Below are 103,930 nucleotides of genomic sequence, written 5' to 3'. Positions count from 1 at the left end.
GACTGACTTTTGTATCATTAGTAGCAGACACTGAAGAGACACTTCAGCAGGACAAGACGTGTCTCTTAATTGATAAGTCAAATTCTGTCGGCTGTTCCTGGTTGTGGTGTGATAGGACCTACTAAATGAATATTGACCAGAGGTGGCTACAGTGATGAAGAGCAACACTCTAGTAAAAGTACACTAGCTCCTCACAAACCCAGTCAGGACCACACACCTGTGTGAAACTGTTTACAAAAAACTAAAAGATGACATTTACATTACTTCAGTACCTTTTTTCTCCAAAGGCACATCATTAAGCACTCACAATCAGTGCAATCTTAATAATTCAATTGCACTTTTTTATGGGCTAGGTTCTGTTTGAGTCTTGGATATTTCTATTATGAATTTAAAATAAAAAAATACTAATAGTAATTTCAGGCTAATATTTTTATCAATTTCAATTCCCTGCAATGAACTGGCATCCAGTCCAAGGTGTATCCTTCCATACACCCCTTGTCCCTGATTTATTTATTCACTCATTATCAATAATAGCTCATGTTCTGTTACTTTAGTGACAACAACTGCTGCAGTAAAAGCAGTCATCCAAAAATGTACTTAAGTGAAAAAACATCCGGTCAAAAATGTACTCAAGTTTCAAGTTACATTGTCTCCTCAACTTACCAGCCTTTTACTGCTGAAGTCATGATCATTAAAAGCTTAATAGTACAGATATTTCTTGATTTATTTGCTTTTGTATAGCTGAAATAAATTACACAAGCCTGGTGAGACTTGGTGGGTGGACAGGAATCACATTCCTTGATCGTGAAGACATTGTAGTTAAAACTTAAGACATTTGAAAATTTGTGTGTTCATTAGTTGAGAAGTCAATGTGCTTTCATTCAATTTTTTCTTTTCAATGTTCTGAAGCACCAATGACAACAGTTCAAATACACCAAACCCTCATATAACAGGGTCCCATTCAACGAAAAACTGCTATACTGTGACTGATGGAAATATATACCCATTTCTCATACAACAGGCGTATTATTCAGTACAACAGCATTTTTACTTGTTGTTCAGTTATTTTATTTCCATACCTGTCTCTCACATTTTGACAAAGACACAACAGACAGTAAAACGTCACTCCCTGTAGAGACCCCCAACAACACTGCTCCCATTCACGGTTACCGGTTCAGAGCTGTCATTCAGAACAACAAGAAAGCGAACTTGGAATAACCACTTGAGGAAACATTTGAGAGAATTTCAGCGAATAGTACTTTCATTTAACTGTGTACAGAATCTTAATTCTGTATAATGTTAAGGCAACATGCGGGAACGACTTCCTACCTCCCACCACACTGACAGTCAGTCAATCACAGCCATTAATTAATGTAGAGCTAATATCGCAATTGAAGTCGGGCGCCCAGCAGCCCCTCTAACACTGCAGCGTTTCTGTACTTTGCAGAGTGATCCTTCATAAACATCCATAAACCAAGTTGACAAAATTCATCCAGAGCACCTCACCTCCCACACATTTTGCTTATGGAGGAGACTCTGAACCACCATCAGTCTGTAATGAACAATTATTTGCAATTAGTAGTTAAGTATAATCAATCAATCAATCAATCAATCAATCAATCAACCAACCAACCTACAAATATTTTTTCTAACAAATCTTGTAAAATATTTTGGTGTTATCATTGTCATCTATAAAAAATAAGCTTTATTCTGGTATTATGTTAAGTGCAATATTTTTGGTAAAGATTTGCAAGAGATGTCAAAACTATAGGGGATCATAATTTGAACAAACTTATATTCATGAATTCCATGGAATTCTGTAATGTCTGGGCACCCTTCTGGAGCTTATTAGACATTAGTGCTACGTGATCATAGATAGTAACATTTTGACCTTCAGCCTTTGCTCTGTTTATATGAATTATATTTCAATTTCGTAATGTCTTTGCTGTAATGTTACTAATGAAGCTTGTTGGTATTCGGATAGTTTTATGCAGCTACTCGTCTGATGAACATTGGTTCATGTGGTGGAAAGAAACAAGCTAACTGTACTTTAGAAACACGTCTGCATCTAAGCGTCTCTTCCTGCTAATGTAATGAATACATTGTATTTTCTATGAGATGTATGTCGCTTTGGAGAAAAGCATCTGCTAAATGAATAAATGTAAACGTAAATGTTACTCTGATCCAGTGCAGTTCATAAAATTTAAACAAAAACATTATAATATAACTTTTATACTGAATACCATAGGTTCTTTGTGGAGTTTGTATGTTCAATCTGGGCTGCTTTGGGTTTCCTTGCAGAGTCCAAACATGAGCAGTTCATAGGAACTAAATATTCTAGCGTTCTGTGGTGGAGGTACCATCCATTAGGCATTTTATCCTCTGATTTATTGCATTTATAATCAAGCGACTGTTGGCAATTTACTTATCCAATCCCAGTACAATTTACCCAAGATAACCTTAAGAAAATCCCAAATGAATGAGGGTTAGACAATCATCCAAATTCCATTTGGAAAATTAATTTTCCACAACAAAAGTGAGCACTAGTTCCATCTGCCCATGTCAGTGCAGTAAACAGATGCTTTATTTTCATTCTCAGGTGACGGGTTGTGTGAGCACAACTGGGGTCTGGTAAATGAGGACTTTGGGTCACGAAGAGAAGATGTCCTTGGATACAGACTGCCCAAGTTCCATCTGTGGGCTCTGCGGCGAATGCCGAGGAGCGGTGTAATCAGTGATGTTGGGAAGGCTTGGCACCACGCAGCAGCTGAGGGCACTGCGGAATATGCCCATGTCGTGGGCTTCACACCACTTGTTGGTCTTCTGGTTGTAGTACTCCACGTTGAAGATGGTGGCAAACCCATTGAAGCCGCCCACCACGAAGAGGAGACCATCCATTACTTCTATGCCAAAGTTGCTGCGTGGACTGTTCATGGGCACAGACATGATGTGCCAGCTGTCAGTCACCGGGTTGTAAATCTCTGCATTCTGCAGGCGATCAATCCCATCAAAGCCCCCCACCTGGGACAGAACAAGGGTCAAGCGTCAAAAATATGGCCAAATGCTGCATGCCTAGACTGTTTACTGATTTGCGTTTGGCTGATCTCAGGTGTGTGACAGCAGTTACTCACTGCATAGATGTGCTCTCCATATGCAATAACCCCAACTCCACTACGGCGACTCCTCATCGGGGCAATTAGGGTCCACTGGTTGGTGTCAGGGCTGTAGCACTCGGCAGTGAAGAGGCATTCGTTTCCATTTGATCCCCCACAGATGTACACCTTGGAGAAGAAATAAACATGCAAACAATCTGTAACTGACCATCTTTACATACGGTGTAAGCATCTGGGACAATTTTACTTTATACAGGCAGTCCCCGACTTACGAACATCCGACTTACATACAACTCGTAGTTACGAACCAGCCCCCTGTAAAATAAAAATCTGAGTTACATACAGTGGTTCGTAATAATTAACGGGTGCTACTTTGCGACACGCATCTAAACATTGCGCGTGTAGAGCTGTTTGTCGGCATGCGGGCGGGGCACGTGATCCCGAGGTAGGACAAAGACTTCCTTCTTTTCAGTCAGACTACGTTGCTGATAACAGTGTCTCATGTGTTACTGTATTTGGCTTTAATTATTTTTGTTTTTACCCTCCTAACCATGGTACCAAAGCGTAAATGTGATGCAGCTGATGGCGATGCATCAAAGAAAAGGGTAATGACTAAAACTAAAGTGGAAATAAGAAAGCAATCGGAAAAAGGTGAAATGCCAACGAACATTAGAAAAGTGTTGGTCTACAGTCGGTCAACGATCGGGACAATTTTAAAGGACAAACTGAAAATAATGGAGCATGTAAAAGGCTTTGTCCCGATGTCTCTCTCGCTGCCTCTATGATAAATGCTGTAGAAACTTTTATTATTATTATCTCTTTCTATGTCTCCGTTATAAATACGGAACGTAGTTACATTAATTATTGTTATTATTATCACATCATTACATTGTATTATTATTACTGTATTGTTATGTTAAAGATATTTTAGTGTATCAGGAAGTGTTTCTTTTAAATTTTTTATGCATAGAGAGGTACACTATATACTACGACAAACATTTGACTAACTGACCTTAGACACGGACCGTACCTAACAGTTCCGACTTATGTAACAAATCCGACTTAAAGACAACTTCGGAACGGAACTTGTTTGTAATCCGGGGACTGCCTGTAGTAATTCCTACTGACATACTGAGGATGGTTTCTAATTTAGAGCGATTAAAATATAAGCTATTAAAATTCTTCATCTTTTCTCAGTGATTCATCTTATACATACTGACCGTACACACTCGTTTAAGAGAATGTAAGTCCGAAAGCATCACATCCACAGCTTCATCAAGTTACACAGCAAAGCACAAATTTTGAAGAGAGTTGAGATTGAGTCAACTCAGTTATAATAAGACAGTGAAAATATTCCAATATGTAATTGTTTAGCAGTCACATAAAGAGGCTTGAATGACTTGCAACTTATTTACACTTGAGAGCTGGTGCTGAGGAGACCGGAGCTTCGAGATACTCTTGCTCTAACTGAATGATGACAGCCAGCTGCTGACAGTTAAGGGCCCATGTAGAAGGATTATAAGGCATCTTGCTCGAAACTTTTGGAAAGGGTGTTATGGAAAGCAGCTGGTGTAGTTGCTGCCCAAAAAGGTTTTGTGTTGATTTGTTGTTTTTGTTCTATTTCATTTAAAATAAACCTGTTTTGTGTAAAGTCCTGCTATCTCATACTTTGGTCCTGGCCATGTAGCTGTCATGGGCACACAACACACTTCATGTAGCTGAGTATATGCTATGAAACCAGCTTGGGTTTGGCATCTTGCTGAACACACCTTGTCCCAAAACTCATATCTTTCAGATACATTTCCTTTCCACACTCTTGACAGCTTCAAAAGTTAGTTCTTTAGCATCTATTGTTTTTACGTACACATATTTCTATTGGTGTGTTACTTCTGTAGGTAGCTATTTGAATATGTTTGTACTGTATGGAACTTTGGAGAAAAAGTATTTGCCAAATGCATCGTTGTGCATATAAACGTAAATGAATTTCTGATGAAGACGAGTTGAATGTTCCTCTGCAGTGACCTACCCTTCCATGTAAGGAGGTGGCACTGGCATCACTCCTCTGCTGGTGCATGGGCGAGATGACGGTCCACTGGTTGGTTTCAGGTTCGTACCGCTCTGCCGTGTTGAGACGTACGTAACCGTCATATCCACCCATGGCGTAGATGAAGCCGTCCAGCACGGCGACGCTCACGTAGCATCGACGCGAGTGCATGGGAGCAGCTTGATGCCAGGTGCGTGTCACAGGATTGAACTTCCGCACGGTGCTGAAGTATTCCATGCTGTCAAAGCCGCCGATGCAGTAGATGAAGCCATTGAGGTATGCAGTGCCGTGATACGCTCGAGGGCTCTCCTCCTCAACTGTCACGTTGACCCAACAGTCGGCTCGGGCATCATAGGCTTCAATGCCATTGGTGGGGCTACTTCCACTCCAGCCCCCGATAGCCAGTAGGATGGCATTGGGCAGACGTGGGTGCGTAAGGGGACTTTGAAAGTTGGCGGCATCTTTCAGGGTAAGGTCATACATGGCCTTTAGAGTGTTGATAATGATGGGCTTGCATTCCTCACTGTCCTTAACTATCTCATTATTCTTTACATTATAGAGGAAATAGTTGATGTCCATCAGTGCCAGTCTCACCTGGACAGACAGAGCAAAAGATCGTTTTCCATAAGCTTTTTGTACAGGGTTGAGGAGTATTTTTTCATTTTCTGTTATATTATGGATTGTGTTGTTGCCCAGTATGTTTGAAGGTGATAAGCTTTGAGTTGTTTGCTATCAAATGTTCTGATACCGCAAAAGTATACTGTAATGTTAACTGTTTACTTTGCAAAGTTATCTCTAATTTTAAATGTATTTAGCTGTACACTTTAGTACCACCGTCGAAAAAAGAGGGATTATTTAATAACTCGAAGGATGTTTCTGAACACTATCCTACAAAGGTGTTCAAAGGTCACTGACAGTGACACTATTGAACTGCGGTCACCTTGGGCAGCAGCAGAGAGATGTGGTGTTTGCGGGTGGCGGGTGTGTGAGCGATCCACTGAAGGATGGCCTCAAATACCACGTTTTCCTGCATGATGTTGAGGTTGTCCTTCTCTATGATGTCGCAAAACTGCAGCACGTCCAGGTCCAGGAACTCCTCAGAAGTGCGCACAACTTCCTCAAAGTGCTGCAAGATGAAGAGGCAGGCGCGTTGCCGCAGCTCCCAACAGCAGTAGAAGTCGGCAAACCTGTAGATGCCGATGCAGTTCTCCACGCAGAGCTTGTTCTCCAGGAAGCTGCAGCAGGCCCGCACGATGCCCATGACGTTGAACTGGTCAGCGGCTACCAGGAGGCACTCCACATTGTCCTCTGTTACAGGCACCGAGCACGTGTAGGCGTACTCGATAATCAGCCTCATTATCTCCGAGGAGACACCAGGGATGTTGTACACCTGCTTCTTAGTGTCAGACCAGCCACTGCTGAAAAGAGCACTGGAGAACAATTCAGATAGGCGGTTTATTTATTTACGGGTCGCCACACACCTGCCTTGGACAAGCAGTGTCACGATGATAACAACAGCTAGTTATTTAATCATAAACACAGCAAAGATTAAAGTTAAGCCTTTAAATTATTAATAATACACCTATTAATACACTTATTAGGGTTGACAGGTAGCTGTAGGGCCCTTGAGCAAGATACTTATTGTAAATTGCTCTAGCAAAAACCACCCAGCTCTGAACGGGTAAATTACTGTAACAGCTTGACTTTTACTTCACTTTTGACAAAACTTCAGCTAACACAAATGGAAATGTTACTGCCAATAGTTTCCACAAAAGAAAGAAAATGTACAAATGCTCGTCTACTTACGATGGTTCGACTTACGATTTTTCAAAGGTACGATAGCGATATGTATTCGGTAGAATCCGTACTTAGAATTTCGATCTGTTCCCGCGCTTGTGATATAGGGTGCGAAACTCTCTCCCGATGTTGGGTGATGGCAGCAAGCTGCAGCATCCACTCAACCGCGCTCGCAGTCTTTGTTGCGATCACGCGAACGAGTGTAATCAACCGCAAATGTAAACGAGGGATACTCATATCGAAAGCATTATTTTAATGTTGTGTTTTCGCATTCCAGCGTGAATACTAAATGTCCATGTGTATCTCTTGCTTAAATTTGCCTAGTTGTAGGCTATGGTAAGTGTTCTGACCATGTTTAATGTAAACTAGACTAGGCTATAATGTTCAGAAAGTGTGGTACTGTATTCTTTTTCCACTTACAACTTTTCCAATTACGATTTGTCCACTTACGATGGGTTTATTGGAATGTAACCTCATCGTTAATCAAGGAGCATCTGTAATTGGAAAAAAAGCTGCAATTCACTTTGTGACCAGAGGTGGGCAGTGACAAGTTACATTTACTCTCACTTAAGTGCGTTTCTGGAGGAACTTCTTTTCATAGTAATTTTTACTCCAATTGATGTACATTTGTAAAAAAAAAAAAAAGTACTTCTACTGTTACATTCCTCTCATGCACTTTGGCTTTTGAGTTCTCTCTGTACGACTAATTGAGTCATTTTTACTGTGAATCAACATATTGGTAGCTGCAGTAAACTAGCTGTGTACTTTGCATTCAACTAATGCTTACTGCTACAATTCTCGTGAACTATGGCCTTGCTAGGAATCGATCAAATCCCCCCAGACTGACTGAATACAGTGAGTTCTGAGAACATGACTGACCCGAGGCTTTTTGTCTTCTGTTGGATTTTCTTAGTTATTTTTATAGCGGTAGTGTTGTTGAAATATGGGAGATAGTGCAAGTGTCCTTAGGGATCGTAACTTGTAGCCTAAACATGCTTTATTTGATTCCCCCTTCCAGCACCGCTGGACTGATTGTGGACAGTCCCCTTACTCTCAACTACTCCACCACTGGCACCTGCTGTATAAATGGGTAAGCGTTGTAAAATTACTTTGGCATAACTCTTTGTTTGGGACAGCAGATGGTGCTGCAGTTAGAGAGCCATCATCTTGCAGTCAAAGATCGTGAGTTTAAATTTCCACTATATTAATATTGCTTCTTCTTCAGGTCATTAAAAAACCTGATTTGACCCAATTGAGTAGCTGTTTGAGTTGATACTTTTTTTTTCTTTTACTCAATTTTTTTGAGCAGACTTCAGTAATTTGTTCATCTCAACTTGAATATTATGACTGATACCTCCGCCCACCTGTTTTTGACCAAATTAAATTTCTGAAGTGTATTACCCATAGTAATTCATGTAATGCCATGTGTTGTGTGTTAAAGTACACAGCACAATCTTTTTAAAGAGATCATAATCATTATGGATCATCTAAATATCTGTGATTAGCCTTACAATAGATCTAGCGCACTCTTTGTTACCAAGGTCGAAGATAATTTTTCCTACAAAAGAGAATAGTCCTCACTATTGTGGGAAATGGACAGTCATGGTGCAGTCCACAATAGCTCACCAGAAGTAGAAGCTGCAGCCACAGAGGATAATCCTGTGGACATTGAATTCCACATCATTAACCTTAATGATGGCATCACAGAGCTTCCCCTCCAGCAGCAGCTCATTGAACGTGGTCATGGCAGAGCCTTTGCTGATGTTAACAGCACTCGCCGTTGTCTGGATTTTTGGTCTTTTCCTCAGTGTCAGTTTTTACGAAATTCTTCAGGAGCAAATGTTGCTGTACGTGTAGACTGACAGAAGAATGACTGTTAGAAGTTTCCCACTTCTACAATGTTCTAGAACATGTGCACACCTTTCTTACATCATCGAAAGTTCTAAATATGATATGGATGTTACCCTGGCAACGGTAAACTTACTGATAAAGGGATATGTACGTGATCAAAAAGTCTGAGAATTTTAAGTAAAATGCAAAGTGTATTAGTTTTAATGGAAAAAATAAACTATCCAACTGTAAAAATTAGTAAATGATTGTAAATAGCTCAGTGTGCAAACGTGATACTGTAAATTGCTTTGGAGAAAAGCAAAAGTGTTAAGACAAACTCATGTGGAAACCAGTGTTGTGGCTGCAACAAACACATTCAGGGTCACTTATGTGACATTTTATTTTCTAATTTAAAAACAATCAATCTGTTAGCAAAAAACAGACACTATGCCATTAGAGGCAGTAACTTTGGTGTCATTATGTTAACAAAGGGATTAATAGTATCAGTTCAGTTCCTGATCCACCGGTTTATTTTCATTTTTCATTCTGTTTACCAAGTGTTGCCGTTCTCTAGAGATAAACAAATGTTTTGGTTCTTTCAGCCCCACCTCAGCCTCTTGGCGTGTTTTGCAGCTTGTTCAGCATCTCATCTAAGAAGCACTTCTCCGCCCTTTAACCCTTCTCCTTCAGGTGCCAGATGTTCTAAATTACTGATGGGAATTCATATGAATTTATTTAGCCAATGCTTTTCTCCAGAGTAACTCATAATATTGTTACTTACACTGATTTACCCATTAATACACCAGGGTAATTGTGCTGGAGCAAAGCAGAGTTAGTACCTTGCTCAACGGTACTACAGCTGGAGATGGGACTCAAACCCTTGGGTCCAACAGCAGCAGCTCTAACCACTACGCTACCAGCTGCCCAAATTTGTTCAACGGAAGCAGGAACGTCTGCAGGACAGGACTCAGGAGAGCCAAGGCCCCCATTCCAAGCACGATTAACCCTTTCCCTGGATGCGTACTCCAGCGCAGACTGCCTGGCCCATCTGACTCTTGCAGTTTCCTTTCCCACAGACACACACCTGCTTTTTGCATTACAAATGGAGTTTAGAATTTTCCAATACAAACTTAAAAATTCAAACGATATATTTTCTTCGTTTATCTACTCTCTAACATTGCTGTTTGTATCAGAGCAAACGCAATCTGCGCTGACTCACTAAGCCAATGGATGGAACTCATGCGTATGAAAGACAGCAAGGAAAGGCGTACTGTTTCCATGGAGATGAGAGTGGCAGGAACATGGCACAATCTGCGTGTTTATGGAAAGATCTGATCAGCAACTAGTAGCGAATACTTTGTGAAGACGCTGCTCTGTCTATGTTCATGTTCAGCTACTCTTAACAGGCTTCATTTTGTTGGTAAAAACCTACTCGCTCCTGTCCAGGTCAGGGATGTGGTGCTTCAGAGCCTATCCTGGAAGCACAGGGCGCTATGCTAGACAGGAAACACCCCCAGACGGCACACCGGCCCATCGCAGGGTAGCCTTAACACACAGTTCCACACTAGAGACAATTTACAGTCCAAATCTACCTGAAACAATGTTATAAATTAAAAAAAATGAAATAAAAAGCTTTAGAATATCTTCCATTTACAATAGCTGTCCAAAGCATAGCCAATGACTAAATAGAAAGATGCCTTTATTAAGCTCATTGATTTGGGGCAAATGTGACTGTGGAGCTTTTTCAATTTCCACCCCAAGATAAGTCCCAACTCTGAAAAATGCAGCAGCTGTGCACTTCCAGGTATTTTTCCATTAAATTGTTTGAAAATTGAGTCATCCTGCCTTTCGCACAGTTACCTAAACCTAAAGCAGGAAGGGACATGTCTGCTAACTGACAGGTTTCAAAAGGAACAGCAATTTACTGCATTTGAATCAGTGACATCACCAAGTCAGAACACATTTTTATGAAAAATATTAAGACCGAGTGACAAAACACACTTTTAAACACCTACCAAACCTAAATAAAACAGAAATTTTTCAGTTTAGATTGATTATGTCACTTATGGCTTTTAGGTGGGTCCTTAAATCTGTTCACAATAACTGTGACCACTGGTCAAAAAAGGCTGGACACCCCTGGTGGGGACCTTATTTGTATTGATCTGTAATGTACTATACAGTGGTAACTGCAGTTACCAGTAGAGGGAAAACAAAAATATGTAATTGACACTTCAGATCATTATTAACTTATGTACCATTCCAACCGGAAACCCTGAGGACTCCGTTCCCAGATCAGAACGGAGGTAGGAAACCCAAAATTCTTAAAGAAATGTTTGACACATTGGTTATTTACATTCCCTTTTATTAGCACAGCACATAGAAAAGGTAGTCTTTTTCATGTAAACTCATTTACCCATCTTCTCAATTTACAAATAGTCTGTAATGTTCCTTTAAGTTGCTATACTGGCAAGAAACCTAATGGAGAGAAAACATTTTTATCTGGTAATGCATAAATGAATTTAAAAAAAAAGAAGAAAAATTAAGTCCAACCTGTAAGTTTATTACAAATTTGTATACCTTGAGTCTTATACAGACAAATTTTAAAAACAGGAAATGTAGGTAGCAGTATCATCAGGTGCTCTTCAAGAATCAGATTTATATTGAGATTACATTTACTTCCTGGTACATGCCAGTGAAAAACTTACTGGACCACTTAGTCAGCGGAAACTAAATGTGTGAATTAATTACATTTTTGTACAACACAGCAATTAAGACATTTTAAAACACCATTAACAACATTATTTCTTAGGTAGCAGGGAATTGGCCTCATTTCTCCACCTGCGCAGTGACAACTAGAGCAGTGATGTGAGCCGCATGTGATGTGTGTAAATCTGTCAGAACCCAACAAAGAAAAAAGAAAAAAAAGAAAAAGAAAAAAAAAAAAAAAAAAAAAAAAAAAGTCAGTCGGATTTGTTACCTGAGGAGACAACTCACTGACTGGTGTCCATCTCACACCTGGCACAAATACAGACTTTTGTTTGGGAGTAGCTGCATCATGGGAAATTCCCTGCTCGCTGTTTTTGCACCATGCAGTGGTGTCAGTGACAAATAGAAAGCGAAACAATATTATTATTCTTATTAAACAGTAAATTGAGGGGAGCACTGACCTCTCAGTTGATTTATTTCTCTGCCACAGTGTTGTTTCACTATTACGTTTGCTGACGGATATTTTCATAGACGTTTGAAAATTTAAATCACGATGTCAAAATAAATGCGGTCTGCTTTGAGAGATTACCAGACCGTTCAATTTCTGTACCTGATTTGTGTGCCATGATGAACGTCTGTCCAACAGAAAGCACTTTGCTAACCGCACATGGTTTTGTCTGCGAATGATCACGTTGGTTGTATAGCTTTCAACGAGCGTGGGAACTGTGCACGTGCGGCATCTAAGAGCTGCTCCCACTCTGCTCCTCAATTTCGAAGAGACGTCTGAGGGTGCAGGGGCTACGTTGCTCATACTGTAACCGTCCTTTTTGGCTACAGTAATCATTAAAGACCTCACACCCGCGAAGAGCAGAGCAGGAGAAAGTACAGAGAAGCAGGAGAAGAGAGAAATCCAGACAAAGATCTACCTCCTTTTAGGGAATGTGGGAAAACTACTGGCACCGTGACTACAGGATCACACAAGGCGGGCGACTCTTGGTGATTTTTTCCACCGGCTCGCCATCATGAGCCTTCTGGATCGCGTCCATGATCTAAGGACAGAAGCGATAATGGACACACGGCTCAAAAAAGAAGGAAACGAGGACAGTGAAGGACTTTGTTTTGTGGACAGGCTTCTTTGAAGGTATCTGGAGCACTTCTGATTGCCACGAAGCCAATAGAAGTGATACTCACATCATCCTCGTACGGGAAGCCACTGGTCTCCAGCTTCGAGAAGATCAATTGTCCATTTATCTCAATCTCAAAACTCCCTGTTGAGTGCAGCACACGGCAGTGTGTTCAGCTCATGGTGAAGCAACAGTAATGATAAACATGTTGAAAATATTACAGTTTATCTCTAAAATGCTAGGTGTTTCCTTTACAAAATGCTATGCAAATAATACGCTCATCCATCAGATCCAGCACTCATTCCTCGAGCTGCTGGTGTTTAAATGACAGACGCGCACTTGGAGAAACACACTGCACAAACATCTTTAAATCGGATTTCATGTTCTCGATGCATATGAGGCCAACTGTAGCAAATATTTCTAATTGGCACCAAGCAGTGCAATGTTCGTGGCACAGCGATTAGCGCTGCTGTCTCACAGCGCCTGGGTGGTGTGAGAGAATGTGGGTTCGATCCCCGCTTAGTCTGTGTGGAGTTTGCATGTTCTCCCCGTGTCTGCGTGGGTTTCCTCCGGGTGCTCCGGTTTCCTCCCACAGTCCAAAGTAGGGCTGTCAGGATTACTCGATTAATTTCGAGTACCCAGTTTAAAAAAATCCTCGAGTACAATTTCCCGTGTCGAGTACTTGGCAAAATGGCAGAAAAGCGGCGGTGCACAGACGAGGGTCCGTGCAAAACACGGCAAAAAATGTCAATGGTGTGGGAACACTACACGTTAAAAGAAAAGAATAACATAGCTGTCTGCAATCTGTGCAAAAAGCAACTTAAATACAATAATAGCACATTTGCAATGCTACAGCACCTGAAAAGGCAACATCCAGGTGTAACAGATATTCCGCCAGCACGGCAAGTTCACTACTAGCTTTACTTTAATCATTTTGAATACTCTTAATTTGCACGCCGCTTTAAACACAAGACCGAACACGATATATGTATGATATATTTGCATTATAAAGAGTTTCACCACTTAAACACCCACCAGAGAGCACAATTTAATGGAACGTAGATGATAATAAACTCTGACGAAATGTGAAGTTAAGGCGTGAACATATCCATGTTTCAAAATGTTCACATTACTTTTCATCGCGATTTCATAACTCATAAACTCCCGCTTGGGTTAGCATGTTTGATGGTTACTAATCACACAAATCAAGGAATTCTAACCCTCACAAAAATTAACCGTGGCTTTATTTTCAATTTTGAAATGCAAAGCATGATATGTTATTGTTCACTTGATTCTATTTTTATTGTGAATAAAAAACAATTACTCGATTACTCGCCAAAATTATTGCCTGATTACTCGATTACCAAAATAATCCATAGTGACAGCCCTAGTCCAAAGACATGCTGTTCAGGTTCCCCTATAGTTTGTGTGTTCCACTGGTGTATGGATGAGTGACCCTTTGTAAGTAGTATATCTAGCAGTGTAAGTCACCACCGTGAATAAGGTGTGTGGGCTAATAACACTACATAGTGTTCATTGTAAGTCGCTTTGGAGAAAAGCATCTGCTAAGCGAGTAAATATAAATGTCTCTCTGGCACTGAGCATTCTGGGAGTTAATGTGCTGGACACCGATTAATTACTGCTCGAAATCTAATTTATACTTTTTCCATAATTAAAAAAATATGAAAAAGTGTGTACACTTGTTTACATTTGTCATGGCTCGCCCAGTAACGAAAGGCCAAAAGCCCAGTGGAGTGGTTCTCACCCACTCAGTCACTCCAGTGAGTAATCATTCAGTCAATAATCGCAGTCATCGGTTACTCATCACCCAGTGAGTCACTCACAATGAGTCACAAGCCACTCATTCACTCAATCAGTCACTCAGTGATCAGTCACCACTCAGTTATCGGTCAGCCATCACCCACTCAGTCACTGCAGTGAGTCATCATTCACTCAAGTCACTCAGTCATCAGTTGCTCATCACCCACTGGGTCACTCACAGTGAGTCACAAGTCACTCATTCACTCAATCAATCAGTCATCGGCCACTAAGCGATCAGTCACTCACACTGTCACAGTGAGTCAGCAGTCAGCACTCACCCTGCCTCCCGACGAAGCCGGAAACCTCCGCATCAGAAAACTCCGCGGTCACGACGCGCGCGAGCTCCTGATAGCGGGGCCCGTAGCCTCATCCGCCGCTGCAATAAAAAAAGAACGAACAGTCAGTCATCGCAGACGCGACACCGACAGGTCACACGCGCTCCAGGGCACCGCGCGACACGACCAAAGTCCACATTTCCCGCCCAGCAGCCCTTTCAGCACGCGCTGACTGCCGACAGATCGCGGCGAATTTCAATTTGACTGCAACATCGCCTGAGAACCAAACGGATGCGACCGTCTCTTTAGCCACCTTTTTTTCCAAGGCTTTTCAGCGCAAAGTAAAATGTTCCATGTGCACCGCTCAAGTTTCACATAAAACGTTCTTTTACAAAAAAAAAAAAAAAAAAAAAATGTGAACCTACCAGTATTCTACGCGAACTTTGACGCCCATCGTTTTCAAACGTTCTCTCTCAACACGGAACACTCAGCCTCGCTTCCGGTTTGGTGAGCTGTGCGCACGCGCAGTTAGGATTCTCTGCGCCCCCTGCTGGTCTCCACGCGGAGTAACAGGTGGCCGTGCGGACCGTAAATCGAAATGACGTAGCGCAGCGGCGGCTCCGTACAGCGGCCTTACGGAGACGCTGATTTCCGCAGCTCTCCTGAGTGAATGAAAGGATTTCTGTTTCACATTTTGTCCTTACAGAGTACAGCATCGGAAGAAAAGAGAAGTGTTTATTACACCATAAACTTTTTTGTCTTCAATTATGAAATACTTTTTTAGCAACACAGCTGAAGATCTAGCGGTCAAGAGAAACAGCGAAGATGAACTTTTGGCAGAGTTGCATAGGTCTCGATATTTAAAATTTCACTTTTGACAGCAGTGTTTAGTGAACCCCATTATTTCATCAGCTAAAAATATGTTTTCCAATTAAAGTAAACTAAACTTTAGTAAACTTGGCTGCTAGATTAATTCTGACACCAGTCACAGACTAGAGAAGAAAGAAATAGCACAGATTTTCAGTTTTTTTTCTCACTGCCGTAAAATGATGTTAATTATCAAATGGAAATAAAACATTGATAGATGAACAGTAGGGGGCAGTAGTTACCCACTGCTATGTTGTACATGCCGCACTGAGAAGCCACAACTTGTCAGATATTCCTGTGTTTTTCCTCTCTGCTTCATCTGCCATGTTCTACTCAAATCTCCTGTTCCACATGATAAAAAAAATAATAATGATAATAAAACAGAATTTTACATTGCTTGAAAATCATATTCCTTGTAGGATTTTTATGTCTTATTTCGGGTTTGAAAATTTTCAAAATGTTGGCAAATTCAGTGCCGCCTTGTCATCCACCACCGTGTTCGTAGGTTCGGGTCTTTTTGAACAACGGCTCTTTCTGCTCCCCACGCTGCCGCCGTCGCTGGAAACTGGACATGTGGTTCTGGACCGGCCGATGTACCTTGCCAAAAGCCAGGGGTTTTTTTGGGGCAGCTGTTCAGATGGAGCCTAGCATTCTGAACAACCCCTGTGTATTCCTCCTTTTTTTGTTTCTTTACCCCCCCGTCTCTTTTACACTTCATTACACCAGCAAAACACACACCTAGTTCTATTCTTTTTCACTGTATGTTAATCCATTAGTAGCAGAAGGACAATAAATTTGTGTCCTTGGTGACTATCTATGCTAGTTGGTGCTGTAGCGCTTCAAACTACTGCCTTTGGCCCCGATGGTTGTGGGTTCAAAACCCAATATCTCACTATCATGACCCTGAGTAAAGGACTGATCTTAAATTGCTCCAGTAAAATTACCTGTCTGTATGAGTAAATAATGGTAAGTAGCTTAAGACAGTAAGTGACTTTGCAGAACAGTGATAAGTGAAACAAGTGTTACAAGTATTAATAAGCTTCATGAAAAAAAGGTGTTTTAAATGTCATTTTACAAAAATTTTAGATAATGATGATGCCGATGCTAGAGCCAGAGAGTTCGTCAGCCTGATGTGTTCTGCTTGCAATAGCTGTTTGTCAGAGAAATACCAGGCCGATGCGCATTTTACCGTAAAACGAGGTATTAAAATGCAGCCTGTGTTTGCGACCTGAGCCGACCTTTCTAGCTGCACAAGACTTTGGATGTGGGAAGGAACGCCAAGAGTGAGTCTGTGCTTTTAGACTTGGCGCTGGGTGTGGGTTCCTCTATTTGTGTGTGTCTGAGTGCCTGTGTGTGGCGGAGGGAGGCTCTGCTCTCCTGTTTCTCACACGATGCAAACTGAGAGCAACGAGCGCAGGAAGGAAGGTGGGAAAGTCAGTTGAGGAAACGGAAGAACGGCAGCGCTGGGGGTAGAGCTGGTGTCTCACGGGGCCTGGATGTCGGTTCGACTCCCTGCTCGGCCTGTGTGGAGTTTACGTGTTCTTCACATAGTTTCCTTCAGGTGCTCTGGTTTCCTCCCACATCCCAAAGACATGCAGCTTATGTGAACCAGTCTCCCTTGTGTGTGTTGCCCAGCTCTGCTGCAGAAGTGTGTGAGTCACTGTAGGGACTGTAAGTGTGTGGTTAGGGACAGTATGAACTTACTGCTTTGAATCTCACCTCCTTCCATAATACCCTTGACCAAGTTCCATACCCTAAATTGATCCAGTAAAAATTACCCTGCTGCATAACTGGACAAATCACTGTAAGTTACCTTACGATTGCCAGACTGAAATTGCTCCAGCACCTTCCCTACTGTATAACTGCGTAAATCATTGTAAATTGTTTTATAGGAAAGTGATCATTAAATAAACAATAAAAAGAAACTGGTAGTTAGAGTGGTTGCCTCTGGACCCAAAGGTTGCAGGTTCGAATCCCACCTCCAGCTGTAGTACCCTTGAACAGGGAAGTTACCCTAAATTAGTCCGGTAAAATTGCCCAGCTGTATAAATGGATAGGTAACTATAGGTAGATGAACACTGTAGACAGGTAGATGAGTAAATGTAAATTTGCAGGATGGGCTCCGACCATCTCCTCGATCCTGTACCATGCAGAATTCCGGCCAAAAGTGCTTAGCCTGCATTGTGGTTAATATTAATGGCAATAATAAATAATAAATCTGGACAAATCGTTTTACTTTTACACCATGTTTCCAGCCGGTTATTACGGTTTGCTCACTCTATGAGTAACAATGTATTATTAATATCAGTGGTAAGGCTGCGTCGCAGAGCAACGTGAGCTGTGAGCTTTTCCAGGCAACAATAGGACGAGAAGTGTTGTGTGGAAACACTGAACTAATTACTGACCCCCCCCCCCATCCACCCATCCAAAGCGTATATCTTTGCTGAAGAACGTTCTCGTAACCCTAGGGCCTCAAACAGATGGATGGGATTTGCCGTTTTTACTCATCGTTGTCTTTATGTACAGTGTGTGTGTGTGTGTGTGTGTGTGTGTGTGTGTGTGTGTGCGCGCGTGCATGTGTGTGACTGAACTGCCCTTCCGTTCGCGGTTTTCCCTGCGTCACACCCTACGCTTCCAGGATAGGCGCTGGACCTCCCCAACTGTTCATAGGCTGAGCTGTTATTGATAACTGTGAATAGTTTATTAATTTAAGTTAATAATTTGGTATTAATAATTTGGAACTGAAGTGAATAATTTGTGGTTAGAGCTACTGCCTTTGTACTCAAAGGTTGCAGGTTCGATTCCCACCTCCCACCCTTATGGATGTACTTACTCTAAATTGCTCCAGTAAAAGTACTCAGCTCTATAAATGGGTAAATAACTATAAGCTCAGCACTGTAAGTCACTTTGGAAGAAAGTGTCAAAGACATGAATAAATGTAAATAATTGCTTGTGTATCTTCAAAAGTCTTGGAGAAAAAGACACGTTTTCAGTGTTGCTGGAGTGAGGAGTCGGACATTGAACGAGAATCATTGTATCGTCTTCGTTTTTCTCCAAGTCTGCTGTTGTGTTTCGGTTCTTTACACTGATTTACACCGCCGGGTAATTTTCACTGGAGCAATTTTGTGGTAGGTACCCTGCTCAAGGGTACTGGCGCAGGAGGTGGGTTTCGAACCTGTGTGTGTGTGTTGCCCATCACTAGGAGAGAAGAGCACTCGGTAAAAACAGGCTGAAAGCGAATTACAGTGACAATCAGCACAAAGTCCCCATAGCTGTATGGAAACAATAGTCCGTGTGTGTGTGTGTCTGAGTGCGCCGACTTGCTTCTCCCCAGTGCCGAACTGCAGAGCATCTGATCAATGCGGTCGATTGTTTTATCATGTGCTCTAAATATGAGTTCTTCATCGGACTCCGGAGCCGGGACGTCGGATCGGAGTGCGACCTGAGATGAGAAGCGCAGAACACATTTCCGGGAGAGGGAACGTTTCCTCGCGCCCCAACACACGTGGTGGGGCCTCCTTCGTGCGCCATTGCAAAGCATATGTGAAACAGTGCTTTGAAACGCGTTCAAGAGGACCGAGTGGCTCCCTCCACGCCGCAGCTCCGACCGTATTGGTTGAGAGGAGCAGAACGGCTGCGTCAGCCACGCACGCCTTTTGCTGGATTATTTGCACAGCCGTGAAGCACGTGTGGCATCTGTTAGTCATTGCTTGTTGTCAGAAAAATATACATGTAATTCCTGACCTCATGATGTCACCGGGGTGTTTGCTGCCCCTCTTCGGCGCGTCAGGTGTGTCGGGTATCGCTGCATCTCGCTCATCATGCTTTATCATCCATCTCCCTGATGTCAGTCAGTAAGCAGTGCTGCGGTTAGTCATCGCCATGCAGTCTTAGGGTTCTGGGTTCGGATCCCTGCTCTCCGTGTAGTCCCCTCAGTCAAGGTCCTTACCCCGAGTTACTGCAGTAAAAGCAGTTCAGTGAAATAAAGGTAAGGACCGTAGTGCAAATGTATACAAATGAGAGAATAAAGGTAAGCATTTCAGGGTACAAGCCTAAGCTGGTGAGACCAAAGGTTGCAGGTTTGAATCCCACCCAGTTGTTGTTAACCTGAGCACCGGTGTACTTACCGTGATCTGCTCTAGTAAAAATTATTAACGGTTGAATAATGGTAAGTAGGGTTAGGGTACACACTTACTACAGTAGGATTGGTGGCATAGTGGTCAGAGCTGCTGCCTTTCAACATACAGGTTCAACCCCTTGCTGTAATACCTGAGAACAAGGTATTTACCATGAAGTGTTCCAGTAAAAATTACTTTGGGATGTAGACTTACCACTATGCCTTCTGTAGCTACTAGTGTAGTGGTTAATGCTACTCCCTTTAGACCTAATGCTTGTGGGTTCAAATCTAAGCTGTCATACCTTTCAACACAGTAAATTTGCCTACATGGGTACACACACACACACACATTTTCAGAACCGCTTGTCCCTTACGGGGTCACGGGGAACCGGAGCCTACCCGGCAACACAGGGCGTAAGGCCAGAGGGGGAAGGGGACGCACCCAGGACGGGACGCCAGTCCGCCGCAAGGCACCCCAAGCGGGACTCGAACCCCAGACCCACCGGAGAGTAGGACTGCGGTCCAACCCACTGCGCCACCGCACCCCCCCTACATGGGTAAATAATGGTAAATTGCTCTGGAGAAAAGTGTCAAATAAATATAGGCTTCTTTGGACAGAGGTCTTGACTAAATAAAACATGACACTTGAATCCCTGTTTGTTTGAATAATGTCCTGGTTCTCCATCGTTTAAGATTCGGCTGAACTTTAACCTTTTTCATAATAGCAGCTTCGTCCTTCAGTGCCAATGACATGTTACCCATGGAGGGCAAACAGACACATGTAAGAGAGGGGGAGTAAGAAATATAACTTATAATAAATACTGGGTGGAATGGTGGCACAGCGCCTGGATGGTGTGAGAGAACGTGGGTTTGATCCCCTCTCGGTCTGTGCGGAGCTTGCGTGTTCTCTCTGTGTGTGTGTGGGTTTTCTCCGGGTGCTCTGGTTTCCTCCCACAGTCCAAAAACATGCTGTTCAGGTTCACCCATAGTGTGTGTGACAGAGAGAGTGTGTTCCACTGATGTATGGATGAGGGACCCAGTGTAAGTAGTGTATCTAGCAGTGTAAATCACCACAGTGAATATGGTGTGTGGGCTGATAACACTACATAGAGTTCATTGGAGGTCGCTTTGGAGAAAAGTGTCTGATAAATAAATATAAATGTACTCTTATCAAAGATGGCTGAAATGAGACAGCAGTGCCATCCTATATATGAAAGAACACAGAAGTGCAATATCAGTAAACATGGTACAGTGTGGTATGGACTCCGTGTGAGGAATACGATGTCTGTAAAGATGGGTTCCAAATCGACCGCACCAGTTTGTTCCGATGCCGGCCAGAAGTGAACAGCAGGCAGCGGTATCTGGGTTTGAGCGGAGACGCACTGCGCTCTGCTTTGTGTCTCGGAGCAAGTGCGCCGCCGAATGTGACAGCTGCGGGATGTGGGGCTTTGCATGCGTTCTGCTCCTACATGTGCGGGTCAATGACATGCAGATGGTCGATCTTCTTTGGGGACAAGGGCTGCAGGGGAGCGACACACGATGATCACTGCACTTCCTCCTCTATCGCTTTTCTCCTCCTTTCACGAGTTCACTTCTGAGACAAGACTCGACGCACGCAAAGAGCGCCGTGAAGTCAGAGCCCTACGAACGGAGAAGCCGCACAGCTCGTTTGCACGTCGCGGACGCAAAACTGTCCGCCTTTCCAGCCCACGTCCTCCTTGGAAGCCTTTTGCGCTCTTTTGGGATTATGCACAGATCAGTGGTTTCCCAGCAAGTGAGAGGTAATTCGAGGTATTTATTCTTTGCACTTGGGACGCCATTGGCTCCGCCCACTTTTGCTTCCCGCAAGTGGTGAGACCATGCATTGGGCCTCCGCCGGCCTGGCACCTCAGCGCCGCGTTCTGCGAGGATTTTTCCAGCGAAAAGACAAAATGAGAGTGCGCTGCAGGAAAGGGGGGCGGGGGGGGGGCTTGGCATCCGCCGGAGAACCGCAATGAGAATTTACTCCTCATGTGGCACCAAACTAGGAGGAAGGCGCTTGGCTAAGAGTTGCTTCTTTTGGGGCAGAAATAGGATGAAGCAGGATTAATTTAATCGTCTCAGATAATCATTTTAAAAGCCAACAGGTGTGATCTGGTGCCACAAGGAAATGGACTTGAACTTCACCTCAGCCTGGTGTATGACTATGTAGAACATCTGCACATCAGGGCGGGTTGAGGCCAATTATACAAATGCCCAGAGGATCGGAGATGGATAATGAGAAGGTGAGAGGTTGAATGAGGATTCTCACCTGATCAAAGGCCTTAGAGAAGATTTATTGTACCCCTTGATGGTCCACAACTCCACCCTCAACCCTTGCAGGACTGAACCTGGTGATTCTATGTTGTTGTGTGTCAATGAATGTCAGTGCAAAACCTCAATCTGTCGGACAAGTTTGTTCAGGAAGCCATTAGGAGAGTCAAAGGGCGGTAAATTAGATCAATGTACTTGTCTCTTTCAGATCTGTTGCCCCAGGTCAGTAAGCTTGCAACAAGAAATGGAGTTTCCCAAAATCACATAATAATAATAATAATAATAATAATAATAATAAAGCCATACTACAGTCCTATTAGAAGTTGGTTTATTTATACCAGATTATAGATGTTATTACCAGAATTCTCCAGAGTTACTGAATGAGGCATACGGGACGGGTCCGTGATTTCCCTCAGTAGCTCAGGAACCGTCAGACATATTATTCTGGATGGGTGATGTGGTCGGCCGGTCCAGGCTCCCGAGACGCTCTCAGGTCTGGTTGTGGTTAGACTCAGAGCTCAGCCCAGCTCTGCTCCTACGCGTTTCCCAGTGTGCTGTACCGGTTGCGCCACTCAGTGGTGTGCTGGTTACTGTGATGGTGTAATTACCCCATATGGCATTTAAGCTTGGAAAATAAAAATACGTTAATGTCAGAATCCTGTCTGTAACACACCATTTCCATACATTGTCAGAATGAATGTTCATCACTGAAACATTTTGAGGAGAGCTGGTAAAAATGCATTGCATTTCACCTCTCTTTTATCAGCTTCATACTGGAAGTCATACGTTACATTTATTCACTTGAATGCTTCTCTTCAAGGCAGCTTACAATCGTCAACTACCTACTAGTTTATACAGCTGCGTAATTTTACCAGAGCAGCTTGGGGTAAGTTCCTTGCTCAAGCATATTACAGCTGGAAGTGGGATTGAAACCTGCTACCAATGGCTCCAGAGGCATCAACTCTAATTACTACACTACCAGCCCACCCCAATCAATAGCTTCACTGCCAGTGGATGCACCCAGGAGGACATGGTTGCCTAAATAATAAAAACAGAAAAACAGATATTGAAAGTAAGATGTGATGGTCAGACCTGTAATGAACTTTTCTGCTCTCGTCACGATTCTCAAACACTTGGAAAGCACGTGAGCTCCTTGTGGTTAGGATGGAGGTCAAAGTTTGGTCGTTGACCCATTGGATACTCAATAATTCCTCCAGAAAAAACAACTGGAGGTTCAAAAGAACACAACAAAATCCATCTCGTCGACAGTAGATGTTCTCATGTAGCTTCAACGTTTCCCTTAGAAGCAAGCCGGCGGAGGAGCTCACCTGGCTGTAACACTAGCATGTTGGGTCTTTCTCCTCTACCTTTCAGTTGGTCCCATGGGCTTCTTTTCCTTTAGATGCAGTGGTTTAATGCTGAAAACACAAATATTAGGCTCAATATTATTTTGTGACATGTACCACCCACAGCAGCACAGAAGGGAGGAAACAGGTTCGTTGAAGGCACCTGGAACCAATTACCATAATCAGTACTCGCTAATGACATCATTACCTTTTCAACCTCATCTGCGGTCCGAGACACGGACGCAGGTTTTCCCTTCACATCTCCTTGGGTTTGTCTCTTTTTTCCAGTTTGAATTTTTTTTTTTCGCTTCATTCAATTTCCTATGAAAAAAGTGTTTTGTTTGCCTCGCACCTTTGCGTTGTGAAGAACCATAATAGTGGCAATCCCAATAACGGTTATCCCCATAACTCTCCCATTGCTACTGTCTGAATACTCGTTTTTCGAGGGCACATCCTTCAGCGAACGGTTAATGGCATGTGATTAAAGAATGTGCTGCATGGCAAAACAAACAAATAAAATAGGAGAGAATTCACTATTAACTATAAATCACGAAGGCTGGTTGCACAGACTCCTTTTGAGTGTTTTGCCTGTTTATGAGCCCGACTCTTGAACTCTTCCCTGTACATCAGGGCGCAAGATCGATTAATTGACGAGAGAAGCGTTCCAGCTTCGCCGGCGTTGGGTCACGTAAGACAAATGGCACTGTGGAGGTTGGCCTTACAAATGCAGCCTTGGAAACAGGCCCAGAGCAACTGTTTTCTATACTGTACCTCATATCCATATCCATATGCCTAAAGGCGACTGAAGCTAATAGTTGAGGTTTGCAGTGGAGAAGAGTAAGAAGCCAGTTACGCTGCTTGCTGCTGTAATACTTAAGACCACAGTAATCTGGCGGCGTTAATCAAATCTCTGATGCTGGGTCCCATAAATTTAATTTCGAATGGAGAAACGTAATGGAAAACACACACACACCCTAATGCGCACGGCGTAACGCACGAGTGCTGTGGATACCGATGATTTCTGCAACATTAACTGCCAGCTATGTGTTGGGCGGAGAACATGGGCTCAATATGACTGCCAAACACTGGCAATGAGGTTTGCGTGCACACACACACACACACACACACACACACACACACACACACACACACACACATTTCTTCCACTTTCCTTTCCATCTCTCTCTCACACAAACCAGTGAGCGCTCATGCAGCACGTGTCTCCAATACTTTTAATGAGAGATTTTACACATACATCCTACTTATTATCAACTCAATTGTCATTTTATTAGTAGATGCATTTAAGCCAGCATTAGCTGAAGATGATCTGTCCAAAGGAAAAAAAATATTGATTGTGAGATCCTGTAAACTGGTTTGGAGAAGCATGCTCCGGAGGGTAATGGGAAGATCAGGTTCATTCTGGCTGCTTCTCAAATCACATCTGCTGCCTCAGTCATTGTCGATCAATATTTATCTGTTGTCTTCCTGCACCCCCTTCCTCACCGCTTGTTCCCTTCCACCCTTCGCGTGATGCTTTATGTAGGAAGATCCCTGCAGGTCTCAACAATTCGGAAACAATGACTGTAGAGGTAGTCATCAAACGTGCACTCAGCCGCTCGAGTTCACGTAGCTCTTATGCCAGTTTAAAGAGCGCCTCATGGACTTGCGTTCTCCAGTTAACACGGAGAAAAAGGGACTCAAACTGATCAGGACCTGCAGAAAAACATGATGGGTAATAATTTCCGCTTCCCAGGTAACAAACAAATGTTCGCCATATATTCTCAAAAACATTCACTGCAAACTTAGAAACAATTTCATATGTAGGTGAACAATTCAACAGGTATCTTCAGCAGAACTCTGACGTCTTAAGTATATCTTCAGTAAATATGCAACTTCAGTAAATTTGCCTGGTTACCAGGTTTGTCCTAAGAGACTGGAGTCAAACAAGTAAAGGCACTGATTTTCTGATACATATTTTTCGACAGCTGTATCTTCACAGTGGCATACAAAACAGAAATGTGAACATAAAATCGAAATAACTGAAAACACTGAGATGAATGGATGGATGGATGGAACGACAGATAAATAGATGGATGGATAGATAGATAAGATTAGCACCACTACCTTTAGATCCAAATGTCACAGGTTCAAATCCCACCTCCAAGTACCCTTGATTGAGACATCTACTCTACCTTATTCTATTAAAGTTACCCAGCTGTCTAAACCGGTGAATAATTGTAGATAGCTTAAATTTCCACATCTCTTTGCAGAAGAGCATCACAAAAATGTGAGCATACATGGGAAAAAAAAAATCAGTGTCGATGATAAAGTGTTGCCCAAGAGTTTTGCAGACATTAATTATTCCCAGTTTTGCTGTTTCACTAATACTGTCTCTAAAAACCAGGTCCGGAGAAGAATGAGGAGCGGCGGAAGAAAAGGCTGAGACACCACTTTAAACCTCGAAAAACATAATCTAGTACATTGGTCATCAGATCCATTAGCCTGAGTGGTAATTACACACCACATGAGTGCTCTCTGCTGCCACCACACGTAGCAGAACTGAAGGCGTGACGTCACATTCAGCGCATAGCTGAAACAACAGCTTGAACAGTCATTTGACTTTAGGAATGATTTTATTGCACTACTTTATGCTGCATTCTCTTGATTCATGAACTCAGTGATGCCGGAAGAAAAATGTATTAAGTACAATTTCTAGTGTCACCTGTTTAAAGGCCAATTTTAGAGAAAACTTAAAATGCAAAACCCACAACGAATGGTTTACCTTTGTTTAACCCTTCCGCTTCAAGTCAAATTGCACTCGCTCAATTGCGAACGCAAACTTGAAAACGCAATGAAATAAACATCCAACATCTCCTCCTTTGCGACATCCTCCCTGGGAGCCTGAAAAGGATGTAGGAGTAAATGCAGAACCACTGATCCAATTACAATCAATTATTAGCCCCCATCCGGAAACATCTTGGTAGTGGATTCCATCTGGGGTTACACGATTTTATGACGAGGAGGAGCTGCGGTCCTGCTGTTAAACCCTCTTTTCATCTGTCATTCGCTAAAAACTTTAGCACTGCATTCCAGTCTGCCATTGACTGCTCACAACATTAAATATGACAGCAGATCCTCTACATAATAGGACCAGAAAAGCCTGATTATTATTACTGGTTATTACAATGTCGCTCTCATCCAACAAAGCCTTCAAAATCGTGGGCACTCCTGCACCCTGTTGTGGTGGAACGAGCTTCCCCTGTCCCTCAGAACTGCTGAATCTCTGTCCACATTTAAAAGGGTCTTAAAGCTCATCTCTTCCAGACTCACTTCTCCCATCATCTCTTAAGTTCATGTAAGGTATAAATGTTCATGCACTATAACTTTAAGATGATGCTCGGACAAACCTTTACACAGCTTACTCCTGCAATGTAAATGTCTACAAGTATCTCAAGAAAAAAAATCATTATGAGGAAGGTGATCAGGAATCATGGATATTCTGATAAAGTTTTATGCGCTACTCAAGTGATGAACATTGGTTCGTATGGTAGAAAGAAACAAAATAACTGTACTTAAGAATCACATGTCTGCAACTAAGTCTCTTTTTCTACTAATGTAATGAACACATTGTATTTTCTATGAGATGTACGTCGCTTTGGAGAAAAGCGCCTGCTAAATGAACACATGTAAATGTAAATGAGTAATTCTCTCGGGGAGTCCACTGCTCTCCCCTCACTGGGCGAAGATATACCCTGCAAGATTCCATTCCTTTACAGAATGTTTTGCATTTGATATAAAGCCAATATTCTCACAACGGTCCCCAGGTGAAACAGTTCTATCTTTGAAATAAGATTCTGCAATTTCATGGGAGATTAAAGCAGAAAGGCCATGTCGACAGAAGCGACATGAAAATGTATAAATATATAGCATGACACTTTCCTCTAAAACCTCAGTCTCTTTTAGCCTTGGCTCAAGGCCATATTCATACTTGAACATTGTTAGGACGTTTCATTAAATAGTTTTGTGCGCACCAGTCGCTCCCTTTTCCTTCCTTATAAGGAAACCATATTTCCTAGGGTGATGCAAGTTTACTACAAAGCGCTTACAGGTGAGGCTCAGTTTCACAGTCAATCTTCCAAATGGAATGGGCTTTCATATTATATTGCCTCTGATATGAAATATCCACTAATACAGAATATTAACACTTCTCATATAAACAGTTCTACAGCACTGATGCAGTTGTGATGAAGGGATACAACTGCGTAATGCAATTCATCAGAATATTTTGCAGAAATATTAATATGAAAGATGTAAGGATAATTCCATCGAAAGTAATTTTGATCCAGTCCAGGAATTAAGTAAAGTGCAACTCTTAGAACCTGCACAGCAGAAAAGTATTGTATGTCTAGGTCTATATTCCGTAGATATATCCCTACGTAGTTTTCGAAAGGCACATTTAATTATTTCTTAATTTTTGCACAGAGCACGTAGAGCGCTGCTCCGGTAAGCCTCAGAGGCTGTAATACGCTCAGGGTCGGCCCATATCCTCGACCATATCTCTGATATCAGTTAATATTCATCAATCATTTATATTTACCATCATACCCTGAAATATACCCATTGTGGTTACCAGAGTTTGGCTTTATGAGGAGTTTCGTTTCATACCATAAGCGTTTCTCGGCATTTACGAGGACTGAACTTAGATTTTGCATTTCTCCCGATAGGTGAGGAACACGAGACCAAAGCTGCCACGTAGTTTTTTCCACACTCATAGTTTGGCTTGTGTGGCGTTCAGATCCCAACCTCCATCACCCCTCTTTGCTCTTTTCTCCAGTGATCATGGTCCATCCACATGATGTTAGCTTGTTTGATGGAAATCAATGGATTTTTTTTCCATTGAACACTGATCATTGACCATTTCATTGATTTCCTGTGTCTTTACTGTTCTCTTTTGTTTTTTTTCCCAGGTTAAATTAATACATAAATGTTGAGTATCATATCTACCGCATGTGTTTTACACGTAAAAGCTTCAAAAGGGCTGACATTGCGCACGTACAAAGCCATACGGTATTACTGTATATTGTGACTCGTGGAGGGAAACTGCCTTGTTATGCTGTGTTATGATAACTAATGTTAACTATCAAAGTAACTGTATTCATTTTATGGTACCTTGTGATATTTTAGCATGAATGGATATCAGTTTTTCAGCCAGGAACTCATAAAAATGTTCATCCGTTGAAAGTAATGCCAAGCATGTCTTTAATTTCTGAAAATTCACCTTACAAAAGGTTTTTCAGAAATAAATGAGCATTCTAAGGTGGAGGAAAACTCTAATTATGATTTCATTGCTTAGTTGACACTTTCTCATGTATCTTAATGGGTTGCTAGTTTTTAACTTAGGTGGAATAATTCAGATGAATAAATCTCAGTACTTCAACCAGCAGCTTTCAGCTAACAAGAGCGTGTACCACTACTGTTATGGCTTCCACTCGGGCGGAGGCGTGGACCCAGTTGCGGTACACCGGATGGTTTCTTTCTGGGAGAATCCAAGGACGTGGTCAAAAGGACTGGGGAAGGGTCACCGAGGCACAGATGTAGTACTGAGGAGAATCCGAAGATGTAATCCGAGAGACAAGCCGACTGTCAGAGATACCGAGGAGACGAAGAGTAGAGCTAGGATGGGAAAGGGATCGAGGGACAAGGAACGGCGTCTAGGAACGAGGAACAAGGGACCACGGACGGAGGACGGAGGATGGGAGAGAGCCAATGCTAACGCTGAGGTCAGGAACGCTGAACTAAGGTTCCGTGTCCTATTGCGCTTTGAGCTGTCTTTTATCCATGTGTCTCATGATCCCCCGTAGGTGTTCCCAGTTGTGTGGAAGTGGAGGGCGTGACAACTACACATGTGCAGCATCTGCTCATGACACACTTAATAGAATACCAAACTATAAAACCAAGAAGGTCTTCAGATGGGAATGTACAAATGCTCTCTACTGGAATCCCATGAAGGAGGGAAACCAGGTAGTCTTTCACAGATCTAAACCTCCTCTAACTGCTCATGGTTCATTGAATAGAGAGCCAATGTCAGGTAGATCTGCACTATGACTTGCTGTCCCAGTGAAGGCCTCAAAGTGAAAGGTGAAGCTATTGGAAGCCAAAGAACCGCACTGGGGTGAAACCCTGGTCGGAAAAGTGATGAAACGTAGGGTTTCTGCCTGGTGTGTATCAGGCTCATCTACCTGAAATGTATATTTGGTGTTCTTATAACAGCTCATTTATTATGGGGGATCCTTGTGCAGGATCTATGATGTACTCCTACTTTAGTGAGTTGGAGATCAATACAGGATACCATCTGAACATTTTACATTAGCGTCACTTGGTGAAACCCAATCCCCACGATAAATGGAACTTGTCCCTACTTCTAGAAGAGGCCTTTTGCTGATGCATACTCTTCCTCTCTCTCTCTCTCTCTCTCACGCAAACACACACACACACACACACACACACACTCTGATAGTGGGCTGGGGAGGGGGGCTTAGTTCTGCCCGGACGTGTGGAAGGCAGGTGGTATGAGTAGAAAGGGTTCCTATCAGAGGGAGTGAATCTCCTACCAGCTGTCAATGATCAATTTTCTCAGCCTTATTTCTTCAATTGAGGGGGGAAGTTACTGCTCGGCGGGGGAGTTTCATTAATATTTTATTAGCATCCATACATTCCACGATCCATTGTGGTTTTCTTCATTTACACCAGTTATTCATTACACATGAGAATTTTAAGAAGAGGAAAACTTGTCTAACTTTTCTAATAAGGGCTGAAACAGAGTCCAGCAGTGTTTATGAGCCGATACAACATACAGCATGATTGTTATAATAATAGCAGCAATATCACAAATAATATTGTTTGTCTTGTTAGTTCAGACCAAGAATGACAAAACATGACATTGCAAAGGATGAGCTTGCCTGCTAAGGCACCAGGTGTCATTACTGAAGAAAACAGGTTCACTGGTTATGTTATAAGTTGATGAGTCAGGTACTTAATGTTTGCGCTACAGGAAGAGCTCTGGCTTCACTCAGGCTTTATTCTTACTTTATTCTGACATTATTTATTGTATTTATATAAAGAGTATTTGTCACCATGGAAACCACAAAGTTGTGTTCTATGGTAACTAGTTCATAACCATAATAAGACTGATCTCAGAATATAAGCTTTAGATGGATCACATAGGTTATAAAAGAGAAAAGCTCACAATCTGAGAAATAGTTACACTTTGTCATTATATTACTAATCCAGTTTATATTTAAGGACGTATTAATTTAACTAACATGCAAGTTGACTTAGACTTAAAGACAAATTTCATCTAAAAAATAGCTTTTTGAAACCCGTGTGTTAAATCTCTACATGTTACATGATAAAAGAAACAAAAAACTGGAAAAACTGACAGTTGTAACAAAGAGTGACAAACAAACTGTTAACGGAGAGACGGAGTGAAAAGTGCGCGTGTGTGTGCGGGACACGCGAGAGGCGGGACTCGCGTTGCCATCAATCCGCCTCCTATATGAGCCTCGATCCGAGGCAGGACTGACAGTTCGCTCGTGCGCGCGCGCGCGTGTGTGTGTGTGTGTGTATGTGTGCGAGTGTGTGCGTGCGCGCGCGCCTATGTGTGTGTGTTCGCGGACTGGCCCAGGCTCATCGTCATCGCCGTCATCGTCGCCCTGATCCTCAGACGGGACGGGGACGCGACACACACTTGGACTACCTGCTGTCTCACCGGCGGAGACGCGCACACGCGCAGCGGCGGGGACGGCGCGAGCGCACGCGCTGGAGCAGAACTCATTCATAGACTCCGATCTCGCTCTCTCTCTCTCAATTATATGAATCATCCGTTTCGTGCCCCAACTTTCCTTCCACGGACAGGATCCCACATCTAACAGGTACCGGCGGCAGCGGAGCGGAGGGACATGATGATGATGATGGACGGCATCATGGGAACCGCGGCCGTGGTTCTCATAATAGCGGCGGTGAGTGACGGGTCGGGTGTCCTCGTGTCGCTCTCGTGGGTGTGTGTCGCGTGTCAGGGCTGTGACTGTCGCGCGCGCCGCTATACTCTGCTGCAGCGCGTGAACAGATGCGAGCGCGCTGTGGGACACCTGGCTGGCTGGCGCAGAAAAGTGGGGTCCAAGTGTGTGTTTCCCGAAGTATGAAATATGGATATATGATATGGAAAGCAAACTGTGACGGTGTCTTCCTTCAGCTTTTCTTGTTTACTTTCCATTATTATTATTATTATTATTATTATTATTGTTGTTGTTGTTTCTAAATGACCCAAGACACTAACAGGTGCCTAAATGAGAGAAATTTATAAACTTTACCTGGTTGCAATGGTTCAGAAGCCTGGTGTGACAGAGGCTACTAGAATTACTGAAAAACATACTAAAATTAATACTAAAAGATAAAGCAACATTGGTGAAATTTATGTAATAATGTGATTTGAGGATGTGGTCACAGAGGTTGAGTTGAGCTCCACAGGACACATCTGTATACAGGCTTTTTATTGCTAATGCACACGCACACACATTGTCTGAAACCGCTTGCCGGAGCCTAACCCGGCAACACAGGGCGCAAGGCTGGAGGGGACACACCCAGGATGGGACGCCAGTCCATCGCAAGGCACCCCAAGCAAGACTTGAACCCCTGACCTGCCAGAGAACAGGCCCTGGCCAAACCCGCTGCACCACAGCACCCCCATCTTACTGCTAATAGTTATATTTAATTTCAGCATAAATGGGTTCCGTAGACCTGAGTCACTGTTCGTAGGGCAGCGCACAGCGACATGTGGTGTCTGCACATAATCCCATAATTTCCACACGCTCTCAGACTTTACGAAGCAAGATTAGACACCTTCAGGACCACAGGCACAGTTAGTGACATTCAGGATCACAGATGTACACATTGGCACAGATTTAGACTTACAGCTGTTCCACACTCTAGATGTTCGGATTTACAGACATTCAAGATCACAGATGTCTGGGTTTGCAGATATTCGGGTTTGATGGATCTACGCTACCTGCGCGAGAAGTTCGGACGATCCTGTAAAGGGACGCGATCGCACAACCCGCTCCTCCTCAGTCTCCAGGCTGGTAGTTATTCAGACCCGGGAAGCATCGTCTTGTTCCATGTGCAACTTCTCCTTCCCAACTTCTGAGAAGGGCGTGGGCCGTGGGCGCGGCGGACACATCAACCTGCGATTTGTTGTTTCCTGAAATTTTCCAGCAATGAAATATTCATAAACAGGAGCAGCATTTTGTGCACTGAAGTCCCCGCTTGTCTGTATTCCAGCAGTCAGGGGTGGGCAACAAAAAATAACCTTTGTGCCTCTGAATGTCGCCGGTCATAATATGTCCCAAATTCCTGTGGTATGAGAACAGTACTGAATGCTTTAGAAAGATGCTAAAATCAAAGCATTTGAAAGAAATTGTCATTTATAATTTGATCTCTACATCACCCTTTTCCTTTTACAGTGTTTACGCATCTATGTAGTTAAGTGTTGTTTTCTGGAACCTCTTTTCATGTCAGCATCTATTTATGGTCACACATTTATGGTTTACGGTTCCTAATCATATAGTTATTAATATGCGTGCTGGTAGTGCAGTCGATTGTTCTGTCCATCCTTCGTATGGTGGGATGAGGTGTGGCGGTAAACTGGCCGATGGAAGAATTCAGACACTGTGACTGCAGTCTTTTCTGAGGGGTTGTAGCCCATCAAGGTATTAATGTGTGATATAAACCAATATTGGCTAATGATCCTTAATACACATCCATTGCAGGGAACTTGCACAAACAAACAGATAAATAACTGTAAACACAAGCGCAAAAAATATGACCAGCAGATTATTGGAGAACATGGAAATTGGGACGAAGAAACAATGTTACAAGGCCACCTTTTTTTTTATTTAAACAATATTTAATAACAGAACCCTGAACTGGCTCATGTGAAATATAATTTAGGACTCTAGGCAGCCTGGACTATGTGCTATACAAAAATTCTACAAAAATTTTATGGCAGATTAGATCTTTCTTTTTTCTTTTTTAAAAAAATTATTTAATGAGAAAAAGTAAATACTTTTTGTCTGAATGTGCAGCCATGAAAGGTGAATGACTCTTGCTAGATAAGTTAAACTTCTGAGGTCGATTCACTTCCGATTCACATTATTCTTTCTACTTTGTACCAGCCAGGGTAATGAAGAGGATCATTAACTAAGAAACTGTTGCAAATTATAACCAGTATTTGCAAATGTGCAATTATTGCTTGAAAATATATACCTACTCTACACATATTTATGACTACTTATTTATTATTCTGTGATAACTGCGGACTGTAGAATAGATTTAATTTTTCTTTTCCTAGTTTACATCACATTAAAGGATTCAACTCATCATGGTAAAGTTGAACTCGTCACTCAAGCAGGCACCTCTTATCCAGTTGAGCTGAGCTGAGCTTATCCTGAGCTGAAAAATATTTAATACATTTATCTCATGCAACTTAAAGTACTGCAGAGACTATTTTGGGAGATTTATACATTGAACGTTGGAGACATAAGAGGAGTATGGAGATCCCACGTGTTTTTCCATGTGGTTATATTAAACTTTTAGGGTCTTGGAGCAGAATGATTAAAATCTAAATGGTTTGGATGCTTTTGTTTTATAACTTTGGACCATGTAGTTCTCTTTGAAGGAGGAAGATAAACGACATCTGGAATTCAAACGCAAGGTGGTTGTGCAAGTGTGAGCATCAACAAACCTTAGACCTTTGCTTGAGGAGATGAAAAAATAACCAAAGTTCTTTTTTATTTTTTCTTGCTGCTTTCTGGTGTCTTAATTTCATTACTAGATGTACTTGACCCTTTTCTCTTTTCAAAGCAGCGTACAACTCTTTACTAAGTTATACAGCTGGCTAATTTCACCGGAGCAATTTTAACGTGAGTTCTTTGCTCAAGGGTACTACATTTACATTACATTTATACATGTATTCATTTAGCAGGCATTTTTCTCCAAAGCAACGAACATCTCATAGAAAATACAATGTGTTCTTTACATTAGCAGAAAGAGACACTTAGATACAAATGTATGATTCTTAAGTGGTTAGTTTCTTTCCACCATATGAATCAATGTACATCATACAAGTAGCTGTATTAAACTGTAGCAGAATATCCACGATTCCTGATCTCCTTCCTAGTAATGATTTTTTTTTGAGATACATATAAACATTTATATTACATTACAGGAGTAGCTGTGTAAAGTTATAGAGCATGAACATTTATACCTTACATGAACTTAAGAGATGATGGGCAAAGTGAGTCTGGAAGAGGTTTCTTTTCAGACCCTTTTTAAATGTAGACAGAGATTCAGCAGTTCTGAGTGAGAGGGGGATGTCGTTCCACTACAACGGAGCCGGAATATAACTCAGATGAAGTGGACGGATGCTTGACGAACTTCTTGATTTGCTGCTTGGCGCAAAGGAGCCATTTTAACTGAAGTTCAGGATGTTGAAGCACCGCCGACAGGCCAGAGCCTGAAAATTGTTGGGTGATAATGAAAGATACCATCTTTAGGAGCTCGAAGAGGAAATAATATCACATGCTCTCCTAACAATCTTGTGATCTGACTATTTATCGCATCGCTTTGGGGGCGAGCCCTTCTGAGAAATAAAAGTTCTGATTGAAGATGAAAATATTCAAAGCAAAGTTTTCCCTTCCCCTTGAGGCTAACATTAAATAAATAAGTAAATAAATAAATAAATAATAAATAAATTAAAAAAAAACCCAGTGTTGCAACAGTTTTCAAAAACATAAACACCATGTGCTAGTGTGAGTGTATATGCGAGTCCGTCACAGTGACGCGAGTGTGTCTGAAACAGACTGTGATGGGATGGGATGGGAATGGAGTACATCTGCAGGTGTACCGCGGTGACCTATAATCACTACACTGCATGCGTAAGGGCAGTGGTGCAGCTGTGGGAAATCAAAGGGCATCATGGCGTGGTGGACCATGGTTGTGTACCTTCGTAGAACGCCAGTAAGGAGCGCATCTGTATTTTCGGCAGATATAGGAGACGTAGAAAAATTAAACGATAAATGAAATCCTCCTTTCTCACGTTTTATTTCTTGGTGTTCTAGTTTTTAAATAAAAAAAAAAGACAGCCTAGCATTTCTGACATCAGAAGAGAGCCGATGGGATGAAAATGGAACTTGTACGGTGGCCCCTTTTAGAGCTCGGCTCTCACGGATGGGAATACTATGTCATCTGGGGCCGCAGTCTGTACTCTGGTATAGTGGGTAGATGACTTTCTCTTCTATTTCCTTAGCTTGCACTTTTATTCAAAGCCTTTACATGTCGCCTATTTGTGATGAAGGATGCAACTTACATAATGAAGCTTCCTCAAGTGTAACAGCAGTGATTATTGATGCACTGACAATGGAATTCTAGACTTTATCTGTTTGATCAAGCTCAGCTCTTTTAGTACTTCCTGTCTCCTGAGAGACTGAGGTTTGTTACTTCTGCTTTGGAGAAAGTGAACCTTATCACCTGGATCAGGTATTCAGTTATTAATCTAACTGATCAAACAGAAAATTGGTATCAAATCACAAGAGTTATGAACTGAATAAATGAGGTCAATTCACCTTTAAAGCCAAGGGTTGCTGGTAGCATGGGGGTAGAGCTGCTGCCTTGGAGTATGAAGGTTACTGGTTTGAATCTCACTCACTGCTGCAGTACCTGTGATCATGGAACTTACTCTGAATTGCTCTGGTAAAATCATCCACCTATCTACATGGTTAAATAATTGTAGCTGTCTTAACAGTGTGAGTTGCTTTGGAGCAAAGCAGCAGCTCCATGAATAAATGTAAGGAAGAACCCTGGAAGTTGCCAAGTGACAGTTTATGTTGCCCTATACCTTGTGGGAACATTCTTGGAATGTATGAAACTTTATGTGATGTTCTGCAGAGGTGTGGTCAGGTGCAGATTATCTGCACTGGGGGCCATGGTTGCGGAATGCTTGCCATGTTAATTGGGGGGGTGGGGCAGAGATACTGCTGATTTCACCCGAGTGCTCACTTGAAGGTACCCCTGGGGGACAGCAGCTGTCTTGGAGGCAGGGGCACATTCTGATCTGCTGCATTCCAAGGATCTGGACTGAACGAAGTGTGTTGTTTCTATCTGTCAGGAGGCCAGCAGCGCGTCAGACTGCGTCGTGTCGACTGTCATGGCACATTGCTGAACTGGGGTCTAAAACACAGTGACAGCTTCCTGTGACTTATTTCCAGCTTCTGAAGCTTATTATCTGGGGGCATCACAGGATGGGTTGGATATAATGAAATGAAAAGTGGATTGAAAAAATAAAAGATGCATCAAGGTGTTACATCCTGTCCTAAGCAGATTAATTCTTATACAGAATAATACAACATAATATTGAAAAGTGCCATTAGTTTAGTATTAGTTTAAGAGCAATAAGGCTGCATTATAAAGAATAATAACTCAAAACCTTGTTCACAGAGTGGAACAAAAAGTTTTTAGCATGTTATATTCTACAGGTGTGACATTTATTACATATTTGCTCATAAGGTACATCTTTTTGAAACAGGTTGTTCCATCAAATCACATGCTCTCTATTTAGAAATTGATTGTTTTGGAGATTGGACATTGGATTTTTTTTTAATGAAAAGCCAAGTTTTCATTACATTTTACATTACATTTGCATTCATTGTCCAATACCACCATTTTTGGCAGTGCACATGACACAAGTAGCTCCAGATGCAACTCAGAGGAAATACAAAGCTGGCTGTAACCGTTGATGGGATGCAAGATTATAGAGCAGGTAGGAGACCAGGAGAGAAGCGGGTCCAAAGAGATTTTGAGACTCTTCTTGAATGTTGATAGGGATTCAGCAGCCTTGAGGGGTAGAGGACACTTATTTCAGGATAACCACAACTGGGAACCTTTATTATTATGCTGCAGTACAGGTCGCTCGTGTGCAAACTGTCAGCTGTGTAAACTGTAAAGGGTCAGTGAAAGCGTATCATTGTGGTTGATGCTAACCTGTGGACTTCAGGGCAATGCAAAGACCGATAGTGGCAGAAGTGGCAAGCACGGTTTTTTTTTTCTATGTGTCCCAAATCCTGACGTATTTCCCCTGTAGGTTTTTACAAGTTTCAGGTGTGTTCTGCTGTAATTAGAAAGAACAAGGTGTGGCTTCAAGCTTTTTTTTAACCGCCCCTCCATTATTCCCTCTATTTGCCATTGTAGCCATTGTAGGTTGTTTTTGCTCAGGTGCTTGTGCATGTTGCACCCTGCCTACCCAATTCTGTGAGTTCTCACATACCTCTCTCTCCATGTCCATGGCAGGTGGGGGCTCTGCAGACCAACGAGTCCTGTAGGTCAGGCCAGTACACCAGTCGCGGGGAGTGCTGCAAGCAGTGCCAGCCAGGGGAGGGCGTTGTGGAGCCTTGTGGAGTGTCCCAGACGGTCTGTGCCCAGTGCGTGGACAGTAAGTACCACACCACACACCTTCTCACTTCACTGGCGTCCACATACTGCATGTTGAAACATCTCTTTTTGCGAATTACATTTATTCATTTCTCCAAAGCGATGTACAATATTAAGCTACCTACAGTTATTCACCCAGTTGTACAAGTAGGTAATTTAGGGTAAGTACCTTGCTCAGTGGTACTACAGCTGGAGGAAGGATTCAACCCTGCAACTTTCAGGTCCGTAGGCAGCAGCTCTAACCACTACGCTACCAGGTGCCCTAAATTATGAAACTGAGTGAAATTCATATTTTTTAAAGACTTAAATTGTTATAAAATCCAAGCCATGTTTGTCTGCAAAAAGTGAAAGTGAGGAAGCAGATGCGAAGACCCTCTGGTTTGACTGGTACCTCGGTTTCTGATTGGGAACAGATGGGGCCGTTGGGTCTCATGTCCTTTCCACTCTAGTTTGTAGGCCAGAGGAGGTTATCCCTGTTCTCAGTCATGGGGATGGAGTCAAGCTGAAAGTTTATTTTACTTTCCAGTCGGTCACATTTAAAAATAGAGTATTTCACTAATCAAAGGGCGACTGAGTGCAGTGGTTGTAGCTACTGCCTGTGGCTCTGAAGGTTGCCTTTTCAGGTCTTACCTACTGCTGCAGTACCCTTGAGCAAAGTACTTAGCTTAATTTGCTCTAGTAAAATTAGGCCACCTGCACAAGTGGGTAAAGCGTTACAGGTAGCTAAACAGTGTAAGTCAGATAGATGTGAATGTGTCAAAAAATCACCTGAAATTGCTACAACTCTTCTCTTTCACGTCACACATCAGAACATCTAACCTCTCCTTTTAAGACAAGTCGAACATATTCATCGCTGTCAAAGAATCACTTATTCGAACAGACAATGTTTCTTTTTCTTGATGTAAAACAACGAAAAATCGCAAGTTAACAAAACTAACAATGCCATCTGACACGGGGCGACAGTGAAGTTTCACGAATAATTGCAGCGCAGAAAAATGTAAAAGGAAGCAGAGATGGTGAGGACAAACTATGTGTTCTTCGGAAGCGAAGTTAATTGCACTGGGGGTAAGAGTGACAAGATCGTAATGAATGCGGTACTAAGCAGACTACAGCAATCACTGCATTGCAAAGTAGACGTACAGTTCTTTAATAATGAAACATGCGGTAGTGAGGACTTGTGCGCAGGGTTCAGGTGGGCAGAAGAGAGTTAAGATACCATATTCCATATGCTGGTCCTTGGGGAGCACCCAGTGCATGCTGGAACTGGGTAGTGTCCTAAAAGGCATTTGGTGTTTTATTTCATTTATCTCTCTATGTTTCTGTCACCTGAAAAGGCACATTATACAGCACATCCACAAAACTGATCTAAAGGAAAAATGAGGCAGGATTTTGCATTTCAGAAAACCCTGAAGGCCACTGGAAAAATGTTGAGTGTTTACATAATGTTCTTCCAGTGCATCCTAAAATAAGAAGCTGACCCTTTCCATTTTAGGGAGTGCAGTTTTAACCTCTCGTCTATTGGCTCACGAAACGCTGCCATGTTCTGGGGTTGCGGGTGGGATATGGACAGATGGGAACGTGTTTGGAAGACACTTTAATAGTTACCACTTGCACAAAAGTGAAACAGGTGAGTGAAGAAGAGATGCTGGTAAAGAAGAGAGTGAGAACTGGCAAAAAAGCTAGATTTTCAGCCAAGGCAGCTATTTTTATTAGATGCCGAAGACAGCAGTGAAGCCATAGGATCTGAGACACAGCAGCTGGACTGACACTGGAGACCCCTTTGCCCCTAGACGCTGCTCCCTGGACTGCTTCTCTCTCGTTCCCACACTCAGTGATGTGGGCTGAGGCCGTCACACCATCACCTACATTGCAGCTGCTGTAAAATGAACCAAAGGAGCACAGATGGCCTTTGACCAGTTGCACCCTAAACAAAAACCAAACTATATTCAAAATGAGACCTGATAATGGCTAATGGACATAAATCTTCCCTGCAAGGCATGTATACATATAACAGTTTGCAACCATTTGACATGAGTAGGGAAAGCCTATAAAAGGAATAGCCTTAGAACACTATTCTTTTACCAGATTGTCTTGGATTAGGGTTTAACAGTGCATATAGTCAACAAGGGTTTATCCGGCAACTACTAACAGCTAATGCACTTTGTGTCATCAAAACTTGCTAGGTAGGGTATAGCGAAATACGTAGGAGCCGTATGTTTTCTTAAAAGTGTTTATTGAATGACCACCAGCACCAAAATCTATCTTGATCATTACTGTTTTTTTTTAAATATACAGATGATCCTCGACTAATGATGGGGTTACGTTCTGATAAACCCATCGTAAGTGGAAAAATCGTAAGTTGAAAAAGAATACAGTACCGCACCTACCGAGCATGATAGCCTAGCCTAGCCTACTTTAAACATGCTCAGAACACTTATGATAGCCTACAGCTGTGCAAAGTTAAGCAGGAGACACACATGGGCGTTTAGTAGACATGATGGGATGCGAAAAGACAAAATGAAAAAACGCACTCGACACAGTTTCGCTTGTTTACACTTGCAGTTGATTACACTCGCTGGAGTGATCGATACAGAGACTGTGAGCGTGGTTGAGTGGATTCTGAGGCTCACTGCCATCACCCAGCAGCGGGAGAGAGTATCGTACCGCATATTGCAAGCACGGGAACAGATCGAAATTCTAAATTCAAAGTACGGCTTCTACTGAATGCGTATCGCTATCGTACCGTCGTAACTTCGAAAAATCGCAAGTCGAACCATCATAAGTAGAGTAGCATCTGTACTAACAAAAGTGCTCCATCAATATGTTTCATTATTAATCTTCATGCCTTTTTCTAGCTATATGTAATGCTTCAACAGTACCCATTAAACCTGTATGTTTTCTGTAAGCCACCCTATTTTATGTCCTTTTAATGCTTATTTCCTGAGCTCATGCCTTCTAAACTGTGACATAGCCGGATCATGATCTGGATTGGTCTTTCTTGAGCTAAACAGAATGGCTTGTGTATATTCAAATGTAACCTTTAAACATTTAATCATTCCAACCCACCACTAAATATAAATTCGTTCAAAAGCTTAACATTGTTTTGTTTATTGAAGCATTAAAGGTTCTGATGTATTCTGTTTTGCATTTGCCACATCAGGAACATGCATGGAATTTATGAAACTGCTACACTAAATTTTGGTTCTGTGGGATGTTGGGAAAATATTTCATGTAGCAAAATACTCATACATGATTTAAAAGAAGTATTTCCATATGAGAAGTGCTTTAGAGCAGACCCTTCAGAAAAATATCATAAGTTCCAGTACATGCAGTCTAATCATCTCTGGTAACTCGAGCAGATAAATGATTATCGGTAGGAGCTCATGTGGAAGACTATTCTTACAACAATTTTCTTTGCAGATCTTTTTGCCATTTACAAAAAGTGTGTTGAAAAAGACACCCAACTGAGAAAAATAAATGTAAATATTTCAAAGGTTTTCCATTCCCTGTGGGAGTAAATTTAATACTGCAAAGGTGCTAGATGGTCATTGGGAGAAAGAGCAAAAGCAAAATATGATGGGATCCTGCTATTATAAAGAAAGATCTAATTCACCTTCAAAGGGTACATTTAAATACAGATTTATTCCAATCATCAGCTGGTGCAGTTCCTGCACGGTTACTAAAAGTATTAAAATTTCAAGGTACTTGAGGAGGGGGAGCGGTGGCGCAGTGGCGCAGTGGGTTGGACCGAGCCCTGCTCTCCAGTGGGTCTGGGGTTCGAGTCCTGCTGGGGGTGCCTTGCGACGGACTGGCGTCCCATCCTGGGTGTGTCCCCTCCCCCTCCGGCCTTACGTCCTGTGTTACTGGGTAGGCTCTGGTTCCCCCCGACCCCGTATGGGACTAGCGGTTCCGAAAGTGTGTGTGTGTACTTGAGGACTTACATATAAAAAATCTGAGTTTTTGAATGACATCTAAATGAGGCATAATCATTCCAGCAAAAACACTAAAAGCATATCTTGCTGTCTCAGGTCTACCAGTGCAATTTCCTGTGCTCCTAAACACAAACTATACTGATGGATTTTAGGCTCAGTGCTGATTTCATAGGTTTAGTTAGACCCTGAAGGAGTATGATTAAACCCAAAGGCTGAAGTTGTGAGGGCAAGCTGACAGAGCCTCAGGAAGCCACCAGCACACTTCAGGGACCTGAACTCCAGCAGAATCACTTTGGTGGAAAGCAATGTAGATAGCGGTGGCATTAAAAGTGAAAGCTTCCCAGGAAAGGAAAGCTCTCTCAAATGACCAGACAATAATGGAGAATTAATTAAGGTGTGTATTAAATATTAACGGATTTTAAGAGTGAAGCCCGCTGCTGGGGCAGCACTGTTAATAGAAACGGTCCTTAATGCAGGTAGCAACTGCGCTGAAAGAACACTGGTTGAAAAAGCCAGATAAAAGATTTATTAAATCTATTACAGAATGCAATTTTTTGAAAATGTTTTTCTGTGTGTCCTATAGTCTAAAGAAAGGCTAAACCCTATTTTTTCTGAATAAATTTTTGAATAAAATGTTGCATTTTAAACCAAAAGTATGCTATGTCATTTAACAGCTTTGGAAGAATGCAGAGATAGTCATGGAAGGGATGGAGAGTAAGGTGACTCACAGAAACAGAAAAACATGAGAAAATCTTCAGGATCCTCGTCATTCTCTTTGTAATCATAATATAAACTTTGGAGTAAAGAAACCTAATTTTTTTTGTGTCTGAGGCTAAATCTTAGGCATTTAAAGTACTCTGCTCTGATAATCGTAAAAAAGACCATCAACAGCTCCATGTGGACTCTATAAATGTATTGAAATGCATTATTAATGTATGAAATTATGGTAATGGACTTCCGAAGATGTGCAGTACAGGGTGGACTGTAAGGAGTTGTGGTTTGAATTTGGACCTTTTCAATTGCAACAAATGCACTATGGTCTTGACTTAGCCCCACTTTGAGTCTGACTTAGGTGCACCTTGACCTCATATAGGGCCTGTACTTGGCCTTAGTTGGATTTACTTCCATTTCTGACACAACCATACTCTTCCCATGGACGTATCAGGTGCAGTAAGCTAGGTCATGCTGAGATGTGTATGTATAAAATTTTTTGTTACACTTTTGAAAGGGGATGACAATATGATTTCTTTAAACTCTTGGGCATACCAAATACTGTACAATATCCAGCTTTTAAAAGAAAATGCTTAATTTATTAGTGTACACAAAATGGCAAGAACTCCCTAATAAATACTGGAATAAATAATAAAAATACAGCAGGCAACATAAATGAAAAACAGTTCCTCATAACCACTAACTGGCATTATACACAAAACAAACTAGATGTTACACACTAAACTGTATTACAATTTTTTATTCTACTGTGAGTTATAAACTATTTTATAATGAATAATGCTGTACCACTTGGTGGGTAAGTGCAATATTTCTTTTTTGCATGCGGTGCTTTAACATATTGTAATAAGGATGTGCATTACCATTTTGCAATGAGTTGTGTTTAACATCTTGATTTATTCATTTAGCAAGCGCTTTTTTCCAAAGTGGCATACATCTCAGAGAAAAATACAAAAGTCCATTTTACACCAACAGAAGGCGATCTGAATACGGACACGAGATTTTTGCCTATAGTCAATTTGTCTCATACCACCACGTAAACCAGTGTACTTTACAAGAGTATCTGCATATACGTATATATATATATATATATATATATATATATATATATATATATAAATGCTCTTGTACGATATAACCAGAGTCTTGAGCTTGATGTGAGTCGCTGCAGAAAGCCAACGGAGAGCGACGAGGTGATGGGATACACGGAGACCCTTTGGCATGTCACACACAACTCACGTTAAGCCGTTTTGTGTTAAGTGGTCCTGCCTCCCAGTCAAGTACTGTGCTCTCGGTGTCCCTCTTGCAGGTGAGACCTTCTCGGAGAACTTCAGCCATACGGAGCGCTGCCAGCCCTGCACAAAGTGTACAGGCCTTATGCGTATGCTAACACCTTGTACTGACACCAATGATGCAATCTGCGCCTGCGACTATAGCTACTACATGAGTGAAGTCACGGGGACCTGCGAGCCCTGTGCGGTCTGCCCAGTAGGCAGTGGTGTGCTGATGCGCTGCGACCCCAACCACGACACCGTCTGTGAGGAGTGTACGGAAGACACCTTTTCGGAAGACGAGAGCATGCTGGACCCTTGCATGCCCTGCACCATTTGCGAAGAGGAATTTGACATACAGCTGGCTTCATGCACCCCCACCCGTGACACCATCTGCCAAGGTAAGCAGTTATACTAGGTTCCCACTCATGTCATGCTATGAATACACATTAACATCCCAGGTCACACTGAGGGATAACTGAGTGGACAGTTAATATCCCTCTTGCACCAAGGCTTTGGTACGATCCAAGGGAAACTGATAACCTTTGCATTAAAAATCAACTTTATTTACTACTTTCATTTTTCCATTCCTGAATGATTTTACCTGTATGCAAAGGCTTTCCTCCATCAGAGAAAGTGACCTCCACAGCTGCTCACGTTCAATCTGATCTAGAGAAGATCTGTGTGGGTGTTTCTAAAGGGGGCATGTAAGGTCACCGAAGTGACCCTCCATAGTATGCGGTCATTTCACATTCCTTCTTTGAGGGCTCAGAATATATACGCACCATTGTGAGCTAATAGGCAAGACAATCTATTGAAATGTATGAGCCAGGAAGAAGTCCCATTCTTGTACAAGTTGGAAGAAAAGGGGTCAAGAACTAAAAGAGTCCCTTGTGTTTCTCCATGAGCCATCGGTACATCACGCCCTAGGGCTGGCAGGGCTGCGCAGTTATTAGAAGGCTTGGATCATTTCTGTGCAGTGGGGAATGTTCCGGACAGACTTTTGCATATTGCCATTAATCCACATGACAGAGCAGGTTTTGTGCTTGTCGACGCAAGTGTCTGCGTGTTGGTTTGTGCGCGCGCACCACCGCTTTGTACAATGGCCGGGGATCAGTGGAGCGCTCAGAGCAGCACTGCCTCTGGGCAGCCAAGGGAACAGCTTTTGTGTTATGTTGGCACAGCGGATAAAGCCGGAATTGGCTGCCAGTGTCGAATTAAAATTGAGCAGTTGGATTCTTGGATTCCGTTGGTCGTGTACTCTACTGTACTTTCCTTTGAAGAGCACTCTCCGGAATCTTGAAGGTCTAGTCAGTTAAAATGAAGGTTAAATTTACTCGTTTAGCTGATGCTTTACTCCAAAGTGGATTGTAATGTTTGGATACTTAGAGTGATTTACCCATTTATGCTGATGGGTAATTTTTATTAGAACAATTCAACATGGGTAACTTGCTCAATGGTGTTAGAGCAGGATGTATGATTCAGACCTGGATCCTGAGACCTGGTTTTTACCTGTTTTTCCAATAGGCTCAGTTCTGCACCTTGAACCTCTGTATGTCTACAGAGCAGTAGAGCAATGCATGATGGGTTACTTCTCAGGAGTGACTGCTGTAGGAGAACGTTACCGCTCAGCTTTAAACAGGTCCTCCTTCTTTATTTCCGATAAGAAAATCAAAATTATCCTCTTCATATTTTTCTAAATTTAAATTTCTTCATTTGAAATAGTTTGATTTGAGTCTTGTGGAGCTGCTTTAGTTATTATTTATTTTATTATTGCTTTGCCGATATGAGCCATGCTTTACTTTCTTAGCCTGAAGCTCGATTGCTTTTTGTGTTAATTATTTGTGACAGCAAGATCCAGTAGCGATGAAGGAGAAAAAAAAATCAGTTTCTACTGAATTGAACCAGACACTAATATGTGCTATGTCATATTTTTTTATACCCTCTGGCAAATCTTATTGCAGAATGCAAAGCAATTAGGGCATTTTCTGTCAGATATCACTGCAGCGATTCTTAAAAACAGCATGTGGTTTGACTGTTATCAATTAAACATAGGTCTAATGAAGTAAACAAAATTATAAATTATGATTATTGTAAATTGTAAATTATTTACTCAGTGGGGGGCAGCAGGCTTAGCCAGGTCCTGCTGTCTGGTGGGTCTGGGGCTTGAGTCCTGCTTGGGGTACCTTGCGACGGATTGGCGTTCCGTCCTGGGTATGACCCTTCCCCCTCCAGCCTTGTGCCCTGTGTTGCCGGGTTAGGCTCCGGCTCCCCGCGACCCTGTATGGGACAAGTGGTTCAGACAATGTGTGTGTGTGTGTGTGTGTTTACTCAGTTGCTTTGAACAATTTGTGCAGCGCAGGTATTTGCTTCGTATATAGTTAATGTGCGGAGTCATCACTAAATGTATGGACACATGTTGAGTGTAGACAGAAGATTTTTAAGTTTTGCATGTTAGTTTTGAGTGTTGCTACATGCCGAATCAGATAATAGTCCAGGGCTCTGCCAGCGTCAACAGTAAAAAGTTACATGTCTGCCCAATTAATGTCGGATGAGCATTTGTCATCAGAAATGGAAAAAGAAATAGACATTCCGCTATCCCCTGCACTTTATAACAAATGTATATTGATAAATGACATGCTTTATGAAGTTTGGTATGAAGGTCAAATGGCCACAGTAGTTTCTCTAATTTGCAAATGAAAGCTACAGGACTCCCACCGCCTGGGAATCACAACTGAGATTGGAGGTCAACAGAGGCAAGGCATAGATGGACATTTACTCATTTGGCTGACGCTGTTCTTCAAATTAACTTACATGGTTAAAATACTTAGTTATTCAACCATAGGCAATTTTTACTGGAGTAATTTTAAGGTACGTATCTTGTTCAATATTACAGCTCGAGGTGGGAGTAATATCTGTGACTTTTGGGTCCAAAGGCAGCAGCTCTAACCATTACACTACCAGCAAGAAAGAAAACATAAAATGATAATTCCTCCAAATACTGATGGTTTTAGAAGTGTTCACATCAACGTCTGAGTTCTAAAAACTTAAAATTTGATTTGAATAAATATCCACTGATAAAAAAGAACTCAGTTAGTGAATCCTGTCTATACTAATTCAATTATGGAGAGAAATAATTTAAATATAAAGCAAGTTTGTGTTTATTCATCATTGAGAAAAATGACTTGCATATTAAGGACGATAAAACCTGGTTCAGCTGCTTGAATGGCTTCATGAGTTCATCTTATGTGCATAACCTTAAGCTGGAGCATTACACCATACATTTTACCCTTCCTTGAAACTGACCAAAACTGTCATTCAACAATACGATTTTCTTTACATTCACAAATTATTCTAATTTTTTTTGAATGTATGGAAACAGTAATAGTCCATCAACTCTTTTTTCCCATAAACATAAATTGATAATCCACAGTATTTTTCATATGCACAACATGATTTAAAGTTGTCTTCTATGTAGATCACAATAGATTCCATCAGAAGTACAGAAGAATGATTGAATCATTTAGTGACTGCAATCCAGTGATTGCAATGCAGCAGTTGTTATGGGTTGTTCTCTGCTCCTACCATTTTCTCAGGTCCATAACACAAACGCTTGCTTTCCAGTCTTCGCTCTGCAGAACTGTATTCCATTCATGCTTAAGACACTTCAAATTCATTGATGTCTTGCTGCATGCTGGTTGGGCCTGGTGTGTTCGGTTATGAGTCTTAGCAGATGACCTTTATCAAGAGACTCCCTGTCTTTCGGGTGTAATGGAGAGGCCAAGGGGTTCAGCAGGGGTTCAAACACAGTCCACTTGCCTGGTCATGGAATGCAGAGATAAACATTCTCTTCCCATGTGTAGTTCAGTTAATGGTTGCAGAGTCTCTTGTTATTCCAAGTGACCCATAGACTTCCAAGAGAACTCAAGACAATGTTCAACGCCATGGCTCACCCAAGTCATTTTTATATTGTTAAACAGGAAATAGGACAAGTATTCGCACTGCGTGCTCGCTGATACATCATGACACCCTTGCATTGTGCAGTAATCTTCCATCTTCAATTTCTTGAAAGGGTTTAAAAGGCAGCCAGTTACCCTATCTGTTGATATGATTGAATGCTCATTTGGTCCAAACCTTAGAGGCTGTTCTTTCTGTGTGCGTCTGCATCATTGTGTTGCTTTGCACAACGTCCTCTGTAACCCAAAGTCTCCAGGATTACCAGTGCTAGCATCCTTCTGTATGGACCCCTTGCTCCCTGTGGCACAATGTGAGTCCTGTGATCTGTTGCTTCACAGAACGAGAGTTCTGATGCGCAAAGTTATGGATGGCATTTCGTTTTGCCATTTGGTGGCTTCTTCTGGATTGTCCACTCAGTCAAAGTATTGTGTCCTTGTTCCAGTTAAGCAAAGCATGTAACAGCCTGCAGTCTTCTGGAATTGCCCCCTTTTGTCGCAAGAATTCGAAAGGAATTCCTAGAATACTATTCCGTATTACAAACATACAGTAACAGCCAAGGGTGACAGTGGCACTTATGCCAGATCTCATGTGTTCCATTCACAGCTGATTTTCCAGCTGTAAATTGTTCAAGGTCATGCTTTTGCATAAGGGGACTTTTGTGGGGAGGAAGACTGTCTACTGTGCAACCTGCAAGTCTTTTCTGCGGACCGCAGTGGGAGAGGGGCCAATGACCCTATGTTATGCATTAATCCACAGTATTCCGAAACCCAACTTTTCCACAAGAAATCTAATGTCTTCTGCTATGCTTTGTACTGCAGGCATTCATTTGTTCTTATTGCCATTGTGACACACATTCACTTAGTTTCGATTCATAAATGTCTCTATCATTATGGAATCCCATAACATGTGGTTCTTCTAACTTGGGTGCGCACAACTGTCATTTTTGTCCATTGAGTCTAGAGCATTACTGCTTCTGATTGTTACTTTTTACTATTAGGATACCTACCAATGACTTTTATCTAAAGTCACTCAAATTATACAGATTTAAGTTTCATTTTTAACACAGTGCTGTGAAGTCGGAGTCGGAAGCAATTATTAGGTTCCTGGAGTTGGAGTTAAAGGTTAAAACTATTACTATAAAACATTTTATTAAAAACCATTGTGCAAAACATTTTCAAAGAAGAATTTATCTCCAAATCTTAATGTATAGCTATACAATAGAAACAATTTACATGGCAGATGGCACATAGTTCAGGCGAAATATATCAATATGCTCATCTGGAATGTTCTTTGAATCATTGCTTGGTGTTTAGCACCTTTAAAAGGTTCAGTTTCAATTTTCAGTCTAAAATCTGCTTCGAAATTTACTTTCTGTAATATCCATTATGAGGCCCATTTAGAAGTACAATTCTGAACTGGCAGCAGAAATGCTTTTTACTGGATTTATGGTTTTTCCCTGAGAGAAAAATGGTGAGACAGAAGTAAGGGGAACAGCGGTGCGACTGTGGACAGAGACCACAGCTGCTGAGTCTTTCCGATCAATACAAGTGATGAAGTTTCTCATCTTTGCGCTCAGGTTTCTTTGGGTAACCTCTGCGGGTGCTGATTATACTTTGCAGCAGAGCTCACTGTGCTTGCTGAGGCCCTGGTTGCAACCCCATCCCCCAGTCCCAGCATCCTGTTCCTTCCGTCTCTGCCCACACCCATCGGCCTCTGGTGCACACAGCCGCTCCCTCAACCAGTTCCATGTTTCACCGAATCTTTTTTTCGGATAGTAGGTAAATTCACCTGTTGGAAATCAAGTGCATTACTGCAGTGAACCTTCCCTAGTGTAAAAATGTTGTTAGAATGTGACATAATTTAGGTTGATGCAAACAATTGCAAATCTTGAGTTATAAATCTTACCAAAGAGTCAACATATTGTGGGAGCACCCTGCAGGCATTGTGCTTTTGCATCAGAATTAATATGCACTCTATATTTTTGGCACAAACTTCTAAACCACCCACCAAGGGAGTATTGCACGCTAGAGTATCAACATAACAATTTCCTAAAAACACTATACATGTAAGTGCTTGAAAACAGGATATACAAGTGCATAATTACAAATGTGAAAACTGGACTGGAATTTGTGAGGTTACGTCCATTTGTGTGTATAAGGGATTATAAATGATGAGACCTTTTCTTCTTTATCACGCACACACACACACACACACACACACACACACACACACACACACACACTTTTTATTCACCTCTGACTCAAATATTTTTTCTTATTTTTATTATCATTATTTAAAATATCCTCTCTGTATAAATTTGTACAGGATGTGCAAAATTTCAACTTGTGCACACAGGACAACCAAACTCTACATTTACATTTATTTATTCAGCAGATGCTTTTCTCCAAAGTGACTTCCAATGAACTCTATGTAGTGTTATCAGCCCACACACACACACCTTATTCACCATGGTGACTTACACTGCTAGATACACTACTTACACTGGGTCACTCGTCCATATATCGGTGGAACACACTCTCTCTCTGATTCACACACTATGGGTGAACCTGAACAGCATGTCTTTGGAGTGTTGAAGGAAACCAGAGTACCCAGATGAAACCCACGCAGACACGGGGAGAACATGCAAACTCCACACACTTTCAGCGGGAATCGAACCCACATTCTCTCAGACCACCCAGGCGCTGTGAGACAGCAGCGCTACTTGCTGTGCCGCTCCAACCCTACCCACCCAAAGGTTAAAGGTCAAATGCTAGAAAAGAACAAGTGAGCAGAATGCACAAGACAGTAAAACCTGTGAGTGTCCGTTGCGTCCCTGTGCTCAGTCCTGTCGCGGCCGAGTCTTGACTCCCGTTAATCTATACATCTGAATCTGTGTCTCCTGCATATTCTGTATCGTCTTCGTCTTCTGCACCCACTTCCTGTTCTTATCTGAAATGCTGACAAGCAGCATCCACTTAAATATTAATGTGAGCAGGGAAAGGGAAGGCGAGAGACAGGCATCGAAAGAAAGGAGCAGAGACAGACAGAGGGAGAGCGAGACAGAGAGAAATCTGTGTGACATATGGGCCAGAAAGTCAGAGAGTCTCTATTGAAGACAGAGACACTGACAATGAGCCAGATAGAGGCAAAGATAACCGTAATCGCAGAGGGCAGCTGAAAGGAACACGTAATGATGAGATACATACTGAGGAAGCTGACAGTGAGGGGGCAACGCTGGGAAACAAAGGATGTCTTCTGTCCAGGACAAAGGAAGTCTCTGTCAGTGCCGGGCATCTGGCATTGAAATTCCACCCCATAAACTTTTGTTAGAGGCACAGAAAAGGCCCTGGGGACAATGGCTACTTTGAAGCAGTGTGTGGGCTGCGGTCATTTGGCTGGAGCTAAGCAGAAGAGCCAAAAAAAGTAGGTGATAATTTGGTTCAAGGTATAATATAAGGTTAATTGTAAAATCACATTATCTATCTCCTTAATAAGCAATTAATTTGGTGTAGCTTAGAGAAGTGCCATAAATGCAAAGTAATTAAAAATGGCAGAAAAAAAAGGAGTTTCTATTGTGATGGAATTATTGCAATTCACAGTGATCTCAAAGGTTATAGCATAACATATAAAAGTTATGAGGGCTTTGTTTTTTATGCACACACACACATACTGGTGAACCGGAGCCTAACCCGGCAATACAGGGCGCAAGGCTGGATGGGGAGGGGATTACACCCGGCACGGGACGCCAGTCCGTCGCAAGGTACCCCAAGCAGGACTCGAATCCCTGACCCACCAGAGAGCAGGACCCGGCCAAGCCCGCTACGCCACCGCACCCCCACACACACATAGGTGCATACAAGTATATACAGCCATTCCCCGGCATATGTCCGAGTTCCGTTCTGACCGACCGGGCGAATCTCGAAATGGACGCAAGTCGGGCGTACGTTATCATGGCATGTAGGACTCCTATACCTGTACAACATTCTTTTATCCTCCTCAATTTCTATCATGATTATCTCGTTTTTATTAACCAGCTTTATTAATTGACATTTTATATGATTGTATTGTTTTTTTACCTTTTATTTAAGATTCTTTAGTTCATATTTCATCATTTATATTTTTTATGTTATGCAAGTTCTATTGTGATTATCTCATTTTTGCTTAACCAGTTTCATCTATTGACATTTTTTAATATAAGTCTATGGTTTATTGAAAAAAGATTCTCCTTTCTGGTTTATTTTTAACCTTCTTATCTTAGTCTTATCTTAGAGGTTTTTTCTCTTGCTCATCATCTTCTTTGGGGTTTAATACAATAATGGTTTAATCCAGCACGTGAATTCGTTAGATTTACTTGAATAACGTGTGCTTACAGAATGGCAATTGAGAACAAGAACGCAGCTGTTAGCAAAGGGGGGCGTACGACCAAGCGTAATTTTTAAATTTACGTATTTAAAATTTTTTTTTATTTCTAAAGTAATTTTTTTCGGTTGTATGTATGGATGGTCGTAAGTTGCATAGGTTGTAAGTAGGGGAGAGGCTGTATAGGGTTATGAGTAGGATTATAGGGTTATACGTTAGATTATTCATAATAGTTTGTAATTGTTATAATTGGCAAAAAATAGCAAAGAGTCAAATTTCCACCTTTGTTTTCTCGTGGCATAAACACCGTTGGCACATCGATACCATTCCACACTGTCCCTGCAGCTGGTACCATTGATGAGTCACGAAGCTGGAATGCTTTTTCTGTTACTTGGTTAAAAAGATATGATCGTTTTAATGGATTGCGATCCATTTCCTTTTCCGAGTGCCCTTTGAGCTTAATGACAGTTCCATAACATCAGCTTGGTGTGGTTACTGTGGTCTGTCATCTACCAGTTCCCCTCATACATGATGGGACAGGAACAGTGACGGAACAGGTTTCTCTTGCTTTGAGGTTGCATTCAGCTTTTGCACAAAAGTAAACATTTTTTTTTTGGCAGAGAAGTTAAAAGGAAAACATTTTGTGTGAAAAGGAAACTACAAACAGACAAATAAAAAGCATGTGTCCATGTTCACCAAAAATACATTCCCGTAATATTCAGCAATTTTGTAATGCACATTTCTTTCTTTTTGCATTGCAAAGCTGGACTGCCCGATTCACAACAGCTTGGCAAATTTGGATTCTCTCTGTAGACACCCACCTTTGACTGGAATGACACATTTAAGAGTAACAGTATGCATGGAGAGCTTTGCTTGCGCACAGGAAAGTGTTTTTGGGATGGACACGATCCTCCCAGTATGCAGTGTGTCCATGGATTTCATATAACTCCTACAATTGTATTAATGAATGAAGGACATGAAAATGAAAACAGCCTACGTGCTGTACTGCCGGAAGATGGAAGGAATAGGTAGTTGGAGGCAGTCAGTTGCATCAAAGTTATGTTTTGCTGACGAAGTTCACGGTGCAGAAAGACAATTAACTGCAGCACATTAAACGTGAGGTAGGAATAGATGCGTTGCAGATTCAGCAGCTTGTGCGGTCGAGCATTACATTACTAGGCTGTGTGCGGAAAATGCAGCTGCCATATAGCACGGTGAATATAAGGTACAAGAGCCAGATGGAGGTAGCGCTGTCACGCTAGAATCATACATTTATTCATCTTGCTGACACGTTCCTCCAAAGTAGCTTACGATGTTAAGCTACCTAAAAGTCTTTACCGATTTAAACAGCTGCCTAATTTCACTGGGGCAATTTAGGGTAAGTACTTTCCTCAAGGGTACTATAGCAGAGCGTGACATTAAAACTGGCAACCTTCAGATGCAAAGGCAGCAGCGCTAACCACTATTTAATCAGCTGCCAATCAAAAGGCAAACGTTTGAATTCCACCTTCTGCCGTATTACCCCTGAGTAAGGTCCGCACCTGGAGCTGCTCCAGGAAAATGATTTTACTCTAAATATTGTCAAGTGCAATATTTTTAAGTGGTTTTGTATACAAACCACTTTAGCTAAAATGAGCTGAAACTATTTACTGAAAATGTTGTGGAATAATGAAGGTTCGGCAGTAATTTAAAAGTAAAAAAACGAACCATCATGTTGGATGAATCGTGTTTTTTTGTGATTGCCTGTGATATTCAATTTAATTCAAATTCAAACACAGAGTGCTGAACAAGGTTACTGTAAATGATACAATTTTAGAAGTGTAACAGCTGGGGAGAGCTGGTAACGTAGCGGTTGGATCCGCTAGTTTCGTACCCGAAGCTTGCAGGTTCGATTCCCACCTCTGGCTGTAGTACCTGTGAGCAAAGTACTACCCCTGAATTGCTCCAGTAAAATGATCCAGCTGTATAAATAACATACCTTGCAAGTACCTTGTAAATAACAAATATAGATAGCAATAGAGTAAGACAACTGGTACTGGATGAAAAGAAAACAAAAAACTCCCATCTGTTGAGAAAGGGAGGAAAAAAACACCTCTAAGTACCTCCTGGGCATTCTGGTGCGGTGACAGGGGACTTGTGTGGATATGTCTAAAGCAGAAAAGAATAATACTGCTGGCAAGACTGAGCTACAGGCTATGGGAGCTAAAATGTGTTGTCTAGGCCCAAGTTTGCAGATCCTCTCAGTCATGTTATGCAGTCAATGGTATCCTGCAGCAAAGTACATCAAGAAATCGGCATCAGCAGTAGCTCCTGTGCTACTGCGGGGTGCCAGTAAGAAAATACGAAGACAATAGAAGGTAGCTACCACCGAATATATAACAGATACTAGGTTATTATGCTGGTAGGTAACACACAGGAGAACAGAAACTATAAAGCAAGAAAAACTCTTCAGTGGGTTCACAAACAAGAAGAGGTAAGTCTTAAACCTGGACTTAAAGGCTGAAGAAGCATACACAGAGGCTGAAACCGCTCCCCCCGAGCGGGGTTGCAGCGAGCTGGAGCCTAACCCGGCAACACAGGGCATAAGACTGGAGGGGGAGGGGACACACCCAGGATGGGATGCCAGTCCATCACAAGGCACCCCAAGTGGGACTGGGACCCCAGACCCCTCAGAGACCAAGACCCAGCCAAGCCCACTGCGCCACTGCGCCCACACTGAAGAAGCATTCCCCGATTATGCCACTGTTTATATGCTCCATAGCTAAAGGCATTCCCTCCTACAGAAATCTTATTAACAGTAGGTACTTTAACATATCCAGCATCTAAGAATCATAGACATTTTTCAGGAATGTTGCGACTAATAATTTAAGTAAGGTAAGCTCTAGCGAGGCCACTGACCGACTACCTTGTACATTAAGAGGAGGATTTTACAATCGGCCCTGAATTTTACTGCTCTGAATTTAACATGATATTCTCATCAAGGTTTCTCTGATTTACCCAGTCAGTATAACAGTAAAAAGACTGGTTCTGGTTCTTGCTTCCCTCTATGGAGCACAGTTCCGTTCTGTCACTTTGGGGAAGGGATGAAGTCCAGATCCCACAGGCATCTCTTCCGAGGTAAAGACACAGGAGCTGAGAAGCACAATATGTTCCTCCATCTGCTATTGCCTTGGGGTTTCTGCACTCCATGTTGCATTTCTTCATGGCTTTTCTTTTGTCAGATCCGTACCCATGCAGCGCCACACGTGAACACATGCTGTGTCTCCTAGGCCTTTGAAATCCCTTTTGAATAAAACTCATTTAGATTTGGGGAAAATCTATAAGGAAATTAAGAAGTTTAGTGAAACAAACACTTAAGATGTGATGGAAAACAGAGCAGAGGCCTTTCTTGATAAAGGCCACCAGGGCTGGTTTGGTGTTCATGGGTGTTCATAAACAGCTATGAGGCCCAGTCCAGCAGAGAGCTCTGAGATATGTTGATGGCATAAAACATAATCATTATATTCTCAAGGGCATTTGATGTATGAAGGAACATGTAACCTGTGGTCCAGCTCTTAAGCTAATGTAACCTTTATCCCTGTTCTTCTTTCCACAGCTATAAATCCAGAGTACTCTTCCGTCTCACCAACTCCTTCTCTGGATTCCACATCGTCGCTCTTAACAGATGAACCCCTAACTGTTTCCCTGCCCGACGCTGCTACGACAACTAACCGCAGCTCTCTGAGGCTCGGCCAGAGACTCAATGAGAAGCTCATCCCTATCTACTGCTCCATCCTGGCTGCTGTGGCGGTAGGCTTGGTGGCATTCATCATCTTTAAGAAGTAAGTAAAGGTGACCAATATACTGAATAATAAAATTTGAGTTTGTAACTGGCAAATGGGCGGCGATCAAAATTATGGGACTCATATGTACGTTACTTAGAAGTAACGTTTTGGACATTCAGAGCTGTAAATATCTAGCCTTTGAGTTACAGCATATGCGACTCAGACTTGCGACAGCCATCCCATCGACCTTATAATATTACTTTGGAATCCTGAAATTTGGTCATAACGTCTAACAACGACTGCTCTGTATAACACAATACTGTCTGCTGGCTGCACTGCAGCAAGACTCGATATTTCTGACTCAATTGGTATGTCTATCAGCCATTGCATTTATTACAAAAATGTTTTATTTACTAAACATTTAGTTTGTGGTTCCCTTCAAGTGACTTTTTTTGACCGTCGCTATCAAGTGAAAATGTGAGTATTCTGATGGTGCAGAAAAGAAAAGAAAACGGATTTGGAAATCAAAGTGAAAATAACAGTGCAGCATGAAAATATAATTATGATACTATACTGTATTCATATTATTGTTTTGTATTAGTGCTATTTTAACGTGGCTAATGTGTGAAATTAGTGAAAAAAAATAAATCCCTTTAATACAACAAAGTATTCGTGCACATTAATTGTTTATGTACCTTTATGGTTCATATAGCACTGTATAAGCAGGTTTGACTTCAGGCTTCAGAATGTTAGGAGGTTTTATTTTTAATAATTTCACCTGTCTTTCTTCATCCTGATTCCGCTCTCGTGCTTTTCTGTGGGCCATTTCAAAGCCCTGCTAAACGTTTCAATCTCACTGGACCAATCCGAATATTGACAGATAGGTTTTGTGTCTTTTCGTTGATCTCATGTTAACTATCTTGAAGTGTAAATATACTCATGAAGATCGCTGAGAAATAAGCCTGCAGATGGCTACATGAACAAATCCATCTGCAGTGATGGGCACAGCAAGCGGGATGATGAAATATTTATCCACATGAAATTTTGACACTGACCCACTTCCACAATGCAGTCTGAGCAGAGATCACAATCTGAAATGTGCTGAGATAACCCAGTCTCTCCAACAGAAAGAAAAAAAAAATATCTGTAACGAGAGCTTGGAAATAAGTGCGTTATATCATAGAAAAATTAGATTTGTACACCCCTGGATGATAAGCGAACATCCCGGAGCAGTGTGTTACCATGGTGGCGTGGTTCTACCCACAAGGGTGGTGTTTCGGAGGGGGGGAGAGACTGCCGTGGTCTCAGGTGGATCAGCTTGCGGTGACAGCAGGGAGGCACGTTAGGAGTTTGCTGACTGGTGCCCCCCTTGCAGGTGGAACAGCTGCAAGCAGAACAAGCAGGCGGCAAACAGCAGCACGGTGAACCAGACGCCGTCACCCGAAGGAGAGAAACTGCACAGTGACAGTGGCATCTCCGTGGACAGCACAAGCCTACAGGAGCAGCAGCAGCAGCAGCAGATGCAGGCACATACAGGTATATAGATGTGTGTGTGTACCTGGGAAACACAAAATGTCACTAGTTGGAGATGCCACTAATAATTTTCTATGGCGGTGCAATAATTTCATGGTAGATGCACTGCTGCTTGAAAGTATGCGAACCCCTTTTGTCTCTTAGTTTTTCCACAAAACGATTGAAGAAAGAAGCCACCTTTCTCATCTCACATAGTAGGTGTAAAATTACCAATTCCATATGCTGGTTTAGAGGCGATCATGCATGTAGTAAAAAAAAAATAACGGAAGTGGTGCAGATGCAAAAATAAGCGAACCCCAGGGTTGCAAGTAGGTAAATAGAATCAGTGTAAAGAATAATCATTTATTCACATTATAATTTTATTGTAAGATTTAACATCAGAGTTTATGAATTTATTAACAATATATTATTATTTTAATATTTTATACAAGAATAATGACCATCCCAATAGGTCTCAGGTACTTTCAAGCCATACTGTAATTTTTCTATACTTTTTCTGTGTGTTTTCATAGTCAGTATGGTACGATACTACAACTGGGCAATTACTAGCACTGTCCTGCAGTGCTTAGGACTGGTAGATGCATCAGTACAGAAACATCCAGACATATTATAGAAAATGAATACCGTATGAATGGTAGATGAGATCAGAACAGACTTTTTCAGCTAGGGTGTAGTGCCTTAACAGCGAGAAATTGTATGAAATTGTTCCCTTAGTCAAGTAAATGTTCTTATTCTAATCTTTTCTCACTGCAGTTTACTCTGTGTAACTGGTCTTGATTTGGGGCATCACATCGCCATCATTAAATATAATAAACCAGAGAAATTACTTGACTAGTCTACAGAGGTTGGTGCTGCGAAAGATCCCAACACAAATAATTCACTACTTCTTCCTCTGTACAGCAATGTACAGTTTTTCTGTACGTATTTTTTTGAAAATTTTACTTACCTCCTGTACAACATACAAATATAAAACAAGTTCCAAAGCCAGGGCTGCTTTTAGTCCTCATTTGCTGACGTTTGATGATTTGATATACCGTTTGGTTACCATCTCTGCCCCTCAACAAATCTTTCAACTCGTCTTTTGTCCTAATACCAGTCTGGCTATAGTAAATATGAAAATTCCACTGAAAAAAGTTGTCTTTATTTCTATACCGTCTCCTATGATACAGGTTTCCCCTCTTATCCAAAAGTAGAGCGTTCCTACGAAGACTTTTATAAGCCGAAATAGCATAAAGCAAAGAAGCAACTACCATTAATTTATATGGGAAAGTTTTCGAGCGTTCCCAGACCCAAAAAATAACCTACCAAATCATACCAGATAACACAGAGAACCTAAAATAACACTAACATATAGTAAAAGCAGGAATGATAGGCTCTTGGGCTTTTCTGATACCTTAGGACACATCTTGCTAACGGATGCACAAAATAAGTCGAGATAAAGCACAGATGCTCACAGACACAGTTCATAGCTATGGCGGCTTGATGCTGAGATGCTGAGTGTAGTTCCCGGGGAAGGAGCTTGGTGGTACCACTCTCGCTGCTCGTGGTGCGTGCTGCCTCCATAACGGCTCGCTGCAAAACAAACGCTAAACGTTATTTTCGCCTTTCTTCTTTCGTCTTTTTTCGTACAAGTGAAAATCCTCCTCGGATTTCTTTCGGTTAGCGAAACGGGTACTAATTTAAGTCTTTCGTAACACCGAAGTGGCGTAAAGTGAACTTTCGAAAAGCGGGGGATACCTGTACTTGCATACGACCTGACTTGATGAGTTGGCTGCAAAATTGTCAAGCTGTATACTAACTAGCTGGCATTTTCTACATTTGTGCTTGAGAGATTAGTTTTGCGTATTATTGCTTCACGGTAGACACATTCACTTTTCACCTGAGGCTCATTACTTCTCTGACTGATTAGTAGGTATTATCTGATGTAACCCATGTGAAGTTCCTGCAAGCTCCGTCCTACTGCTGACCAGAGCAATTTAATGGGAAATAAGTGTTTAACACATACTAATTAGAATGTGCTGTCAGCTGTGAAAAAGATTTAGCATGGTATGGGTTGACTGGGTTTAGCATGCTTCTCTGTGAATATGGATACCCGCAGTCATTTCAACACTTTAATAGAAGGAAAGGCTGGATATAATGAGCTATAAGTTTCTAGTTACTTCTTCAGGCTTCCATATCCAGTCTCATATATTCAAACTCATTCACCAGAACACAAGTGGTCTATAATAAAGAATTTCTAATCCTGGCTGTACCCAGAACTACCATTCAGACATCAGTTTCATAATGTTTTTATGTTTTCTTTGAAAGTAGGGTATCAATACAATCATCAGGTCTTCACCTTGAAGTGTTCTTTGAATGCACCTACCATGTGCAGTATTTTCTATTCATACTGAACTGGTCAATTAATATTTAACGCACAAGATTCCGTCACGCACAAGCACATATCATTTTGAAAGGAGGAGACCATAAAACCAGATTCAGTAGTGCTTACGTAAACTACATACACCACCATTCCATCATCCATCTGGCCAGTCCTCACAAGCACCTCATCAGTCCCTGTTTCTACTTTATGCTGATATTTACAATAGCTAAAGGTCCACTGCTGCTTTCACATAGACAGTTACTTTGAGAAAAGAAAAAGAGGAGTTATAGAGGCCTGTAGGAAGAGTGGAGGTTGTCTATTCATAGTCTATTCAACAGAGGGTCTTAAAAGGACAAAGTATGCTGCCTCTGAAACGTCATGATGACTGATGGCTCTGTCTGATGGCTCTGTCGAGTTGGCTTTCGGCACGATCCTCGTAACTGCACAAAACAATGGAAGATGTGAAAGTTGCATTCACTGCAACTCACTGCATTGTTGGTGGCCCACGATAATATTGTTTGGATTAATTATGTCATTGCAATGTCTGTGGGACCACTTTTCCAACATGCTCAGTACACAAGTCCTGCCACAGGCTGACATCAAGTCATCTGATAAAGTGCAGGTGGAGGAGGGTACAAACAGTAAATGAAATATTGCAGAGTAAAGGGAGGGTATTTCATAACGACATTAAAGTAGTTAACCCTTATCAGTACAAGAAGAAGACGCATGCTATTCATGTTCATATGATCCACAATTCTCAAAAGGAAAACATGGCTAATCCTCCAATTCATCGCATTCCTGTGGCTCCTTTAATATAAAAGCACAAGCAACACTTCAAACAAGAACAATTCTCAGTCCTGGGAAGAGAATATCAAAACCAGAAATCCCTGTAGAAAATTAGCTCAAGGAGAAACACGACAGAAATCTGCATGCAATTACACATATGCTATTGTAGTCCATTTTTCTCAAGAAACCAAATGAAATGCTCAGCAGTGGAGAGAAAATATTTGCGAACGCCATCAAAATCTGACCATGTGCACTGGAAATAATCATACTCTCACTGCCTTTTTTAATACAGCTGTTAAAATGTAGCAAGGGAGATCTTATGGTGTTTTATACTGTTCATAAATCAAACAGCACATTCAAGTGTGTAATGTAGATGTAATGATATGAGAAAATAACATGACATATAGCTGCTCACCCACAGCATATAAAGGAAGTGCACATCAAGCATCTGTTCTTGTGTATTTATTGGTGACATGAGGGGATAATGTTTTCCATAATAAAATGATAGAGGCACATACCAGTAAATAATGCTCTCCAAATATGCATCTGAAAAACAACACTCTCATAGTCCGAAGACATGCAGGTTATACGGATCATCTTGGTACCCCATCATGCATTTGTTGTGAACCCCACCACCCTTTAATGGATTAGTATTTGCCAATGAATGAATGATATATTCTGCAGCATGGGTGGATATAAATATATATACAGGTATGCGCCGCTTTACGACGTTTCGGGCGGCGACGGACTGCATATACGACAGTGGTCCCGTAAAAATACATGCGTCACTTAACGACGGGGACATGTTCTGAACTGAAAAATTCTAAGCGCTACGTGTTACATCAATAGTCAATAAGAATTTTTCAGCTCTTTTCTAATCTTATGGGACCACCGTCATGTATGGGGTCAGTCGTTAATCGAAACGTCGTTTTAGCGGTTCTCAGTTTGTCTAAGTACACTCTATGATACTCGCTCAACGACCAAGTCGCACTGCGACTGGTTTCATAGAACGTATTCCCGTCGTTAAGCGGCACATACCTGTATATATAAAATGTAAATCTTGAAACGGTAAAAGGGGTTAGCAGGAAGACAGTTAGCTGTCTTGTTGTTTTCTGTATGGCTGCCGATGCCAGGAAGCTCAATGTTACAAATGGCCAGAGACAATTAAAGAAACCATAGTCATAATTATTTATGATCGGCCCCATTGCTGCAGCCTCTTAGCGTCCTGTTTCACTCAGAAGAGCCGGGAAGCATGTGCGCCACAATTAAAAAGCTGCGGACGGTGAAGTATTCGGTGAATTAATCTGGCCGGTCCCTAGCTGGCTCCTCCTCATCTCCCATCCTACCGTAACTATGGCAGCGACAGCTGGCGCATCTGAAAAATGCGTTTGCACAAGACTGCAGAGCTGATGAACAGGTCCAGCGTGATTCTGGGATAATTTGGAGAAGGGGAAGAGGCTCACACAAATACTGAATTGCTGTGGCGTATTGTGGGGAACGTTGATGAGCAACCCGGGTTGCTGCAGGGAGCCAAATCGTTTTGGCTGCATTCGCCAAACAGAGACGGATCATTTGCATCCCAACTTCCTCCTGTTCATCAGCATCTCCACTTTTAACAAACGTACGGAAAAATCGGAAAAATCAAAGATAATGAAAAAATCAGGCAAATTTAAATTCTCAGTTAGGATTAGTTTTTGTGGGATTAATGGAGGTTTTCTGGCAGTTCAGTGTGGGACTTTTGCCATTTCTGCCATCAGTCTTTGGGAACAAGAGGATTACTAATGGTGAGCATGTGTAAGTTCTTTTACCACACACGTGTCTCAAAGAAAACCACTGGTGTAATGAGCACTAGCAAACTAGAGTATGAACTTTGCTAGCAGTTCAACTACGTTCAGTTTATTTGCTTTTTTTTAATTAAAAAAAATCAAAAGCCTGAAAGACTGATTAATCCAAAATATTTTTCCTCATTGAGTTTAAGAAACAATGAAACAGGAATTCATTGCAATGAGTACTGTATCAGAGTATTGTGGGGAACTGCATGGCAGGGCTGTTTGGGCATGGGTTTGAATTTGGCCCTGTGTGTGTAGTTTCCATGTGTCTCTGTTCCAGTGAATTGCACACAATAAATTCCTGCAGTGTGTGTGTGTGTGTGTGTGTGTGTGTGTGTGGCTACCCTGAGATGGACCAGAGTCCTACAGCACCCCAAAAAGGATGTAACCCCCACCATCCTTGTACCTGGTGATTCCAGGATAGGCTCTGGACCACTGTGACCCTGACCAGGAACGAGCGGTTTTGTGAAAGTAAAGGAGTGAAATATATTTAAACACTGAACGGGTCAAAGAAGGCTTCTTATTAATAAGATCAGTAGTCAAAACAGATGCTCCTTTGCTTACGATGGTACGATAGCGAAATGCATTCGGTAGAATCCGTACTTCGAATTTTGAGTTTCGATCTGTCCCTGCGCTTGCGATATGTATTACAATACTCTCTCCCGATGCTGGGTGTTGGCAGAGAGCCGCAGCATCCGCTCGGCCACACTCGCAGGCTCTGTAGCAATCACTGCAACGAGTGTAAATAACCTCAACAAGCGATACTGTGTCGAAAATGTTTTTTTATTTTGTGTTTTCGCATCCCATCATGTCTATTAAATGCCCATGTGTGTCTCCTACTTAAATTTGCCCAGCTGTAGGCTATCGTAAGAGTTCTGAGCACGTTTAAGCTAGGCTAGACTAGGCTATGATGTCCGGCAGGTGCAGTACTGTATTCTTTTTCAAATTATGATTTTTTTGCTTATGATGGGTTTATCGGAATGTAACCCCATCGTTAGTCGAGGAGCATCTGTATAGAGAATTTTGATATGCAGGAATTTTTAATAAATATAGGGAACCAGTTACCAAGACAGCAACTGCTGCACTGAGGGCCAAAAAAAAAAAACGAAGTGCTCTACACACATTCCTGACCTCATGTTCGACTGCTTTGTTTGACAGACTCGAATCCTCTGTCTAATGAAAGATTTTATAGACACATGAAAGCACAGAGAGGTATCTGTTAAAAATTCCAGCTCTACCTTTCAGTTGCACCAGCTGTGTTCAGTAAAAAGAGCAGTTCGAGAAGGTGAAATCACCTTTATGGTGGAGTCCAGCGCATAATTCAGATTTTTTTTTTTTTTTTTTAGGAGGCAATACAGATGTTTTTTCTCGAAGGCAATATACCTCTTAAAATGTGAGGGCAGTTCCCACCCAAACAAATTCTCTTCGCTAATGCTTCTTATGCTCATTTGCCTTCTCTCTCTTAACAGTTGTGAAGATGGATGGCGAGAGCAACCTTGCATTAACCCCTCACAAGTGCGAGGAAGTGGAGAAGTTGCTGAATCAGGGCTGCGGAGGCGACGCGATGGGAGCAGAGGAGGACACAGACTGGTGCAACCTGGCGGGACTGCTGGGCTACGGGGACGAGCACATCGATTTCTTCCGTCAGGAGGAGCGCCCGATCCGAGCCCTGCTGTCCGACTGGGCCAGTAAGGACTGCGCCAGCATGGACGCTTTGTGCACAGCCTTGCGCAAGATCAACCGCGATGACATCGCCCAGAGCCTCGTCACCGCCACGTCGGCAGTGTGAGAGCTTGACCACAAAACCGGAAACACTTCCGACCCCTTCCCTTCATCTTCGGCACCCATGCAGTCCCCTCATCAGGTGACTGGACACCCCCACGCAGGAGGAGGCTTAGGAGCGGGGCAACGTCAAAGCGGAGCTCTGGGAAAGAGGCAGGATCACCTCGTGAATGAAAATTCTAGGAAGGGACCAGTTTCCAGCAAAAATTTGGCCAACGTTTTCCCCACAGCTCTCCCAGAAAAACACTCGAGGAAGTTATTGCTCATGTTCTCTGCATGGCCTCTCAACGGTCATGGTCACCTACTGTCTTAGCTCATCTATATTCTTTATGCAGCGGTGTCCATGTTACGCATTCCCCCTTTACTCCTTCATGAATGTCTTTGCACCCCTGACAGAGAAGGAGTTCCACTTCATCTTAGTCATAAACATGTGCATATTGCCATTTCCTATCACACCCTCCAAACTTCCTCATACCTCCTTCCTACAGGTGATCACATTCCATCTCTGTTCTCACCTGTTGTTACTCTCTCTTCTGTCCTTCCCATTTGTCCATGTCCTTTCCCTCCAATCTATGTCCTTTTGTAGGAAGAAGAGCCATATCCCTACCTGGCAGTCAATGTAGCTGTAGACGTAACAAACTCCCTATCCTTGCGTCCCTCCCTTTAAATTCTGCTCAGGAAAATAGCTAGTGGTATTTTATGGGAATATTGATAAAATATTATTCCAGTTCCTCTGTGCTCTTTTTTTATGTGTGTTTTCAGTGGTCCCCTTTAAATCAGCTGAAACACAAGTGATATTGATCTATACAAAGATACTGTATATTCTGTAAAGTACTGAATGCTAGTGTTAGTGATTCTGTAATCGGTGTTTCTCGCTTTGTCTGAAGTCCGCTTTCTCATTAATAAGGACATTCATCGTCATCCGGACATGAAGAACCAATGGAGAGGCAAAGGGTCAGCCGTTAGATTGGCAAGATGAAACAAAACTGTATCGTTGACGTTGGCGTTGAAGTTGACAAACCAACAGAGCGAAATTTGCGCTTTTTCCGCTATTACACTTTTTAAAGGCCAAGTTAATTTTGTTGTCTGTTTGTAGTTTTTTGCATTGTCGGAAGTTTATGTGTGGTTGGAGGCGTAGTCTAACGACAGCAATGAGACAAAAGATTTTTTTGTCCACTTTAGAAGGTTGGATGAAGAGGGTTTTCTGCAACCAGTCAAATGTGGTCATGTGTGATGGTCCTGTAGGCACTTTCATCTGTGTTACACAGGGTCTGGATTTCTTTGCTTGTAACTTGGCATGGAACGGGGAAAAGGTATGGAAACACTTCAGATGTGTGCACACAAACGCACTGCTTTTGTGATCCCGACATTTGTATTGCGTATGTTTCTGTTGCATTACTAAAATTGTGAACAATCCAGACTATGTGCAAAACGACAAGTTAGATGGATCCATAAAGGGTTAGGAGTTGTTGTTACACTCAATAACTGTCCCTGAAGGAAGCGTTCAGGTTGAATCTAATGTGAAAAGAGGTACCACTCTGCAGTGTGATGATTAGCATCCAAATATTAAAAAGTCGGTCACTTTTTTAGCCAAAGAGGTCAGGAGAAAGGTGAAATGTATTGTCTAATCATTTTAGGAATGTGGACGAATGGCTAAAATCCAGTGGAGTCATGAAAGGAAGAAGGGAAACCTGATCCTCTGTTTGAAATTAGGCTTTGCTATCTAAGACTGGCTCATATGCAGTACCTGGGAACCGAGTGGATACATTGCCTGCGCAGGATTTGCAACTTTATACCCTGGGTTCTGAAGTCAAAAACACATTTTTTCAATTAACTTTAAATTGTCACGCCACAAATAGTGGGTGAGTAACTAAATTCTGAAAAAAGAATGAGAAGAACATGATTGTGTGGTGCAGCATGGTGGTGCAGCGGGGAATAATTGGTGCCGCACAGTTTGCATGTTCTCCCCGTGTTTAAATGGATTTTCTCTGAGTGCTCTGGTTTCCTCTCACAATCCAAAGACGTGTTTCATGTGGATTGCTGACTCACACCATCCAGGGTGTACCGCACCTCATGACCACTACTACCTAAAATTAATTACTTACTGATAGTAAATAAGTGATTAGAAACGGCAGGGTCTGAAGATAGTATGTCTTAACTCCATAATTGGAAAATTCTGATCACTTTTAGCGTTGAGAAACTTACTGTTGTACCTGACAGGGCAAGAATAGTCTGTGGAAATAACTCATCATCAGCAACACATCCATGATATTGCTTCTTTGCTTCTTCTCATTGGTACTATGCTGTTAAATGAAAACCACTTTGCATACAGCACTGAGATCATGCAAAAAGAAATATGATGGTAGGAATGAGATTTTTTTTGTTGTTAGGCCATGGACACTGTGACATTTCATTGCCATTTATGATGGAATGGTGAAGTGCAGAATTAAGCCTGTGTTCATCCTTTTCTTGATTTCAATGTTATTCTAAAATGGCACATTATAGTAATACTTGAATATGGCACGGTATGACTGAGATCCCCTCAGCTAAAAAAAAAAAAAAAAAATCAAAATCAGCAAGTTTTTCTTGTTTCTTTTTTCTTAGAATCACTTTGGGAAGTAAATAGCAAACTTTATTGTTCATAACTTGACCATTTTAACAGTAACCATCTTTCTCGACCAAAAATGAGATATCCTGTTTTATTAAAACAAGTTTAGCCATATTTTAAATCCAAAACTCAAATGAGTGTGTAAAGAAACTGCTGTATATGATATGTGTTCTGGGGCTACATTGACATTATGTTTTTCCTGCCCCACTAATTTTTTTTTCCTTTCTTTTTAAGAAATAATTTTTATTATATCCTTTTTGAGCATTACATGAACTTTGACTGTTTTGTAGCACTTACCATTGTACATATGTATTCTGCATCACAAGTGCCAGGGAATTTCAACAGGTGTTCTCTGATACAGGTGTTTTTTTCCTAAATGCATATTTTGTTGTTGAGTTTGTTGTCAATGATTTTTACCTGCTGCATGGGTTTATGTTGTAGCCCCGCTGGTGCAAAGTGTCTGGGTGAAAATGCATTAGTCTAGTTGCTCTTCACTATATCCCAGGAGCTCAGCAGCCTGTGACTAACACCATCAGAGTGTCTCAGTGCCCCAAGACCAAGAAAAATACACCCCTCAATACTACACTTTAACATCACTGAGCTCCTTGGACTTTTGCTTTAGTTTGTCCCAAAAACTATTTTCCCCTGTTGCAGTTTTATCTGATGTACCAACAATTTGTCTCTGCAAATGTACATAAAGAGTGCAACTTCTTTAAAAATGAACCAAATTCCCAAAATAAAAGATGCTCTCTAAATGATGTAAATGTGATTCATAGTTCTTACCATTAAAAGACTGGGAATGCTTCAAAAATGTATTATTTTAAATTCTGCTCACAATGAAGGGATCTAACAACTCGGCTCAAAAAAATCAAAGAAAGGAAGAAAAGTCTGTGCACAGATGAGAAGTTGACAGCTGGCACTGAGCTACCCGAGCGAGTGCATGAGCAGAGATTTGTTGCATTGATTTGCTTGTGGACTTGGAGGACAGGTGAAACGTATCATTCCAGCTCCTGGAGTTTTTAGGCGTACTGAACAGTGTGAGACACAGAAGACATCCGAAAAGCTGAAAACCGTGAATGTTCTCTGTACCTAATAATAATGTACACTGTATTATGTAAATGTGAATTTGCTAGTATTCTTACAACCAATAATCTCCACCTCTCTTCTGTCAAGATAGACACATGAATGAACTAATAAGACAATAAAAACAATATATATTACACTGATGTCTCAAAGTGTTTATTTCAACGGTCGCTGGAGTTGCAGGGGAGAGGGGTGCCGTTTCAGGCTCAAGGTCTCTACGAGGGCAAGGCGAAAGACGCTGGTAGTGGAGGAAGAGCTCAAGTCCACACCCGCTTTGCAAGACATGACAGGAGATGGAACAGTCCTAGAGGAAATTTCCAATTAACTTGCTGAATTAATCGCAGATGCGACGGCAACCATGTTCGAGCGTACAATAATAAGTAAGGAACGGTGATATAGTGCTGGGGGACTGACTGACCCTGCAGTTCTATTACAAGATTGCTGTAAGTCTTAAATAAATTATATAAAATTGTTTTGTGTGTGAAGGGGGTGCGGTGGCGCAGTGGGTTGGACCGCAGTCCTGCTGTCCGGTGGGTCTGGGGTTCGAGTCCCACTTGGGGTGCCTTGTGGCGGACTGGCGTCCCGTCCTGGGTGTGTCCCCTTCCCCCTCTGGCCTTACGCCCTGTGTTGCCGGGTAGGCTCCGGTTCCCCGTGACCCCGTAAGGGACAAGCGGTTCTGAAAATGTGTGTGTGTGTGTGTTTTGTGTGTACTGTCTGCCTAAGCTGTCATAAAGCTCTGGCCCTTCTAGTAGAACCCCAAGACCACTTTGGGAGACTAGAGAAATGTGATCTGTCTCTGGGAGTGGGAGTAAAGTATTATGAGGAGAACCTTGTTGATTAGGTCATAATTTAAATAGTGCCCAGAAGTAGGAGATATTTTGTGAGATACAGGGCTCGTCTTCCTAGCATTTCTTGGATAACTGTTTCCTAAAATTGAAAATCAAAGGGTTCACTAGGGCTTTGGACCATGTCCACAGTCAGGTACGTGAGCAGACATGGAAAAACAAACAAAAAAAGTCAAAGTTCTTGTCTCTAGGACTATTGGCACCTTAATTTAAAAAGTAGGGTTAAAATACTCCCATGTGCTGAGATTTCCCACCCTTACCATGCAGCATTCTTGAAATGTTAAAAAAAAAAAAAAAAACGTTCCACATTGTAGTACAAGACCATCTGAAGTAGTTAACAAACCCTGCCTTTAATGCTGGGCCAAATCCATCAAAGCCATCGTTGCAGCATGATTATGCTATTTGCAATAAGAGCTGAAAGAGATTGGATGCAATGAAATTTATGCTTTTTGTCCATTATCAATACCTGTTTATGCACTCAAGTACTGATTGTGTCAGCTTTCAGAAATCTGCCTTGAAACTGTCCTCATTTCACCTCATCGATCTGCTGCATGGAAAGTCCATCCAGCAGGCCTGCAGCTACATTTACATGTACATTTATTCATTTAGCAGACGCTTTTTTTCCAAAGTGACGTACATCTCATAGAAAATACAATGCGTTCATTACATTATCAGAAAGAGAGACTTAGATGCATATGCGTGATTCTAAAGTGCAGTTTGTTAATTTCTTTCCACTGTATGAATGTTCATCACATGAGTAGCTGTATAAAACTTTATCCAAATATCAACAATTACTAGTCACATTCCTAATATTTTTTTTCTCAAACATTTACATTACATTACACTAGTAGCAGTGTGAAGGGTTATCTGTTGTTCAACAGTTATGTTCTGTTATAGTGCATGAACATTTTCTCCTTACATGAACTTAAGAGATAATGGGCAAAGTGCATCTGGAAGAGATGAGTTTTCAGACGCTTTTTAAATGAAGACGGAGATTCAGCAGTTCTGAGTGAGAGGGGGATGTTGTTCCACCACATCGGAATCAGAACCGAGAACCTTCGCGCTTTTGTTTTTGAACCTTTTGTGCATGGGACCACCAAGCAGGCAGAGGTGGAACATTGCAGTCTGGTTGGGGTGTAGCGGAAATGTATGGTATTACTTTATTAAGTAGCAAAAGAGGTAACAAAGGAAAAGTACATCATTGCTAGTTGTGGAGATGGGAAGAATGTTGAAAAAATAATGGAAAGATGACTAAAGATTTGTCAGAACATCCTGACGTGAAAGTGTGGGAAGACCTGGAGTTGTGGTGAAACGCACGCAGACACACACACACACACACACACACACACACACACACACAGAGGCAAACACACTCATAACACTGAGGCTGCACGGGTTTTGGAAAAGGGATGGCGAGTGGTAAACAGTCCTTTCACTTGTGGGTCAGATAGATTGCGGCTTTTGAATAACAGGCTGTCTTCTCCATCAGCACCATGCCTATTATGCGGAGCCCCTTGGAGACACATGCACATTAGCAATCAGGTTTGGTTAGGTAATTACTGCAAATACAACGTTTTCCTTGAGGCTCCGCCTGATTCAGGGACTCTGGGCATTATCCCACAGAGCTCCTCTAAGTCACTGTGACATGCAACTTGATCCAGATGAGGCAGATTGATTGCCAGTTATTGAGAATACAGACTCCCAGAGAGGGGAACGGCTGAAAGGCGTACAAATGAGGCCGGATGGGTTACTCTTGGGCTGCCTGAAAAACACCCCGTTGATAGTGATAAAGGTGAAGAGTGTCATGTTTACAAGCAAAGTCCGTATCCATGGAAAGAAAATGATGCAAACAGCAAGTGACTTCATGTTGTTTGGTTGCCACAGGGTGAGTTGATTGAGGTGGTTCATGAGCCTTTGGACCTGCTGCTGTGCCTTGCACCTTCTTGTATGTACCTTCTTGTATAAACATGAGACCACCTTGCTAGTCCAAACCATAGGTCTTCTCAGCCAGGTTCCTACATCTCATCTTCTTTCTCGTCTTCTTCTACTCAACACCCAAGCTACACGACCAACACCACATTAATAAATTGTGCTTTTCATCTTCTACTACTTTAAACAAGAAGTAGGTCCAAAGAGCGACAAACTATGCAATTATTCAGCTTTTGAAGTCTTCAAGCTAGAAGGTCGGTGCTACATCATGTTGTGTCCATTTTTCTGGGAAGGGAATGGATGGCGCATCAATCCATCATTGCCGACTCCAGAAAATGACTGTGATTGGCTGGAATGTCATAGGTGAGATTCTTCTCTAGTTAAGAGCACTCGACTTTTCTCCGAAACCCCGCTGTCCTCGTTGGCCTTGTCCTTGTTAATTTTGGCTTTGTGTTTGCTAGCATAGGTGTCACTTATGTACTGTTTGTATGTTTCCTTAGTCAGGAAAAAGCTGGTAGTGTAGTAATTAGAGCTACTGCCTTTGGACCCAAAGGTTGCAGGTTTGAAGCCCACCTCCAGCTTTAGGACCCTTAAGTAAGGCACTTACCCTAAGTTGCTCCAGTAAAATTGACCAGTGCTATAAATGGGTAAATTACTGTAGATTGTTTAGGGTGGCACAGTGAGTAGAGCTGCTGTCTCATAGCATGTGGTGGTGTGAGAGGATGTGGGTTTGATCCCTCCTCAGTCTGTGTGGAATTTGCATGTTCTCTGGTGTCTCTTTGGGTTTCCTCTGGGTGCTCTGGTTTCCTCCCACCATCCAAAGACATACTGTTCAGGTTCACCCATAGTGTGTGTTCCACTGATCTATGGATGAGTGACCCAGTGTAAGTAGTGTATCTAGCAGTGTAAATCACTGTGGTGAATAACGTGTCTGTGGGCTGATAACACTACATATAGTTCACTGGAAGTTGCTTTGGGGAAAAGTGTCTGCTAAATGAAAAAATGCAGATGTTTTTCCTTTTCTTTGAGTAGTGTAAATGTAACACTTTGTAGTGTCTCCCCAGCCTGGCTGCACTGGCATGCAGTTACCTTTGGCTCCTTAACACACTTACATGTGCAGCTCCTTTGTTTTTCATGCCTGACTTCATATGAAAGAGGATGAAAATCAAAGTCCAAAAAATTTACTGGATTATGCCAGAAAGGCTGACTGAAAACTACTGCATATTTATAAGCTCCTCGCTTTAAGCCTCTCGAACCCTTCAAATAAGACAAATTTTTTACAGTCAGACCTGGTTGTGTGACGGTAATATGGAACATTTTTTGAAAAACACAATTTACATTTTCATGGTGACTTAATTAATGAAAACCATTTTTTCTTTTTTTTTTGTATAACTGGTATTATAAAGTTTCTAAGGTCACAGTGGACACACAAGGATAAATTTTTGAACCTTCCCTCATGAGTAATATTTTTCCTCAACAATTGCGGCTGCCAGGTTAAAGTTTAGAGCCAAACTAAATATTTCCGGAGCCAGTGGCACATGGGAATAACGTGGCAATGTTCAATCTCTAATAACACACATGATATTCAAGCTTGCTTGTGAGAGAGGATGCAGCAGAAAATTGTTAGTCTTGTCCTGCGGATGAACTTTCTGACTGTGTGCAAGAGGTTCACAACAAAAACACACGCAGGAGGTGAAAGCTTGAAAAGGTTTCTCAAGTTCCAGCAGGTGGAAAGCTGCAGAACAAAATGCTGAACTCCAAAAGCACATGCTTAACACTCAATTTCAGAGCCAACAAAAACAGAGCAGGGGCCAAATGAAGTATGTTGGGCACCAGATGAAGGGTTCAATTACATATCTTTAATTTCCAAATGAACTGAGTAGCTCCCAGCTTCATCCAGTGAAAAATAATAATTTGCAGACCCTTACATTTGCATTTATATTTATCCATTTAGCAGATGCTTTTGTCCAAAGCGACGTACATCTCAGCAAAAGAACAATTTATACATTACATTAAGAGAAGGAGACATAGCTGCAGACATGAAAGTCTCAAGCAAACCTAGTTTGTTCCCTACCACTTGCTGCACCGAGGTTCATCGTTCGAGTAGATGCATAAAACACAGGATAGGCAAATCCCGATACCCTCCCACCATTTTTTTTTTTTTAATATTATAAGATACAGAAATTTTACATTTATTTACATTTATTTACTTAGCAGAAACGGGGGGTGCGGTGGCGCAGTGGGTTGGACCGGGTCCTGCTCTCCGGTGGGTCTGGGGTTCAAGTCCTGCTTGGGGTGCCTTGCGGTGGACTGGCGTCCCGTCCTGGCTATGTCCCCTCCCCTCTCTGGCCTTACCCCCTGTGTTGCCGGGTAGGCTCCGGTTCCCCGTGACCCCGTATGGGATAAGCGGTTCAGAAAGTGTGTGTGTGTGTGTGTGTGTGTGTGTGTATTTAGCAGATCCTTTCTCCGAAGTGACTCCCAATGAACCCTCTGTAGTGTTATCAGCCCATACACCTTATTCACCGCAGTGACTTACACTGGGTCACTCATCCATACATCAGTGGAACACACAGACACTCTCTGTCACTTACAAATGGAAAAAGTGTAAAAATTTATCTGCACATTTTAAAGCCGTCACATACAGCTATAGTGAGGGCTTTAAGGCAGTACTGAGATAAAATTATACAGTGATACTCCAGTTAGTGTTCAGTCGTTGCGCTAAATGGGGTCCAACATCAATCAATCAATCAATCAAAGGTTTATTCATCAAATGCGCAACAATACAGGTGTAGCACGCCGAGGCCGCCCGGGGAGGGGTGCGGAGATGGGGTTAAAGCAGCCACAACTGGGGCTGATTTCATCCCCTATTTCTTCCCCGGTGCCCAGCCGTAGAGGAAAGAGACCGAGGAGGAGAACCAGACCGAGACGACTGCCGACCCGATCCCTGACACGAAGCCCACGTCCCGATCGACCCGACTCTCCCAGCCAGCACGAAACCTTTCCCTACCTGTTCCCTGCCCCCCCTTTCCCATCGCCGTCCTTCTCTGCTGTCTAGGCAAATAAAAGCCCACAGCTACGGGCGACTGCATCTCCTGTCTCCTGCCTCGTCTCTTACAACAGTGTAGAGCAGTGGTTGCTGGCAATGAAATGTTTTTTTCCGCAAGCTTCTGGGAGGGGGGGGGGATTGAAAGAAGTAACAGCATACATGAAGATTATAAATAAGTCAAAAACCTTTGCAAAATACAACACAATTGGAATTAAATAACACTAACAACTATTAAGTAAAACTATTTAATGAAAACCAGATGAGTTGTTGAATTTACAGTGCAACAATAATGAGTTTTTAGCGAGCCATTTTTACCGTAACCACACAACACACTGTAAGATCAAATGCCATGTGTTGGAACGCACCGAGGCTACACCCATCCTCCTGCTTGGTGTGATCTGCGGGTCTTGCTCTTATTTAGTGGTGAATACGTGCACAGCAGCATCTCATTCACTCCTTTGTGTCACTGAATCAAACGGGTACAGGGAGTACAGGACTTATTGCACAGCTGGTCTGCGAGCGATGGGCTCCCGGTGCCACTTTACAGTGCTGCAAGTGATGGGTTGCCACACACACAAATGGAGTGCAGCCAGCGAACCCAAAATTTTTTTCTGTGATATGAGAGACATACAGCGCACAATACTTTCAGGTTCCTCTGGTAGGTCCGCTGTAATGAATCAGCTCTAAAGCAGCAGTGTTTACTACATACTTTCAGAAGTGTCACCCATTTAGTTTACTTCAAGGTCAGTAGGTTCATAACACCACTGGAAAAAATTATAATTATTATTTATATAATTATTATTTCTGGTTCTAAGTTCTCTTGTAGCTCTGACTTTTAGGAAGTCTATCTGATTATCCGCAAAGCAAAAAGTATAATTTGGTTCTCAGTTCTGACTCCATTGTGCTGGAACGACCCCCACCCCCTCAGAACTGCTGAATCTCTGTTCACATTTAAAAAGGTTCTCAAAACTCATCTCTTCCAGACTCACTTCTCCCATCATCTTTTAAGTTCATGTAAGGAGAAAATGTTCATGTTCTATAACTTTAAGATGATGCCCAGACAAACCTTTACAAAGTTACTCTTGTAATGTAACATACATTTTTATATGTATCTCCAAAAAAAAAAAAAGAATAGGAAGGTGATCAGGAATCGTCGATATTCGCATAAAGTTTTATGCAACTACTTGTGTGATGAACATTGGTTCATATAGTGGAAAGGACCAAACTAACTGTACTTTAGAATCGTGTGTGTATCTAAGTGTCTCTTTCTGCTAATGTAATGAACACATTGTATTTTCTATGAGATGTACATCGATTTAGAGAAAAGTGTCTGATAAATGGGGGGTGCGGTGGCGCAGTGGGTTGGACCGCAGTCCTGCTCTCCGGTGGGTCTGGGGTTCGAGTCCCACTTGGGGTGCCTTGCGGCGGACTGGCGTCCCGTCCTGGGTGTGTCCCCTCCCCCTCTGGCCTTACGCCCTGTGTTGCCGGGTAGGCTCCGGTTCCCCGTGACCCTGTAAGGGACTAGCGGTTCTGAAAATGTGTGTGTGTGTGTGTGTGTGTGTGTGTGTGTGTGTGTCTGATAAATGAATAAATGTACAAGTACATGGAAATTTATTTGTTTTTGGCCACTTTTGATACCATTGTACTGCTACTGATTAGCTGGTATTTTACATCATTTTCACCTTTAACCCTTTTACTTTCACATGTATTCATCATAATTTTCCTGTCACAATTATTGCATAACTTGCTTTAATGATGTGAATGCTTGTTTGTTTTTTTTTTTTTCAATTGACTGCAGGGAACACTCCACACACTGCGTATTGCACACACACACACACACACACACACACACACACACACACACACACACACACACACACACACACACACACACACACACACACACATTTTCAGAACCGCTTATCCCTTACGGGGTCACGGGGAACCGGAGCCTACCCGGCAACACAGGGCGTAAGGCCGGAGGGGGAAGGGGACGCACCCAGGACGGGACGCCAGTCCGTCACAAGGCACCCCAAGCGGGACTCGAACCCCAGACCCACCGGAGAGGAAGACTGCGGTCCAACCCACTGCGCCACCGCACCCCCTCGTATTGCACACAGTCAATTTCAATACCGTGTAAAATGTACACAGTCTGAGTAGGGAATGAACCCACGGTGTTTTGTAGCACCCAGGTGCTGTGAGGTGACATTGTTACTCACTGTGCCACAAAAACACATTTTAATCTTTATCATTATTTAATTTTAGTGAAAACGTCTGAATTCACCAGGAACGTGCTCTTTTAACAGAAGATCATCTCAAGAAAAAGCAGTTTTTTTGAGACTCTATTATATTAAAATCAAAATTAAAATCATTAGATTAAAAAAAATCACTGCTGAAACTCTGTCCGTGTTTAAAAATGGTCTGAAAACTCACCTCTTCCAGACTCCCATCACCCATGAGCTCTTAAGCTCATGGAAGGTATAAATGTTCACGCTCTATAACTTTAAGATGATCCCCGGATCAGTCCTTTACACAGCTACTCTTGTAATGTAATGTAAATGTTTGTGTATCTCAAAGAAAAAAAAAAATTAATGGGAAGGTGATCAGGAATCGTCGAGATTCAGATAAATTTTTATGCAGCTAATCGTCTGATGAACATTGGCTCATATGGTGGAAAGAAGCAAAACTGTACTTAAGAATCACGTGTCTGCATCTGTGTCTCTTTCTGCTAATGTAATGAACACGTTGTTTCTATGAGATGTACGTCACTTTGGAGAAGACCGTCTGCTAAATGAATACACGTCAATGTAAGTCAAAGTCAAAAGTCAAAGTCAAAGTGAACTTTATTGTCACATGCACAATCTGTTTAGAACATACATAGCAGTGAAGTTGCGTTTCTCCTGGACAACATATATAACATATACTATTTCTACTACAGCCATGGCTTGGCTTTGCGAATGAAGATGTAGGAAGGGGGCTGCCCACGTCTACTGCAAGCTCGCTGGTGGCTGACGAGGCCAATGCGGGACAAGCACGTCCGGCTGGAGTGGCTGCAAGGGAAAGTCACAGCTACAGTACAGTTCACAATAACCGACTACTGAACTAAAAGCTATGGAATAAAGTGCAGTAGTGTGGTCGGTTCACACACACACACACACACACATTTTTAGAACCGCTTGTCCCTTACGGGGTCACGGGGAACCGGAGCCTACCCGGCAACACAGGGCGTAAGGCCGGAGGGGGAGGGGACACACCCAGGACGGGACGCCAGTCCGTCGCAAGGTACCCCAAGCGGGACTTGAACCCCAGACCCACCGGAGAGTAGGACTGCGGTCCAACCCACTGCGCCACCGCACCCCACGTGGTCGGTTCAATAAAAACAAATGTGCACAGATTTAAAAGCGGTAGTGCAAAAAAAGTGAGTTTTTTTTGTGCAATAATAGTTTTTAAACGAGGGTTAGTGTGACCTAATGGAGGCTGATGTGGAATGTATTAAAGAAATACAGCAGCCATATTTGGGATGGACACCAATTTAAGTGAGGTTTCAGAGCAGACTCTCAGGGACCCGAGAGGACAATCTCTGCAGACCTTACGAAAGTGGCCGGTGTCCTTCTGGATAGGGGGGTTTGGTTCCGGTGGTCAAAGTTCAGAATTCTGCTCTGCAATGAGCGGTTAGGGGTGGGTATGGGTGGTACAGAGAAAATGTTCAAAAGTTATGGCAGAAAGGTATTAGAGGTATATCATTTGTGATATTTGTGGTCCATTGACGAAGTTGGGCTAAAACACTTTGCCAGTGATCTTATGTACTCATAACCATTGTCTGTCCGATGAGAAGAGGTCATGCTTTACAAGCGCTCATATGTGCAGTTTCAGCTTCTGCTGACATTTCACAAAATGAGCAAAGAATCCTGTGAAATGTGGTGAAAGGCCAGTTGTGTGCTAAAGGAGAGTTGGCCAAACATCTGGTGCTCGAGGAAGCCCGCACTCAGCGATTGCCCCAGGGAGAAATACACGTTTTTCCCACCCAACAGCTGGGTTATCCTTCCACTTCTTAGGTCCCAAATCTGTGAACATGCGATATTACAACAACATCTTGTAAAGGGGAAGATTGTGCAATACTTCTGGAAAGAGATGAAATTTTAAGAATAACCTTTGATCTTGGACTTTTTTCTCCAAATCATTCCCAGCAGTGAGTCTTTGATTTCAATTACATTTCTATTTATAATCCTATTCAGTTCAGTCTGTCGTTGAGTGTAACGGTCAGGGTGCTTCGCTGGGCAACGTTTAGATCCCAGTAATTTATCTCTACAAAATGGACCATTTAGTTCAAAAATGCTCAGTATCCCCCCCCCCTTGCATCAGTGTAAGATGGTAGTCTTTATACAGCCTTTCAGCACCTCATTATCTCAGCAATAATTCATTTATTTCTCCTGACTAATAAGCTTTCAAAATATGTTGTAGGAGAATTATGGACCCCACTTATTATCAGAAATAGGTAAAGGAAGAATCTAGTTGGAAATGACTGCTCATGCCTGTGGTGAACCTGAGGACAGACGTCAGGCACAATTTTCCTTCTACCAGAGGCTGGAGTTCCTCCTTTCTGGAGTTTGTTCTGTTTACACTAAAACAGATTATGATACACTCTCTGTATTTGGCTTATCAGACCATCTGTCAGGAACAGCAGTAATTCCCATCCGTTGTAAAGAGATGTTCCCTTTAATTTTTAAAACCCCCTTAAAAGGTCTCACTGACTGCGAAGAATCCAGGCTATAGAAATTACCTTGTTGTTTCTATCCAGAAACATAAAAAAGTATTGCAGACACAAAAAGGGCGTCTCTCTTATCATATATGTTTTCATAACAACACAATACAATGATTATAAAACCCTTTATTCCGCTATAGTAGATTAAAATGTAATGGCTAAATATAATATTTTATATGCATCTATTTAATGTTTATATATCTGTTATTCATCATTTAGGGCCAAGTTATTGGGAAAAAAAAAAAAAAAAGACTAAAATCCCACACTTGAAGCTCGAACTCACATCTCTCAAGGAAATAACAGACGGGCCATCTCGTAATTTACACACACACACACACACATTTTCAGAACCGCTTGTCCTATACAGGGTCGCGGGGAACCGGAGCCTACCCGGCAACACAGGGCGTAAGGCCGGAGGGGGAAGGGGACACACCCAGGACGGGACGCCAGTCCGTCGCAAGGCACCCCAAGCGGGACTCGAACCCCAGACCCACCGGAGAGCAGGACTGTGGTCCAACCCACTGCGCCACCGCACCCCCCTCTCATAATTTACATTCATCACATTTCTAGTAAGATGTTTTCACAACAGTTAACATTATGCCTTATGCATGCAATAGCACAACTTTAATATAGAGGCACAAAATAATGCTATCATGTCATACCCAGTACATTATTGCATTACTGCAGCTCATTTTAAAGCTCTTAAAAAATCATGTTCTTAGCATCTTGTATATGAAGCCAAAAAACCACGAGAAAGTAACACAACTCCTAACATGTGTCCAGATGTAAAAAGTTATTCTAATTCAGTACATGAATTATGCACATTCTGCACATTCTGAATTATCCAATCTGCCTCTAAGTGATCCTAACTGGTACTCAGTTCTAATGATATTACACTGTGTTTATGGAGGAAGAAAAAACCACTTAATCCACTTAATAATCAGCTGCACCTAATGAGCTCTGTAGCAGGAATTAAATGTATAATTACACATTTTCATTTTATTGCACAAAATAATTTCTGAAATTTTACATTCTGCTGTTCTTCACAACATGGGTTCAGAAACACAGTGTCAGTAAGACATGTATCAGGGCTTCAGGCAGCTGATGGAAAGCTGTAATGAGAAGCTTGTTGAAGGGTAGAAGGTCCTTGTGAAGAAAACGTTAAAGATCATCGTTCATGACCAAAGGCAGCTGACATGGTACTTTCTCTTTTAACTCAGACACATCTCAAGATATTCTCAGTGTGTATATTTACAAATATGTTTTCTGTCATGCCCTCTGTCCTTCTGAATGGCCTCTGTTCATTTTCCCTAATATCCATTACTACGCCTCTCAAGCCCTTGACCTTCAGCAAACTAGTGGTCATGCCAGTCCCCCGATTACTTCAATTCCTGTTATTGGAGCGTTTTTTTTTTGGCTATGGACCTCTGGAATTGAGCTATCAGACACTTAGGTACAGAGATTCTGTCTCAGGAACTTCATTTAGGTTAATCTGATTCTGGTCTACGGAGGTTCTGGGCTTTTGTTGAGGGGGATGGTAATTAGGACCTATAGAGCCTGCAAATTCAAACCACATTTTGTAGTTCTTTTTTTCTGTTAAACTGTCATAATCGAGAATTTGTGCTTTGGGTTAGGAACCGTGGGATTCATTATGACATGGCTGAACCCTAGTGTCCCTCCACATGTGTCTGGGACAGAAGCCCATTTAAATTTTAGAGCTTCACATGTGAACAGCATGTCTGCAAGGAAAAAAAAATCAAAATCCCACAGATGAAAAATCTCTCTCCTTTCTGGTGGTCGGTGTTGTTTTAAGTGGTGAAACATCATTTGAGACGTCAACTGACTGCAATGTTGTGCATCAGCATTAGGCCCTCTGTCACTCAACCAGCTTGTTGTATATTAGCAATGGGAGAACATTTCTCAGTTGACTCTGGTCCAAGCATGTGTTGCTGAGTTGGATATGGAAAACACATTATACTCCAGCTTATGGACTCATGGAGACTGTAGAGAGAAGGCTGAACGCAAAGGGGGAGCCACTCTGAAGACATACTGTCTCAAGAGGAACAGGAGGTGGGTGTTCCTGGCCAGTGTTTAGCTTGAACTTACAGTGAACTCCAGGATTTTCCAGGATTGCTGTTTTCATTCTACAAATACGATTAATTTTCGAACAAAATGACAACATGAACAGCCCTTGACAGCCTCAGCATTGTTAATAAAGACGTCTTTGGGAGTCCTTCAGTGTCACCTAATTGCATAGTTAACCTTTCAACCTGGAACGTCTGGGAATGTGTTTATGGTTTTTACAGTCAATTAACAAGGTGCAAACTCGGGCACCTTCCCTACAACCTTAAGCGGCTTCATACAACCATATAAAGCTGTCTGGCTGTGGCAGATTTACAGAGCTCCTCAGCCTCTGGTGGCCAGTTGGTGGACTTCAGTGGAAGGTCAGTTCTGCCGAGAATGTGGGGACCTAATTCAGCAAGCACACATGACCCACAGTGGGAATGCATGGTGGTCTTAGCCTAATATCCTTGGACAGTTTCATTCGGGGTCAAGTGGGGTCAGCCGGTGACTGTGTAGCGGCCTGCACTTGTTCTTTGTCAACGTAAGTGATGAAGAGTCCCGACTCTGGCGCAGCTGGAGTTAAAACTGCACACAAGGCGCAGGGAGTGGGCCACGTGGGAGCTTTTGAGCCTGGGAAATAATGACAATACCAAACCCATCCCAGCAGTCACAGTCCAGTTCTCTCCCGAAAACCTGAAGAAACACTTTGCTTGCCACAGATGGATTGAAATAGTGAGTCGGTCACAGTTGAAGGCTTGGGCACGGTTATTAAATTTTGGAATGACTGAGATGGGTGCTAGAGAGTTACTATTAATTTCACAGACGAAGTTGCACATCATGGACGTATGCACTTTGGTGCCATCGCTTTGAACGACTCCACCGTCCATCGCAGTTCAAGCTCGTGACAGTCCTCAAATGAATATTTCAAAAAATCAGGATCACGTTTGTGCATAAAGTGATTATGCATTTTGACTTAGAGCTCTATGGACTGATACAGGAAGCACTGGCATTATATGCAATCATAATTACCATTTTTAATTGTAATTTGAGACACAATCTCATCTCCATCAAAAATAGATAGATCAATAACCTGTCTTTATTCTTGAAATGCGTGAATAAGGTTAATGTTATGGAAACTCACCTGCTTATATGTTGTATCCAAATTCAGACAAAAAAGACTAAAATGTGTATCGCAACAAAATCCATAAACTTTTACTTGTGAAATGCTACCTCTGTAATTTAATACTCAGCTAAGTTTGGCTCAGCACTCCATCTATACAAACTGCTGCAATCCGCCAGAGTGTGATTCAGCTCAATGTTGTAAAAAACGCAAAACGTTGCACTTTCATCTGAACTCCACAACTGGTTTTAGAAACAGGTCCGGCAGCTTGGGTGGTTTTTAATGTAAAGTTTCCATTACAAAGGTGTGTTTGCTTCTGGCGAAGTGGGTGGATGGGGGCCCTACTTTGAAAGCGCACTGTCTCACAAAGTGCACTGGTTTGAAGAGGAAGAGCTTTTAACAGCCGGCGAATAAAAGCTTTGGCATTTTCTCTTTCCACCTCTTCCCCCGATGTCTTTCTCTTGTGTTTTGTGAAAGCAGTTCTCGATGCTACGGGCACAATTAAGCGCTGAGTGATGAAATTATATCTCCAGCACCAGCAAATGGAAAAGTGAGTGGAAGGGGAGGGTAGGGAGTCCATTCCATCTCCCTCGGGGGCCTTGGAAAATTGCATTAGACCCAGAGTCAGGCATATTTTTTACATCTCTACCACTCTCTCCGTGCCGCTTCTTTCTCTCATCCTTCACATCTGGTGAAAAACGAAATGGCGAGCAGGTTCTACCACTTTCCCAGAGCCACAGATCAGGGGAACTGTGAATGACGTAAAGGTTCAGTCAATGGCTGGGACTGTTTCTGCCTATATTATAAAGTTGCATGGCAGCTGGGCAATAATGAAATGACAGGAAGAGGTGGGAGTGACATCCTTTATCTGGACTACTGTCTGCATCCTGCCTGTTGCAAGCTACCCCTATCCTCAAGGATGCATCTCATGGCACATCATAAGGGCTCTCGTCTCTGGTGGCTCCAGCAGATTCTAACCTGTATGCACATTTCTGGCTTTATAGTATGAATGATCATGGGTTTGATAAATTCTGTGTTGTTGCAAATCTCAGGCTGACATATAGATTTATGGCTTCTGTTACCTTGGTGGTGGCACTGAAACTGAAGTGAGAGGAACAGAGGGCTGTGCTATAATGCGGGATTTCAGTTTGTGTCCCCTTGGGAAAAACCTTATCCTCCCTGCAGCTGCTCGAGGATGGGGCCTGGTATCTCTGGGGGGCTCTTTTTCTTCTCTTAGACAGAATTGTAGGGAGATCCTGTCCTTTACGCTAATGACTGAAAAAGATACTCGGCCTCCCTGAGCCTGTTGGGGGGGAATGAGAGGACCTACGCATATTGGGAAGCACAGGCCATGTGAAAAACAAGGGAACAAATAGAAGTGATGGAGGAAAAAACAAATATTTCCTATCACACTGACAATTTCAACCAATCACAACCTTTGATTAAGGTACATGTAGTATCACAACTGAAATAGCAGAAATGTTATGATGATGATAAATATTATTAATTTATTAATACCTTGTTTTTAGTTATTAATTTACTTGTTTGTATTATTATTATTATTATTATTATTATTATTATCAAAATTTCCTAAAAGCTACTTACAATAAATTACCCATTTATACAACAGGGTAATTCTAAGCACCTTGCTCAGGAGTGCTTAAACAGAAGCAGGATCAGAAATTTGTTTGTAACACAAGTCAGTTGCAGTGATCTTGTCAGCTATTTCTTTATGTCATAAACATCCATGGATGAAATTATCATAGTGTCTCTGTCCATAGACTATCTTGTCTCTTACCCTCTGCTTCCTAGATAGACTTTGGTTATTAATATGCAGTTACTAATAAGTGATTGCAGATAATCAATGAAGGAATTAAAATATAAAACCAAATGTGAAGCTACAAATATAAATAAACAAATAAATAACATTGGTGCTGTGATGCATCAAATACAGCATTTATTTTGGTTGTTTAATTTTGGCTGAAATATTTTTGTTTCAGGAACCCTTTTTCCCATGGATTTATGGAACAAATTAACTCTTTTATGTGAGGACTCGGTGTGCGCACACGATGGCTATGATTTCAAAAGCTCAAGGATCCTTATTTATTGGTTGAAATGAATAACCCAGTCATATCTTAAAATGAAAAGGGCCTTTGAACAATATTAGTGACTCTGACACTTTGAATCTTACTGCACAATCCGGCCGAAGAGTCTGTGCCCAAAGAACTATCATATAAAGAGGAAAATACGTGTAATCCCTTACTGCTACCATACCTCTTGGGTAAGAATTTCACTGAGCCTGAAATGTGCCCTCTACTTCTGCACCTTGGCACTGATGACGGGGGAGGGTTAGTCAAGACTTGGAGTTAAATTTCAGAGAATCAGACTTCGCTGGCAGGAAAACACCACAGCAGGTCCTCATTGTAGCAGTTACACTTTCGCACCTAAACTGAGTGCACTGACACCCTAATCGGCAGAGCAGAAGAATTCAAGGTGTCCGTTACAATAAACCATATGTCATTTTGCCCTGAAACGTAAACAAAGACATATCCATGCACATGTGGAGAATCACAGAGCAGTTTCATGTATCAGTGATCTTGGCAATATATGATCTCCACTCTTTATTGAAGACAGTCTTCACTGATTAACAGCCTCAGTGCTGCCGCCTTCATTTCGCTAATTGAGTCCTGTGAGAGCGTGTCGCCATCTGTATCTATTAGACAAGGTCATGTTTGGAGAACCTCGTTTCAGAAACGTTTGTGGAAGTGAGCTTGATGTCACGGTGCAAAGAAACAAAAAACGAGCACCGAGATGGCTGCAAAACCATCGTCCATCTGCAGAACTGTTTAGCGCAAACCAGCCTGAGTTCTGCCCTAGATTTCCCAACTGTGCTTTTCGCACCATCCGTGGAGAAGCCGGTCTTTCAGACAAACAGTCCCACAGATAAAACATGCCACAAGCACGAAGAGCAAGTGTGTAGTTGATTAATAATACGGTTTAATGAATAGCTACATATGTTAGTAATATTGATACGGTTGTTATGGCTTCCTTGTTCGCTGTTTCATGCACCACGTTTCGTGAAGCCCTCTGAAAACCAGTACAGAAACCTTATCGTTATGTTGTGAAAGAACGCATCAGTCATGGAGTGGAGGCCAGCTTCACTGACAGTAGGTCTCTGTTATTACGAATGATGAGAATAGTCTACGCTATTTAGCTAATGAGATTGCAATTTATGGCAACACGTTTGGCATAGGGTCAATAAACAATACTTTTAGTAAGGCTCGAGAAGTATGGAGGGATCAGGAGAACCCCAGAGAGAAGTCTGGGAAGACACATTTTTTTTTAACCCTGCTGACAGGTAGAATAAAGATAGTGCTGTTTTGGAGGGAAGATGAAAAGACAAGGCGTCAGATGCTATGTTTTGCTTTAGGTTACCTTTATGATACTAACTCACCCCAAGATGCAGAAGAACTGAAAATGAAAACTTTATTTAGTGAAAAAACAAACATTTTATCTAGCCGGTTTAATATTAATATACATTTTTCTTAGAATTTGAGAAAGCTCATTTTTATCATTTTTATACAAACAGGCACCTTCCCTACAAATTCAGACGTGTACAGTATATTCAATGTACTGCATTTTTAAATACTGCAAGAGTATGTATTTTTAGGAAAGCTGCCTGTTTGTACAAAAAATATAAATGAACTCTTACAGTATTTAAAATGCAGTACATAGAATATAGATTTTATTATAATTTTACTGTTTTTTCAACTCAGAATGGTAATCCTGAAGGATGATTTAACCTGTCTTCTATTTTTTCTCTGAACAAAATAACTAACTGTCCAAAGAGAAAGCAAGAATACCTGATTTAATTGAAAATAACAGCGTGCTCCTGGATAAAACCTACCATAAACTGCATATTATGTAGTTTCCTCTTTAAAATATTTTCACTCCATTTTGCATTCATTTTTTTACTGACACAATGGTGTCCATGTTATGTTATGAATATTTGTTTGCCACAACAGAATAAAATAATTTTTAAAGTTTATTTTACATATCTAGTTCTGATCCTGTATTCCTTAAACACCCTCTCTTTTGTGCTAATTTACAATGAGAACACAAAGCCAAAGCCAAGAGAGAGCAGACTAAATGTTGTATGGAAAAGTCTGAGGTAGTTTTGGGATTTTAAAATTGCTTCATAGCTATAAAAGCATATTCAGGCACAAACAGCTTGTTCTAATTACGTCCGAAGTAAAAACTGTACAACGTATATTTTTAATGTAAAAATACTTCAGACAATGTATGGCCTCTTAAAACTTGATTTATCTTCATCTCTGCCCACAAATAAAATTATATAATATATGTTATATTCTAAAATATATTTCTTTTTCTGTATCATTATTTGTTAATATAGAGAGCAAAAGAGTTTTTTTTTTTTTTTTTAAACAACACATCCTAGAAAACATTTAGCAGCTTTCTGGTTTTTGCAAATGCCTCAAAAGTTTTAGTGTATTCATTTGTTGGATTATTTAAAGTACTGATCCAATATCCACCCAGATTCAGAACTGAGAACTGTAATAATCTCCTTTACTCTTGTGATTTTACAGCCACAGCTGCAGTCAAAGCAAGATAGAACAAACTGGGAGGGCGAAAGTAAACTTTTGGATATCACTACTTATCTCACATAAACCTTACCATAATGATGAACAGAGCGCATTTTTTGGAGATGGACAGGACAGTTACCAGACCTATGTCAACACCTCCACAGCTCCGCTTACCTTAATAGCACTGGGTGGCAGCTGCATTTTCACTTAATTCTCCTATCACATCCTCTTGTCAACGGACATTTATTCTGTAAGGCTACCAAGACTGCAAAAAATAAAAATCTGTGTGTTCTTGGTTCAGAAAAGTTCTTAGGTTTCCCAAAATTGTGATTACCTGCCCACAGCTTCCTTATCCTGAGTCCTGAGAGCTTATCCTCATAACTGAACGTGTATGGTTAGAGATAGAATGGGAGACTGTCACGTAGCTGAAGACAGACCTATGCCAATTGACCACACTCAGAGACACAATTAAACACGTTGGCTTGGAGAGTTCTACGGAGAGACATCATTAAGCCAGAGATGCTTTGAAAAAGACAGTAAACTGCACCGTGAAGCTTCTTACAGGCTTCAGAAGCAAGTAATAAAATAGCACCAACACAAGTACTTTGCTCATGGGTAGTATAGCTGGATTAAAACCTGTTACCTTTGGGTGCAAAGACAGCTGTTCTAACCAGTATGTTACCATCTGGCTCATAATGATGTATTTCTAATGCCCAGATCCAGTGTTTTTCAGTCTACAGTATTTGTACCTGAGTAATTGTTTCACATAGAGTGAACTCAGACAAAATAGCTTGTCAGGAGTGGGATTTGAACCCACGCCTCCAGTGGAGACTGCAACCTAAACGCAGCGCCTTAGACCACTCGGCCATCCTGACCATTTAGCAAGTGCTCCCTACTGTCATTCCTGACAAAGATATATACATACATGTAAAATTTTGGAGGGGACACAGAGGCATAGTGGGTTTGGCTGGGGCCAGCTCTGTGGTGGGTCTGGGGTTCAAGCCCTGCTTGGGCTGCCCTGGAGCAGACTTGTGTCCTGTCTGGGATGTCCCCTGGCCCCCAGCCTCATGCCCTGTATTGCTGGGTTAGGCTCTAGTTTGTGTGTTCACTTATTTGTTTGATCGATTGTAAAAGTAGCAGGGGGGTGGTGGTGCAGTGGGTTGGACCAGATCCTGCTTTCTGGTGGGTCTGGGGTTCAAGTCCCGCTTGGGGTGCCTTGTGAGGGACTGGAGTTCTGTCCTGGGTGTGTCCCCTACACCCTGTGCTGCCAGGTAGGCTCCGTGACCCCATATGGGACAAGCAGTTTTGAAAGTGTGTGTGTGTAAAAGTAGCATTGTCACTCAGGTAGCAGAAAATTGTAGTTTGGGTTTTGACCATTTTTTTCTTCCCAGGCTTTGACGTAGCAAGTTAATTAATTGAAGGCTGAGGTTAGTTATTCTTTTTCTGTTTTTTATATTTAAGTACACTTGGGATTCTGTTTACTTTTTGTACGCTTTTCTTATATGTCCACTTTTTGTGCTGTTTTTTTATGCTTTTTGTTGTCTAATAACACGCTCTCCTGTTCGTGTGTATAATTTTTTGCCCTGTCAATTTATATATAATCCATTCATGGTACAGAAACTTTACGTTACACCCCTTTGCGCCCCTAAAGAGCCTTGGGGGTGTAACACTAAAATTCTGAGAAAAAGCAAAGTTACTTTTTACTTATAGTTCAGCGAAACAATTCTACTTGAACTTTGAATCACTTGATACAGTAGAGTTGCTGCTGTCCACTCTAAAGGACCTTGGTTTGAGACCTGCTGCTGTATTCTTCATCAAGGTATAGGCAGTCCCTGGGTTACGAACATCTGACTTACGTACAACCCATAGTTACAAACTACCTCCCGTAAATCCTATTATATTAAAAATATGAGTTAAATACAATGGTTCGTAATAACAAACGGGTGCTGCTTTGCGACACATATTAAAACACTGTCCATAAGCAGCGGTTTGTTGTTTGCGGGCAAGACACATGAGCCTGAGGTAGAATGAAGACTTCCTTTTTTCAGTTGGACAGAACGGTGTCTCGTGCATTACTGTATTTGGCTTTAATTTTCTTTCCTTTTACCCTCGTAATCATGGCACCAAAGCGTAAATGTGATCCAAGTGATGGTGATGCATCAAAGAAAAGAAAAACAATCACGACTGCAACTAATGTGGAAATACAAAAGCGATCAGAGAAAGGTGAAATGCCAGCGAACACTGGAAAAGCGTTAGGCTACAGTTGGTCAACAAAGGACAAAGTGAAAATAACGGAGCATGTAAAAGGCTCTGTCCTGATGAAATCTACAATTATCCGACATAAGTACAAATTTGACTTAAAGACAGACTTAGGATCGGAACTCGTTCATAATGTGGGGACTGCCTGTACTTACTTTCAACTGACACAATAAAAATTACCCAGCTGCATATATGGGTAAATAACTTAGTGTACAAATGCCACACTACAAATCTTCCTGCCATATAGGGGACCCAGTGGCCTAATGGATAAGGCATCAGCCTCCGGAGCTGGAGATTGTGGGTTCAAGTCCCACCTGGGTTGATGTAGAAGTTACCAATGAGGTGTTCAAGCTAGTTAAGCATGTGTTTTGTTTTGTGAGATCTGCATCGCTGTGTGTAAAAACATCTGCCGAATGATTAAATATAAATGTGAATTTCGACCTCTTGTCACTGAGACTCCAGCTTCCCACACATAAATCAGATGCTCATTTCTATTGTGAGTGGCCCTTATAATTATCTTAGAAATCTGCAGTTCTGGCATAATTTTGATGAACCTTTCCAGCTCTTCTACCCAAGTCTCATGTCACACATTAGTCAACATTAGGGCTGCAAGTGTCGTGGTGGACCTTCAGGTCTGAGTCCCAAGAGAGCGGTGTTTTGGCTTTGAAGTGGTCAGTCTTGTTTGGTGATTACCAAGCTGCGCATTGGAATGAAAAATGGCATGTTCTTTGTACATCACTTCATGCATGAAAGAGTCAGAATAAATAACTGCTCTTAAAGTGACACTTATGAATGTTGTCTGGATATTGTTTATACAGTAGACCCATGTTGTGGTGAGGGAATGCAGTAAAAGAAGAATTAGTACCATTATTTTATTGCTAATAGTAAATATGATTTATTGCACAGATAATCTTATCTACACAATTGGCCCACGCTATAAAAATATAAAATAACTTTCCCATAGTTCCAAAAATTATGTTCTGACACTCCTACAATCTTGTGTAGTTTTTTACAGTTTGAACATAGTGACAACAATATTACATTCTGCTGTTGTTTTGCTTTGGTTGTCTTTACTTTGGTCAGGGTAAGTCAGCCAGAAATAAAGTACATAACCAGTTTTTACATAGCTGTACTGCAACTACAGTCACTACAGTAAAGAAACATCACTTGACCAAAATATTGTAATTTACCTTTATATCTTTTCTCTAAAGCAACTTACCTATAATTTTTTTCCCATTACAGCAACATCTGACTGGAGCAGTTTAGGATAAACACCTCGCTCAAGGTTTCTGCAGCTGGAAATGAGGTTTGAACCCCTGACCTTTGCATCCAGAGGCAGCAGCTCCAACCACAACTCCGCCAGCTTCTATGAAACATGAGTTGATCTAATTAGTCCTCTAAAAGATAATAACTAAACAATGTATAATTAATGACACGTCTGTTGACTTCTTTTTTTTAATATCCAGAGAGCAGCAGACAACAGAATCAGAATTTGTGTATATTTCCAAAAGGTTTAATTTCTTTCCGTTTAAAATATGGAGCCAACAGTAGATGTATCCATTCTACGGTGCAAATGAGTCGCTGCACAATGAGGTGGATAACGAGAGGCTTGGTCTTTTGTATGAATTAGTTTCATTCTCCAGGTTGGTTTTTCAGCATCCCTTCATATGGTATAGAGCCATAGCATCCAAAGATAATACTCACAGAGCATGTTTGCACAGGACTTGGCACTTTGGCATAGAGGAATGTTGGACACCTTTAGTCTGCATTCTGTCTCAACAAAGACCACTGAAAGTAGAGAGGACTCGCCTGCAAGACAGAGCTACCTTTGTTACGACGCTGATGTTAAATAAACTAAGCTCAGTGTTAAATAAGCCGTGACTGAAATGAATTTCTCAAGTCCTTTTAAAAACCATGGTGCACAAGAAAATAACACTCAGCGAATGAAAAGAAAGTGACGCATGAACTTTGTTGCTGACAAAAGATGAAATCCTTGATTATTAACTGCTGCCAGTAATTTTGAAATGCAAGTCATTTTGTGCGGGTCTGTTATCTTTTCAAGCGTGCCCTATTCTTCGGCACACAACAGCTACCAGTCTTGTCAATAGGTTGTGTGGTCACATTTGAATACAGGTATGCCCCAGGAAGAGTGGAAAACTACGGAAAGAGTAGCCATATCAGCATTGAGTTTTTCCCTCCTGGACTTAAAGTTGTTAAGTTGTTATACCCCATCAGTTACCTGAGTCAAGTAGGCTTAGGCTTCCACGCCTTAAGGAGTGTCCATGCAAGCTTCAATTTTCATGTGAAATTAGGCACCTCCCTCGGCTTGAGGGAACGAAGCTTGAAACAGCCGTGATCAAATTCTCTTCTGTGCCGAAACGGTTGATATAAATGAGGAGAAGTTTTCATTTCAAATTTTAATTTCAAAGAGTCCTTGAATCATACTCTTCCAGCTCTGAACATTTCAGGCAGCATGGGATGTACAGCTTTATTTCACCATACCAGACAGGAAAGAACCGCCTCTGACTTCTCTGTGTCAAATGATGATTTCTTTAAATGTATCACTTGTCTTTGGCGGCGTGTGCCTGGCCTGGAAATTATTTTTGTCTAAACTGACAGTTATGTCATTCTGGATGAGCATGGACATTCTCCATAAGGAATTCACTGAAGAATTGTTTTTGTTCCTCATTATCAGGTCCTACATTTTGTGTCCCTCCCTTTTAATATTCCAAATGTCATTTGTTTGAACGTTCATTTATTTTGACTATTTTTTTTTGCTTTCTTTATAATTCTGCATATAGACATCATGACTTCCATGCAAAGAATTTACCCCAGCTGAATTTGTCAAGCATGACCTGTTTATATGAAAGTCCCAAACAAGGCAGTTGAAGCTAAATTATTTTGTGCCGACAAAACATGAACTTCATCACTTCCACCATGTAATGAAGATCATGTCAACTGAACAGAATCACTGAAGAGAGACCAAAGAAATTAATCCGAGTGCCATTCCCATCAGTGTGATCTTCTGGACTTTGTGTATTTACAGTGCCTTGAAAAAGAAACAGACTTTTGATCAATTTCCACATTTTACTGATTCACGAATGATATGCGTACATTTTATTGTATGTGATATTTTATTTAAAAAAATACTACAACTCTAAATTAATTAAGCTCATATTGAATTTATGCTGTAAAATATTTTTTAGAAACACAAAAAAAAAAAAAAACCCTTAAATATGCTGTTTTAGTTAGTATCCAAACTATATAAACAAGTTTTAAGTAAACATGGAAGATGGGTTCTTGTACAAAGCATATACAGTATGTTTAAGAGGATCCAAGACTTCCCTTTGTGTAAAAACATTTACAGCAGGTTTAGGAGAGGACTGGGAATAGTGGACACCCGTGTTTTACGGCCAACCTCTTAATAATTAGCATTCATAAATCCAGTCTTTCTCCTGACACCAATAACATCCCCAAGAGTCCCTTAAAGCTTAATTATAAATGGACACATGCAAATGAGCATGAACCGGAACAGTGATGATCCCTCAGTGTCTCTTAAACTCAATCAAGCCAAAATGTGGTTGAAAAACACTTTCCCTTTGCTCAATTTGAGTGCTCAGAATTTTTTTTAATGTTTAATTTATTTTAATTTTTATTATTGAAATGTTAACAATAAATATTACATACATACATACATTTTCAGAACCGCTTGTCCCATACGGGGTCACGGGGAACCGGAGCCTAACCCGGCAACACAGGGTGCAAGGCTGGAGGAGAGAGGACACACCCAGGACGGGACGCCAGTCCGTCGCAAGGCACCCCAAGCGGGACTCAAACCTCGGACCCACCGGAGAGCAGGACTGTGGTCCAACCCACTGCGCCACCGCACCCCCTAAATAAAATATTAGTAATAAAATATATACACACACACACACACACACACACACACACACACACACACACACACACACACACACTTTCAGAACCGCCTGTCCCATACGGGGTCACGGGGAACCGGAGCCTACCCGGCAACACAGGGCGTAAGGCCAGAGGGGGAAGGGAACACACCCAGGACAGGACGCCAGTCCGCCGCAAGGCACCCCAAGCGGGACTCGAACCTCAGACCCACCGGAGAGCAGGACTGTGGTCCAACCCACTGCGCCACCGCACCCCCTAAATAAAATATTAGTAATAAAATAATTTATTTTTTATGACAATTAAGTGTTTTATAAAAGCTTCTGAAGCAAAATCTGAGCAATAAAGAATTTTAACAGAAAGACATACCATGAAATCCATTTCGTGTCCTGACCATGTAGCCTTTTTTTTGTTGGTTAACAGAAGAGAGTTTCATGAAGGGTGACATTTGTATGAAATGTTAATGGAACACTGGGGGGTTTTGAGCAAAGAAAATTCAAAACGTTACATCAACAAATGCAGAAACCATGAAATTTATCTTTGTGTGAGGGATCCAGGTTACAGATATCTTGTGGAAACGGTACAAGTGTGGTCCATAGTAAGGGTCATAAAGGGTTTTTAGGTGCTAAAATTTGTTTCCATTTACCTCTATAAATGCTGTCTTAGTCTTTAGTTTTGTACCCTTGTAAATCCAAAACTGAGAGCCGCTTAGATCTTCAGGCTTATCTGCAACATTCATGGACAGAAAAGGAATTATAAAAAGCCCTGATATATATAGTACAGCTACAGTAGGCCATGAGAAAGGGTTTTTATGGGTGAGAGAATGGCCTTAAGACCTTAGTGCCTTGTTCTGTGTAACTGAGACAGAACAAATATATAGATCAATAACTCTAAGTGAACAGTCACTTTTCCAGCATGTAATCCTCCTTCCACTGACCCAGCACTGTTGCAGGCAATAAAAGGGATATTAGTGATAGAGGAGCACAGCAGGGGGCAAGAATATTTTAATATGTCTTTGCTGTTACAGGAAAGGCCAACATTTCACCCTTTCATGACTTCAAACCCTCACTGGATGACAAAAGCATATTAGCCTTCTCTTGAACGCTTCCTCCATATTGGAATCTACATTAAACAGAGCAATAGGTCTGCATATAACAGCCAACGGTGATTTCCAGACCTCCTTGAGATGCTCAATGCCAGGTTACACGCTGATGGGCTGTACGCTGAGAATGAACGGCAGCTGCTTGTACCTGACACCACCTGAGTTTATGCTCTGTACTAATGGCCTGTGCTGGCAGAGGTCAAAAACTCAACAGGGGGGAAGGGGCATAGGAAAGCAAAGAAAAAATGAGTATGATACTGAAAGTGCAGAATAAAGAGTAGAAAAAGAATGCATATCAAGACATAATGTATAAAAACTATGGTGATGGGAGGTGTAAAGGAAGGTTAATGATGGACACTGGCTAAGGACAACTGAATCTTCCAATGTCATGATGCAGTGTCCATTTCCATCCTTCCTGTTTTTTGTTAATGTATCAGAGAGGTGTCAGTAGAAAGTGAAATATGAGGTTACCACCACATTGTTAGGCCAGCACCCCCCCAGTGACCAGTAGGACTGATTCATCCTATGGGAATGGAGGTGTTCCTTGAGGACTGTGTCAAGGGGAGAAGATATTCACACTAGAGGTCTGCTCAAACTCCAGAGTAAATGTAATGTTCACACTTGAACACGATGTACCACACAACTGTAGTTAGTGATGCCTTCGGCAAAAATGAACAGTAAAACTTTTCCATGTGTACCTTCTTTATGAATGCATGTTTTGCTGACTTTTTTTATTTCTGATATCATCAGATCCTTTGGCCCTCTGGAAAACACCTACCAGCTATCTTCTTACTGTTGTGAAGTATCTAAGTTGAGGGATGTTCTTACTCGCTTCTGTTACCCACTTGTTCTGGTCACGGTAGTCCAGAGTTTATCCTGGAATCAATGGCCAGAAGGGTCAAGGGGTGCACCCCGGATGAGATGCCAGCTCATTTCAGGGTTAGCCAGAGGCACACACAAACACAAACACACACTACAGGCAAGGTAGAGTGACCTGTTTTGTCTGACCTGCATGTCTTTGGATCCTGGGAGGGAACATGAGTACCTGGAGGAAACCAGGCTTACACACTCAAACCTATGCTGGAACAGCCCAGACACTGTGAGGGAGCAGCACTGCCTGCTGCGCCACCGTGCCACCTAGGGATGTTCTTTGATTTCTAAACAAACGGGATTTACACAAAGGCACCTTCAGTCCCATGTGGCTTCTACCTCATGACATAACAATAGAACAAAAATGGGTTCGGCTACTTTGACACCGCGGGCTTTGTGCACTCCTATTCCATTCCCCTGGCGATTCAGGACTGCCGTAAAAGTTCTCCTCTCACATTCACCCAAGGCTTCGTATTTCTGGTCAGACAATGTCTTCTGCTCAGCAAATGATCACACACTACAGATTTTACCTCCAGTGTAAGGCAAGTTGGCAGCCCTCTACACTTGTGACGGGGGAGGACTGATACACCACAGTACTGTACTTCGTCGTTCTGTGTAATGTCAGTGTGGTGGGATCCTTCCTGAGAATAATGGAGTCAGATATCATCTACTCTTATAGTTCTATTAGTACATTAATCCATCCATCCATTGTCAGTAACCGCTGATCCAATGCAGGGTGATGGTGGTCCCCGGGTGGTCCCAGAAATAGAGGGAGCAAGACAGGATACACTCACCTGAAACATACAACTTTGGAGCGTGGGAGGAAACCAGAACCCCAGGCATAAAACCTATGCTTAGAGAAAGAACATGCACTGACCTGAGTTCAGACTTAAACCTGAATCTACATCCCATAAGCTTTGAGGAGCTAATGCTACCTACTGCAGCATCCTACTGCGGCACTCTGCCACCAAGGAACGAAATAAGATAACAATAAAATACAAGCAGAAAATAAAAGATAAACGAGAGCGAAACGGGAAAGAAAAATTACGGTAGCAAATATGTTATAAGTGATTTTGAACGTGGGGTTTAAACCGGGGACTGTACTGAAGACACTCACAGGGTCACTGGGTTGGTGATTTATTCTATAATTAGCATTGGTTGAACACACAGACACAGTCCCAACCATACATTAGGTCAATGGAGCGGCTGCGGTCATGTGTGCTGACCACTCAAACCAGTAGAAAATAATGGGGGCACAACATGTTTCCCTTCAACTCTCAACAAGAGAAACGAAATATTCCATCATCACCACCATCACTTAGTCAATGTGAAAATGAGTTTTAGACAGTTGTATTAAAAGAAAACATTGTGCAAAGACCCAACAAACCTCAGGGTAAGAAAATTGGGCAGCATCCAGCCAAAAGCTGACCTCCAAGTGCAGAAAGCAGTACAACACGGTACTCATCGGTGCCCTGCACCAGCCACTGAACCCTAAAAAGGAGCTTCCTGTTCTTTCGCCAGTCAGCGCTTCTCAGTTTCTCAGTGCAAACTGTGGGGTTTCTGCCTGACCTGGTTGGGGTCCCCAGAGCCCTCCTGCCTGGAGCAAAGTAAACAGGAGCCTCTGAAAGCACTGTGACCGCCACGCTTCCTCCAAGGGCAGGAGGACCCGACCCCAGGAGGGGGCAATCACTCCTGTGCTGATGATGACTAATGGGATCACAAATAATCTGTCACATTTGTGCTTTGTCCTCCTGATGTTTCTTCTCTTCTTTGAAAACTTACATCTAGCATGTTAACGGAAGTCATTATTATTATTATTTTTATTTTTTTTTCTTGTTGTTGTTAACTTAGCTGATGACTTTGTCCAAAGCAATTTACCATCTTGAAATAAAATTGAGTTACAGCAGAATTTCAGTTGAAATTAAAGCTAAACAACAACTAAATTCCATTTTGTACCACAAGAATTACTAGCACATCAGAAGACCATACAACACAGAGCAGACTCAAATCAGGCATATCTAAAAAAAAAGATGTTAATGAACAATAATTTCTTAATCACTGTAGACCTTGTGTATCAGTAAGCTCATTGAAGAAATGGTTAGGGTGTCGGAGCTGGGAATGGAACCAGCTAATCTGTATTTTCATTTTTCTTTTCCCCCTATGGATTCTCAGGTCTGACCTTGTGAGTTTGGACCAGACACCAAATCAAGCCTCATCTTCAACAGATTGAGCTAAGTGGATCCAAATTATGTTCAGGTGAGTAAGGCTGATGACTATACTACAACAAAGTTTGTGAACAGAAACTAAGGAGGTGAGGTGTTGGATTAGATCCATACTGGGACATGCTGCCTGACTCCCAGTAATACATACACTCTATGTACATATACTACTGCAGGTTACACACATTTACTTATATTCATTTCGCTGACACTTTTCTCTAAAGCACCTTACAGCAATTTACCTATTTATACAGTAGTATAACATTTTGTGCAGTGATTTAGGGTAAGGGGGTTGTGGTGGTGCAGCGGCGCAGCTGGCTTGGGCGGGTCCTGCTCTCTGGCGGGTCAAGGGTTTGAGTCTCGCTTGGGGTGCCTTGTGATGGACTGGCTTCCCGTCTTGGGTGTGTCCCCTCCCCCGCCAGCTCTGCGCCCTCTGTTGCTGGGTTAGGCTTCGAGTCGTCTGGACAAGCGGCTTCAGTGATAGTGTAAGAGATTGAGGGTAAGTATCTTGTTCAAGAGTCCTGCTGCTACAGAAAAGAGTAGAACCTGGAATCATTGGAACCAGAAGAGGCATCTTTAACCACTGCACCACCAGCTTACCCCCATGAATAATAATAATAATAAAAAATGTGTGGGCTGGTAACACCACATAGAGTTCATTGGAAGTTGCTCTGGAGAAAAGTGTCTACTAAATGAATAAATGTAAGTAAATACATGAATATGTATGTATATTATCAATGAGTAACAAGTAAGCGTCTTGGAAAATTGATTCCACTGGCAATATCCACTTGGAAACCGTTACAGTGAAGGTTCACTCCAAACACAGAGAAAGACTAAAAATGCTTTTTTTTTTGTTTTGGTTTGTTTATCAATCCAGGAAGCATCAGGGAAAATGGTTTTGGCAGGCATTTTCAGAGTAATTTCAGTTCTCTAATCATTTAAAGGACTTCCTGGCCAGCTGTCAAGCCTGGAGATAGGAACCAACATTTAGAAGGAAAATAAATGAACTTTGCCCTTGAGGAATAATGTTTACCACCTGCTCTTTTTGTTGAATATCCTTTTTGATTTTGATACATCCATTTGCATTTTTTAAGCTTACCAGCCTTTTATAAAAATATGTAATTAAACCCAAATGGATTTCAGTGAGCAATGAGCAGCTCTTTCTTTCAGCAACTGTATTTTAAGGAACACATCTGCATCATTGTTCTTGATTTTATTGTTTATTGTCTTGGTTTCATTGTTTTATTTGTTATGCTTCCTTTAACTGTTCTGTTGAAAATGTAGCCAAAAAATTTAAATCATGCAAATCCTTATGCATTTTAATGCAGTTTGGCATCTATTATAACATTTATACTATTATAAATAAAATTATACCAATTGTATGCTACTCAGTAAAAGTGTTTGCAATGAAAATACACTTATACGCACCAAAAAAGTTTGATATTTGCATATGGTCTCACGCATAAAGAAAAACAAAAGGTCAATCACTGGTTTCGCATGTCTATTTCCCTATGAATGTGTTACTGCCAGGGGTCTGGAATGTTATTGTCTGCAGAAGAAAAGTAATTACCCCAGTATGTTTATCAGCTTCATTTTTCAACATCAGTCCCAAGTCTGTACGCTACATTTCACATAAGCACGCCCCACAAATAAATCTTTCAGCTTAATGCTCTCACATAAGCAAATGATCCTTGTCAAAATTTCAGTGCTCACTTCAGCTGAGTTCAAATTAATTTTTTTCTTCATTTCAGTTAAAGACCTTAGATAAGCTTTGACATAAGACCAATTAATATGTTATACAGCCCTAACATGTTTATTGAATATAGTACATAATAACAATAAAGTTACAGCTCCTTTCAGTCCTGATGAAAAGAGACACAATAGCAGCGACACCAATTCAACAGCATCGGTTCCACTGGTTCTTCAATCCTAGATTTATATAAAGACTCATAAAAATTAAAACTGAAAATGTTACCATAAAGTATAACACTTTATGCAATAACACTTAGAAAAATACACACACACACACACACACACACACACTTTCAGAACCGCTTGTCCCTTACGGGGTCACAGGGAACCGGAGCCTACCCGGCAACACAGGGCGTAAGGCCGGAGGAGGAAGGGGACACACCCAGGACGGGACGCCAGTCCGCCGCAAGGCACCCCAAGCGGGACTTGAACCCCAGACCCACCGGAGAGCAGGACTGCGGTCCAACCCACTGCACCACCGTACCCCCCTATTAGAAAAATACAATAACAATAATATTGTAAGAATGGCTAAGAGTGAAACCCCCATAAGGACTCAGACAGGTGTCGCTCTCCCTGTACATGTAACTAAATGTCTAGAGGTGAACGAGATAGATGGCAGCCCTTAGAGCCACAAATTATCTTGTGGCGCTGGTGTCCTGTGATCAGAGGGCCTAGCATAAATCTTCTGGAGTTGACTTTTCTTTTGATTATTTTCTACCGTAAAATGTGCGCTGGAGCAGACAAGCTACTAAATGCTTATCCTTATGGAGGTGTCACGCCTACAGTTAAAAACTAACGTTCGCCACCTGTCAGGAAATGAAGGTCCCAGAGAACATGGAAAGCGGAATATTTCATTTTCTTTTTCTTTTTTTAATTTATTTTATTTATTTAGCAGACGCTTTTATCCAGAGCGACTTCCAATGAAGGAGGTAAAGTGTTATTAAAGGTACTGCAAATGTACATGTGTTTAAGGTTTTCATGTTTGTTGCAAAGCAAAACTTATCACCACGTCGCTGGGTGGCAAAATTATTTCATGGATCGCTCACGCTGGCAATGTTTCCAAATTAACGTTCTCTTAAAGGTACATTACATTTCACACTAATTTAACCAATGGTAAAATTGCAATGAAATTGCATTGCTTTCTGATTGATGTGGCTGTCATTCCACTGCCCCTCATTCTGCATTGCAGCAATAATTAACATGAGAAATTTATATATATGATTTATACTGTATATTTTATCATTTGATGTATGCATTTATGTTATGATTTGTACACTGGTTCACTTGAATGAACCTAAGCGTGTGCGTACTCTGTGATGGAGTGGCTAAAGTTTTGCTAAAGGCTATGGATGACTGCGGCCCTGCTCAGGATAGGTGGCTATTTAAGTCGGATGGATGGATGGATGGATGGATGGATGGATGGATGGATATTCAGTGCATTTCATTCTAACTGGGTAGCAACGCACCCCTTATGTGGTGGGACGGTATCAGTAGGAAGGATGTCCACACCTTCCCCAAGGAGCTCTGCAGGACTGAGCAGCAGCAACAGAACATGAGCAGGTAACATAATAGAGCACCAAAGACGGGGGTCAGCCAGAACTGACCGGTGCCAACTCTCATTGAACTGGATGTCATGTTCAGATTTCCAACCTGGAAGTAAGCAAGAAAACGCACTCCAAGGAGAAAAGAAAACAATCTAGACTGAGATTTTAAAAAAGTCGCAAGAGACCTTTTTTCAGATGTGAGAAAATGTATTGCTTTCCTACCTTCCCCCAAAAGGACACGACCCTTTGGATATTACCTGGCATGAGCTACCTGTTTTCCTGATAAGAAACAGAATGGATACATCTAAGATTCCAGAACCCCCCCCCTGCCTTTCTCCATTCTATTCTTCCCCTGGAGACTGCAGGTAGAGCTGAGTGTGGGGTGTCAGGTGGAGCTGGGTATCAGTTATCGGCTATGGACGCAGATCAAAGTCAGAGAGTGAAAAGAAGGCTCCACACCCAGATCTGTGTTATTAGGTCTACAAAAGGTTTGAGGCCCGTTCCCCTCGGGGGCTGTAATGAGAGCAATTACCCCTACTGACCAGAGCCGATGGCATCCCCAGCTACGAATCCCAGCTCAGGCTGCGTGGGGGTCCTTCTGGGCGTTGAACAAGAACATGGCAGACGGTTATCAATAAGTTGGAGAGTGTCTTCGGGGTGACCTCGACAGGAAATTCGATCTTGTCCATGTCGATCAGGTTGTGACATTGTGACATTCCATGTGCCAAACGAACCGCAAACAACAGCAGCGCCGGGATGTGTTGTGCTGGTTTCCCGTGATATATGTTCTGTTACAAAATGTGACACATTCATACTAGAGCCTGTTTTATAACATTACTCACTCCATGACTGCGTGATAAGGGCACACTGCTTTCCCTCTGTGCCAGAAAAAGACACATCATATGTATATGAAATATGCATGTGAATGTGGACACCTTGCAGAAAGCAATTATCTTTTGTTCTGAGTTGTCTGTACTGTTAATGATTTTACTTTGATTCTCTCACTCACTCACTCACTCACTCACTCACTCACTCACCCATAGTCCCACCAAGTTCAATGCTTCTTGGATGTCTTTCCACAGAACTTAAGGTCCCTACAGTCACTCCTTTTCTCTTAACCTAACGTAACAATAAGCAGGTCACTGTGATATTCAATACCTAGCAATTTTGTTATTTCATGAGGAAAAGGTCTAGTTGCAAATAGAAAGGGAGGAGAAAATTATATAAAGTTGCTTGTCACAGAAATCAAAAAGCAAATTTACAATATTTCTCCACACTTTGCCTATTTATACTGCTGAATATTTAAATAGTTCAATTTATTATTAAGTTATTCATTAGTAAATATAGTCTTCCCTGATATTAAGGATTAACCTAATCCACAAAATATTCATTTAAAATGACAATCAATTTTTTATATTAATATGCTTTATTGTTATTTGAAATCAGCAGCATTGAGATGGTTTTGACTTCATAAACTTATTTTGTGTATTATTACACCCTAATGTTATATTTATTGCAATGCTTAGACTCAGTATACATACCTGCATTATATATACAGTATACTGTATATACTGTCTGTAAAATACAGTGTTACTGAAAAGCTAATGCACTTTTCCTTATTTCTGAAGTTTTTCGGTGTCATTGATTCAGCTTCATTAAAGTGTCACTAAAGCACAAGTGATGTACTGTACTGTATGCTGGCAATTCTTCATAGCTTAGATCCATTGACGGTATTGATTTTTACATGATACCAAAGGTATTTTGGCTGCAGATCTGTAATGTTAATAACTGAAAAAAAAAATCAAAAGAGGAAAACAGTTTGTAGTTGACTGGCCCAGACAGCTCTCAGTGACGACTCCGGTGTGAAAGATTCATTGAAGGTACTTGTGGTGCGGGTCTCATAATGCCTACAAGCAAGGAGCTGTTAGCATTCACTTATCTATTGTCTATTAAATGACACAGACGTGTTGAAAAGAGCCCCATCTCAGAGTCGCTTGAGCTTCAGAACAATCCAACGAAACCTCAGTATGATTGGGCCATTTCTGTTCAAACCAGTTTGTCTTTGGTTGAGATGGCACACACTCAAAGGATAACGCCCGAGGAAAAAATGCAAACAACATAGTGTTTGCACTTTGTTTACAGGCAATTGAGATGAAAAAATGTGATAATTTCCTTTACTGACAAGGAAGTAGTATGAAGTACAGGGGGTTAGAAAAAATAACAGAAACACCACATAAAAAAAGATGTTTCACTTTAAAGTGATTAAATCATAATGACAAACACAGCTGCAAATTTGAGTCATAATAGCTTGCTTTGCAATTAGGACTGTGTGTGTCGTAGCACTAAAGAAAAAGGGAAATGATGGCCTCAACCCACCACCTCTGCTGTGAACTGTTAAAAATGGTAGGGAATCTCCAGTGGTGTGGGCATCCATACTGTGGGAGGTCCCATGATTGCTCCGCAAGGTCGTATAACAGCCAAGGAACATGAAGTCGTTTTACAACACCATGTGCACCCTATGGTGCAAGCACTGCTCCCTCATGATGTTCCAATATTCCAGGATGGTAATGCCTCCATGGACACCAGAATGAAGTCAGATGCCTTCCATGGCTTCCCCGGTCACAGATCAAAACATCTTTTATTGGAAGTTTTGGAGCACCCAGTGCCCTGTAGATTTCCACTTCCTTCATGAGTCAAAGGACTGGAAGCTTTTCTTTTTGAGGAATGGCATGGTATCCCACTACACAAAGTTCAGGACTTGACTGACAGCAATGCAAGAAAGACCGAAGTTGTTCTGAAGGCAAAGGGTGACCCTACTCCTCAGTCAGTCCTTGATATTAATATATCGGTTTAGTAGTTATTTCTGTTACTTTGTCCATCCCCGGTACATTAGGTGTATCTTATCTGGAATCCAGGGGAACTTGCTGAGCTCTTTAACTCCCAGTTGTTATGAGGCCTACTGGACAGGCAGCACTGAGACTTCCTGGGGAGCCTTGGTATCATTATGGGTTATTAAGAAGTGCTGGAAAAGCATTTGTTCTGTAACCAACACTGGTTAGGAGAAGGTTTTGCAGAGCTAGACAGTGTGTGCCAAGGTCTGTACTGAGACGTGGTAGAGACGGGGTCTTGCTGGGAACCTGTTTACACCCCACTGTGCTTGCAAACAAAGCGTAGCCAAGCTCTAGTGCCTCTGCAGTGCTTTGGAACACCTCCATTTCAGAGGTTGCACTGCTGAGTTGAGGGGAGACAGCGTTTATTACTGGTTTTTATCAAAGCTCCATTATACCACAAATCCAGGGCTTTAGAACCACAGAAAGGCCTTGCTGTGCTAACTATGCTCATTACCCGTGAAACGTTGGACTGTGCTGCTCTTCATGCGCTCACTGCGCAACCACACGCCCAATAAGACTTGTCCTTATATTCCCTTCAGCAGAAAATAAAGGCAATATCGAGTTTAAAACAATACCCTAATTCATCTCTCGGCCACCATGATTCACATCTAATTTGATCTTAAAGTCTCTTAAGAGAACAGAGCGGAGGGTGGGGCACCACTTAAACAGCTTCATTTGTCCTGCTCCATAGACAGCGAGATGGGTTTTTGGGAACTAATTCAGTTATGGAGGCTGCAGGGATGACAGGGGCCACATGTCTCTCAGCCAGACACTCCGTTACTTCGGTCCCCACCTCCCACCATCATCCTCTCAGCTTTCGAAGGACAACAGATGAAACAGAAGAACACACCCCACTGGCTAGTCTCCACCGTCAGTTAAAGATTAAGAGAAGTCACAGCTCAACAGAGCAGGGAACCCAGTGCCAAAGAGAAGTTATTTAGAATATTCATCCAGGAGGGTGTACTATGGTGCTCTGCTGACATCCCAGCACCCTTGACCACCAGACGTCGTGGTTAAGGGAAATAGCTTGTCTGGACCTCATCTCCCCCACACTTTCCCACGCTGATGGAAAAGATCTTGTGTCAGGCAGCCAACGTTTGCCACAAGAACCATTGCGAGCTCACTGCTTTCGCCAGACGCAGA

At 41.8% G+C, this 103,930-nt stretch overlaps 3 protein-coding genes and 2 non-coding genes across 5 annotated transcripts; 2 read left to right on the top strand and 3 right to left on the bottom strand.

Moving 5' to 3' along the window:
• Positions 1-2,131: 2,131 nt before the first annotated feature.
• LOC108933001 (kelch-like protein 10) lies at positions 2,132-9,773 on the bottom strand. The gene is made up of 6 exons (XM_018749778.2): positions 9,702-9,773; positions 8,581-8,738; positions 6,098-6,587; positions 5,140-5,751; positions 3,132-3,281; positions 2,132-3,021 (listed from the first exon to the last, which is right to left on the bottom strand). Exons 1-6 carry the CDS (start codon positions 9,771-9,773, stop codon positions 2,650-2,652), a joined length of 1,854 nt encoding a protein of 617 aa, XP_018605294.2. The 3' UTR covers positions 2,132-2,649.
• A 1,356-nt stretch (positions 9,774-11,129) lies between these two features.
• On the bottom strand, positions 11,130-15,221 carry LOC108933014 (migration and invasion enhancer 1-like). The gene is made up of 4 exons (XM_018749796.2): positions 15,136-15,221; positions 14,714-14,811; positions 12,682-12,758; positions 11,130-12,539 (listed from the first exon to the last, which is right to left on the bottom strand). The coding sequence occupies exons 1-4, from the start codon at positions 15,162-15,164 to the stop codon at positions 12,456-12,458; spliced, it is 288 nt and encodes a 95-aa protein (XP_018605312.1). The 5' UTR covers positions 15,165-15,221; the 3' UTR covers positions 11,130-12,455.
• A 15,720-nt stretch (positions 15,222-30,941) lies between these two features.
• Positions 30,942-64,828, top strand: ngfrb (nerve growth factor receptor b). The gene is made up of 6 exons (XM_018749777.2): positions 30,942-31,350; positions 37,730-37,871; positions 43,841-44,203; positions 55,714-55,939; positions 57,258-57,418; positions 63,862-64,828. Exons 1-6 carry the CDS (start codon positions 31,291-31,293, stop codon positions 64,179-64,181), a joined length of 1,272 nt encoding a protein of 423 aa, XP_018605293.2. The 5' UTR covers positions 30,942-31,290; the 3' UTR covers positions 64,182-64,828.
• Positions 64,829-87,027: 22,199 nt separating this feature from the next.
• Positions 87,028-87,110, bottom strand: trnal-uag (transfer RNA leucine (anticodon UAG)). Its single transcript has one exon. It is a non-coding gene; the product is annotated as a tRNA-Leu (tRNA).
• A 1,633-nt stretch (positions 87,111-88,743) lies between these two features.
• trnar-ccg (transfer RNA arginine (anticodon CCG)) lies at positions 88,744-88,816 on the top strand. Its single transcript has one exon. It is a non-coding gene; the product is annotated as a tRNA-Arg (tRNA).
• Positions 88,817-103,930: the final 15,114 nt, after the last annotated feature.

Source organism: Scleropages formosus, chromosome 20 (genome assembly GCF_900964775.1).
Source record: "Scleropages formosus chromosome 20, fSclFor1.1, whole genome shotgun sequence".
Taxonomy (NCBI): Eukaryota; Metazoa; Chordata; class Actinopteri; order Osteoglossiformes; family Osteoglossidae; genus Scleropages; species Scleropages formosus.
This window is presented reverse-complemented; position numbering and strand designations above follow the sequence as displayed.

Coding starts and splice junctions, on each gene's coding strand:
- LOC108933001 (XM_018749778.2), bottom strand. CDS start 9,773: ATGGGGGCCTTGGCTCTCCTGAGTCCTGTCCTGCAGACGTTCCTGCTT. Junction 6,588..8,580: donor GGCTGCAGCTTCTACTTCTG/GTGAGCTATTGT, acceptor ATTGTTCTCCAG/TGCTCTTTTCAGCAGTGGCT. Junction 3,282..5,139: donor CCACCTCCTTACATGGAAGG/GTAGGTCACTGC, acceptor TTCTTCTCCAAG/GTGTACATCTGTGGGGGATC.
- ngfrb (XM_018749777.2), top strand. CDS start 31,291: ATGATGATGATGATGGACGGCATCATGGGAACCGCGGCCGTGGTTCTC. Junction 44,204..55,713: donor CCGTGACACCATCTGCCAAG/GTAAGCAGTTAT, acceptor TTCTTTCCACAG/CTATAAATCCAGAGTACTCT. Junction 55,940..57,257: donor GCATTCATCATCTTTAAGAA/GTAAGTAAAGGT, acceptor CCCCCCTTGCAG/GTGGAACAGCTGCAAGCAGA.